At 40.8% G+C, this 144,179-nt stretch overlaps 1 protein-coding gene across 2 annotated transcripts; it reads right to left on the bottom strand.

Annotated features, from left to right (window-relative positions):
* Window positions 1-29,359: 29,359 nt before the first annotated feature.
* On the bottom strand, window positions 29,360-121,438 carry LOC126469543 (uncharacterized). 2 transcript variants are annotated; one of them, XM_050096661.1, is made up of 18 exons: window positions 121,376-121,438; window positions 94,653-94,706; window positions 94,444-94,482; window positions 94,224-94,274; window positions 93,475-93,525; window positions 86,204-86,254; window positions 86,004-86,054; window positions 85,828-85,878; window positions 85,669-85,701; window positions 85,490-85,543; window positions 85,311-85,364; window positions 85,097-85,147; window positions 84,908-84,961; window positions 84,733-84,768; window positions 60,434-60,484; window positions 60,240-60,293; window positions 60,064-60,117; window positions 29,361-30,196 (listed from the first exon to the last, which is right to left on the bottom strand). In XM_050096661.1, the coding sequence occupies exons 2-18, from the start codon at window positions 94,675-94,677 to the stop codon at window positions 30,168-30,170; spliced, it is 789 nt and encodes a 262-aa protein (XP_049952618.1). In that variant the 5' UTR covers window positions 94,678-94,706; window positions 121,376-121,438; the 3' UTR covers window positions 29,361-30,167. The 2 variants fall into 2 exon arrangements, with proteins under 2 accessions (XP_049952619.1, XP_049952618.1); XM_050096662.1 differs by lacking the exon at window positions 94,444-94,482 and having other exon boundaries at window positions 29,360-30,196.
* Window positions 121,439-144,179: the final 22,741 nt, after the last annotated feature.

Below are 144,179 nucleotides of genomic sequence, written 5' to 3'. Positions count from 1 at the left end.
GCAGGCAGGTCCGGACCAGAAATAGTAGCGCGTTTTTACCGAGGGGAAACGGCTCAGTCTTTGCACATCAGTTCTGAGAGTGACTTCGATTCACTGAGGGCTTTCTGATGTAAAAGGGGTGATGTTGTGTGGCGTAGGATATGATTTGGATGTTTACTACATCAACACAGTATGCGGTGACATACTGCTGCGTCAGAGATCAGTTTCACATTCTAATACTCAAGCTCTTGTCCTCGGTGGGAGAACAGCGTAATTGAGTAGGAGTCTTTCCATATTTGATGACATGTGGGGCATGTTCCAGGGTTTAATTGTCCATCTAATATGGTGGTCTGTGGTAAAGTAAGAGCTGAACGTCTCGTCCTCAGAAGTAAAAAAAGCTGACGGTGCTTCCACACTGCTGGCATCAGTAATTCGGCGGGTAAATTCGGTAAGAGCCGATCATAATGCTAGATCCATTCACAAGACAGCCTTTGTGCCGGGACATAGGAGTGTCTACAAACTGATTCGAAGAAGATGGAGGCAAGGGCTGTATGGAGAGTTCTGAGAAAGGTTGAAGCATACCTTCCATCTGTGGCGGGGATGCTGTACTCATCTGCCACTATGGCATTAGGACATCTCTAGACCTGTAGCTGTAGGATACCGAAAATTCATGACTTTTTTTCTCTTCTGTATGACAGTGCTTCGAATTCTGTTTGCGTAATTGTTCTGAATTGCCCCTGTCTGTGCTTAGACAGTGATCTATTTCCAAACAAGGAGAATGCTCTTATGAGTAAGGGTGTCTTTGCAAGCGTGCACGGCTTCTAGCTGTGTGGACGTTTAACGTTTCTGACATGTATATTAGCAGCAGGACGAGCATTTCACCACGAGACGTGAGCCACGCTAGGTATGCATGCACGGCTGGACACGTTACGCATGGTCCATTAGAAAACGCTTGTGCTATTGTAGAACGGATTTCTGCAGCGCCGCTAGGCAAGTAGCTCTTCACCGGAACGCAGGTAGGGGGAGGGTTCACGCCGGCAGCGCAAACGAACGCGCGCGCGGCCCACCTTGGAGGATCTGCACTTCGAAAATAGGTCTTTGCTCCCGTCTGATGGCGTCATCAATGGCGCCTAGGTGATCACGTATTTTGAGAGGAATTTCTCAGGTGTGTCAGGTAGGATGGGGATGCAGCCACCTCATGCTTGAGGGACCCAAACGTGTACCTGTGCGTAGTTTGGCAGTTGACAGCCACGTCACTTCCTGGTGGTTGCCTCTAGCCTGCTCTGTAGTGCAGTGTACAGGGGGGCGGTGCCTGTGTACGTTATTTGCGGGTCTGTTGCATTATTTTGCAAGCAGGTCTGTAGGCTGTGCTATGCACTTTTTGGACAGTTTACGAGCACTGAGCGTGTCTACACATCAGTGTGATGTATTATTTAGGAGCAGTTTGCAGGTCTGTACTGAAATTATATCAGTGTAGTAGTTTGCATGTGTGTAGGCTGTGGAATGCATTACTTTAACAGCCTACAATTAGCAGGCGTTTCTGTTGCGTTATTTACGAGCAGTTTGCCAGTTTGCAGACTGTGTGACGTAGCCCAAAGCATGTCTGAGGTGAGGGGAGGGGGGCTAGGTTAGTGGAGGTAGCCCAATTGAGCTGTCTTCCCGCCAAAATTCAAACTTCCAGCCAGGGAGGAGTAGTACTTGCGTCATCAACTGACGTCACGGCTGCCATATTGGATGACATTATGTGCTGTGCAAGTTAGTACACGTTAGCGCGCCAACAGGGATTACTAAGGGGACGTGGCGGTCGGTTGAGGATCGTGGTGGAGACTAACTATTTCCTTCCAAGTCTATGAGGGCGTGGCACTCGTGAAAATCTGACAAAATTTGAATATCCCACCTGGGAGGGGGGCATGGCACTTTTTGAACTTCCCACCACCTCCATCTTGGATTTGGGGTGGGAACCCTATCAGTATGTCTGTGACATCACAGGTATAGCGGTGCTTGCGTCATCATGTGACGTCACGGCTGCCATCTTGGATTTGGGGTGGCAACCCTACCATTCATCTACTCACGTTCTCTTCACCAATGAGTGTCACATATGCCTTCAACCAGACAATCGTCAGAGACGAGTATCGAGGCAACATGCTCAGGATGAACGCCATGGACACATTGTCCAGCGAGTGCAGGATGGTGGAGGTTCCCTGCTGTTTTGAGGTGGCACTATGTGGGGCAAACGTACGCCGCTGGTGGCCATGGAGGGCGCCATAATGCCTGTATGATACGAGAATGCCATCCTCCGACCGATAGCGCAACCATATCGGCAGCATATTGGCGAGACATTCGTCTTCATGGACGACAATTCGCGCCCCCATTAGTGCACATCTCGTGAATGACTTCCTTCAGGGTAATGACATCGCTCGACTAGAGTGGCCAGCATGTTCTCCAGAAATGAACCGTATCGAACATGCCTTGGATAGACTGAAAAGGGCTGTTTATGGATGACGTGATCCACCAACCACTCTGAGGGATCTATGCCAAATTGCCATTGAGGAGTGGGACAATCTGGACCAATAGTGGCTTCATGAACCTGTGGATAGTATGTCACGACGAATACAGGCATGCATCAATGCAAGAGGGCGTGCTACTGGGTATTAGATGTACCAGAGTGTACAGTAATCTGGACCACCACGTGTGAAGGTCTCGCTGTATGGTGGTACAACATGCAATGTGTGGTTTCCATGAGCAATAAAAAGGACAGGAATGATGTTTATGTTGATCTCTATTCCAATTTTCTGTACAGGTTCCGAAACTCTCGGAACCGAGTTACTGCAAAATTTTTTTGACAGGTATAGTAAGCTCTGATGGCTGACATGAAAAATAATTTATGTTGAAATCAACTGCTAATATGTCCGAAATTTGGCATAATATTCTCAAAATAGTTCCTTTTTTTCAGTGTCTTGTTATCTGAATAGTTACTTTCGTATACAAAAAGAAACTTTCATAATGATCGGGCCAATATACTACTTGTCAATGCTAAGTTGAGTTTCAGCGTCTTAGAAGCACAAGGAAAGCAGGAGGAAGAGGAAAAAGAAGAAGAGGAGGAGGAGGAGGAGGAGGAGAAGGAGGAAGGTCACCACCAGGAATAGGGTTGCGAGAGGGGAAATATTTAGTGATCTGCCATGCAATACTGCCATCTCAGGCATGTATGCTTTCAGATGAACTGCAGCAGATATGGTTTGAATTACACACGGAAATAACGAGATATAGTGGAACCACACTGAACAGAACAGGGGTGGCTTCGTCGCTGATTGTGTTTATTCTGAGTTGAGCTGACACTCAATAAAAAACGATAGGGCCATCACTCTACTGTATTGCTACAGCTGCTACATCATTGGCAGCACTTGTGACGTTAAGGTTGGCAGTACTTGTGATCTTAATGCACTCACCATAGCTTGTATGTAGTTTTCTACGGGGTTTCGCCTTTCGACGAGGGAAGCACAACGGAACGGTATAAAGAGCACAATAGTAATGAAGAGTAAGGAAAGGTGTGTGGAAAGACAGTTTGTTGCTATTCGAAATAATAACCATTGTTTGAGTCAAAACTGCTTTTATTTCAGTCTTGATTATAACAACGTTCCTTCCCTGATAAACAGAATATGAAAATATAATATTCGGCCGTTCAAATTGAGTTGGAGACGTACGTCTGATGACGCAAAGGTCAGGCGCTTTCAGCAATTTATCGTCAAGTTTACTATTGTTTAAACTGAACTGCACTTTCCAGCGAAGCCCGATAACCTTGTTGGCAAAGTATGCACGGTAATGTTAGTTAACTTATGCGGTCAAGTGCCACTGAGAAAACTGCTGACTAACAGTGCACTTTGGCCTGTGCTATCTAGAACTGATAAAATTTAATAATGGACAACAACTTAGGTTAAAGGGTCTCAGGAAAGGTCAAAAAGGGCTTCAGTTCCAAAGGGTGCAGGACGAACACAGGAAGAAGGTGAGCATCGCAACATCAATATTGTAGTTGTAAACGATCGTGGCTATTTTGGGAAACAACCAGAATTCCAAGCGCTAATAGAAAGAGCACTGAACCTCAAATCGTAATAGATATCAAAACCTGGATAAAGCCGGCAATAAGTTCATGCGGAATTTTTCAGAGGACCTAACGGTGTTGAGAAAGTATAGATTAAGTACAGTTGATAGCGGCGTCTTTGTTGCTGTTGGAAGTAGTTTATCTTGTAACGAAATTGAAGTAGCTAGTTCCTGCGACGTAATATGGCTAGAAGCTGTACTTAACAACCGGAATGAACTAATAACTGGTTCTTTTTACCGACCGACTGACTTTGATGATTTAGGTGCTGAACATTTCAAAGAAAGTCTGCGGGTTTTCGTGGTCATTGTCACTGAAATTAAGGTCTTCTGGGTTGTTAGACCGCGTCGTGTTTCTTCAAACACTCGACGTTTCGACCCCTCTGCTGGGACCTCGTGGTGTGCACTGTAGACTATCCAGTCTACAGTGGACACTACAAGATCCTCAAGAAGATCCCAGCACAGGGATCGAAACGTCGATTGTTTGAAGAAATATGACACGGTCTAACAACCCCGAAGATTTTAACTTCAGTTCAGATGTATTCCCATAATATACCTGACCCGCTCAAAGTTTGCACTTGACAGATCATGATCCAGCGTTTCGTAGTCTTCACTGTAGTTACAATACGACAGCTTCCATTACACAATAGCTGCAAGCTTTTCATTACCATTGGAAAGTTCCAATTTGGTTAATACGGCCTGTATTTACAATTTACTATGGTTGCCTTTTTGCAAAAGATATGCATTAATATTACACTATAAGCACCGAAAGTTTTAATTCTGTTTCCATTCGCTAACATAGTGGAAGCACTTCTGTATAAATCGCACATCAAACCACCTTTTTTATATACTCGGAAGACAGCAGCACAGTAATTGTAACGTCACGACCAGCTTCTTTTGCTATGCTGTACTGCTCGTTTCTCACTTGTTACCCTTTTATCGTACACACTCTCAAATGTAAACTTAGGGCGGTCGTGTTGCTTATTTTTATAAAGAATAAGAAAATAAATTGGGCTTGTTGTAACGCAGTGTCCATAAACAGAACACAAATGTCACAACAGCTTCAGATTTCTATCGACAAGGGGGGAGGGGGATGAAGCACCGATCATAAGAATTAACCGTGACACAGCATGGACCAGTAATAATTCGAGTGTGGCCTTATCCGCCAACTCATATCTGGTGTCCAACTCATGAACAATTTTTTTCAAATCTTGATCATCGGAAGATCTGAACGGCAGCATATCAGTAGCAATCATCTGCACGTAAATTGAATCAAGTTCTTTTTTTTTTTTTACTTTAGAACTGATATAGTATAACTGACTTCCGTAAAAACAGTTTTCTATGGAGCTGCTCAGTTTTTTGGTTGCACCTCATGCACTTGATCTAGCTTACAAGTTGATTTCTCATCTTTCAGTTCTATTACTAATCCATAGTTCTTTGGTTTTTCACTATGTTTTCTTTTTAAGTGGTCTCTTAAATTAACCCTATTCCCTGAATGTTTATATCCTTTAATGCAGAGGGTACACTTCACAGACTATTATCCCCGCTTTCTTGGAAAAATTCCACACAGACGATTGATTTTTACGATTCATTTTCAAAACAATAATAAAAAACTCTGTTTATGAACTTCTTACATAAGCAAAATAATCTTCTTCGGCCAGCAGAGACTATTAGTGGCGCGAGTTAAGTAGTGATCGTTTACCGTCTACATCATTACGAACACTTCGTGATGACTGTGCTCTTTGTCTCACTGGTGCCATTGACAGCGATTCAACAAGTGCAGCACTATAGTTGCTTGACGAAGAATAATCCTGTTGTTGTGTGGCGCTTAAGTTACGAAATGAGTGACAAAGACGCCATTATTGACACATTGAGGCTGTCTCCTACGATACCCCGAAGAGCTAGAAGCTTAAACGGCAGCATTCTCCCTCGTGACACTCGAAAAATTATTAATCAGGTCTCAGTATGAAAAAAATAAATAAATAAAATAATGGTGAGCTAATTCACTCGCTGCACAAGTTTCAAAGGGTTTCATTGTGAACGGGCAAGAGCTTAAGAAATATCTACAGGATTAGGAGTTTTTGAATAAACATTCCCGGACATTCACCGTCAACTCTTTGGCAAGAAGTCGACTGCGGTGGGCGAGCGGTTGTAGGCGCTTCAGTCCGGAACTACGCGGCTGCTACGGTCGCAGGTTCGTATCCTGCCTCGGGCGTGAATGTGTGTGATGTAAGTAGGTTAGTTAGGTTTAAGTAGTTCTAAGTCTAGGGGACTGATGACCTCAGATGTTAAGTCCCATAGTGCTCAGAGCCATTTGAACCATCTTGGCAAGAAGAGATTAGCTTTGTCTCGCATCCAGTGAGACATTCGCATTTCACCAAACCACTTTTTATATTAACGTGTACAATTGAAAACACTTGTAAGTACAATGAGGACTTAGAAACAGAAGGGAACAGTAGCAGGTTTGTTTAATTAATAATAATAATAATAACAATAATAATAATAATAGGACTCCGGTATGTTCAGCCAGTCGTAAAAGGCGACGAAAATAACAAACCACTAATAGGGCTAACCCCCCCTTTAGTGTGATTGGTTGGTTCAGGACAGAACTAATGAAGCCTCGGACAAGCGCTGTCATGGTCGGGGACGACGCTTGAACCCTATTCCCGTCCACAATGGTAACGACACTGCTAGCCACACGGAAAATGATTTAAATCCAAATAGAGTTGTTTTGCAGGATATGCTTCCTGCAACCACCCTAGAAGGAAAACAAAGACAGAGGATGAGATGGTCAGATGAAGTTAACCGACACCTCATGTTCTGTTATTACCAAGCAACAAACTTAGGAACCAACACAACAGGATACAGATCACAAGTATACACAACATTTATTACCAGATACCCAGAATTAAAATTTTTAACAGAACAACGACTAGCTGATCAGATCCGTGTAGTAATCAAAAATAACAGGATACCCCAGTCAGAATTAGAAAACATCAAACAACAAGTACAACAAATACTGGAACAAAATAATGTGCAATCAGAAGAAGAAGAAAATACAGTAATAGACTCAAACATCCCAGAACAAACAAACAAAGAACAACACGCATTAATTAAACAATGAGAGGAAAACGAAATCTTAAGACAGCCACCAGAACAAGCACAAATAGAACACGAAGTGACACACATGTTAGATATAGAAGAAAAATTTCTGCTGACATATATAGAATACAAAGACACAAATAGAGATATTAGACCATTCTTGCGTAGAATCATAAATAACCCACAAGTCGAAACAACAATAACAACTATCAACACAATCGTACACAACAAAATAAATGAAAATACAACTATGGAATAATTACAACTACTGGTTTATATAGGAGCACTGACTACACTAAATATACACACTAGGCAGAGATCAGAACCAACCAACACACAGAAGGAACCCACAAAACCAGCATGGCAACACAGGCTACAGATCAGAATAGAAAAACTGAGAAAAGACATCAGACACCTAACACAATTTATAAGAAATGAAATATCAGACAAAAAACGAAAAACGTTAGGTAAAATCTTACAACAAGAAGCGATAGAGCAATTAGATGAAAAGAAGCAAAAATTACAAGCAGTGGCCAAACGACTTAGAAGATACAAAAAAGGTGTAAATAGAAGGAAACAAAACCAAACATTCAACACAAACCAAAAGAAATTTTACCAGACAATAGATAACACACACATTAAAATAGACAATCCAACAAACATAACAGACATGGAACACTTCTGGAGCAACATATGGTCAAACCCGGTACAATATAACATACATGCACGGTGGATACAAGCAGAAACAGACACATACAAGATGATACCACAAATGCCTGAAGTGATAATTTTGCAACATGAAGTCACCCAAGCAATTAATTCTACGCACAATTGGAAAGCCCCGGGGAAAGATAAAATAGCAAATTTCTGGCTAAAGAAGTTCACCTCAACACATTCACATCTAACTAAATTATTTAACAGTTACATTACAGACCCATACACATTCCCTGATACACTTACACATGGAATAACTTATCTGAAACCTAAAGATCAAGCAGACACAGCAAACCCAGCAAAATATCGCCCCATAACATGCCTACCAACAATATACAAATAATAACTTCAGTCATTACACAGACATTAATGACACATAGAACACAGAACAAAATTATAAATGAAGAACAAAAAGGCTGCTGCAAAGGAGCCCGAGGATGTAAAGAGCAACTGATAATAGATGCAGAGGTGACATATCAAGGTAAAAGTAAACAAAGGTTGATACACTATGCACACATTGATTACCAAAAAGCTTTTGATAGTGTACCCCACTCATGGTTATTACAAATATTGGAAATATACAACGTAGATCCTAAATTGATACAGTTCCTAAACATAGTAATGAAAAATTAAAAAACCACACATAATATCCAAACAAATTCAAATAATATCACATCACAGCTAATACAGATTAAGCGTGGAATATACCAAGGAGACTCATTAAGTCCTTTCTGGTTCTGCCTTGCTCTGAACCCACTGTCCAACATGCTAAATAATACAATTTATAGATATAATATTACTCGAACATACCAACAGAAAATCACACATTTGCTATACATGGATGATCTAAAACTACTGGCAGCAACAAATCAACAACTCAACCAATTACTAAAGATAACAGAAGTAGTCAGCAATGATATAAATATGGCTTTTGGAACAGACAAATGTAAGAAAAATAGCATAGTCAGGGGATAACACACACAACAAGGAGATTACATATTGGATAACCACAGCGACTGCATAGAAGCGATGGAAAAAACGGATGCCTATAAATATCTAGGATACAGACAAAAAATTGGAATAGATAATACAAATATTAAAGAAGAACTAAAAGAAAAATATAGGCAAAGACTAACAAAAATACTGAAAACAGAATTTACAGCAAGAAACAAGACAAAAGCTATAAATACTTATGCTATACCAATATTGACCTACTCATTTGGGGTAGTGAAATGGAGTAACACAGACCTAGAAGCACTCAATAAACTTACACGATCACAATGCCACAAGTATAGAATACATCACATACATTCAGCAACAGAAAGATTAACATCAAGCAGAAAGGAAGGAGGAAGGAGATTTATCGACATAAAAAACCTACATTATGGACAGGCAGACAATTTGAGAAAATTCTTTATAGAATGAGCAGAAACTAGCATAATACACAAAGCAATCACTCATAGAAATACATTAGCTACACCATTGCAATTTCATAACCACTTCTACAACCCTTTAGATCACATAACATCAACAGACAGGAAGAAAGTAAATTGGAAAAGAGAAAACACTACATGGCAAGCACCCATATCATCTGACACAGCTACACATTGTTCAAGACGCATCCAACACATGGCTAAGAAAAGGCAATATATACAGTGAGATGGAAGGATTCATGATTGCAATACAGTATCAAACAATAAACACCAGATATTACAGCAAGCTTATTATTAAAGATCCCAATACCATCAACAGATAAATGCAGACTTTGCAAACAACAAATAGAAACTGTAGATCACATCACAAGCAGATATACAATACTAGCAAATACAGAATACCCCAGAAGACATGACAATGTAGCAAAAATAATACATCAACAACTTGCCATACCACATAAACTAATAAAACAACACGTTCCCACATACAAGTATGCACCACAAAGTGTACTGGAGAATGATGAATACAAATTATTCTGGAACAGAACCATTATAACAGATAAAACAAGACCACATAACAAACCTGACGTCATACACACCAATAAAAAGAGGAAATTAACACAACTAATCGAAATACCCATACCAAATACAGCAAATATACAGAAGAAAACAGGAGAAAAAATTGAAAAGTACATCCAACTGGCTGAGGAAGTCAAGGACATGTGGCATCAGGATAAAGTTGACATTATACCAATTATACTATCAATTACAGGAGTCATACCACACAATATCCACCAGTACATCAACGCAATACAGCAACATCCAAATGTATATATACAACTACAGAAATCTGTAATTATTGATACATGTTCAATTACCCGAAAGTTCCTAAATGCAATGTAACATATACCGTAGAGTTACAAGGAAGTCACGCTTGATCAAGGTCCGCATCACTTTCCATTTTTAACCAGACATAACGTCTGAGAAAGGAAAGAATAATAATAATAGTATTTATTTTAAAACGGCAACGGCCTTGCCACAGTGGATACACCGAGTCCCGTCAGATCACCAAAGTTAAGCGCTGTCGGGTGTGGCCGGCAATTGGATGGGTGACTGTCCGGGCCGCCATGCGCTGTTGCCATTTGTCGGGGTGCACCCAGCCTCATGATGCCAATTGAGGAGCTACTCGACTGAATAGTAGCGGCTCCGGTCACAGAAAACCATCATAATGACTGGGAGAGCGGTGTGCTGCCCACACGCACCTCCTATCGACATCCTCAGCTGAGGATGACACGGCGGTCGGATGATCCATATGGGCCACTTGTGGCCTGAAGATGGGGTGCTTTTTATTGTGAAATGCATTATGCAGGAGAATCACAAACACTTAACAAATCTTTAAAATGTAATTTTTTCCTCTACTAACTGTGTTGTATTACAACAGTTTTATTTACGTTTGTATGCCATGCTATATTTAAGTATGCTCACACATTTGAAAATGGCAGTGTCTATAATGAGCATCCATGTACCCGTGTTATTTACGCGTGTATTGTTTACCAGATGTATCCGGTCGATACGAGATGCACACAATTGTTAGTTGTAGTCACTGGAGGTGAAACAAGAAAATTCCCTCTCTAATATCCCCTCCCCCACAGCAGCCAATCTATTAACAACAAGCATTTATAAACAACATAGACTGGCTAAGGCGCTACCACATTTGATAGTCATTATATACCTCCATGTGATCTACTTTCCATCTGCACTCCACACACCATGGACATAATAGGACCTACAGGTTTTGAGGAGATAATTAAAAAAGAATTACATTATAAACTATATGACTATCGACAGTTAAACCAGACTACCGATAGTGACGATAGTGCAGACGCTATCGTTTAATCGATAGTTTGTCGATGTTTAAGTAACACTACTTCAGTCTACTCTGCTGGGTCTGAGACCTCTTGCAGTTAGGAAACGATGAAGTTGCCCCAACAATACCAGCAATTACAGAGAGTCTGAACTGCTTTGAGGATATATGCTCATGATTTGAATGTTTCTCATAAACAATGAAGACATTTGCAACAGTGACATCAAGAAAGTGCCAGAAAATTCTTTGCCACCAGTTTTCCCATCTTCTATCAATCTCATAGACTGATTTTAATATGTCAGATTTGTCCACAAGCCACATATAGGCATTGTAAACTTTTATAAAATCTGGGCATGAAATTTCTATATGGGAACCATCTTTACATTTTCAAGACGTTGAGCTTACATTTTCAATATTGTGTAAATTTGAGAGAAACTGTATTGGTTTGCGAGCTTTACAAACAATGAAATTCTGCTAGACAAGCTCAAGTATTGTGGCATGAGTGGGACAGTGCACAAATGGTTTAATTCGTACCTAACTGGAAGAGTGCAGAAAGTTGAAATAAGTACTTCTCGTAACATGCAAAGATCAGCACATTCCTCAAACTGGGGAACTATCAAGTATGGGGTTCCACAAGGGTCAGTCTTGGGTCCTTTGTTGTTCTTATTATATATTAATGACTTGCCATTCCATATTCATGAAGAGGCAAAGTTAGTTCTCTTTGCTGATGATACAAGTATAGTAATCACACCTGACAAACAAGAATTAACTGATGAAATTGTCAATACTGTCTTTCAGAAAATTACTAAGTGGTTCCTTGTAAACGGGCTCTCACTGAATTTTGATAAGACACAGTACATACAGTTCCATACAGGGAATGGTATGACGCCATTAATAAATATAGACCTTAATCAGAAGCATATAGCTAAGGTAGAATATTCCAAATTTTTAGGTGTGTCCATTGATGAGAGATTAAATTGGAAGAAACACATTGATGATCTGCTGAAACGTTTGAGTTCAGCTACTTATGCAATAAGGGTCATTGCAAATTTTGGTGATAAACATCTTAGTAAATTAGCTTACTACGCCTATTTTCACTCATTGCTTTCATATGGCATCATATTTTGGGGGAATTCATCACTGAGGAATAAAGTATTTATTGCACAAAAGCGTGTAATCAGAATAATAGCTGGAGTCCACCCAAGATCATCCTGCAGACATTTATTTAAGGATCTAGGGATATTCACAGTAGCTTCTCAGTATATATACTCTCTTGTGAAATTTGTTATTAACAACCAAACCCAATTCAAAACTAATAGCAGTGTGCATAACTACAATACTAGGAGAAAGGATGATCTTCACTATTCAAGATTAAATCTAACTTTGACACAGAAAGGGATGAATTATACTGGCACTAAAGTCTTTGGTCACTTACCAAATAGTATCAAAAGTCTGACAGATAACCAACAAGTATTTAAGAAGAAATTAAAAGAATTTCTGAATGACAACTCCTTCTACTCCATAGAGGAATTTTTAGATATAAATTAAGAAAAAAAAATTTAAAAAAATAAAAAAGAAAAACAAAAAACACACAAAAAAATAAAGTTGTTATATTAACTTAAGTATGTTGTTAAATTAACCTAATTATGTCATGTATTAGAAAATTCGACTTGTTCCACATCATTACGAAATATTGTATTCATGATCCATGGAACTAGTATTAATCTAATCTAATCTAATCTAATCTAATCTGGCTGTTAATACCGTGGCTGCTACAATGAAACGGGAATTCTCCCTGAGACATGTTCTCTTCATTTTCGAAGTCTATTTACCTGGATAGTTTAGTTTTCCATGGTTTTTAGAATGGACAGGGACTGTAATTGTTGTGTGCGGATGTGAGCCGAGTTGGTGACACTTCGCTCTCAGCTCCAGGCTGGGATGGCTTCGATTACACAGCTTGAGGCTACAGTCGATGGGCACCACTGTTGTGGGCCAACCGTGGGGATCCAACAGACATCCAGCACATCCGAATCCTATTATCAGTCCTCACCGCTGGCCAGCGCAGCTACTGCTCGCACTGAGGTTGACTTCTCACATGTTGTCGAGTGTGACGTCGCCCCGGAGCATAACAGGCAGCGAAAGACTTCCCAGACAACCATGTTTAAGGCCTCCCTAGTTTGTGTGAGAAGCAGGTTCCAGGTGCTGTCTGTGGCTGACACTGTCTCCATACCAGATGCTGTCGCCTGTACTGTTTCAGAGGAAACCTCTCAGCCTGTAAGATCCGGACAATCACAGAGGGTGGGATTATTGATAGTTGGGAGCTCAAACGTTAAGCGTGTTATGCAGCCCTTAGGGACATGGGTGCCAAGAAGGGAAAGAAAACCAATGTGCACTCCGTGTACATACTGGGTGGATTCATTCCAGACGTGGAACGGGTCCCTGCTATGAAAAGCACAGGGTGTAGACAACTGCAGATGGTGGCTCACGTTGGTACCAATGATGTGTGTCTATTCAGATCAGAAGAGATTCTCTCTGTTTTCAAGTGGCTAACAGAAGTGGTAAAGGCTGCCAGACTCGCTTGCAAGATGAAAGCAGCGATGATCCTTTGCAGCATAGTTGACAGGACCGATTGCAGACCTGTGGTACAGAGCCGAGTGGAGGATCTGAACCAGAGGCTCAGACGGTTCTGCAACTGTGTAGGCTGCAGATTCCTTGACTTGCAGCAAAGTGTGGTTGGGTTTTGGGTTCTGCAGAATAGGTCAGATGTCCACTATATGCAGGAGGCAGCTATATAGGTATCAGGGGCTGTGTGGAGTGGACTGGTTGGTTTTTTAGGTTAGAGGGTCTCGGGAAGACACAAGAAGGGCTTCAGTCACAAAGAGTGCAGGCCAAACACAGGAACATCGTAGATACAGGAACCATGATTATAACAGTTGTAATCTGTCGTAGCTGTGTTGGGAAAGTGCCAGAGCTCCAAGCGCTAATAGAAACCAGTGATGCTCAAATCGTTATAGGCACTGAAAGCTGGCTAAAGCCGGAGATAAGCTCAGCCGAAATTTTTTCGAAGAACCTAACGGAGTTTCGAAAGGACAGGCTAAACACGGTTGGCAGTGGCGTGATTGTTGCAGTTAGAAGTAGCCGCAAAATTGAAGTAGAGAGTTGCAGTGAGTTAGTATGGGTTGAGGTCACTGTTGGCAACTGGAATAAAATAATAATTGGATCCTTTTGCCGACCAAAGAAAATTTGAGTTTGATAGCAAATGTGTACCCAACTTTTAAAATCATAGTTGGTGGTGACTTTAATTTACCCTCGATATGTTGGCGAAAATACATGTTTCATTCCGGAGGTTCGCATAAAACATCATCCGAAATTGTGCTAAATGTATTCTCTGAAAATTATTTCGAGCAGTTAGTTCATGGACCCACGCGAATAGCAAATGGTTGTGAAAACACACTTGACCTGTTAGCAACAAATAATCCAGAGTTAATAACGAGTATCAAAACATGAGTGCTAAAAGGAATCCGTTAAACTTCGGTTACACGATAAATCAGTCAAATCTAAAGGCTGTAAATTCAAGTAAATACCTAGGAATTACAATTACGAGCAACTTAAATTGGGAGGAACACATAGAAAATGTTATGGGGAAGGCTAACCAAAGACTGCATTTTATTGGTAGGACACTGAGAAAGTGTAACATATCTACTGAGGAGACTGCCCACGCTGTGCTTGTCCGTCCTCTTTTAGAATACTGCTGCATGGTATGGGATCCTTACAGGATAAGATTCAAAGAGTACACTGAAAAAGTTCAAAGAAGTGCAGGACGTTTTGTATTATCGCGAAATATGTGACAGAGTGTCACTGAAATGATACAGAATTTGGGCTGGACATCATTAAAACAAAGGCGTTTTTCATTACAACGGAATCTTCTTACAAAATCCCAATCACCAACATTATCCTCCAGATGCGAAAATACAAACATCAAACATAGTTTTCCATCACCTCTGTTCAGAGAGTTCCGGAACCTGTACAGAAAATTGGAATAAAGATCAATATAAACATCATTTCCGCCTTTTTTATGGCTCATGAAAACCACACATTAAGTGTTGTACCACCATATAGCGAGACCTTCAGAGGTGATGGTCCAGATTGCCATACACACTAGTAGTAGAGCTACAAGGACACTGGTGCATTTTGTTAGTGTGGGTTGCCTACATCAGGGGCAGATATGCACTCAGGGGCAAACCTATTGTTCTCCTCTGATTGACAGGTACTTAACCTATTGTTCTGTTAAGTGTTTTTCCTTGTCACCCCCATTTCCTTAAAATATTCTACCGCCATTGATACCAAATAAGTAACTAGTTATGACCTCCCAGCATTTTCTGGTACACTTTTCGAATTTCATATGCTTTTGAACGCCATTTCTGGCTCATTCTTCTTTGCCACACTCCCCTTAAACTTTTGTACTGCATTTTACATAAAAATTATGCAAATTAACCTAGTGTTCTTCACTTAACCTGCTGTTCTGCTCCATGTCACCCACTCATGCACTCCTTCCCATTAACTACTAGGCCACTAACACCACATTGATATAAAAAAATTTATGCAAATCAATTAAATCGGTATTCTTCACATGTATGCGCTCAGCATCCTATTGGTAGGTGATATCGATGGAATATAGCTTAAACAAAAGATTGCTAATAAAAAACAAACCAGCCACACAACACCGACGCCACCCCCGCAGCAACCGACGCTGCGAGCAACCGCCAGACGAGAGCCAGCGTGAGCCATTGCTATCACACTGCCGCAGGTGAAAGTTGGGTCTATTTTCGTGTATACAGTTAGAATTCTTCGAGTGTTATACTGACATCACAGAACTCTAAGTCGCGCTCACACTGGTCCCATACGTGGTGATGCATAGCTGTGGTACGGCCCAGCACCAAGAGAGATGTTCCAATGCTTCCCAGAATAGCACAGGGTTCCTCGCGCAACATGAGAGGCATGTCTAACCGTGCATAACAGCACAACATGACTGACGCAATGTTGCGAAGTGCGAGTGCGTAGCTACAAACCCTCGCAAGTGCATCTAACAAGGTTCTGAATCTTGTACTGATGTCACATGACTATGCAAAAATAAGAATCGAGTCGACCTCACAGAAATTGTATAGTGTCCCAGAAATAGTTAACGCTCGCTTTCTTGATGTCTCAGCTTGTATGCACAAAATTTCTTGCCCTAGCAAAACTTGTTTACGAAAATAGCATAGAATAACGTCAAATGCAGTCTTCCTCGCAGCCCTAAATTGGTATCCGACCCATCGCGTGTTACCCTTCCTGCTTTCAACTCACACAAATGTTCCCTCTGCTGTGTAGAGGCTCCTATATCCCAGCACAAAGGATGTGAATGATTGGCCCTTATGGAATTTATATGCCGTATTACTGATGCCGCTGGTATTGAAGCACCATCCACCTTTTCTTTCCTTCTGCAGATGAGACTTTCATCGGTTATTTTACACAGATCGCCATATTGCATTGGCAATTAAATCTTACAAACTAGCATACATATCGCCAAAATGAAAAGACTCTTACTCGTTTACACTTCTCTCCACCTGAGGACAGGAGCTTGAATATTAGAATGTGAAACTGACCTGCGACCCATCAATATATCTCTGTGTTCCCCACATAACATCAAATATGGAAAGATTCCTACTCCATTACACTGCTCTCCCACCGAGGACAGGAGCTTGAATATTAGTGCGTGAAACCCATCTCCAACTCAGCAATATATGACCATGTACCGTGTCGATATAGTAAATATACAGTTTGTATCCTGCGCCAAACAAAATCATCCCTTTTACATCATTCGTACATATACTGTGAAGATGGGCTGTAGCGTATATATACTCCTCTCAGCACTAGATGTTTTCCTGCAGCCAATGATCACAAGTCATCCACCACCAACGCATGATGAGAGCACTCACAGCGGACCGAAATCGCTCTCAGAACTCTTATACAAATTCGAGATTGTTTCTCCTCGGCACAAAGATGTTACTGTTTCTGCTCCTAACCTGCTTCCTCCCTTGCTCGCTTTTCTACACACATCTCCAAACTCGGGGATTACAGGAACACATGTATTTTTTCGCGTGTTTACCATAATATTATACCATTTTCGAAGTACTTGTCGTATCAAGCACTATGCAGCATCCTACTGATCGCTAGTGCGGCATAATTTCCAAGATATAGACTGGAAATTAGGTCTCTACAAACTCGAAACTTCAGCTAGGTGCGGCGTGCTGTAAGCCACTGCCTAACAAGCAACATGTCACATCTGCGAAGACATTTCCTCAGCAACTCAAAACAAATAGAGGAAACTGATATTTCCACTCTAGAATATTGATGTTGGTGATGTAGTAGATTCCAAATCATTTCCATAATTTACAAGGTCAACTAAAATGTTTCTCATGTCTAGAGAACCAGCAAACATGTCTTCCACATGCTAGGTGCACACACCACAATCGATCTTCTCTCAACTAAATAAAGGCGCCAAATGCGCAGAAGCAGTCAACCAAACAAATTTCATGGGCTGGAATAACAATCCAGTGCAAACACACCCCCATATTCACTCTTCTCAAATTTCCACGCAATCAAGAAAGCTATCCAACACATACTAAGTATTAGTTCGCCATATGGTTGTCTAGAGGACAACATGGTTAATTCGTCTACATTCCTACACTCCAACAGGTGTCTCTAGTCTGACAGCTTCTACCGTTAACAGGAAACATGAATCACCCTGCACAGGTCACCGGCGCTGCAGGCAGAGCACGTACAGGTAGAATGTTTATCCTAAGAAATTGGTCATATATATATTTTATCCCTGCACTTACAACTAAATGTAACGGTTGCTGTCTCAGTTGAACGGCATTCGACAATGAGCGAAGTATCGGAAATACACTCTGTTGACGGCTGTGGCCCTGGAAATAGAAATATCAGTAGCATTCTTATGATTTGACATACTCTTCCCATGCTATCACAGTACTCCACGTCAAATCCATACCTTCCTTACGGCTGGATATATTCACTTCCTTTACACGTCAAAACACAAACACATACTTTATAAGTCTGATGCTCAAATGCGAACATATCATGCACCACTTAATACTAAGTATAATACTTCATCAATAACCGATCGCTGGCGACACGAAATAATACTGAGAGAAAATCAACCATGGGTGGACATGTCTCATAAGTTTTTCTTGCAAGTGCTACCACTGCGTCCTAGAAAGACACACATAATTGGCCAGATGTTAAAGAAACTCAAACCCAACAACTATTGTAAGTTAGTGTCAAGAGGTAATGGTTCTACAGGTGCACACAAGCATCCATGTTAAAAGCTATACTGGCTTTATAAATTGAGGTACAACATTACCTCTGAATGAGGTGGTTTTTCTATCGGGACAAATACCGAGACAGTGATCGCTGGAGTGTATATTATCAGACCAGCACTCCAGTTACACGTAACTCACGATGCAACCTCATTATAAAATCCCAGAATTTTGAAAGTGACTCAGCTAAGGGACATGATATGTAAGCCGTATTTACGACTCCCTCACAATGCCCCAGCTAGATATTTCTATAGTACTTGTAATGTATTCTGACTCGATACCATATCAGAGGTTCTGCGATATATCCACTGAGTTATAAGCGATGACTGATTAAGAAGGAACACAAACAGTAGTAGTAGATGTTGTGCTGATTGAGGTCATAAGAAAATGTACACAAGCTTTTCAGATCTCTAGTGTTACACTATGTGCTAGAAATGATGTCAGACTGGTTGGTGGGTCACGTTGTCTATAAACAGCCCTTTTCAGTCTATCCCAGAAAAGTTCGATAGGGTTCATGTCTGGAGAACATGCTGGCCACTCTAGTCGAGCGATGTTGTTATCCTGAAGGAAGTCATTCAGAAGATGTGCATGATGCGGGCCCAAATTGTCGTCCATGAAGATGAATGCCTCGCCAATATGCTGCCGATATGGTTGCACTATTGGTCAGAGGATGGCATTCACGTGTCGTACAGCCATTACAGCGCCTTCCATGATCACCAGCGGTGGATGTTGGCCCCACATAATGCCACCCCAAAACAGCAGGGAACCTCCACCGTGCTGCACTCACTGGATAATGTGTCCAAGGCGTTCAGTCTGACCGCATTGCCTCCAAACACGTATCTGACGATTGTCTGGTTGAAGGCATGTGCAACAATCATTGGTGAAGAGAACGTGATGCCAATCCTGAGCGGTCCATTTGGCATGCTGTTGGGCCCATCTGTATTGCATTGCATGGTGTCATGGTTGCAAAGATGGACCTCGCCATAGATGTTGGGAGTGATGTTGTGCATTATGCAGCCTATTGTGCACAGTTTGAGTCATAACACGACGTACTGTGGCTGCACGAAAAGCATTATTCAATATGGTGGCATTGCTGTCAGTGTTCCTCCGAGCCATAATCTGTAGGTAGCTGTCATCCACTGCAATAGTGGCCCTTGGGCAACCTGAGCGAGGTATGTCATTGACAGTTTCTGTCTCTCTGTGTCTCCTCCATGTCCGAACAACATCGCTTTTGCACACTCCAACACACCTGAATACTTCCCTTGTTGAGAGCCCTTGCTGGCATGAAGTAACAATGCGGATGCAATCGAAACGTGGTATTGACCGTCTAAGCATAGTTGAACTACAGACAACACAAGCCATCTACCTCCTTCCTGGTGGAATGACTGGAACTGATCACCTGTCAGACCAACTCAATGTAATAAGCGCTCCTCATGCATGGTTGTTTACATCTCTGGGCGGGGGTAGTGACATCTCTAAACAGTCAAAGGGACACTGTCTGCGATACAATATCCACAGTCAACTTCCATCTTCAGGAGTTCTGGGTACCGGGGTGATGCTAAACTTTTTTTTATGTGTGTATTTTGTTGACACTGACCTACATAGGGAGAAATGATCACCACGATAAAGTAAGGGAAATGAGAGATCGTACGGAAAGATATAGGTGTTCGTTCTTTCCACGCGCTGTACGAGATTGGAAGAATAGATAATTGTGAAGCTAGTTCGATGAACCCTCTGCCAGGCACTTAAATGTGATTTGCAAAGTATCCATGTAGTTGTAGATGTATATGTAGAAGTCTTTTGGGAACCCAGCTCTCCCTTTCACCGTCCCATAAGCATATACACTCCTGGAAATGGAACAAAGAACACATTGACACCGGTGTCTCAGACCCACCATACTTGCTCCCGACACTGCGAGAGGGCTGTACAAGCAATGATCACACGCACGGCACAGCGGACACACCAGGAACCGCGGTGTTGGCCGTCGAATGGCGCTAGCTGCGCAGCATTTGTGCACCGCCGCCGTCAGTGTCAGCCACTTTGCCGTGGCATACGGAGCTCCATCGCAGTCTTTAACACTGATAGCATGCCGCGACAGCGTGGACGTGAACCGTATGTGCAGTTGACGGACTTTGAGCGAGGGCGTATAGTGGGCATGCGGGAGGCCGGGTGGACGTACCGCCGAATTGCTCAACACGTGGGGCGTGAGGTCTCCACAGTACATCGATGTTGTCACCAGTGGTCGGCGGAAGGTGCACGTGCCCGTCGACCTGGGACCGGACCTCAGCGACACACGGATGCACGCCAAGACTGTAGGATCCTACACAGTGCCGTAGGGGACCGCACCGCCACTTCCCAGCAAATTAGGGACACTGTTGCTCCTGGGGTATCGGCAAGGACCATTCGCAACCGTCTCCATGAAGCTGGGCTACGGTCCCGCACACCGTTAGGCCGTCTTCCGCTCACTCCCCAACATCGTGCAAAACCCCTCCAGTGGTGTCGCGACAGGCGTGAATGGAGGGACGAATGGAGACGTGTCGTCTTCAGCGATGAGAGTCGCTTCTGCCTTGGTGCCAATGATGGTCGTATGCGTGTTTGGCACCGTGCAGGTGAGCGCCACAATCAGGACTGCATACGACCGAGGCACACAGGGCCAACACCCGGCATCATGGTGTGGGGAGCGATCTCCTACACTGGCCATACACCACTGGTGATCGTCGAGGGGACACTGAATAGTGCACGGTACATCCAAACCGTCATCGAACCCATCGTTCTACCATTCCTAGACCGGCAAGGGAACTTGCTGTTCCAACAGGACAATGCACGTCCGCATGTATCCCGTGCCACCCAACGTGCTCTAGAAGGTGTAAGTCAACTACCCTGGCCAGCAAGATCTCCGGATCTGTCCCCCATTGAGCATGTTTGGGACTGGATGAAGCGTCGTCTCACGCGGTCTGCACGTCCAGCACGAACGCTGGTCCAACTGAGGCGCCAGGTGGAAATGGCATGGCAAGCCGTTCCACAGGACTACATCCAGCATCTCTACGATCGTCTCCATGGGAGAATAGCAGCCTGCATTGCTGCGAAAGGTGGATATACACTGTACTAGTGCCGACATTGTGCATGCTCTGTTGCCTGTGTCTATGTGCCTGTGGTTCTGTCAGTGTGATCATGTGATGTATCTGACCCCAGGAATGTGTCAATAAAGTTTCCCCTTCCTGGGACAATGAATTCACGGTGTTCTTATTTCAATTTCCAGGAGTGTATTCCCCGTTTCCTCACATCGAGCATGAGGGGTACAGAGGTAAAATAATTATCAAAATACAGCTTGTGATATTTTCCTACAAGTTCTGAACTAAGGTGTTTTACAACTTGGAAATCTAAGCACTTTTCGACCTTCTGTCCAATTTTCCCAATATAGAGCTGAAATTTGTAAAAATAGCCAGTTTCATTTGCCAGTACCAAAACTTTATATCCATGTTTTATGGGTCTCTGTGGCATATGCTGCTTGAGGCTTGACCTACCTTTGAAATGAATCATTGATTCATCCACAACGAGATGTTCTGTTGGTTTGCAGCTTTCGGAGTAGCTCTTGCTAAGGTAATCCAGCAGTGGGCATATTTTAAAGAGTTTATCCTAGCCTTTCACCCTCTTTTTTGGCTATTGATCACTACCATTCACATGTATATGCTGTAGTAACCACAAAAATCTATTCTGAGGCATGAGAACTGAAGTATAAAAATCACAAGACAGCTTAGTCAGAAAACCTATAATCCCCATATGAAGGATGTTCCTTGATAACCATTAATAAATTTATGGAAATAAATTTCTTCATTTTGTCAATATCAGTTGGTTTGAAAGCTGTGTAACTTCCAAGCTCTTGAGTTGCATTCAGATTGGTTTTCTAGTACTAGATGATGTAGTAAATCATTATCAAATAAGCAGCCAAATATGTCAATAGGGTTTGCTTTGAAAGAAAGGATATTTGAATCATAATCATGTGAGAATTGAGTAGTTTCTTTAGCAAGTATCTCTTGCACCCATTTGATATTACACACATCATTGTCATTTTCAACACACACATTTTCACACACATCCCCTCCAAGCTCAACTATGGTCCCTTCAGGTGGAATAAGTTGTGGTTGTTTATCAATTATGTCTGATTCACTTTCAGTATCAGAAGCAGCTGACTCAGAGTCACCTGGAATTTCAGCATGTCCATTAGCATATACACTGAAGAACCAAAGAAATTGGAACAGGTATGCATATTTAAAAACAGAGATATGTGAACAGTCACAATATGGCACTGAAGTTGGCAACGCCTGTATAAGACAACAAGTGTCTGGCACATTTGTCAGATTGGTTACTGCAGCTAGAATGGCAGGTTATCAAGATTTAAGTGAGTTTGAATGTGGTGTTATAGTTGGCACACAAGCAATGGAACACAGCATCTCCGAGGTAGCGATGAAGTGGGAATTTTCCTGTACGACCATTTCACAACTGTGGAATCTGGTAAAACATCAACTCTGTGACATCACTGTGGTCACAAAAGATCCTGCAAGAACATGACAAATGATGACTGAAGGGAACTGTTACACGTGACAGAAGTGCAACCCATCCACAAATTGCTGCAGATTTCAATACTGGGCCCTCAACAAGTGTCAGTGCGTGAACCATTCAACAAAACATCATCGATATGGGCTTTCGCAGCTGAAGGCCCTCTTGTGTACCCTTGATAACTACGTGACACAAAGCTTTACACCTTGTCTGGGCCCGTCAACACCAACATTGGACTGTTGGTGACTGGAAACATGTTGCCTAGTTGGACGAGTCTCATTCCAAAGTGTATTGAGCGGATGGATGTGTACGGATATGGAGACAACCTCATGAATCCATGGACCCTGCATGCCAGCAGGGGACTGTTAAAGCTGGTGGAGGCTCTTTAATCGTGTGGGGCGTATGCAGTTGGAGTGATATGGGACCCCTGATACGTCTAGATGTGTCTCTGACAGGTGACACATATGTAAGCATCTTGTCTGATCACCTGCATCCATTTATAACCATTGCACATTTCGATGGATTTGGGCAATTCCAGCAGGACTATGCAACACCCCACCCATCCAGAATTGCTACAGAGTGCCTCCAGGAACACTCTTTTGAGTTTAAACACTTCCACAGGTCACCAAACTCCCCAGACGTCAACATTATTGGCAATATCCGGAATGCCTTGCAACATACTGCTAATAAGAGATCTCTACCCCCTCGTACTGATACGGGTTTATGGACAGCCCTGCAGGATTCATGGTGTCAGTTCCCTACAGCACTACTTCAGACATTAGTTGAATCCATGTCAAATCATGTTGTGGCACTTATGCGTGCTTGTGGGGGCCCTACAAGATTTTAGATAAGTGTATCAATTTCTTTGGCTTTACATTGTATCTGCTCAGGTCACAAGCTCTAAATCACTGGTTTCATCTTGGCGATGGTTTACTATCCATACTGGCACTCTATAAAGAAAAAAAATCTGCATCTATATTCAATATATGAAGGTTGTTATGTCTCAGTGGTTTCAGTATGAAACCACCAGTATTTTTGAAAGAAACAAAACTACTTATTATAATTTATTGATACAACACCTTCCAAAAATCATTACATGAAGTATTTAAAAGTCTGCTGGTAACATTTTACAACTGAGTATGTATCTAAATTTGGGTTGCGTGCCCAAACACTCAGTGCAACACTATAGTATAGAGGCAGGCAACCTTCAACGATCACTTTCTTGCAGCAAGTACTTGTCACCACTGAAGTTATGTGTCAGCAGCAATTAGCAAGTAGTGCTGGCTTCAAGACAAATCCAGTGGGCTGCATATGGAAGAAAAGTAAAAATATGGTTTCAGGCTGAAACCACTGGGTCAGAACAGGTTAACATCTAATACAAATTTAAGTTTTAGGGTGCACAGGATGTACCACAAGTCACGAAGGGGTTATGACTCTAAATAACTTTTTTATTTATTCTTTTCTCTTTTTTATGTTCGAGGTCCTGGAAGAGGAAGGATGGGAGACTGACCACAGAAAAATTCAACACCATTACAACAAACCAAAATTGTAGAGCTTAAATTTGAAAACCAGAGGTCAACTGTTCTCACACAATGAGCATATCACTGCAAGTTCAGTGTCAGGAATAGAACAACAACAACAACAGTTATCAAATTTTATTTTACTAGTTTTTGAGTTGCCAAAACACGTTAGTGATTATTCCCAGGTCAGCTAGGGCTGAAACACGATGTGCCTGAAACTGGTGATTCTGTTGTTGTTCAAGAAATAGTGTTCAATCATGATACCTTCTAACACAGTTACATATGCAATGTCATTGTCTACACTACCTGCAGAGAAAAACACCAGAAAAAAAAGTCTGCACCTGGGGCCAGATTCTTCAGTCCACCTACAACCTCCAGTCTACCTATGTGGCACTTTAAACAAAGCAACCACTAGATGATGACATTCTGGTCCACTTGTAACTATTAGTTAACTATTTACATGTTCTATGCATAATTTGAACAATTCTTTTATGGAAATTATGTGGAGCAATACATTTTATGGGATTATTATTATTCTCGGGTCAGAAGCACACATAAAACACAGTTTATACAATTACTGACAGATCAACACTGTTTATATAATCTTTGACCAAAATTTGGCCATTTCCAGTGCATTTTCCACTGCATGGTGAAGGTCATCTTCTGTGCAGGTGGCTGGACACAGTTGACACTGAAGCATATGTTGAACAGTCTGCTCTTCTCACAGTCAAACTGGGTTTTCTTTTCTTCAAATTTGCCAGGTTAGCCCATGATCTGCCCACTACTCACCTTAGTCTACTCAAGGACTTCCAGGCTGGCCAATTACCATCACGACCAGGAGGTAAGGATTCTGAAAATCTCTTCCAACCATGAGGGTGGGATGTCTCAGCCCTCCTTAGTTGCAGCCTGGCTTCTTTATCAGTGATGGTTAGTTTCTCCAATGTTCTGAAAAAACTTTTCATTGACCTTAGTCATCGTGGACAAGGTTGTTGCCCATATGTGGGGCGTGTTTTTTCCTGCTCCAGTTTCGTTTTTCCCTGTTTGCTGCTATTTCTTTTCGAACAGGAACTGCTGCAATTCCTGCAAGGCGGTAGAGTCATTTCACTGGAGTTGACTTCAAGCAGCCTGTTATAACTCTGCATGTGTTTTTTAGTGCAATATTCACCTGTTTGGCATGTGTTGACTTATACCAAACAGGACAGGCACTCTCTGCAGTGGAGTAGCCATTGCAGAAGTTCAGATGGTTTCAGCTTGGCTGCCCCACTGTGTTCCGGCCAGATTGTGATTGAGAAAATCAATCGGGTGTACCTTGGTCATCAATAAATGATGGCTGATCCTTTCACATGAGAAACATCCCTGTTTTATGGGATGTGTATACATGATTAGTTTTAACATTAAATAATGTATTTTTTTCAGTCCTATTAATGCAACTACAATTAAAAACTATGGTTTTTGTTAGTCTATCCATTTTAAAAGAAAAATTTGTCACAGAATTGGAACTGTCAAGCAGAAACAATTCTTGGTACAATTTAATACTTGGTTTGCTACTTGCCAGATGTTTTATATTATTAGGCAATTGATCAAAAACTTTTTTGTTACATATCAGACTCCTTTCAGAGCCAATGACACCTTTAATAATGGGTAATAAAAGTTACTTTTTCCTGTAGCGTTGTATGTATGGACATCACTATTCTTCTCAAATTGTGATGGATGATTTATGACCAATTCATAAACAAATATAGACCTACATATTGTGATGGTGCAGTTAAAATGCCTAACTACTTGAAGACGTAGCTACAAGATGACCATGGCTGAACACCACATATTATTCTTACTCCTCATTTCTGTGCAATCAGAACTTTCTTTCTAAGTGATGAGTTACCCCACAAATTATTCCACAACACACTAAGTGGAAATATACTAAATATGTCAGAATGTTGACTTGTTTGTTTCCAAGAATAGCTGTTACATGAAGAGCAAAAGTAGTTAAGCTAATTGTTTGAGCAGCTTAGTAATATAGTTCTTACAGCTCAAGTTTTCATCAATACAAACAACCAAGAATTTGAAACATTCTACCCTGTTTAGTGACTCTTGTTCATGTTCTCCATCAACTGTTAGTATGGCTGTTGTACAGAACCGCACATGGCAATGTTTTGTCAAAATGTTGGTAGAGTATTTTCAGGAAGCATTTTATGATTATTTGAATAACATTAGTAACAATCTCTTCTGTAGCTTTCTCTCTAATTGGCTTTATTATAACACTAGTATCATCTGCAAAAAGTACCAATTGTGTTTGATGAATGTTAAGTGGAAGGTCATTCACATACATAACAGGATTGGGCCCAAAACTGACCCTGTGGGACTCCTGTGATTTCTACTCAGTGACTAAAATTTTCTCTCCTTCCAACATTATTTGGGACAACTTTTAGCATTCAGTTTGTTAAGTATGATTCAAACCAGATGTTTGAAAATGAAGCAGTTCTATCAATCAAGGACCTTGTAAAGGTAACAAAATACCAACTGGTGATTTTTATTATTTAAGGGTTGTAATGTCTTGTGTGTAAATGCTTAAATGGTGTTCTCACTTGGGCAACCCTTTTGGAATCCAAATTGTGAATGGGGTCCTGTTGTCTTGGAACACAGCATCACCACTGGAGAACAAACACTGTACCATGGAATGGACTGACCAGTCAAAATGGTCACGTAATCCTTGGCAGTAATGTGACCTTGCATAGTAACCATAGGGTTCAAGGAATACAATGATATGGCTGCCAAAATCATCACCAATATCCTCCCATGTTTCACTCCTGGGACAAACTCGGCCAAAAGTTGGAAACAGTGTGAAACAAGACTCATTCGATCAAACAACTTTCTTCCATAGTCTTTTTTCCACTTCCACCATGACTCAGCAGTGAAGTTTTTACAAGTACTATATAAGACCATACACACAAATTTTAATTTCAAAACAAAACAGGCAGCCAATTCACAGCACATACTAACACTGGTCTGACATCTACTGTGGTTCACATCTGAGATACCCACTCCAGCATTAGACCAAACGTTATATACCGTTGGTCTGGGTTTTCCATAACTACCTGTCATTAGACTTAGAATATGCCCCAGTACAAAATTATAATTTCTACACTCCTGGAAATGGAAAAAAGAACACATTGACACCGGTGTGTCAGACCCACCATACTTGCTCCGGACACTGTGAGAGGGCTGTACAAGCAATGATCACATGCATGGCACAGCAGACACACCAGGAACCGCGGTGTTGGCCGTCGAATGGCGCTAGCTGCGCAGCATTTGTGCACCACCGCCGTCAGTGTCAGCCAGTTTGCCGTGGCATACGGAGCTCCATCGCAGTCTTTAACACTGGTAGCATGCCGTGACAGCGTGGACGTGAACCGTATCTGCAGTTGACGGACTTTGAGCGAGGGCGTATAGTGGGCATGCGGGAGGCCGGGTGGACGTACCGCCGAATTGCTCAACACGTGGGGCGTGAGGTCTCCACAGTACATCGATGTTGTCGCCAGTGGTCGGCGGAAGGTGCACGTGCCCGTCGACCTGGGACCGGACCGCAGCGACGCACAGATGCACGCCAAGACCGTAGGATCCTACGCAGTGCCGTAAGGGACCGCACCGCCACTTCCCAGCAAATTAGGGACACTGTTGCTCCTGGGGTATCGGCGAGGACCATTCGCAACCGTCTCCATGAAGCTGGGCTACGGTCCCGCACACCGTTAGGCCGTCTTCCGCTCACGCCCCAACATCGTGCAGCCCGCCTCCAGTGGTGTCGCGACAGGCGTGAATGGAGGGACGAATGGAGACGTGTCGTCTTCAGCGATGAGAGTCGCTTCTGCCTTGGTGCCAATGATGGTCGTATGCGTGTTTGGCGCCGTGCAGGTGAGCGCCACAATCAGGACTGCATACGACCGCGGCACACAGGGCCAACACCCGGCATCATGGTGTGGGGAGCGATCTCCTACACTGGCCGTACACCACTGGTGATCGTCGAGGGGACACTGAATAGTGCACAGTACATCCAAACCGTCATCGAACCCATCGTTCTACCATTCCTAGACCGGCAAGGGAACTTGCTGTTCCAACAGGACAATGCACGTCCGCATGTATCCCGTGCCACCCAACGTGCTCTAGAAGGTGTAAGTCAACTACCCTGGCCAGCAAGATCTCCGGATCTGTCCCCCATTGAGCATGTTTGGGACTGGATGAAGCGTCGTCTCACGCGGTCTGCACGTCCAGCACGAACGCTGGTCCAACTGAGGCGCCAGGTGGAAATGGCATGGCAAGCCGTTCCACAGGACTACATCCAGCATCTCTACGATCGTCTCCATGGGAGAATAGCAGCCTGCATTGCTGCGAAAGGTGGATATACACTGTACTAGTGCCGACATTGTGCATGCTCTGTTGCCTGTGTCTATGTGCCTGTGGTTCTGTCAGTGTGATCATGTGATGTATCTGACCCCAGGAATGTGTCAATAAAGTTTCCCCTTCCTGGGGCAATGAATTCACGGTGTTCTTATTTCAATTTCCAGGAGTGTATATTCTTAATGATAGCTAAAATCTGCTTACATATGAAGCTGCAGGCTTTTGTGATTATTAATTTGTGATGATGTATGATGGACGGTTGCCAAATAATTATAAAATTTATGATCAGCAAGATGCACAATTTTATTGACTTTATTAATAATGTTTGAAATTTATTACTAACAAAAAGTGGTACATCATTCTTAAGGGAAATTACCTCCCCATTCTGTTAGTACAATCAGTTTTCACATAACTGTAATAGAGTTTAAATTATGGGTTACTAACTACAAAAGCATTAATTGTCTAGAAGTAACTTAATTACTCATGTAAGACATACATCTTAAACTACTATGTAGGATGGGGGACTGCATCCTAAAACATGCTGCATTTCTATTACGTGTAGCTACCTTGTCTGATTAATTAAACTACTGTGTAGTATGGGAAACTGCATCCTAAAAAATGCTACATTGCTATTATGTGTAGATACCTTGTCTGATTAATTAAACAGACTTTGATAAAATTTATTTTATCACTAAAATATGATATGCTAACAAAATTGGGTACATCAGCTGATGCATCTCAGTAAGGTCTTTTATCTGACACCTTGTTACTGTATTATTGATTGCTTAAATGGTTGTAATTTCAAAATTTTTGCCTTATGATTTTATTCATCCTCATATGTTATAGTTTACATGGAAATGACACACATTTGTAATGAAAAAGTTCATCTTTTTCTGTATCTCCTATGATTGCTGTGATACAAACAGACAACTCAGATGCTTTGAAAACTAACATAACCTGTGCTCAGGTGACCAACACAAAAGAATATCCAGTCATGCTCAAGTCTGACCGTTCCATAAGACCACCTGTTGACTTTTTTACATGAAGATAATGAGATTAAATTAAAATAATAGTACAGACAATGTATTACACACTTCAAGGATCAAAATACTAAGCACTACGAGGAAAGGGTTCCATATTAACCAGAATGTGAGCGGAAAGCAGCACCTGAAACAAATGCTGAAATTGTTATAGAGCACTGAACTGATGTCTAAAAAAGTTAAATGGATAATATAGACATTGAAAATACAACTGATGAAGATGTAAAGTAAACAAAACACTGTATACTTGAGGTGCTAAGTGGCTGATAGGCACATAAAATTGAAAAATGTTATATTATCCATGTTGGATCTTGTGAACACCACAGTCATTAATGATAGTTGGTGAATGATGCAACCAGCCACATATAGTTCTGATATTTCCTGAGCTTTCAGATAATATCCTTCTCATACATAATACACATACACTTACATAGCTATAGTGTCCAGCCAACTGCAGCTCACCTGGCATATGAGATTGTATTGGTTGGAGTGTACAAGGGCAGAAAGGATGTGAGGAAAAAGGAGGTGGGAGTGAGCTCCCTCTGGCACAGGCAGAGGGCGTTGCATATGGTGAACAATAACATAAGGGTGTGGACGAAGGAGGGTGGGAGGAGACAGAACAGAGGAATTGGGAGACTTAAGGGTCAAGGTAACAGTGAAACAGGGGCTAGTGAAGATTGAGACCAAGAGGATTGAAGTTCTAATCGATGTGTTATATGGGCAATTTCCATCTCCGTAGTTCAGAGAAGCTGGTTTTGGAGGAAGGGGGGAATCCAGTGACAGCTCACCATCTCACCCACCAGAGCCACATTTCTATACCATGCTCTTGCTGAATCTCTGTCTCAGATTTCAACGTCCCTTCTCTATAACCCTCCTTTTTCCTCCCCACCACTTTTCTCCCTTCACCCACTCTACCTAATACAATCCCACACTGCAGCCTAACTTCATAGCTTGTACGATGTAGTCAGTTGTGAAAATTAACCAGGCAGGTGCAGGAGTGTTTTATATATTCTAGAGCTCTGAGGAATGACACTGGCTGAAAGCTCAGGAAAAATGTTCCATCTCATTTGTATGCCTATTGACCACTCAAGTGCCTCATCTATATTTTGAGTTGCTACTTTTATTCCTTCCATTATTTATATTCCACCAAGGACTTCCCATTGCCATATTTATATAGAAAATACAGTAGCCCAAGAATACAATCCCCAAGAATACAATCCCCAAGACATTAACAAGTAAGAAACAGGTAGCAACACCACATGTGAAGCAATATAGTTTTATTCCCTAGACACTGGCAGAAATTAAAGATACCAAACTTACTGTCCTAGACATTAACAAATTCTTCATCAATGCATGAACTGAGCTAAGATGACTGCATAAACTTCCATTTTTAGCATATTTCCAAATGGAAACTGTTATAATTATTCAATAATAAAAACTACTCATATAGCAGAGGTGGTGTTACTTGTCAAGTATTGAACCCTTAAGTAATCCAGTGGCGAATTTTGGGGTTGGTGCAGGTAGTGGAGGCTACGGGGCTACAACCTCTCTCCCACCACACAACCCTAAAGTACAGCTGTTTCTTCTTAATCTCCTCAAAGAAAAAGAAAGATTCTTTGCAACATAGCTTTCAGGCTTAACAGTCTCAAGAATTTTCTCAGTTTTGTAGTCAGTCTAGTCATACTTGCAGTACTGAAATAGTCAAAAACATCTTTTGACTAAACCCTGTTCATTGTAAGTTTAATACAAATGTACATATTACACACTCAAAACTTCCACTTTCATGTTCAAATGTGGTGTTTATTTGCTAATGAAGTTAAATTAAGCCTATGGTGATGATTATTCTTTCAATTGCTGATGTTGTCAGGAGTGGTACTTGACCAGAAATTTTACTGACATGTACTGATCAAAACTAGTGTACCAGGGCTCATAACACCAATAATCAATAGGTTAATGTATAATTCATATAAGTTCTCTGCTGACACTGTACATAAGTGTATCTGCATAGTTGAGGTCTTTGGTGGTATAAAGATGTAATAATTGTGTTAATTATTTTGGCATTTTAAGAAATTATGTTGTAACTGTATCTCTGGTTTTATATGGAGTCCTCCATGAACATAATAATTTGTGAAAACTCTGCATATTTTACTGGTCCACAAGTAGGGAAGCTAAATGTAAAAATCTGCTGTAAGGCCCCACCGCTATGGAAGTATTGTGATGGGACAGGGAAAGATGGACTTCATGCACAAGGCTCTTGATTCCTTTGTGGCGAGTGGATAGTTTGAGTTTTGACTGTGTTACTGAGTGGTCAGTGGCAGCCTTGGTCAGCTATTCTGGCATAAATTGAGGCAAGAAGAGCTTTAAAGCATGTAAATTAGCCTCAGATTAAATGTAAAGTGGCCTTGCAACCATGGTATCATTATTGGCTCTGTTTGGTTAAATTTACAATGCCAAGAAGAGCTATATCAGGGCATGGCTACTATGAAGAACCATCGTTGCTTTGTCATCAATTTTATAGCCACTGTAATTTCCCACAAGTGCTACCACCTTTAGCAGAATTGTTATCTAAATATGTACATCCAATGGACCACGTATTATGTATTGAATAATAACTTTTTGTGGAAACTCTAAATGATGTGTGCACATCTGTGATTGTGCCAGTCACATTCCTACACAGGGTCCTTTCCAAGTGAATTAATTCTGAGTATCCTGCTTTTATTAAACTGATTATTTTGGCAGTGAAATATTTTGCAGTTTCATTAACTCTGTGGAGTAGAAGTTTGGTTAGTTTTCTGTGCAATAGCAAATAATTTACTCCACATAATTTTCCATATTAAAGTTTTCCAAATTGTGTTCACAAAGAAAGATTTTCATTAATTAAGAAGTTAGCATTAAAATAATCAATAACAAAAATACAAAGTGCTTACAGCTGTTTGTAAGTAAATGTTATAAAAAGACAGCAGTATTATTTCACTTTGAACAGGTTTGAAACTTGTAATTGTTTTAAAGTAATTTTTCAAGTTGGGTAGTCAATTACAAAGCCAGTTTCACTTGGAGTCCAATGAGAGACTAGTTGCTAGGTCCCTTGTTAACTGTTGAACTAATTTCGCATTATTCATTATTTCTAAAGCTCTTACTAAAGGTAGCTATCATTTTCTTAATTTTGTGTTTTATCATTTACAACTGATGATGGTTCTTCAAACCATACCAGTTTAAGGGATGCCATAAGCTACTTATGTGATAAATGAAAGTAAAGGCTCTTTCTGAGCAAGTGCAGCAACTAGTACAATCATTTACCCTGCACCAAAACTTTTCCCATAAATAATAGCTGAACTGGCCATTTGTATAGAGTAACTTCCTGCACAAATTTCAGAAGTCCATAGTAATCAGTACTGTTTCAAAATCATGATTTTTTGTGATAGTTAATTAAAATAATAGCAGTTCTTGCTGTTGCCAGGCAGACTTTGTTAGTAAATTCTTATGTCCTCCTGTATTTGTTCATTATACTGCACAGTATTTTTTGCCAATAGCAAGTGTTATTGTGGGACAGATTGTATTGCTGCATTTATATTACAGTTTACTTTCATATTGGTAGGATTTCATTTCAAAACACATTTGCTTTGCTGTTGTCATTGTTTCAAAAACTTCGCAATTATGGAGTTACAGTCCAGTTTCTTGTCACTAGGTACAGTCACAGTCAGGCTAAAACCCTTCACAGAAAGTTAACATTATCAGCAATTGCCAGTTGGGTAGTGATTACCAACTGGGTAAGGGCTGGTAGTGTTACAAGCTCTTTGCAGGCTGTACTAACTTTACAATGGACCCCTCTGCACAGTGATATTTGAAATAAAAATTACAAGGTTAAAAGTTAAAAACTGATTAGCAAAAAAACTTGAAGACTTTTAATGCTTTAGTTTCTCAAAGTTTCATTCACAGTAAATTCACAAAAAAACACCTAATAGGTGAGTAGGACCAATTTTGAGTAATGCAACAACACCTGGTGAACATGTGCTGGGATCATTGGCCAATCGTTGAATATGAATTTGTTTACATAAATATTAAACTAAGGATAAACAGAGTATACAGTCTGCTCCCATTGAGCTGCTGCTAAGTTCCATAGTTCTCCTCAACATATACTGGCAAAAGTTGTTAGTCTTCATGATATCTTTTTTCTACAACTGGCTTAACTTTTCTGAGTATGAGCTCAAGTCTAGCAGGCAGACATTTTAATTTATTAATTCTTTACTACCACCTCTATTTGCAGCAAATTTTGCACAGCATTCACATATGCTCCTGAATGAACCTGTAACATTACAGCATTGTACAATAAATAGTTCATGATATGACACCTATGGCTATGGGTGAGTGCCCTAGAGGTTTGGGCTCATCATGTTAATTTCATTTCATTTATTGTATGAAAATGCAAATGACTATATCTATAATGAGTTTTCACAAAAATTTGTTACTCTTGTGTGTGTTTTCTACCACAGCACCTAATCAGTACATGGCACGAGTTGGCAGCAATGCACATGAGTAAAAATATTACTCCACCTCATCTCAGGTCAAGTGCAGCAGCTATTATCTTGTTTCTAAGCTACCCACTCTACAAATGGGCTCAACGGTGACAGACTTATTTCACTGTGCTTTTATTAAAGCACTAAACGTACTGTAGAGTCCTTTCTGATTCTTACTGTGAGGCAAATAGTCTGTAGTATTTAAAATATTTAGTTAATTGGTCATTCTTTCTTTTGTGGCTGTTGCTTAACATGTTGGCTGCCATGAGGTCAGCACCGGTCATAGCAGAGCCTTACGCCTGATGCCATGTGCCTGCCAACAGTCACAGCAGAGCCTCATGCTGACACTGTGGCCTGGTCTAGCCTGGTGGTGAAACATCCCTCACTATGTGAGTGGCAGCCAATATGTCAAATATTTTGTTTCCCATCTACAGGATTCTATTACTAGCACAGTCTGCAAGTAGAACACATACAGATTTGGACTAGCCGTGTTTCCCTTTTATTTCAAATACATTCTCAGTGTATGAAATTTGTGTACACAAATATTCTACATCAGTATTTCTGGTATATTTTAAGCAACTTGTCTGCAACCACAGTCGGTGGCATTAAATGGCACCTGTTTTGTTGCAGGCAGCATTATTCCACCAAGGGGTATTTACTGTTTTCATCATCAATTTTTTGCAGGTTTAGTAGTGCTATATTCCAGAATTTAGCACACCACCACATGTTTTCACTGTTAATATATATCTATTTTTGTTCTGAATGCTTCTTGGTATTTCATTTGCTTGTGTATGAATGTTACCAATGTAGGTTCATTTGAGTTTAGAAAAAATGTATTTTTTCTATTTCTTTTTAAATACTTGTGTGTGCACAGTAACTGTTCCTGTGTCATCTTGGGAAACACTGTCAAGGAGCATTGAATCTGTTTGACTTACCTGTGAGTCTACTATTAATAAACATTCTTTCATTTCAACATATAGAACCATAATTTATCTTATAAAAATTATAAAATCCAAAGCAGGCACTGTTGGCAGTGCCCTCAGTTATTACATTTTTCATTTTCTGTTTATATTTACTGTTTACATGAGTAATTACATTGGCATTTTCAGTATTGCAGATTCCAAAAACAAAAAATGGAAAAAAGAGAGCAACCTTCTTTGCTTAATTTTTTGCAAGGCAAAAGGTAAAATAGTAATGTGGTGGAGACTGAATCACTCAAGAATAGTGATGGTGGTTGTGGAGGTGATCACAGTACTTCCTTTTTGGTAACAGATAGCTGTGTTATTGTGATGAGTAATAGTGTATGAACCTAGTTCAAGTTCCTGTGGTACTAATGATAGTGAGAAAAGTGAGGACTGCATTGTGTCCTCAAAATTTAATTATAAGTGAAAATGCCACTGTGCTACTGAAAAAAAAGCTTTGCAACAAGTTCAAATTACTCTGAGTTGCTGAAATTTATATCGAAGCCGATTTCCCATCAAGTAGTGTGTTAAGTGAAAAGTTCTCCAGAAATGTTCAATGTGCATGGTTCAGAAAGTCTCCCTGGCTGGCATACTCTAGAGTAGAAAATGCAGTATACTTCAAATTCTGGGTATTGTTTGCTATGTATTACGTTGGCCATCCATCTTCATAGCCTGTGGACTACTTGGTGCAACAAGGATTCAGCAAATGGAACTGTGCCTTACAGTATTTTAATAACCATGATGTGCTAGAGCATCATAAAAATCCATTTTTACATACACCAAAATATACAAGAAACAAAACTCTGTGGATACTTTATTGGAACAAAATAAAATTAAAAAGACTAAAGAGAACGAAGAGAAACTGAAACCCATAACACAAACAATAATATGGGGTGGAATGCAAAATTTTTGGGACTGGTGCTGTCATCTCAAAAGTAGGAGTAGTAGATCTTTGCACCGCTAAGTGGCGAGAGCTGCATATCTGATGAATCAGTGTGCGGAGTGGCATTCAGCTGGGAGGACATGTTGTGTGTCCACAGTGATTTCTGTAATACTCTGTGTTTGGTGTGTGGTGATTTTACGAGGGATCTGCAAACAGAACAGTGCGTTTGTATCAAATTCTGTGCAAATCTCGGGACTTGCAATGATTGAACAACTGTTTGGTGGACAGAGCATGAGCTGTACAATCATCAGTGGAAGAGCCTGGGCTCTCCAAGACCCAAAAAAGTGACACAGGTGAAGAGCAAAGTGAACAGCATGATCATCGTTTTCTTTGATACCAAGGGAATTGTGCACAAAGAATTCATCCCACCCTACCAAACAGTGAATTCCGCATACTACTGTGACATTTTGTGACGGCTCCATGAAAACGTGCGGTGACGATGGCCCGAATTTTGGCATCAAGAGAACTGGCTGTTGCATCATGTCAACACACCCTGTCATCATGTCCTTGCTCACCAGGACCTTTTGGCAAAAAACAACATGGTGGTTGTACCCCACCCACTGTACTCACCAGATTTGGCACCTTGCGACTTCGCGCTATTCCCAAAACTGAAACTCAAGTTGAAAGGCCGTCAGTTCAACACTCTAGAGAGGATTCAAGAAGCATCACTGGCAGTGATAAACACCCTCAAAGAACAGGACTTCCAGAAAACGTTTGGCCAGTGGCAGAAGTGCTGGAACCAGTGTGTACATGCGGATAGGAACTACTTCGAGAGTGGTGGTGACCATTAGTCCAAAGGTAAGGTTTTTAAGAGATGGCAGCACCAGTCCCGAAAATTTTGGATATCACCTCGTTTGGCATTATGTGGGCATAGGGATCAAGGGCCAATTGGTTTGGATAACTTACTCTCAAAGAAGGAAGGAAGTTTCAAAGCTCTTTATGAACTGCAGAGAAAAATGCAATCAATACAAGTCCTGTGAAACAAAAAGAAATATTTGAAACCTGCGGTTTTTTCCTACGAACAAACATTTTAAAACTATTAAAAAAAAAAAGAAAGCTAAATATCTCTCAGTCCTAATTGATGAGACAACTGGTGTCACATCTATTGAGCAAATGTTTAATGTCTTTCTATTTTAGCTATTTTAACGATGAGCAGATGAAGATGTCTGAACATTTTTCTTTGTATTTTGTTCTTATTACTTCAACTGCACCAAAAACTCCTCAGGCAATTTTGAAAACTTTGAAAGATATGAGTCTGGATTTCAAATAGCTTAGAGGGTAAGATTATAATGGCAATCACAATATGAATGGAAGAGTATACCAGCATGTATTGCTCAATTACAACCTCAAGCTATTTTGTACACTGTATGTGGCACTGTTTAAATCTTGCAATATCAGAATCTTGCCAAGTCCAAGACATCAGAAACTGTTTCAGAATCACTGACAGAACATACTTGTTTCTTAACATAGCAAATAGGAAGACATTTCATCAAAGAAAACTAATGACTTTTCCAGTGAATAAAAAAAACTGCATTTAAAGAAACTATGTGCAACAATATGGGTAGAGAGGCATGTCTCTATAATGATTTTTGTCAAATTTCTGGAGGCCGTACACAAATGTTTGGATGACTTTAGCCATTGGACTTACCATGACTTGTTGAATGGTGCCATCGAATTAGTCAACCCTGTTCACACACTGAAATTTTTTGTTTCCCTTTTTGTAAGTGAATTCATTTTTAGCAACAGCATTTAAGTACATACTTACAGAAAGATGATTTGAATTTGGCTGTCACAGTAAACCATTCTCAAATGCTTCAAGAGCAGTTGTTGGACATTAGAAAAAATGTACATCATTTTGAGAAACGTTTTTATAAAGCAAGAGCAAAGTGTAAAAAACACAAGATGCCAATCATTATTCCAAGGACAAATAAATGGCAAGTCGATTGGTGCAACTCAGATATTGCTGATCCCAAAGTGTACCATGGTATTTCTTTCTTTCTTCAATTTTTGGATGGCATGATTTCAGAAATAAGGAGTAGGTTTTTAGCCCAGAAAAATAGTCTGCCTTCAAAAGGCTGAACTTGCCCAGTGGACACAGACACTAATTTTTATAACACGTGTGCCTTGCCCTCACTTGAATATCTGCAGTTTCTCTTATGCACTACACAGTCATATTCCCGTGTACTTATTCAAAATCTGTTCATAATTTTTTTAATTACTAGACTGCAAATGATCTTCCACGTCTGTAGTTATGTGTAGTACCTGCTCCTTGAACAACAATTGTTCTTTAATATGTTTCACTGGAGGCAGGGTCTGTGGCTCCCTGTCCAACAAGGATGATGAACTAGATGGCTAGACACATGTTTCAATATCACTTTCACTTGTTAAGCATGTATCATCATCATCATACTTATGCACATTGGCCACACAGTCGAGTATATACAATACCACACATTCCACTGACTCATCTTGCAGAAATGCTAATATTTCATCTGCCACCTCTTTCTCCTTGGGTCCCTTTCTGATGAAATGTCAACTTTGGCAACTGATGATGTAGATACAATGTAATGTCTGCTTTGTTCATCATTGCCATTGCTCTGCTTTGAATCAACACCACACTATAGCACTGTTGACAGTTACTTGTTGACTAAGCAGTTCAACTACACTCTGCAATGTCATGCTGTGCTCACCATTTGATACCTCCAGTCCCAACTCCTATTGCCAATAGCAGCCAATATTGTGGTTGCATGGTACACAATATGTGCGGTGTCAAATACTGCAAACATCATTGGCCTTTTGCAACTTCACACTCAATGCGTTCCTTGTCAGCACGCAGCATGCAATTGGTTAAACAATGATGTCCCTGATCACTGGATTGGCAGCAAGGGGCTAGATAATAGAACTTCTTTTGCACAGCCTCCATGTTCAGCTGATCTGATATCTTGCGAGTTTTATCTTTGGGGTTCATAAACAATTATTTCTATGTGCCTCTGCTACCAGCTGAACTATCTGACTTAAGAAATGGGACTGAAGCAGTTATTGCAAGGAGTGGTGGAAGGGGCAACCTGAGGCAGCCACAATGAAGCACTGCCAATTAAGAACTCTATGGCAGGACAGGCAAGAGGATGCTAATGAGTGGAGGTGGGTGTAAGACTTACTAATCAAGAGTTGGGAAAAACTGTCCTTTTGACTCAATTTTGGCCATGTGATGAATGATCTTCACATTGAACATTCGTAAGAAAAACTGTTTGCATTGTTCTTTCATTTGATGTATTATTTACAATTCTAAGTTGAATGTGATAAATGCTACAAAACCTTAAAACCCCAATATTCATTTTGGAACATCTACTATTTTGTTTTGACATTTAATAACAAACTGTGATACCATTTTCTACACCTTTATTATTTTTTTTTACATTTAAAATATCACTTAGATCAGTTGGCTTAAGCACTTATCATAAAATATTAAGAAAATATCTCCATTTACTCTGGAGAATTGGAGACGTCACCAAAATACAAACATTTTTATGATCTCGACCAGTGTGGCCAACAACTGCTGGATGGTCATTGGTGCATATTGACATGCTGCAATACATTACCAAAACACGTCCCACAGGTACTCTATGGGATTTAAGTTGAGGTAACAGGCAGGCCAGTCCATTTGCCAAATATGCTATTGCTTCAAGAGCTCTTCCACCTGCACTGTTTGATTTGGTCAGGCATTGTCATCCATAAAAATTACGTCAGGACTGAAAGCACTCTTCAACAGATGTACATGTGGAAGTACTACAATATCACAATAAGACCAACTGTTGAGTATACTATGTTCAGAGATTTGGAGGTTGGTATGCCCATGCAACATTACACTTCTCCACACCATAACACCTGAAGCGCCAAACAATCACGGTCAACAATGTTTCTGGGTGTATAAATGTTGATACCTCTTGCCATATGATGGTATGTCCAGCACTGTTGAGCATGGTCATTTTAGGGGTCCAGGTGTTGTGGTGTGCGGAGGCATAATGTGTTGCAAGCATGTACTTACATCCAAATCTTTGAACACATTGCACTCACCAATCAATGTTATTGTGACATTGTACTATTTCCCCACGTGCATCTTCTCAAGGGTGCATTTGCCCTTGACTTCATTTTTATGGATGACAATGGGTGACCACACTGAACACTGCTATTGGAGGAGCTCTTGAAAGCATATTTGGCAAATGGATTGGCCTGCTTGTTCCCTTGAGTTAAACCCCACAAAGCACATGTGGGACACATAGGGGAGACATACTACAGCCCTTCAACATGCATGAATGACCATCCAGCAGTTGTCAACTGTGCTAGTGGAGGAATGGAGTACTCCACCACAAGAGCTCATTACCAACCTTATGGCCAGCAAGAGAGATGAGGTACTGGCAGAAGCAAAGCTGTGAGGACGGGGCGTGAGTTGTGCTTGGGTAGCTCAGTTGGTAGAGCACTTGCCGGCAAAAGGCAAAGGTCCCGAGTTTGAGTCTCAGTCCGGCACACAGTTTTAATCTGCTGGGAAGTTTCTTAACTTCTATATTATCCTCTAGCAGTGCTTCCACAATCCAAATTTCATTGAACTATATTACTTAGCAGTGACACATCATTCCAAAACTATTTTAATGCTTAAGTTTTGCACACCAGTGTGTTTTCAACATACGAATCTGTTCTTGAGCAAAATCGCTGCATTTTTCCTAAAGGAACATACATCATGCAATCTTGCCAACATTAACAAAATGAATTATTGTGTCATAAATGAAAATAAACAAAAAAATGTAAAAGATGACACAGAATATTAGAAATTACATCATCCTTGCAAAATTAAATACAGCATGTAGCTGTTACTATTGTGGTATTCAGTCCAAAGACTTGTTTGACACAGCTCTCTATGCTACTCTATCCTGTGCAAGCCTCTTCATCTCTGTATAACCACAGCAACCTGCATCCTTCCGAACTTGCTTTCTGTATTCTCTTCTTGGTCTCTCTCTATAATTTTTACCACCAGACTTCCCACATGTACTAAACTTGTGATCCCTTCATGTCTCAGAATGTGCCCTATCAACAAATCACTTCTCTTAATCAAGTTGGGCCATAAATTTCTTTTCTCCCCAATTCTATTCAGTACATCCTCATTAGTTACATGATCTATCCATTTAATCTATGTGGCAAAAGATTCAAAACTAGATTTACGTTCCTGTAGCCAGAATATTAAAGATTTTGTTACTTGTGAGCAATGTGTAGTTCATAAAGAAGGAAGTCTTACGTGTCAACAAACTCAAAGCATTAATCATAAACTGTAGAGAAATGAAATGAAGCTGCTGGTCAACTGAGTGACGAAACTACTACACGTGTATGTGCTCCCACTACAAAGGATATCTACACTGAGAGTTCCATCTTGAAATTGTTTCGTTCCAAGGCAACAAAAGTCAGCCTCCCAGTTTTCATGTTACTGGGTACGCACATTTCTATTAATCTCAAATTACTATTGCCAATTGGTATTTATTTCAATATTGCACGCCAAGGAATGGTGTTAAATATCCAGGCATTGATCAATATGGCATGATGGCAATTGACTTGTGACTGCTGATCAAGATAATGATGGCTTGGATGATATGTTGAAATGATAATGATCTGGAAAGGAGTGGTTTCAATCCCTTAAAAGCCACAAGGGCCACCCGTGCTTCAAGGCTTCAATATATCCGAAGGTTCCAGATGTGCTGGTTTCAAGATGTACCATGTTGTTGTTGTGGTCTTCAGTCCTCAGACTGGTTTGATGCAGCTCTCCATGCTACTCTATCCTGTGCAAGCTTCATCATCTCCCAGTACCTACTGCAACCTACATCCTTCTGAATCTGCTTAGTGTATTCATCTCTTGGTCTCCCTCTACGATTTTTACCCTCCATGCTGTCCTCCAATACTAAATTGGTGATCCCTTGATGCCTTAGAACATGTCCTACCAACCGATCCCTTCTTCTAGTCAAGTTGTGCCACAAACTTCTCTTCTCCCCAAGCCTCTTCAACACCTCCTCATTATTTATGTGATCTACCCATCTAATCTTCAGCATTCTTCTGTAGCACCACATTTCGAAAGCTTCTATTCTCTTCTTGTCTAAACTATTTATCGTCCATGTTTCACTTCCATACATGGCTACACTCCATACAAATACTTTCAGAAACGACTTCCTGACACTTAAATCTATACTCGATGTTAACAAATTTCTCTTCTTCAGAAACGCTTTCCTTCCCATTGCCAGTCTACATTTTATGTCCTCTCTACTTCGACCATCATCAGTTATTTTGCTCCCCAAATAGCAAAACTCCTTTACTACTTTAAGTGTCTCATTTCCTAAGCTAATACCCTCAGTATCACCCGACTTAATTCTACTACATTCCATTATCCTCGTTTTGCTTTTGTTGATGTTCATCTTATATCCTCCTTTCAAGACACTATCCATTCCATTCAACTGTTCTTCCAAGTCCTTTGCTGTCTCTGACAGAATTACAATGTCATCAGCAAACCTCAAAGTTTTTATTTCTTCTCCATGGCTTTTTAATACCTACTCCGAATTTTTCTTTTGTTTCCTTCACTGCTTGCTCAATATACAGATTGAATAACACCGGGGAGAGGCTACAACCCTGTCTCACTCCCTTCCCAACCACTGCTTCCCTTTCATGCCCCTCAACTCTTATAACTGCCATTTGGTTTCTATACAAATTGTAAATAGCCTTTTGCTCCCTATATTTTACCCCTGCCACCTTCAGAATTTGAAAGAGGGTATTCCAGTCAACATTGTCAAAAGTTTTCTCTAAGTCTACACATGCTAGAAATGTAGGTTTGCCTTTCCTTAATCTAGCTTCTAAGATAAGTCGTAGAGTCAGTATTGCCTCACGTGTTACAATATTTCTACAGAATCCAAACTGATCTTCCCCTAGGTCGGCTCCTACTAGTTTCTCCATTCATCTGTAAAGAATTCGCATTAGTATTTTGCAGCTGTGGCTTATTAAACTGATAGTTCGGTAATTTTCACATCTGTCAACACCTGCTTTCTTTGGGATTGGAATTATTATATTCTCCTTGAAGTCTGAGGGTATTTCGCCCGTCTCATACATCTTGCTCACCAGATGGTAGAGTTTTGTCAGGACTGGCTCTCCCAACGCCGTCAATAGTTCTAATGGAATGTTGTCTACTCCCGGGGCCTTGTTTCGACTCAGGTCTTTCAGTGCTCAGTCAAACTCTTCACGCAGTATCATATCTCCCATTTCATCTTCATCTACATCCTCTTCCATTTCCATAATATTGTCCTCAAGTACATCGCCCTTGTATAGACACTCTATATACTCCTTCCACCTTTCTGCTTTCCCTTCTTTGCTTAGAACTGGGTTTCCATCTGAGCTCTTAATATTCATACAAGTGGTTCTCTTTTCTCCAAAGGCCTCTTTAATTTTCCTGTAGGCAGTATCTATCTTACCCCTAGTGAGATACCATATTTACTCGAATCTACACCGCACTCGAATCTAAGCCGCACCTGAAATTTGAGACTCGAAATTCAAGGGGAGAGAAAAGTTTTAGGCCGCACCTCCAAATCGAAACAAAGTTGGTCCATTGTAATATGAGACACAATTTAGGTCGAATGAATGACGATACAGCTACAATAGTTTGGTTCGAGTCGTAAGCTTAGCAGTTAAGCTTTACCAGGTAGCCATTGCTATGCGTCAGGCGCTCCGTCCGTATTTATACGGGTACCCTTCCTTTTTCACGTGCTTCGTCTGGTTTGAATCGATTGCTTGTTTTGCTTTGATCTGATAAGTGCTGTTTTCTTTGCTATAGGTGTTTACGTCACTCTAAGCTGAAAATGCATTACTGTACTGTGTCATGCATTGTTTGTCACATTCTGATAGTGCGTGTTTATGGCCTGTCGCCGCTCGCGGTATGACTTGCTTTTGTGCGCACTACCGCCGCTTTTTTTTAAAAAAAAAAAAAAAAAAAAAAAAAAAAAAGGAGGAATCATCTCATTAGCAAAATAATGGCAAGAGACTGCTATTTGTTGTTACTTACACTGCTGCTTTCTTTGATAATGATCAACAAGAACCAAATAATAGACTGCGTATGATAGAACATGTTCTGAACGAGAGTTAGGCGCAAATTTTTCTCTGTTTGAAAATCTTTGCGGCCACTTCTTTAGTACATCAAATTCTGCACAGAAATTAGTCATCTTACATTTAAAATCTAGTCAGTTGCCGTGCTTCATTTCTGACTGCACCACTATTAGGCATAAGAATAATATGAATATAAACATGACACGATACGTATATTCTTCCGCGTTTGCTGTTGTCTCACTCTAGTTTCGTAGTTTATTAGGCAGACAGGATTTACATGAGATAGCAGCAAACACGAAAGAATACATGGCAAAATGTTTATATTCGTATTATTCTTATGGTAAAGAGAATACTGCATGTGATTCACATTTCATCAGGTTCCTATTAGCAACCATATCTTCTCACAGGTAGGAAAAAACTCGGAACGTAGAGTTGGCCATATTGACAAACATCCCTAACAGTCTTGCCAGTCGGATTTTCGTAGTACATTGAAATTCTGCTACATTCAAAGATGAACAATACGGAATTTGTATTTACTTCGTTGGATAATGTATGAAAATGCAGTGGTCAAAACTCAGGGTGGAGAAAAAAAAGCTCGTCTTCTACCTTTTTTTTAAATTTATTTACTGATGCAGAGGTTTTGGCACCAGTATTTATTTTTGTGCCCACAAAGCATGCTTGTATAGCGCTACATATATTCGACGGCAGAAGTTAGTTGTGGCGGTACCTACCAACATTTTTCAGAACTTCCGCTTGCTTTGCACTAGATTCTAAGCCAATTTCTTTTAGCCCTCTTCTTTTTACCTACTTGATCCTCTGCTGCCTTCACTACTTCATCCCTCAAAGCTACCCATTCTTCTTCTAATGTATTTCTTTCACCCATTCCTGCCATTTGTTCCCTTATGCTCTCCCTGAAACTCTGTACAACCTCTGGTTTAGTCAGTTTATCCAGATCCCATCTCCTTAAATTCCCCCCTTTTTGAAGTTTCTTCAGTTTTAATCTATGGTTCATAACCAATAGATTGTGGTCAGAGTCCACATCTGCCCCTGGAAATGTCTTACAATTTAAAACCTGGTTCCTAAATCTCTGTCTTATCATTATATAGTCTATTTGAAATCTGCCAGTATCTCCAGGCTTCTTCCATGCATACAACCTTCTTTTATGATTCTTGAACCAAGTGTTAGCTATGATTAAGTTGTGCTCTGTGCAAAATTCTACCAGGCGGCTTCCTCTTTCATTTCTTATCCCCAATCCATATTCACCTACTACGTTTCCTTCTCTCCCTTTTCCTACTACCGAATTCCAGTCACCCATGAGTATTAAATTTTCATCTCCCTTCACTATCTGAATAATTTCTTTTATTTCGTCATACATTTCTTCAATTTCTTCGTCATCTGCAGAGCTAGTTGGCATATAAACTTGTACTACTGTAGTAGGCGTGGGCTTTGTGTCTATCTTGGCCACAATAATGCGTTCACTATGCTGTTTGTAGTAGCTTATCCGCATTCCTATTTTTTTTTAATTCATTATTAAGCCTACTCCTGCATTACCCCTATTTGACTTTGTATTTATAACCCTGTATTCGCCTGACCAAAAGATGTACCATACAAAAAGTAAAAAGTGGTTGTTAATGTCTTTTATCACTAGAGGATGGGTGGGATGCCTACTTCATGTGCAACTCGGCAGCTTTACTGAAGTGCTGGGTGTGCAATACCCATTGTAATGATGTGTTCTGTAGTCCTTGCAGTTTCTGTATCTTGCCTGAAGCAGTACAGGCCCACTTGGGACAAGTATACTCCAAAATGGTGTGATATTACTTGAGACAATCATTCACAGTTACTACACAATGTAACTATAGAACACTATTAATAGGTGCATTCCACAAAGCTTTCACTGCAGTGAAAATAAATTTGACCTACTTTACAAAATTGCGAGAAAATCCCCCATGACTGCTAGTGCCTCTGATGGTGCGCTCCTTCCAATTGGTGCCCCCCCCTCCCCCCCCTCAGGGAGGAGGGGGGCCTCATCCGCCTTAAAGTGATTGTTCACACCTCAGGTCATACCTCCTGAACTCCTGACTGATGGAACAATTGGCAGTTTGGGAAGGCAACAACTCAGGCAATCACCCCTCCCTGAGCCTGACCTGTACCAGGGGTACATGCAAACTCTACCTGTCAACGTAGGCCTGGGAACTACGCATTACCCAGTCACCTCTTATGTGCAGTACAAATGGGCTGGCCTTCAGGAGTGCACAGGGAGGAAGAAGAAGCAAAGAGGAACCTCAAACACTGAATTGGAGGAAGGATAGGAGAAGGAAAACAAAGAAAAAGATAAGAAAACAGTGGAGGGACTGTTCTGATGTCAGGCTACTGAAAATTCAGAACACATTCTAAAAAATATCCCAGACATGTTCCCCAAGGGAGAGGAAAAAAGAACAGCAGGAGCATAGACATGCAGCATGGAAGAGAAAAGGTGCTGCAAAGGCTGGGGGGCTCCATGGCCATCATAGCCAAGCATGAACTCACCAAAGAGTGGTGAGCCCCCTGAAGGTATAGTCGGCTCATGGTTCTATGTAAATTCAGATTTGGTACCAATCTGTTTGTAAATTGTTAAAATGAGCACTTTTTCCTTGAAATGCAGTTAAACTGAAATTTTACCGTATTTTAAAGTAAATTAGTTGTTAATACTGATGTTAAAAGTGACTAAAAATTGGAAATACTTGTTCCACTGGTCATTGTGTTTATGCTTAATTTATTGTGATACTAAATGCTGTAGAATTTTGTTCAGCTAGTGTGTTCAAAACATTTTGCTGTCCTCAGTTTGATTTCAGTTATTAGAAGAGGCATACTGTTAAAGTAAAACTGCACTTTTGTATTGATCTTGACTAAAGTTATTAATAAATTAATAAGTGCCCAAATGTCAACCTTAACTCACTCAATCAGGTCTACCACTTTATCCTGTCCATTGAACCCCACACATTACATTTTGGTAGCACAGAATGCTTGATTGATTCATTATTTGAGATGAGAAGAGTTAATTTATGAATTACAACAATGGAAGTTAAAGGTTAACAGCACTGTCTGTGAACTGCTTCAACAAATAAATCAAATAGTCACTTGCTGGAGGTGCGACAAATTAAAGTGCCCCATGAGGTACGTTCAACTGCTGCTGCAATTAATGCTGGATTTGAGGAAATGACAAAGGTCCTTCTGAGTGAAGATACTTGGGTGCCTAATCAAATACAGAGGATGCAGGCCCGTTTTATTCACTACCTACATAGAATGAATGATTTGGTGGGTGTGGAAAAGATACAGGCACATACTTCAGTACCATATAGTAACATTAATCAAGAATGGTTCCAGACCAGTAATAGAAGATTAAGGGTCATAGATGGTGAAGTTAATTTGAGGGATCACAATAGTGAGGCAGGGTGAATGATCCCCGATACTCTGTTTGTGAAAATGCAGAGCTTGTTACAGGAAATTTTAAACGAATGTTCCCATTTTTCATTGAATTCAGTTGATCACATGGTGTATTTTTTTATTCACTTTACAGTGGAGCTTCAGAATAGAGCACAGACCATGGACATGAGTGACTTGGGTCCTTTGAGATACATTGCTGTTCAAGCAAAGGATAATTTGCGTAATGATTTTTTGCATAGAAGAAAACAATACATGGAAACAGTTTAGGACTAGAATTTGCAGGTTAATTGCAGCCAGAGCTGTGCAAGATTTAATTTATTGTCACTATGGACATGAACAGATGACTCATGAGTCAGTACTAAATCATATGGAGTGAGTTAAAATAAGTATGGTAACCTCGGAACTGAAATACCAAAGAGCAGGTAATAAGTCATATTTTAGGGGGGTTGAAACCTGAGAGTAGGCAGCATGCGATATTTTGTCAAATCCCCATTACATTGGTTCAATTACATGAAGTAGTGAGACAAATGCAGGCCACAGAATTTGTGGATTCCCTTAGAGACAGCCACTGTGTAAAAGGGAGAACTTGGGAGAGTGCTGAGTTAGAGGGGAGGCTGAAGGAGCAAGGCTTCAATAGAAAGGCACAGCAAGGAAGCTGTGATTTATAAAGGACAGTAGAAAGGGGCTCACATAAGATAATTCATTGGAAGTGTGGCAAACAGTGACATATAAGTGAATGCATGAGTAAGGTAAGCCAAGGACAAGAATTGTGACAATTATGCCAAGGGGGAAGCAAACTGATTAAAGGGATTCCACACTTACCACTGGTATGTGCAGCATAGAATAAGGAACCAGTCTGCATTCTGTTGGAATTAGGCAGTATTGTCTCAGCAGCCTATTATAAATGGTTTTTGCAGCATCAGGGAATGTGGAAGTGAGAAAGTTTGTAGCAGAGTGTGGACAATATCTGACTGCTGAGAAGTTAAAGGTAACTGAAAATTTAGTCACTGCCTGTATTGGGGGGGGGGGGGGCTGATTTTTAAAGTGGAGGTGGATCTGTTTACTGAATGGCCAGGACTGCACTTTAATTTCAAGTTTACATCATAAAGGTTCTTCTAGTTTCGCTGGCATGGGCAAGGAGGGACGATGATGGTGGCAGCTGATGTACTTAGTGTGGAGGTAGGTTGTGTGGAGTAGTCAGATTCATTAGAGGTCCAGCATTCAGATGAGTTTATGAAAGGTTCAAAGAAAACGTAAGTTACTTTCAAACATGTACCCAACTTATACATTACAGTTGGTGGTTACTTCAATTTAACCTCAATATGCTGGCAAAAATACACATTTAAATCTGGATGTACACATAAAACATAACCAGAAATTGTGCTAAATGTATCCCCTGAAAATTATTTCCAGCAATTAGTTCATGCGCATACTCAAATAATAAATGGTTGTGAAAACAAACCTGTCCTCTTAGCAACAAATAATTCTGAGCTAGTAACAAGCATCAAAATGGACAAAGGGAATAGTGAACACACGGTTGTCATAGCAAGACTGAATATCCTAAATCCACCAAAAATAAATGAAAAATATATCTATTCAAAAAAGCAGCTAAACATTCGCTTGACACTTCCTGAGAGACAACCTCCACTCCTTCCAAATTAACAATGTAAATCTAGACCAGATACGGTTTGAATTCAAAAAAATAATATCAACAGCAACTGAGAGATTTATACCAAATAAATTAACAAAACACAGAACTGATTCCCTGTGGTATTCAAAAGAGGTCAGAATGCTGTTGCAGAAACACCAAAAGAAGCACACCAAATTTAAATGAACGCAAAATCCCCACAATTAACTACCTTTTACAGAAGCTCGAAATGTAGTGCAAACCTCGATGTGAGATGGTTATACCAGTTTCCACAATGAAACTGTCTCGAAACCTATACAAAAAACAGGTTCTGGCAGTATGTAAGGTATGCTACAGGCAAGGTACAATCAATGCCTTCACTGCGCAATAGCAATGGTAATACTATCAATGACAGTGCTACTAAAGCAGGGTCACTAAGCACAATGTACTGAAATTCTTCCACCGCGGAAGATGAAGTAAATATTCCAGAATTCAGGAACAGCTGCCAACATGAGTAACTTGGAAGTAGATATCCTTGGAGTACTGAAGCAACTTAAATCACTTGATAAAAGCAAATTTCCCAGTCCAGGTTGTATATCAGTTAGGTTCCTTTCAGAGTATGCTGATGCAAAAGCTACTTACTTAACAATCATAGACAACCACTCGCTTGATGAAAGATCTGTACCAAAATTGCACAGGTCACACCAACATTCAAGAAAGGCAATAGGAGCAATTCACTAAATTACAGGCCCATGTCCTTAACGTTGATATGCAGAAGGATTTTGTGACATATGTTGTGTTTGAACATTATGAATAACCTTGAACAGAACAGTCTATTGACACACAGTGAAAACGGATTTAGGAAACATCAGTCTTGTGAAACACAACTAGTCTTTTACTCACATGAAGTGCTGAGTACTATTGGAAAGGGATTTCAAAGTGATTCCATATTTCTAGATTCCCAGAAGGCTTTTGACACCATACCTCACAAGAAACTTGCAATCAAATTGCGTGCTTATGGAATATTGTCTCAGTTAATGACTGGATTCACGATTTCCTGTCAGAGAAGTCACAGCTTACAGTAATAAATGAAAAGTCTTCAAGTAAAACAGAAATGATTTTCGGTGGTCCTCAAGGTAGTGTTACAGGCCCTCTGCTGTTCCTTACCTATATAAATGATTCAGTAGACAATCTGAGCAGCTGTCTTATGCTGTTTGCAGATGATGTTGTATTTATTACCTATGAAAGACATCTGAAGATAACAACCAACCACAAAATTATTTAAATAAGATATCTGTATGGTGAGAAAATTGGCAATTGACCCCAAATAATGAAAAGTGAAAGGTCATCACGTGGGTGCTAAAAAGACCCCATTCAACTTCAGTTACACAATAAATCAATCAAATCCTAAGGCTGTAAATTCAATGAAATACCTAGAAATTACAGTTACAAACAACTTAAATAGGAAATAACACGCAGAAAATGCTGTGAGGAAGGCGAACCAAAGACTACAATTTATTGGCAGAACACGTAGAAGATGCAATAGATCTGCTAAAGAAACTGCCTATGCTACACTTGTCCATCCTCTTTTGGAGTACTGCTGCATGGTGTGTAGTCCTTGCCAGATAGGATTAATGGAGCACATCAAGAAAGTTCAAAGAAGAGCAACACATTTTGTAGTATCAAGAAATGGAGGAGAATGTGTTATGGAAACACTACAGGATTTGGGTTGGAAATGGTGTTTCTCGCTGCAGTGGGATCTTCTCATGAAATTTCAATCACTAACTTTCTCCTCCGAATGTGAAAATATTTTGTTGACACTGACCTGCATAGGGAGAAACAATCATCATAACAAAATAAGGGAAATCAGAGCTTGCATGGGAAGATATAGGTGTTCATTTTTTTGTGCACTGGTCAAGAGTGGGATAACAGAGAATTAGTGTGAAGTTGGTTCGATGAACCCTCTGCCCGGCCCTTAACTGTGATTTGCAGAGCAGTCATGTAGGTGTAGATGTAGATGTAGAAGGCCATTCTGTAGAATTTCTAGATGTGTTAACCAACGAACTGGGATTACTGGATTGTCACAGTATCAGATCGAATTAATAGATCAGATTCCAGTCAAGAAAATACCCTACAGATTGTCAGCACCAAAGATGGAGGTATTAAGGAATCACATGGAAAGGATGCTAGAACAGGGTATAATTCGACCATTTAAGTCCCTACATGCTGCTCGCAGCTTCTTGGTGCCTAAATCCAATGCCAAGTACCATCCAGTAGTGGACTATTTTGAATTAAACAAAATGGTGATATAGAGATTAGTGCCGCTACCGAATTTACACTTGTGTTTCAGATGGTTTAAGGGAGTGTGGTTATTTACCACGTTAGATATCAACCAGGCTTATAATCAAATACCTTTAGAGGCGGCTTCAAAACCAATTACTGAGTTCATGAAGAACTGGAAATTACTTGAGTTTGGTTGTGTACCTTTGAGGCTAGCAACAGTTCTTTCCCAGCTCAAGGATGCTGTGTTTTCAGACATAAAAATTAATTATGTTTACCAATACTTGGATGATCTATAGTAGCAAGATGCATGAACATATACAGCATTTGCGGGAGGTGTTTGAGTGAGTAAGGAAGGCAGGACTAACAGTCAATCCTCAGAACATTGTTTTTGTATGTTCTTCTACGTACTTCCTGCGACATTTAGTTTCAGGGGAAGGAATTTGTGTTGATACGAGGAGAGTGAAAGCCATCAATCAATTTGTAGGTATGGTCAATTTTTTAGGACATTTATTAGTGGCTTTGCAGAGAAAGCAGGCCCCTTAACAAACTTCTTAAAAAAGCAAGTAAATTTCTGGGGTAGGGCCTTCCCATGAATCTGTCTTTGTGGTCTTATGAGAAGCATTAAAGCCAGCACTGGTATTGGCTCTACCGGATTTCAACATTGAATTCATTTTGCCAACTAATGCATTGGGTCTGGGGGTAGGAACAGTTCTGCTGTGGGAACAGGAAGGGGATAACAAGGTTGTCACCTACGCCTAAAGAGTGTTCAACGAGTTGGAGAAAATATATTCTTTCTATGAACTGGAGGCCCTAGCAGTTTGCTTGGTTCAGAGAAGCTTTCATAGTCTAGTGGACACCATTAGTTCATCTTGGAAACAATCAAGCCCTCAGCTGGGTGTTTGCCAGACCAAGAAAACTGATTGCACTGCCAGGTGGGCTACCAGTATTTTAACTTTTAAGTTTGAAGTCAGTAATATATTGAATATTGTGGCAGATGGGCTGAGTCAAATGTTTGAGGGGAGTGAGAAGAATCATTGAGATAATCAGCTGCTGGTAGATAGTTGTTTGAGGCCCCTGGTGACTTCAACCCTTACTCAGATTCCTCACTTATTGATTTTGTGACATTAGTGAGTTTCTGGATCAGGAAAAAAATGCCTTTTTTAAAACTTAGGAGAGGCTACAGAAATGAAAATGCATAAAACCCTACAATCTGAGAGACAAAGTGGTTGCTGTAAGGCATGCAGAAGTAGAGCTCAATATAATTGTGCCTATGGAATTGGTTCCCTTAGTCAGATACAGGCATGAATCTCCTGAGGGAGGGCATTTAGGAGAGTGAAAGATGCATGAGAAAATCAGACAGCAATTTATTCAGCCATGAATCAATAACAAGGTTTATAAGCAAATAGCAAGTTTTGAGGTGTGAGCCGTTAGTAAACCAGGACCAGGACAATAAGCAAGAGCACATATTTGGTGTCCAAGTAGTAGAAAGATACTTTCAGCAAATGTACACCGATTTTATGGGCCCAGTGGCTAGTTCGAAGGCAGAGAATAGATTTATTCTAATTTATGTGGGTGCCTTTACTCAACTTGTCTGGTTGTTACCCACCAGGGTTGTGACAAATCAAGCAGTGATCCAAAACTTACAGGGAATTTTCAGCAAGTTTGGCTCTTTGTGGTCTGTAGTGACTGATAATGCTACCACATTTACTGCACATCAATTTAAGGAATTTTGCCTTTGTATGGATGTGTGTCATAGCCACCACTTTATTATCCAAACCCATTGTATGCAGTACACATTAATACACTACTGGCCATTAAAATTGCTACACCACAAAGATGACGTGTTACAGATGCGAAATTTAACTGACAGGAAGATGATGCTGTTATATGCAAATGATTAGCTTTTCAGAGCATTCACACAAGGTTGGCGACACCTACAACGTGCTAACATGAGGAAAGTTTGCAACTGATTTCTCATACACAAACAGCAGTTGACCGGCGTTGCCTGGTGAAACGTTGTTGTGATGTCACGTGTAAGGAGGAGAAATGCGTACCATCATGTTTCTGACTTTGATAAATATCAGTCTCTTTAGTAGGCCTGTCGCACCTTCTTAGTGTTCTGCCAATTAATTGCAGTCTTTGGTTCGCTCTACCCACAACATTATCTATGTGATCATTCCAATTTAGGTTATTTGTAATTGTAATCGCTAAGTATTTAATTGAATTTACAGCCTTAAGATTTGTGTGACTTATCGCATAACCGAAATTTAGCTCATTTCTTTTAGTACTCATGTGAATAACTTCTCACTTTTCTTTATTCAAAGTCAATTGCCACTTTTCGTACCATACAGATATCTTATCTAAATCATTTTGCAATTCGTTTTGGTCACCTGACAACTTTACAAGACAGTAAATGTCAGCACCATCTGCAAACAATCTAATAAGGCTACTCAGATTGTCTCCTATGTTGTTAATACAGATCAGGAACAATAGAAAGCCTATAACACATCCTTGGGGAATGCCAGAGATTACTTCTGTTACACTCAATGACATTCCATCTATTACTACAAACTGTGACCTTTCAGACAGGGAATCACGAATCCAGTTGCACAACTGAGACAATATTCCATAGGCATGCAGTTTAGTTAGAAGACGCTTGTAAGGAATGGTGTCGAAAGCCTTCTGGAAATCTAAAATATGGAATCAATTTGACATCCCCGTTGATAACACTCATTACTTCATGAGTATAAAGAGCTAGTTGTGTTTTGCAAGAATGATATTTTTTTAGTCCGTGATGACTACGTGTCAATAAATCATTTTCTTCGAGGCACTTATGTTCGAAAACCCTACTGCAAATCGACATCAGTGATATGGGCCTGTAATTCCACGCATTACTCCTACTTCCCTTTTTGGATATTGATGTGACTTGAGCAACTTTCCATTCTTTAGATATGGAACTTTCTGTGAATGAGCGGTTGTATATAATTGCTAAATATACAGCTATTGTATTAGCATACTCTGAAAGGAATCTGACTGTTATACAATCTGGACCAGAGGCCTTGCCTTTATTAAGTGATTTAAGCTTCTTTGCTACACTATGGAAATCTACTTCTATGTTTCTCACCTTGGCAGTTGTTCTTGATTGGAATTCAGGAATATTTACTTCATCTTCTTTGGCAAAGGAGTTTCAGAAAACCGAGTTTAATAACTCTGCTTTACTGGCACCATCATCAGTGACTTCATCATTGTTATTGCACAGTGAAGGTATTGATTGTGTCTTGCCACTGGTGTGCTTTATGTATGACCAGAATCTCTTTGGGTTTTCTGCCAGATTCTGAGACAGAGTTTTCATGTGGAAATTATTAAAAGCATCTCACATTGAAGTATGCAATATATTTTAAACTTCTGCAGAATTTTGCCAATCTTGGGGATTTTGCGTTCTTTTAAATTTGGCATGCTTCTTTCGCTGCTTATGCAACAGTGATTTGACCCATTTTGTGTACCATGGGGGGGGGATCAGTACCATCATTTATTAATTTATGTGGCATATATCTCTCAATTGCCATCAATACTATCTCTTTGAAATCATTCCACATCTTTTGTACGCTTACGTGATCAGATTGGAAGGCATGGAGACTGTCTCTTAAAAAGGCATTAAGAGCATCTTTATCAGCTTTTTTAAATTGATGTACTTTGGGTTTCTTTTTGAGGACTGTAGGTGTTACGGTATTCAGCCTAGCAGCTACTGCCTTGTGGTCACTGATCCCTGTATTCATCATGATATTCCATATTTGTCCAGGATTATTTATTGCTAAGAGGTCAAGTATGCTTTCGCAACCATTTACGCTTCGAGTGGGTTCATAAACTAATTGTTTAAAATAATTTTCTGAGAAATCATCCAGTACAATTTCAGATGATGTTTTATGCCTGCCGTCAGCTTTAAACATATAATTTTTCCAGCATATCGAGGAAAGATTAAAGTCACCACCGACTATAATTGTATGAGTGAAATGAGACTCAAGTTTTCTTTGAACAGTTCAGCAACTATATCTTCTGAGTCAGGGGATTGGTAAAACAATACAATTAATAGTTAAGTCCGCTTGTCAAGTATAACCTCTACCCATACTATTTCACAGGAACTATCTACTTCAGCTTCACTACAAAGTAAACAGCAATAAATACTCCACCACCAACTGCATTTAATCTATCCTTTCTAAACACTGTCAGGTTGTTTGAAAAAATTTTATCTGAACTTATTTCCAGTTTTAGCCAGCTTTCTGTACTTATAACTATTTGAGCTTCAGTGTTTTCTAGTAGGGCTTGGAGCTCTGGTTCTTTCCCGACACAGCAACGACAATTTACAACTACAATACCGATCATTTCTACAACTACCTTACTGTGTTTTACCAGCCCCCTTTTAGACAGACACCCTTTCTGTGGTTTCCCAAGGCCCTCTAACCTAAAAAACTGCCCAGTCCATTCCACACAGCCCCCATGATCACAGTTGGTTCTGTCGACGATGCTGCAGATGGTGAGCTCCGCCTTAATCTCGCAAGCTAGACTGGCAGTCTTTACCATTTCACCACCTACAGTTGGCTGCAGCCTGTACTCTTCATGGCATCTGGAAGCACCCTTTCCACCTCCGGAATGATTCCCCCTGATATGCACATGGAATGCACACTGGCTTCCTTCTCCTCCTTGGCAGCCATGTTCCTAAGGAGCCCCATTATGTGCCTAACGTTGGAGCTCCCAACTAGCAGCAAACCCACCCTCGGTGAATACTCAGATCCTGCAGGCCAAGAAGCTTCCTCTGGAACAGGGTGGATGACTGCATCCAGCTCAGAGACTTCATAAGCCACAGATAACGCCAGAAACCTGTTCATCAAATGAACTGGGGAGGCCCTACAATCGGTCCCTCGGAAAGTCTTTTGCTGCCTGCCAGACTCTGGACTGATCTCCCACTTGACCACGGGTGAGGGATCCACCTCAGTGCCAGCAGTACCCGGGGCGGCCATAGCACTGGACTAATCGTGGGACACGTGGGACGACCCCCCACAGTGATGCCCCTTGGCAGCAGCCTCAAGCTGTGTGACGGAAGGCAACACAGCCTGGAGCTGTGAGCGAAGGGTAAACAACTCAACTCACATCTGTACACAGCAATCACAGTTCCTATCCATTACTGAAGTCGTTCCTGTTTGAAGCTTGTAAAAATATGTAATAAAAGAACAGCGTACTAGCCTTATTAGCAGCAAGAACTCGCGATGCACTCTCACTTACGGCCTAACCGACAACTTTTGGGGATTCATCAAGGATACCATGTTTGTTCCACCCTTACCGGCTTCTCCACCAGAGCTCCGAGCTAGAACCTATCTCGCAACTGAACAAGTTGTCTCTGATGTCCTGCAGCGAGTTTGCCAAGAAATTGACTTCTGATTGCTGCATAATGAATGGAAGCACACCGAATCTCTTTAGTTATAAAACAAAGCAATGTATATCGTTATAAAATGATACCAAAAACCATATGTAAGTTAAATGAAAAAATCAGCATGAATTTTCAAAGCTGTGAAGTCCTTTTTGATGCACCTGATACACACAGACAAGGCAAGAAAAACTTTTGGCTTTAATTAAGGAGCACCAATTTTATCCTGTTTAATCCATTATCAATATTCTGGAAGAAAATTGTTATTGTTCCCCTCCAGACACTGTTACCACCTAGAGCTAAATCTCATAGAACCAGTCTGGAATCTTGCACAGAATAAGATTTGTACTTGTAATCTCTCTCTCTCTCTCTCTCTCTCTCTCTCTCTCTCTCTCTCTCTCTCTCACACACACACACACACACACACACACCAGAAAAAAATGAAACTTCACTGCAGATTGGCAGATTACAACTGTGTGCCACCAACAACCCGTCCTCACAGCTCTACTTCCACCAGTACCTCATCTCCTACCTCCAAACTACACAGAAGTTTTCCTGTGTTACCAGCAACTAACACTCCTGGAAGAAAGAATAAAAAATAATAGCTGATGCTGATGCTGATGCTGTTGCTGTTATCCAACCTGGTGCAAGTTTTTCAATATAACACCACTTTGGTGACCTGCATACCAATTTTTGTAGTTTTTATATTCAAGTAGCTTTTCATTTGGCCTCACAAGACTGAGTGGAACTCCTCTCAGATCTTTTAATCAGATAAAAATTTTATGTCATTAGTAATAAACCCGAAGCTCCTAATTGCAAACAAAAAACACTAATTATTAGACTAAGTAGTCAGTTTGATCAGGCTGCTGTGACACTAGTTTCTTATACTGTGAGATTAAAGGACTATAAAGACCATGTATCACATCAAATAAGTGAGTGATGATTACTGGAGAAGAGAGACTTTGACATATGGGAAACGGAAAATATAATAAAATCAATCAGCTAAGATTTGAACAAACAGTTGGCATTATTGTCCATGACAAAAGCAGGCTGTGAACCAATAGATATGGCTGAGGTGGATAGCAACATTGACAGGTATGGTAGTTTTATGTATAATGCCAGTATATATCTTGGGCACCTAAGGTGAGATACATTGTATGTCCTGTTTTTGATATTGTTCTAAATAGGCACTCATTCTGTGGATTGTACAGACATGTAGTGAGTGACAGCAGTCCATTTTTAAGAATGCAGGATTGTGTGCTAATCTCTTCCCCCCTCCCCCTGCTTCTTGGATGTAAACTAGTGCTGCCATACTAGCCAGGTGTTCAGTTTGCTTTACAAGGTAGTACTTGGTTTACAATGGAAATCCTTTGCAATAGTTTAAGAGAACAACTGATAGCTGGTATTTGCAGTTTTCATAAGGGTTTTAATGAAATTTGTTTGTCTGTTTAATAGAACTGCCACCTAAGTGATTGTTTTTTGTGGTTTCCTGACAAACATAACAACTACACTAAAAGTGGACTGACACATGTGAAACTCCTGACATCTCTCTCAAAGAACACAATCTTATAGACAAACTCCTCTACTCCTACAATGAAGAAGTAAATAAGAGTTTAATACCTTATAACAACTAAGTTATTAAAGAAAGACCACAAATCCAGACTGGACAAGGTTAAAGCAAGGGATTACTACTGAAACTTTGAAAGGAACTACTTTGCCATTTACCTTAACCGAATTACATAAACTGTATAAAAAATTTTATCTGGATGCCAGACAGGAATCTGTATCCTCTGTCTCCATAATTTGAATCCAGTGCATTAACAATTACACAGTTTTTCATGGTAATCATCTGTTACATTCAGCATTGTATTATAAAAACTGACCAGTTCCCATTGTTGACTAATTCTGACATAAAAAACATCAATATCTGTACTAATGATAAATGACTGCCTACAATTACACACCTTTAAATTTGCAACTTGATATGACACCAACCTCATTCCTAAGCATGGTTGGACTAGTATACTTGGCTAATCTCTTATTCTATTTTTAAAACATTGTTTAAATTCATCTTTTGTGGTGCTTGACAGCACCTCCATCATTATTTTTTTTTCCCTCACCTCAGCAACATCAACATCATCAAAATGCTTTCCTTCCATGTCTCTTTTGATTCTAGGAAGGAAAAAAAAAGTCACATGGGGCGAGGTCACATAATTATTGGTGGGGGGGGGGGGGGTGGTTAGGATCAGGCGTCATACCATTTTTGGTCAAGAGCTGTCATACAGACAGGGCTGTGTGAGCAGGGGCACTGTCATGATGGAAAAACCAGACACCCAACTGCTACAAGTCAGGCCACTTCTGACGCACACTGCTACACAGTCTTTTCAAAACTTCCAAGTAGAAAGCATTAATGCATATCCGAAGGAACACTGTATCTTGCTTCTGAACAACAAAGGCAGTGCAATGTCATGTCAATAAGAGATTGCCAACTCATTAAGCTTTTTAAGACACCAAAGTACATTTAAAGAAAACTAATTTTTGCATAGTTTTATATGAGAGTGTACACAATTAGAAGAGCAACACAAGAACTGCAGATCATTTTGGACAAATGAGATTTTGGAACTAGCTCAATATTTTAGACAATAAAGCATATTGTCTCAACATCTAAAAACTTGTCATATAATATTTTGTTCAGAACTTACTCTGCCTTCGAAGTCTAGACAGGAAAGCTCCTGCTGGAACAGCAAACTGTTCCACTGGAATCAGAAAATCATATTTTGGAACTAGGAAGCAAAAGGTTACATCTAAAATTTGATTCAGATAATGTGTTATTTCAAGACTTCAAACTACTTCTGAAACAAATCTCTTGAGATCTTACCGGCTTGAACTAAAGCGTTTGAATTGGCCAGTACTGCTAACAGTCCTTCAATTGCTACAGACAGACAAAAAAAAAAAAAAAAAAAAACAGAAAAATTATTTTTGTAAACTAGTAAACATAATGTAAAATATGTGACTGCATGCATGATAGTACTAGAAACTACACCAGTTATAAAAAAACTAAGTACTGCTTACCATTCTTTACTAAAGTCATGCTGTCTCCTTCAGCTGTTACTTCCTGGGATCCTACAATCAGAAACGCATCTTCTGAAACTAGCAGAGGTAGTGTGGAACAACAAATTGCACACAAGGAAATGTGTTATTTCTAGACTCAAACCATTTACAGGAGTAAATTATAGATCAGTCTTGCCTAATTTTATCCATTCTGCTCTACATTACCAAAGTTTTCAACCTACTGCCCATAGTCTAACTTCATAATATATCAAGCCGCCAACAATTTCTTTCTTTATCTCCCTACCATACCTACACCATTTGCATATGGCCCCCTGCCACTCATATTTTATGCCAACTACCTATATATTAACATCCATATATCCACAATTTTGCAACCATCAAATACTACCTTCAACATTTCACTATTTCAATTATATCTTAATGCTGCAGCATTGAAATTCTCTCTATATAGTACATTACTGCACTTGTACTTAGATGAGCTGTTGTGTTTCATTTATAAGTCAGAACTTGATACATTAGACTTACTTTGTTTTCACTTTCATGGTCATTCTACTTGCAGACTACCCTCTCTCCACATACAGAGTAACTACAGTTTACATGCTCATAATCACACGAATTACCTTAACAAAGCCCGGCCCTGCACATTGTACATTTGACAGAGAATTTTTTCCTTCCAAGCAGCAGACACAAACATTACTAAGTTTATATTTACTCATGGACACAGGAAAATATGGCTTTTTACACTGACAAACAAAAATGGAATTTTTACGAATTTTTTTGCTTGGCAAAAAATCGACCACAATCTATTCAGGTCACATACATTACCTGAATATTTTGTGGTTGATTTTTCAACCACAATCTTTAGACTCCTATATTTAACTCATATATTAATAAAAAGTCATCTCTTGAAGGAGGTAAACAATTTTATTCCTGGGCTTGACATTGAAACTTTGAACAAAATTCACATTTTCAAAACAATTTTTCTGTTGAAAATAAAAATTTTACCTTCTAACTAAATTGTGTAAGTATATCCACATTTCAAAATTATTTTGATAACCAAGCAAAGTGCATCCAATAACACTCAATCATTTCATACCGAAAATGGTGCAAAGCATTGCTTCCATAGTGCTACCTTGCAGGAACAACAATTAAGAGAACTTCTTTTCAGTTTTACTCATTTACTGCACATTGTGCACCTCCTTGAAGTACCTTTCACAGGCGTGTGTACTGCAGTAGTAGGAGACAAGCTTACCTTGGAAATGATGTGTGATTTATTCTCACTAATAACGACTTTTGGGTGAGGTATAGTTGCAGTCTTAGATTTGGAACAAAAACTACCAATTAGATCATTTGTCAGTATGCTCCAGAAGGTTAAATGTGACTGCTAGTTTCTTTGTATGGAGCATAGGCATTCACTATTGCTCCATCTGTAAAGTAATAAAAATTTTCATCCAGCCACACCTAGACTTCCATGCTACATTGTAGGATGTATGATGCTGGTCAAATCTATCTACACCACCCACATAGCAGTTGTGATCAGCAATGGCTTGAGGGCAAGGGATCATTTTCTCCCTCCCCTTCTTGTCACAACATGTAACAAATGCTTTCTCTGTAGGATTGTGCATACCGCTTGCAACAATGACTGACTTAGTACCCCTGTCTTTCCATTTTGTTAGAAACACGTCTCCTGACATAGCGAAGTCAGATTCCACCATACTGAGTTCTTTATTGGTTGAAAGAATTCCATTTGGGAAATACCTCCTCAAAGATAAAATAATCCCACATCCAAATATACCTTTCTGCAACAATTTAGATAGGAGAGGGAAGCTGGACAAAACACGATCGTAAAACAAACAGTGTCGATAATGTTGGAACGATGATGAAAGTGACATTACAACTTTCTCTCGCAGGGTATATTACATTTATCAGTCTTTCCTTCATAAATCTGAAGGTTCAGCATGTATCCTTTTACAGAGCAGCAATAGCAGAAACTTTGTAGCCACACTTTATTGCTTTGAGTGGCATGTACTGCTTTAGAGGCGTCCTGCCTTTGAATGCTATCATACTTTCATCTACTGAAAGGAATCTACTTGGACTGAAAGATGCTCTGAAAACTTCATTCACATGATTCAAAAGTGGTCTTACTTTATAAAGTTTGTCATAGCCTGGAGGACCTTTACTGGGCATCTTTTCATTGTCATTCAGATGCAAATAACAAACAATTTTGAGAAATCATTTGAGTGACATTATATTTACAATTCTTGGTACCTGAAAGTTGGGGTCAGTTGACCAATACTGGTGAATGCTCAGAAGAGAATGGAATCCCGTTATAATTGGTATACCATTAATAGCTTTCAGTTCCTCTAGTTCAGATTGAGAGCTGCTCTTTCACTGAATTTTCTTGGTGCAACTCCACATTTTTTGAAATAATGTTGCCACCGTGTTATTGCTGTGCCGTAAGTCTCTGAGTCACTATCTGAATGAATATCAGAATGTGGAGGCTGAGTAATAACTGCAGGATCTTCACGTTCATCACAGGTACTGTCACTGAAGTCTAATTCCTCTGTCGAACTGCCACCCTACACGGGATGAACTGTATCATGGAGGCACTGACTGACCCTGGGTTCAGGATGAATCCATGAATCTTCTGCATCTGTATCACCCCAATACTCAGAATCATCCAAAGAAATGTCAGAACATGAATATTCAAGAATTTCCAGTATCTCTGCTTCGTTCAGTCTTTGTCTAGCCATTTCACTACAAAAGAAATTACACTAATGTACCCATTATTGACCACAAAGAAACTAATGACCATAAAAAAACATTGAACGCTCATATAGTACATAGTACAAGCAGCTATGACAGATATTTCATAAATAAGAATTACTTCAAAGCAAATCATCTTAACGCCAAGCACAAGAAAATGTAGGATGTCCCACTCTATACTGCAGCATGCCAAATGTGCATACAACTTGAAAATAACATCTCGGCAGAAAAGTTACTGGCTGCATGTCAAGCTCTGAAAACTTCATTCACATGATTCAAAAGTGGTCTTACTTTATAAAGTTTGTCATAGCCTGGAGGACCTTTACTGGGCATCTTTTCATTGTCATTCAGATGCAAATAACAAACAATTTTGAGAAATCATTTGAGTGACATTATATTTACAATTCTTGGTACCTGAAAGTTGGGGTCAGTTGACCAATACTGGTGAATGCTCAGAAGAGAATGGAATCCCGTTATAATTGGTATACCATTAATAGCTTTCAGTTCCTCTAGTTCAGATTGAGAGCTGCTCTTTCACTGAATTTTCTTGGTGCAACTCCACATTTTTTGAAATAATGTTGCCACCGTGTTATTGCTGTGCCGTAAGTCTCTGAGTCACTATCTGAATGAATATCAGAATGTGGAGGCTGAGTAATAACTGCAGGATCTTCACGTTCATCACAGGTACTGTCACTGAAGTCTAATTCCTCTGTCGAACTGCCACCCTACACGGGATGAACTGTATCATGGAGGCACTGACTGACCCTGGGTTCAGGATGAATCCATGAATCTTCTGCATCTGTATCACCCCAATACTCAGAATCATCCAAAGAAATGTCAGAACATGAATATTCAAGAATTTCCAGTATCTCTGCTTCGTTCAGTCTTTGTCTAGCCATTTCACTACAAAAGAAATTACACTAATGTACCCATTATTGACCACAAAGAAACTAATGACCATAAAAAAACATTGAACGCTCATATAGTACATAGTACAAGCAGCTATGACAGATATTTCATAAATAAGAATTACTTCAAAGCAAATCATCTTAACGCCAAGCACAAGAAAATGTAGGATGTCCCACTCTATACTGCAGCATGCCAAATGTGCATACAACTTGAAAATAACATCTCGGCAGAAAAGTTACTGGCTGCATGTCAAGCTCTGAAAACTTCATTCACATGATTCAAAAGTGGTCTTACTTTATAAAGTTTGTCATAGCCTGGAGGACCTTTACTGGGCATCTTTTCATTGTCATTCAGATGCAAATAACAAACAATTTTGAGAAATCATTTGAGTGACATTATATTTACAATTCTTGGTACCTGAAAGTTGGGGTCAGTTGACCAATACTGGTGAATGCTCAGAAGAGAATGGAATCCCGTTATAATTGGTATACCATTAATAGCTTTCAGTTCCTCTAGTTCAGATTGAGAGCTGCTCTTTCACTGAATTTTCTTGGTGCAACTCCACATTTTTTGAAATAATGTTGCCACCGTGTTATTGCTGTGCCGTAAGTCTCTGAGTCACTATCTGAATGAATATCAGAATGTGGAGGCTGAGTAATAACTGCAGGATCTTCACGTTCATCACAGGTACTGTCACTGAAGTCTAATTCCTCTGTCGAACTGCCACCCTACACGGGATGAACTGTATCATGGAGGCACTGACTGACCCTGGGTTCAGGATGAATCCATGAATCTTCTGCATCTGTATCACCCCAATACTCAGAATCATCCAAAGAAATGTCAGAACATGAATATTCAAGAATTTCCAGTATCTCTGCTTCGTTCAGTCTTTGTCTAGCCATTTCACTACAAAAGAAATTACACTAATGTACCCATTATTGACCACAAAGAAACTAATGACCATAAAAAAACATTGAACGCTCATATAGTACATAGTACAAGCAGCTATGACAGATATTTCATAAATAAGAATTACTTCAAAGCAAATCATCTTAACGCCAAGCACAAGAAAATGTAGGATGTCCCACTCTATACTGCAGCATGCCAAATGTGCATACAACTTGAAAATAACATCTCGGCAGAAAAGTTACTGGCTGCATGTCAAGTTCTGTGATGTTCTTTCAACATTTCTCTTACCAAAAAGCATGCATGAGAATGATGACCACACCTTCCTGGGTCACAGTTTACAAAACCAGACAGCCCTGTATTTTGGCAGAATAGCAGAAATGAAGAGCTTGCTGAACAGTGTAATTGCAAAACGTTTATTTCAAGACTACTAACTTTCGATATCAAGACACTATTGACACTTTTCCAAAGATAAAACTTCAGAGAAGGAGAAAATGGGTAAAATTTATGTAACAACAACAATACACTTGCCTGCAAAGCAACAAAGGTAATAAATGCCTTTGATGCAGTTGGCAACATTCTGTGCTTGATTTTTCAACCACAATGACAATGTCCCCCTCCCATCTGTAGAGAATTTAGTGAACTATGCTGTGGCCACTTTTCCAACCACAAAACATTCTCACTGATGTGCTGGAGCCATAACGACTACATCACAACGTAAATCAATGAGAAAATGTGCCCTATGTGATGTGGTCAAAAAATCGACCAGAAACCTATAAAGGGTCAAACTGTATATACAATTCAGGTTGTACAGTAATAAGAGCTAATAGACGAAGGTGTTGAAAAGATTTTCTTCCTTTACAATGGCTGCTTGACAATTTTCTGAAGGTTTACATAAAATGGAGATACATCATATGGGTGGTGCACACCATATTTTCAATATGAGCTCACTTACCAAAAATCATAATTTTTTGTATTAGCAAGGAAATCAAACACATGCTTGCATGGAACAGCCAATGTCAAATGACAACCATCAATAAATCTTATTTGAAACCAGAAATAGATTAATGAAACTAAGCTTTCCTAAAATGTGAGACCAATTGTGCCCCTCTAGTATTATATTTTTGAATGTTATTGTTTTCAAACTGCAATTGACTGCTCACAACAAACTATGTAAGACCTGCCAGGTCACTAATATAAAACATTAACCCTTCTGCTGCTATAGGTGTTCTTCTGCATTCTGTGCTGAGTGTGCTTTTTTGTTGCTATATGCTTGTCAAATGCTGCTGCCTGTGCTGAGAACCAGTGTTCCAGCCATTATGAAATACTTATCATCCAATTTTAAGAAAACTATTTGGTGAAAAATCTGATTTTTGCACATCTTACTGTCTGATATCTTCCCTCAATATAGGGTTCAATTTCTTTTTATTGTTTGTCACAGTTATTGGGCCGCATCAAACCCAATAAAACATTGCTCAAATTTTAAAGAGTTTGCAGAGGTAAAAACACATTGTATGAACTTCGTTGTACTTGAAATGTACATAAGATTTCGAAATTTTATTTAAAACTGAGAGCAGAACAAAATCTAATTTTGTTCTCAAGCAATTGGATATTTTAATTGGTGAACTGTTGAGCATGGGAAGCTCATTTCCATCCCTCCACATCGAAAATCATGCTATCGTAACAGTCACCATATTTCGCAAATGCTTCAAATTATCAAAACGAGGATTTTTGGAAATTATAACTTGCAAACAGGAACATATGTCATATGATAAATACACTAAACTTCTGTGTCTACCAAGATAGGGAATTAATCCATCCACAGCAGTTAGAAGTTGGCAAAAGAGGATGCATAAATACATAGATCATGCTTAAGGAAAACCTGGAGGCCACATTTTAAACATGTTCTCACCATCTAGTGAGTGGCAAAACATAACGAGTTAACTCAACCACAGCAGTCAAAGGGTTAACAGCAACACTTCCTTGATGCTTGCCTAAAGTTACTTTACATCTGTTGACCCTCCAGCCAAGATAACATACTGAATTCTACCTACCAAGAAATCCTCAATCCACTCACAAACTTTGTTTGATAATCCATGTGATCACACTTTTTTAAATAAGCATTAATGTGGTGTAGGTCAAATACTTTTGAGAAGTCAAGAAATTCTTTTCTATCTGACTACCTTGATATGTCCTTTAGATGTTGCCCTTTTGACAGCCTAATGGGTTGAATTTAGCAATCTACAATCCATAAGTCTGCACTTTATTTTCCACATGTTATGCAATAGTAACAGATTCTCTTGAAATTTCCTTACAGAGACTGACAGCATGGAGGGTATATCCTATCACTTACTCTTCTATTGGGGACATAGGTATCTGGTGACTGGTCAACTGTTGTTCTAAAGTGCAGCCATGGTTTCTCCACATGCTCCCACCCAGTACTAATGGTTTCAAGTCCCTCCTCTATGTACGACACTACTACCTCTTTGTTAATTTACAGAACATGTAGATTTTTCTACTTGTTTACATTGCTCTTTGCATTTTGGTACTCACTATTCCTACAACTGCCTAACAGTCACTGATACCAGTTTCCATACTGACATCCTCAGAGAAGTCAGTTCTATTTTCTGCAATTAGATTTACTCTATTTCTGTCATGAGTGGGCTTCTGAAAAATTCATTCTACACTGCAGGGAAAAAATAGGCTACACACTCAAGGACTGTGTTCAGTGGCACCAGGGAATAATAAGTGGATACTGAGGGGTTGTACTGTTCGTGATTCATATCATGGTCATCAGCAATTAGAAGATCAATTTGTATACCCTCTGTGATGACTCTGCAGGCAGAAATTGTGCTGAGTTTAGGGGTGAACCAAGTTTGCAGCATTCATTTAGGGTACAATCATGCCCCACCAACAAGTACATACTCTCACTGAACAGCTTTTCATTTGAACAGTATTGCATTATGGGCCTATGGAAAGCTGGACAGATGTATCAACAGATGGCTGCAAATGTTGGGCACAACATATTGGTGGTGTGTTGCTGCTTTCAGAAGTGGTCTGCCGAGCATTCCCACATCTGCAGATCAGGTTCTGAATGTCCACATTGTGTAGGCACACATCAAGATCGATGCAGTGTACAAGCAGTGGTGGCCAATCGAACATCATCCAGGGATGAAATCCAAAAACATGTTGCCCATGCTGCATCATCAGGGACTGTTAGAAATCATCCACTTGCAGCAGGATTACGATCACGAGTGCCTCTGGCCAGGCAAGCAGGCTATTCTGGTGAAAGAGTTAAAACGGAAATTGGAATGGTGCTTCAGTGATGAGAGTAGGTTTGTATGTATGGAAGTGTTAGACATACACATATATGGTATAGACCTGTGTGTTGCCTATTCCATAGTGCATTTGCCCATGACACAGAGGTACCATCACAGACTTCATGGTGTGGGGAACCATCAGTTCCAAGTTGCAGTCACATTTTTTGTTTCAGCAGGGTAAAGTAATCAGTGCCTGCTACAAAGTGCAGCCTGTTATCACCATGCTACTGCCACTTCTTCAAAAGGAAGGTGATGTGCTTTTTCAGTAGGACAATGCACACCTACATATGACTACCCTGGCCAGCAAGATCACCAGATCTCTCACTGATTTAACATGTATGGGATACGATGAAAAGGGAACTTACTCATTCTCCAGGGCCTGCAACAATCATTGCCAAATTGCAAGAAAAAGTACAAGATGTTTGGGATAATCTATCACAGGATGATCATTTGCATGGGAGATTACACTCCTGCATTGCTGCCAGAGAGGTATACACTGTATTGATGTTACTGTTTGGGCATTCTTTACTGTGAAGTGTGTCTCATATGTGCTGAATTTCTTAACATATACTTCTACAATGATGAACTACCTATCTCCTCAATTGTTAGTAAAATGACCTTTTCATTGAGGGGGTGCATTTATTTTTTTCCTGTAGTGTATGTAGTTCTGGAGAAAGAATGTAGTATTACTGCAGAGAATGTTGTCATGTGGAGAGTGGAATGGTGCTCAGCTGTCCTCAGTAATGAGAGTAGGTCCGTCTGTACTGGAGTGTTTGACATACAGATGTATGGCATAGACCTGTGAGCTGCCTACTCCAAAAACCGCAATTATGCAAAACAACTGTCACGATTGAACTCTCCCATGATGACAGTACGATTGGGAAATATGTACTTGCAAGTTGAGTTTTTCTCTAAGGTTTTCAGTTATCCCTAGAGTTGAGTATGGTGGTCAATAGAAGGGTCCAAGTATATACTGATGCCCTTGCTTGATACTATCTTTGGCCAAACACTCTGACATGTAGCTTTAATTGGATTCAAGTTTCTTATCTACTGCAACAAATACACCACCTACATTTCCCTTTAGTGCAACCTCCAATACACACTTACATTTACACTAAAAGAACCAATTTCAGGTTTTAGCCAACTTTATGTACCTATGATTATGTGAGCTCCACTACTTTTAGAAGTGTTATAAGCTCTTGGCACTTTGTAGTGAATTCTTCAGCAGTTGATCATTGGTAATTTAATAGTTTCACTTGTGGGTGACATTATTATACTTCAAGAGTCTCCTAGCTATTATTCTCTGGACTGGATGAAGGGATGTTTGACCTAAAAAATCATTACATGCATGACACATGGTGTCTGTTGTTCATTAACTCATTCACATATTACGATGGGTACAGGCGTCATAGCAGTTCCATGTACTGCAATACAATGACAGCTACACCATGCTGTAGATGCAACATCTGACTCTTCTGTAGCTTACTTTTCTGTAATAGTTCTGCACCCACAATGCTAGATGGCACTAGAGGTATGTTTTTGAAATTGAGGCATTAATTCGAGCCTACATGTATTTAGTCTGTGATCTGTGTGCCACCTGAATGGCAACATGCTGGACCCCAACAAAGCAGAAACTGTGAGAATTTGGTGTTTTTGGGAAGAAATTGATTTTTAGTGATTCAAGTAGTGATACAGACTATGCCACTGCAAGCAATACATAATATAGTGAGAAAAATGGTAACATTTTGGACAACTGGGAAACCATTGCAGTGACACTAGAAACATGTGCCAATGTGACAACAAAACATGCTATGGACTTTTCAAAAGCAATTCACTGGGGCTGGGACAATGTAGTTAGTCATCTAAAATTAATGTTTGCTCCGTGACACCCAAAATGGAAGCAACGGTTCTATGGCATCTAGGACAAAATTCTACAGAAATTCAAGTCTCTAATGGATTGTTAACAAAGGAATTTCTAACAACAGTCATAATTTTGTTGGAAGAGAAACAAACTCTTACGTACTGAAAACAGTGGCTACCAATTCAAGTAGCGACAAAAAATGTTGGTTTCCTGTAACAGTTGATGAATTAGAGGCACATTTTGCTCTCTGCATCCTCATTTTGCTAACACCAAAATCATTTAAAAATGACACCTGGTCAAAAAGAAAAATTATTGAGACTCCAATCTTTGCTAAAACAATGTTGCTGAGAAGATTCAAGGCGATCTCTAGATATTTGCACTTTCCTACTAACTTGCCAAAAACGCACACAATAAACTGAGGAAAGTTCACCACTGCTATACAATTCAGAGGTGTGTGTGTGTGCATCAAAGAGAGCCAGATGAAGATAAATAAAGTACATTCTACAGAGGTTATGTACTATTATAATCTAAAGACATATACTGGAAAGAAGCGAGAAAATGGTGGCATGACTGTGAAATTTCCAACAAGTGAAAGTATTGTGCTCAAATTGTGAAATTGGGGAATGGAGAACTACTGATATTGACAACTGGTACAACTTTCTCAGCTTACTCAGGGAACTGCTAGACAGGATCACTCATGCTGCCAGAACTGTCTACATCTACATCCATACTCCGCAAGCCACCTGACGGTGTGTGGTGGAGGGTACCTTGAGTACCTCTATCGGTTCTCTGTCATCAACAAGCAAAAGTATGTCATGCATCTTCGGTGGAACTAACCTGAGGAAGAGGGAACTAACATATGCATCATCAAACAATATTCTTGCAATGAAATGGGCTGATGAAAAAATGTTGACTCCTTGTCAACTTTTCATGACAGATGATTTTGGATGAAGGACACTCAGCATCATGGGCATCACCACACTGACGAAAAGTCATCATGCGGTTCACATGGTGGTGGGAGCAGGAAGGAGGGGCATGGGAACCAGATTGTCCCCACATGTGGAGTAGTTTATAATGCATTACAGTCTGCCTACCTTCCTCAGTAATTTAGAGATGAGGCCCAACAGTTCACAAAATTTCAGAACCTATGTAACATTGGTGTCAGTGTCAGTGAGGATGGTGGGCACATCTCCAGCCAAACCGAAGACTGCCCTAATGTCAGTATGGAAGACACATGTAGACAAAATATGCTGAACTAAAAGTAGCACACCACAAATCTCAAAGAGTGGTTGATCCTCCTTCAGGAGGAGGAAACTGTGGGATAAAAGGCTATGTCATATGTGCAGTCTGGTGAGCAGCACTTCCTGTCATCAGTGAGGTTGGCATGTAGTCCACCATGGCTGTGTGGTCAATTTGAGTGATCAGTTTGTTTTCCACCACCTCCAACTATTCAGTTTCATAATGATGCACGATTTGTCTGTCAGATAATGAAATTATGGCATGCAAGGGGATGGCACATCTACATAAAACACCATCTTACATGTTTCTTTGAGTGCTTTGTCGGCTATGTCATTTCACTATATCCTGATGTGTCCAGGTACCCAGAAAAACATTACCACTTTGCCTCAGTGTTGTATCTGCTTTAAGGAGTCATGGATGAGCTGAATGAACTGGTGTAACTAGTGCACCAAATGAATCAGAATACAGTAGATGAGAAACTTTGTTCTGTGAGGCCTGTGAAATAGTTCCAGGAGGCACACTTGGAAAATCGTTTCAAGGAAAACAGTTTAACAACAGAGGACGTTCCCTTGCTGGGAGCCATCTGTATAAACAACAATAAAACTATGGTAAACACTAAAAATTGGAAAAAAACGTGTCATAAAAACATACTCTGGGGTACAAGTTTCCTTGTACAGTGTCAAGCTTAAAATCACTTTGGGCAACTAAAGACGCCAAGGCAGCAATTTGTTCCATCTCTGGCTGTGTATTCAGTGGCCTCATATATCCAGATCCTTGAGACAGTTATTAGCATGTATCCTGATTTATTTGGTCACATGGGACCAATTCCTGAAGAGCTGCTTAAAGCTTGGGTGGACCACCAAACTAAATGTCAATGACTGATGCAACACTGCGATTATCAGTGGCTGTCGAGTCTGGAAGAGGTGCTGCAGAATCCAGAGTAGTGTTTCACCAGCCTCTTCACACAGACTCTGAACTGCACTGTGATGTGCGCCAGTGGATAAGGCCTCATGGGGGACAACATCTAACATTTTGGGGTAGAAAACACAGGCTAATCCATAAACCATGTTGCTGAAATCCAACCATGATCTGGCAAATGCCCTGTTAAACTGCAAGAGGCAGGATCTGTTATCTTACATATTTCCACGGAGGCATTTCAAAATATCAACGATTTGAAGCCCTTTGTATGCAGGTCTTTCAGATGTGAGAGCCAGGTTAATTTCAAGACAAATAGAAGGTCCAAAAAGCACACAGTGTCTTTAACATGTAAAATATTGTCCCCATTGTGAGCTCAGATTAGTTAATACTTCAATGTGTATGGTTAAAATTAATGTGCCTAGTGTTCTATGGTGAGAACCTAAAACCAGTTTTAATGGTCCATGTTTCCAGCCTCCTCACAATCTGCTGAAGTTGCTTTATAATGGTCACAGTAAGGTGGAAGATTGTGAAGACATTCACAAACAAACACCATTTAAAAGGCCTCCTAACTGCAGAGGAGATCCCATCCTAGTCAGTAGATGAATCCTCACTGGAAGGTGATCACTGCAATGCAAATCTGTGGCCACTTCCCTCTAAAATGAGTCTGCAATTTCTGGGATGCAAAAACAATGGTCAACAGCTGTAGATGACCCTGTAGCTGTAGTACAGTGTGTCAAATAACCGAAGTTCAAAAGGCACATAACCCCAAAATGGATAAAGTACTCGATAATTTGATCCCTGGAGCAAGTGGTAGCCAAGCCCCGCACCACACTGTGTGCACTGAAGTTAACCATGAGGAGGAATGCGTGTGGGAGTGGCCAGAAGAGCTCTGTCAGTGGATCTGCATCCAATGAATCATGAGGTGGAAGATGTAAAAACCATACTGTGATTTTAATCAATGTGGTAACCTCTACTGCAGCAACTTGTACGGCCACTGTAAGATGGGCAGGAGTCAAGTGGCATCTGTCATCAACAAAGACAGGCAGCCCAGCCTTAGCCCTCATCTCAAGTAAGATTATACTCCTTTAATTCAGGTTCATCAGTGACTTCTAAATGAATTTCTCGCAAGCAGATGCAAAATGGTCTCTCCTGAGCCAAGAACTGTAATTCTTTCAAATGGATGTAGAAAAAGCATCTAAGACCAAACTGTTTTATCGATTACAACCAAAGAACGGGTGGAGTTGACATGCATGACCAGTGGGTCATCATATACACTTCACAATATACCATACACTACTACACTATGTGTAAATATTTGTGACACATGAAGAATGATTCATGGTGTACATAAACAATGGAGCTGTGGGTGAATGGTTATGATGTTACAAGACCTTATAAAAAGTATATTTCTTCATTTTTTGTAAATATAATTATGTCTTTGTATAAAACAACCCCCCCCCCCCCCCCCCCATGAACCATGGACCTTGCCGTTGGTGGGGAGGCTTGCGTGCCTCAGCGATACAGATAGCCGTACCGTAGGTGCAACCACAACGGAGGGGTATCTGTTGAGAGGCCAGACAAACGTGTGGTTCCTGAAGAGGGGCAGCAGCCTTTTCAGTAGTTGCAAGGGCAACAGTCTGGATGATTGACTGATCTAGCCTTGTAACAATAACCAAAACGGCCTTGCTGTGCTGGTACTGCGAACGGCTGAAAGCAAGGGGAAACTACAGCCGTAATTTTTCCCGAGGGCATGCAGCTTTACTGTATGATTACATGATGATGGCGTCCTCTTGGGTAAAATATTCCGGAGGTAAAATAGTCCCCCATTCGGATCTCCGGGCGGGGACTACTCAAGAGGATGTCGTTATCAGGAGAAAGAAAACTGGCGTTCTACGGATCGGAGCGTGGAATGTCAGATCCCTTAATCGGGCAGGTAGGTTAGAAAATTTAAAAAGGGAAATGGATAGGTTGAAGTTAGATATAGTGGGAATTAGTGAAGTTCGGTGGCAGGAGGAACAAGACTTCTGGTCAGGTGACTACAGGGTTATAAACACAAAATCAAATAGGGGTAATGCAGGAGTGGGTTTAATAATGAATAGGAAAATAGGAATGCGGGTAAGCTACTACAAACAGCATAGTGAACGCATTATTGTGGCCAAGATAGATACGAAGCCCACACCTACTACAGTAGTACAAGTTTATATGCCAACTAGCTCTGCAGATGACGAAGAAATTGAAGAAATGTATGATGAAATAAAAGAAATTATTCAGATTGTGAAGGGAGACGAAAATTTAATAGTCATGGGTGACTGGAATTCGAGTGTAGGAAAAGGGAGAGAAGGAAACATAGTAGGTGAATATGGATTGGGGGACAGAAATGAAAGAGGAAGCCGCCTGGTAGAATTTTGCACAGAGCACAACATAATCATAACTAACACTTGGTTTAAGAATCATGAAAGAAGGTTGTATACATGGAAGAACCCTGGAGATACTAAAAGGTATCAGATAGATTATATAATGGTAAGACAGAGATTTAGGAACCAGGTTTTAAATTGTAAGACATTTCCAGGGGCAGATGTGGACTCTGACCACAATCTATTGGTTATGACCTGTAGATTAAAACTGAAGAAACTGCAAAAAGGTGGGAATTTAAGGAGATGGGACCTGGATAAACTAAAAGAACCAGAGGTTGTACAGAGATTCAGGGAGAGCATAAGGGAGCAATTGACAGGAATGGGGGAAATAAATACAGTAGAAGAAGAATGGGTAGCTTTGAGGGATGAAGTAGTGAAGGCAGCAGAGGATCAAGTAGGTAAAAAGACGAGGGCTAGTAGAAATCCTTGGGTAACAGAAGAAATATTTAATTTAATTGATGAAAGGAGAAAATATAAAAATGCAGTAAGTGAAACAGGCAAAAAGGAATACAAACGTCTCAAAAATGAGATCGACAGGAAGTGCAAAATGGCTAAGCAGGGATGGCTAGAGGACAAATGTAAGGATGTAGAGGCCTATCTCACTAGGGGTAAGATAGATACCGCCTACAGGAAAATTAAAGAGACCTTTGGAGATAAGAGAACGACTTGTATGAATATCAAGAGTTCAGATGGAAACCCAGTTCTAAGCAAAGAAGGGAAAGCAGAAAGGTGGAAGGAGTATATAGAGGGTCTATACAAGGGCGATGTACTTGAGGACAATATTATGGAAATGGAAGAGGATGTAGATGAAGATGAAATGGGAGATATGATACTGCGTGAAGAGTTTGACAGAGCACTGAAAGACCTGAGTCGAAACAAGGCCCCCGGAGTAGACAATATTCCATTGGAACTACTGACGGCCGTGGGAGAGCCAGTCCTGACAAAACTCTACCATCTGGTGAGCAAGATGTATGAAACAGGCGAAATACCCTCAGACTTCAAGAAGAATATAATAATTCCAATCCCAAAGAAAGCAGGTGTTGACAGATGTGAAAATTACCGAACTATCAGCTTAATAAGTCACAGCTGCAAAATACTAACACGAATTCTTTACAGACGAATGGAAAAACTAGTAGAAGCCAACCTCGGGGAAGATCAGTTTGGATTCCGTAGAAACACTGGAACACGTGAAGCAATACTGACCTTACGACTTATCTTAGAAGAAAGATTAAGGAAAGGCAAACCTACGTTTCTAGCATTTGTAGACTTAGAGAAAGCTTTTGACAATGTTGACTGGAATACTCTCTTTCAAATTCTAAAGGTGGCAGGGGTAAAATACAGGGAGCGAAAGGCTATTTACAATTTGTACAGAAACCAGATGGCAGTTATAAGAGTCGAGGGACATGAAAGGGAAGCAGTGGTTGGCAAGGGAGTAAGACAGGGTTGTAGCCTCTCCCCGATGTTGTTCAATGTGTATATTGAGCAAGCAGTAAAGGAAACAAAAGAAAAATTCGGAGTAGGTATTAAAATTCATGGAGAAGAAATAAAAACTTTGAGGTTTGCCGATGACATTGTAATTCTGTCAGAGACAGCAAAGGACTTGGAAGAGCAGTTGAATGGAATGGACAGTGTCTTGAAAGGAGGATATAAGATGAACATCAACAAAAGCAAAACAAGGGTAATGGAATGTAGTCTAATTAAGTCGGGTGATGCTGAGGGAATTAGATTAGGAAATGAGGCACTTAAAGTAGTAAAGGAGTTTTGCTATTTGGGGAGCAAAATAACTGATGATGGTTGAAGTAGAGAGGATATAAAATGTAGGCTGGCAATGGCAAGGAAAGCGTTTCTGAAGAAGAGAAATTTGTTAACATCCAGTATTGATTTAAGTGTCAGGAAGTCATTTCTGAAAGTATTCGTATGGAGTGTAGCCATGTATGGAAGTGAAACATGGACGATAAATAGTTTGGACAAGAAGAGAATAGAAGCTTTTGAAATGTGGTGCTACAGAAGAATGCTGAAGATTAGATGGGTAGATCACATAACTAATGAGGAAGTATTGAATAGGATTGGGGAGAAGAGAAGTTTGTGGCACAACTTGACCAGAAGAAGGGATCGGTTGGTGGGACATGTTCTGAGGCATCAAGGGATCACCAATTTAGTATTGGAGGGCAGCGTGGAGGGTAAAAATCGTAAAGGGAGACCAAGAGATGAATACACTAAGCAGATTCAGAAGGATGTAGGTTGCAGTAGGTACTGGGAGATGAAAAAGCTTGCACAGGATAGAGTAGCATGGAGAGCTGCATCAAACCAGTCTCAGGACTGAAGACCACAACAACGTATAAAACAAAGCTATACAGTAAAAATAAATTTTACTGTGGCCAGGTAAGCTACTAAGCATGGCTAGTTATGCATCATATCAGAGTGGCCATTCATGACTAAATAACAATTAAGTGTTCATTTACAAAAATGTTGTCAATTAGAGTTCAGTACGTCTGTGCAGTTTTGGTGAGAAAAACAACAAAAAAACTTACAAATATTAAGTCAAATTTCCATTTTTTATTTGAATTTTTCATGAAATATTAAAAAATTCGCTGATTATCATTTGCCTTTTTTGTGCTAGAGGACCTAATTAACATTCCATTCTTCTAGAATATTTGAAAATTTCCCCATGGGGTTCTATGTACTGTGATAATCATAAGTAAGTTTACCAGCTGCAACAATTCATAAGCACACGCTTTCAATAGTTGACCTCAGCAGAAAATAGTGGTTTTTCTTTGTTTAAATGTGATACATAACAACTTCTCTGCTCTCATTATTTTACCTACAGGAATTTTCCGCTAATTTATAGTCCTCTATGTTTAACATTTGCATTCCTGCTATTGTACTTAGACAAACATAATACGACAACTTCCTTTGAGAATTCACAGCATGTAAACAGAGAAGACCATGACTTCATTATATTCACTTTTTAGTGTGGTAACATTCTCATGCAACCTAGTATGCTTCAACAGACAGTGTATGCAATTCATTTACCTTTAACTCTTATCTTTCTGAGTGCAGGAAAACTCAATACTTTCAGCTTGCCTTATTTGACACACACACACACACACACACACACACACACACACACACACACACACAGAGAGAGAGAGAGAGAGAGAGAGAGAGAGAGAGAGAGAAAGAGAGAGAGATATTGTTTAGTTTTACTGAGCCAAGAATTGGATAATAGACTATATTTTTTATAACAAAATTAAATTAGGGGCTTTCTTCACACTGCTTGCTTCCTTAGTACATTTCTGTAGAATGTAAGAGTTACACTTCTTAGAAGTTACAAGCACAAGGATTGCATCGGATTGTGCTATTGTTTTTTGGTTGGTTTAAAAAGAGGGGGGGCAAGGGGAGGAGAGGGGGGGGGCACCAACAGCTAGGTCATCAGTCCCTCATTCTGATTAAAATAATTCCACAAGCATGGGAGTAAAATAACTGAGACATACAAAACACAGCTGGAAGAAAGGAGAAAACCACAAGACTAACAGAAGGGCAACAAACACTAAAATGGACAAAATCAGACAAGAAAACCACAGAGACACGCAAGAAACATGTAGAAGAGATCAAAACAAGAGAGCAGATTACCATGGCTGGTTGACCATGAGAATAAAAGGGAGCAGCCAGCCACTCTGCGACACATTAAAACCTCCAACCTAAAAGCACTAGAGTGTAGGATGCAGAGGGACAAAGGACATGTGCTAAAACTTAGATCGAATGATAAAACCCACCCTCATGAATAAAACATAAAACTAAATCTGCAGTTGAGACATTGTCACCCAACACCAAAGGTAGGGTGCTGGGAAAGTTAAAAGAAGTCCACCACAGAGCGGCTAAAAGTGGGCAATCCAGCAAGAGGTGGACGATCGTCATCAGTGAGCCTCAGCAACACCAAGGTGGGTTCTCACAACGGAGGAGGTAACCATGCTTTAGCCACGTGTGGTCAATGTGGAGCCAGCAGAGGACAACTGATTTCCTGCAAGAGGACCGCATGGAAGACTTCCACACATTCGTACTCTCCTTTGTGACATGCAGTTTGATGCATGTACTGTTATGCCATTCCGTCTCCCAAAGCTGAAAAACCCTGTGGCGAAGACAGAACGCACGTCAGTTTCAGAGGTGCCCATCTCCAGAAGTGGTTTCCACGTAGCCTGTCTGACTACCCTGTTGCCAAGTTCGTTGCCTGGGATTCCGATGTGTCCTGGGGTTCACACAAACACCACTGAATGTCGGGACCGTTCCAGGGCATAGATGGACTCCTAAATGGACACTACAAAAGGATGACAAGGGCAGCACTGGTAGATAGCTTGAAGGCTGCTCAAGGAGTCAGTACACATGAGAATTGACTCACCTGGGTATGAGCGGATGTGCTCAAGAGCACGAGATATGTCCACCAGCTCTGCAGTGAAAACTATGCAGCCATTTGGCAAGGAGTGCTGATCAATATGCCCTTGATGAACATACGCAAACCCTACGTGACCATCAGCCATCAAGCCATCAGTATAAACCACTTCATGGCCCCAGTACATGTCGAGAAGCAAGAGTAAGTGACAGTGGAGAGCCACAGGGTTAACGGAGTCCTTAGGGCCATGCCAAAGGTCCAGAAGAATATGCAGCCTATGTGTACACCATGGAGGTGTACATGAATTGACCTCAAGGAGAGGTGCTAACTGGAAGGACTCCAGTTCAGACAGAAAGGACCAGATGCAAACCACAATTGTAAGATCTGACCTGGGCCGCCGATGCGGGAGATGATTCGCCATGATTGGGAAAAGGAGATGGTAATTCAGATAAGCAAGAGAACTATGAATGTGTGCAATGTAACTGGGGAGCAGTTGTGCATGCCTAACCTTCAATGGAGGGACTCTGGCCTCCACCAGGACACTGGTCACCTGACTTGTTCTAAAAGCTCTCATCGCTAGGCGAACACCACAATGGTGAACTGGGTCGAGTAAACGCAATGCTGAGGGCACCGCTGAACCATAAACCAGACTCCCACAGTCAAGGCAAAATTGAACAAGGGTTCTGTAGAGCTGCAGCAGTGTACAGAGATCTGCACGCTAGTTGATGTTGCTCAGGCAGTGGAGGGCATTGAGGTTCTACCAGCTCTTCCACTTAAGCTGATGAAGGTGAGGTAGCCAAGTCAATCAGGCATCTAAAACTGGTCCTAAGAATCGCTATATCTCCACTACAGTGAGTGAATTGTCTTTAAGGTAAAGTTCTCGTTCTAGGTGAATGACGCGACGAAAGAAAAGAAATGGATGACACACGACTTCCAGGCTAAAAACTGGAAGCCGTGGACTAGAGCCCATGACTGCACCTTGTGAATGGTTCCCTGTAGGTGCCGCTCAGGAGCACCAGTACTGGAGGAGCAGTATGAAATGCAGAAGTCATCTGCATACAGAGAAGGTGAGAACCAATGGCCCTACAGCTGCTGCTAGGCCGTTAATAGCCACTAAAAATAGAGAGACACTCAATATGGAGCCCTGTGAAATGCCATTGTCCTGAATATGGGGGAAACTATGGGAGGCACTGACTTGGACACAGAAAGTACAGAGTGACAGGAAGTTTTGGATAAATATCAGGTGCAGGGCATGGAGACCACACTCATCCAATATGACAAGGATATGATGAGGCCAGGTCGTATTGTATGCTTTACGTAAGTCAAAAAAGACGGCAACTAGATGTTGGCATCTGGAAAAGGCTGTTCAGATGGCAGACTTGAGGGACACAAGGATATCAGTGGCAGAGCGACCCTGGTGGAAGCCACCCTGACATGGAGCCAGTAGGCCATGTGACTCCAGGACCCAACCAACTGTCGACAGATCATACATTCCAGGAGCTTGCAAAGAATGTTGGTGAGGCTGGTGGGCCAATAGCTATCCACATGAGGAAGGTTTTTACTGGGTTTGAGTACCTGAATGATGGTGCTCTCTTGCCACTGTGATGGAAAGACGCCATTGCATCACATCCAATTGATGATGATGAGATGTCGCTTGTAGTCAGACAAGAGCTGTATAGTCATCTGACTGTGGATCTCATGTGGCCCAGGAGCTGCATTGGGGCAATTTGCAAGGGCACTGAGGAGATCCCACTCCGTAAATGGGGTGTCATAGGGTTCACTGTGGCATGCAGTCCACCATTTGAGGGTGCAAAAGGCAGAGGCTTGAGCATAGTGCTCAGAAAGTCCTCGGCAATTGCGTCTACATCAGCAGATAACACGCCATTTATGTTAATGCTAGGGACACCTGTTGCGGTCTCATACCCAAAATGATGTCTGATCTTCGTCCAGACTTGGGAAGGTGACGTATGACACACAAAGGTCGACACGTACCTCTCCCAACACTCCTATTTCTGTCATTTTATAAGCTGGTGAATGCAGGCATGGAGCTGCTTAAAGGCTATTAAGTACTGGAGGGAAGGGTGCTGCTGCTGCTTATGTCACTGTAGGGCTCACTGATGCTCTTTAATTGCCTCAGTGACTTCCGACGACCACCAAGGGACTTTCTTTTGCTGGGGGCACCCTAAAGAACGAGGGATTGCGTTTCCCACCATACAATCAATCATTGTAGTGACCTGCTCAATGACAATATTGATGGCACCATGTGGAGGAGATTCAGCGGTGACAGCAGAGGTGACGACTTCCCAGTCTGCCTTGTTTAAAGCCCATCTGGGTAAGCACTCATGGGTGTGACGCCAGGGGAGTGACAGGAAGATGGGGAAGTGGTCACTACCACACAGGTTGTCATGTGCTCTCCAGTGGATAGATGGGAGAAGGCCCAGACTGCAAACCAAGGGATCAATGGCTGAATATGTGCCATATGCTACACTGAAATGTGTGGGGACACCTGTATTTAAGAGGCAGAGGTCCAGTTGTGACAGTATATTTGATCCCCCTACCTTGGCCAGTGAGCATAGTGCCACCCCACAAGGGGTTACGCGCATTAAAATCACCCAAAAGTAGGAAAGGTTTAGGGAGTTGACCACTCAGTGCAGCCAATACATTCAGGGGTACTGCACCATCTGGAGGAAGATATACATTGCAGACAGTTATTTCCTGTGTCGTCCTTATCTTGACAGCCACAGCTTCAAGAGGGGTTTGAAGAGGCACAGGTTCACTACATACTGAGTTCAGGACATAGACCCAGTATCTACCTGACACTCTATTACAGTCGCTACGGTTCCTGTAATATTGCTTACAGCTGGGGAGGGCAGGGGTCTGCATTTCCGGAAACCAGGTTTCCTGCAGGGCAATGCAGAAAGTAGGTGTAAAGCTTTACAGTTGCCGTAGCTCAGCCAGGTGGCGGAGAAAACTGACCCAATTCCACTAGAAGATTACGTGATCATGAGACTGCGAAGGTATGAAACACTCAATGAGGCAGTCTACGCCTCAGGGTCACCTGCTGCCACCAGATGAGTACCTGTGCGATCAATATCCATTGTGCCTCAGGGCCCAGCGAGATCTAAGTCCTCAGCGGACACCAGAATCTCCACCTCATCCTATGACACAGAGCTTGTAGGCAGTGGTGGTGTGGGTATCACCGCAGTGCCTTACTTGTTTGGGGTCTTTTTCTTTTTAGGTTTCTCTCGCTGCTCGTTAGGTTTGTCTGGCTGGGAGGGCTTCATTGATTCAGCCTCAGGGACTGAGGAGGATGATGAAGCTCCATGACCAGCTACCTATATTTGCTTCAGCCACTGGCAGGTGTTAGCTTTGCCACTGGTAGGAACCTGGGAAGGGAGTGACCCAAGGGATCCCTTCCTGGCGAGAGGAGCTGAAGAAGACTTACACTTCTCTGGCTGAGAAGTGGGGACTGACGTCCCCAATGGTTGGGGGGTATGTGGCCTCTCATATTTTCTCTTTGCTCGGTGTAGGTCAGTCAGTCCAGGGCCTTGTAATCCATTATTTTTCTTTCTTTCTGGAGAATCCTGCGGTCTGGCGAGCAAGGCGAATGGTGCTCTCTGCAGCTGACACAGATGGGTGACGGGGACAGGGAGTATTGAGATGTGAAGGATGTCCACAATCCTGAGAGGTGATGCTGGAAGTACAGCAGGAAGACATATGGCTGAACTTCCAGCACTTAAAGCACCGCATCAGGCGAGGGATATATGGCTTTACATCACAGTGGCAGACCATCACCTTGACCTTCTCAGGTAATGTGTCACCCTCAAATGTCAAGATGAAAGCACCAGTGGCAACCAGCACGGTGGATGTGCTGAACGAAATGGACAACCCACTGCTCTAAATTGGTGTGCAGCTCATCGTCAGACTGTAAAAAAAAGTCCCAGTGAAATATGATACCCTGGAACATATTTAAGCTCTTATCGGGTGTGATGGTAACAGAAACATCCCCCCGCTTGTCACAGGCAGTAGTGCCCATGACTGGGCAAAAGATGGTGTTCTGATCAAGACCGACCCTGACCGCATTTTGGGCAAGCCCTTCACCTCCATAAACTTGTCCTCTAAATGCTCCACAAAAAAGTTAGGTTTCATTGATAGGAAAGATTCCCCATCAACTCTCGTACATACAAGGTACCGAGGTGAATAAGCTTTGCTGCCATCCTCAGCCTGGTGTTCCTCCCATGGTGTAGCCAGGGGGGTGGGAATGATTTGGGGTCATATTTCTTAGCACTGAAGTTAGACCTTGATAGCTTAGAGACTGCTGGTGTTTGACCACCAGCAAGAGATGACGTAGTATGCTTCATGGCATGTCATCTGCCCTGATGTCACCCACTCCGACGAGGAGCCCTCTCCAAGGGCTCTACCCAGGTGCAGCAAAGGCCACCTGGCAGGATGGCCATTTCCGGGAGTCCCGATGCCCCAGAGTGATGGGCATCTACTCCTTGGCATATGTGGGGAGTTAACGGTGCAGGCACCAGCGGAGCAACCCCTATATGGTCAGGGGGCTACAACCAACAGGGTACATGGCGGCCTCACCACAACAGACTGGCTACTGAGCTGGATATCAGGCACAAATGAGCTAAGAAGTCCATTATTGTCGACAGTGCAGAAAGCGATACTGCACAGAGGATGGAGGAAAACGCACCCAGGTTGGTGACCTCACACAACAGCTGGAGAATGAGTGGAAGTGCAGCTCCACGTTGATGGAGGATGCGAGAGGTCTCAGCCCATGTTGGACACTATGCATCATTTAAGGCGCCCTTCGCCAATTGGCTCGGCCTTCAGGAAAATTTTGAAAAATGGAGGTCAAACCCTACAGGGGACCATCACATAAAGGCCGAAATGTGTCAGACTCCTTTTAGTCGCCTCTTACGACAGGCAGGAATACCTCGGGCCTATTTTAACTCCCAGACCCGCAGGGGGGTATTATTCCTTCATCATAATGCAGAATTAATCCCTAATCTATTAATATATAAACATATTTTTAGCCATGACAGCACTACTGTGACATTAACAACATAAAATAGACCAACATCTTTCATTCAATGACAGACATTCTTGTTAGGACTGTACTCTTTCAATTTTTCACATGTTAAATAGCATGTAAAAAAGAACTGATGATTCATATTTGATTTGAGGTAGGTTAAAAATCTTTCTGTGAATGAAAGTGCACATTTCTCCATTATTTAGAAGAATCTTTCTTCAAGCAGTTTGCTGCTCCAAAAATTCATCTGGCATTTTTCAGCTCTCAGTAAATACCAATGATATGCTGCCAAGATATTAAGTTTTATAAAGCAACAAAAGACATTTAAGGAAAACTAACTAACATGGTATTATATGAAAGACTGGAACAGCAGACAACCAGAATAGTAACAAAATAGCATTAGACCATTTTGGCAGTTGACTGAATACAAACTCTGTTTGAACTAGCACAGACATGGTGATACACAACTTTTCACACATTAATATTGAGTTATTTCTAAATTCTAAACTATTTATATAATACTACGTGTGGAACATACCCCATGCTCCATAGACAGCCCTTCCATCTTCTGTAACTGCAAATTGTTTTAACATTGGAATCAGAAAATCATTTTTAACTAGCAAGCATAAGATAAAACATAATATAGCACACTAGCAGATGTGTTATTTGTAGAAATCAAAACTTGCTATTCAATAAATGACTCAAGAAACTACCTTTTTCTGCTAGAGCAACCCCATTGACTTCTGCAGCTCTTAGCTGGTAATATGCTGGAAACAGAGAAATCACCTTTAAGAATTATCAAACTGAAGGTAGAACATAAGTTTGTACACAGAGAAAAGTGTTCTTTCCAGAATCCGCAACTAGTTATACAAGGAGGGGAAAAAGCTGCGAGTAGTACATACCTTCTTTAAGTGCATCGAACTTGGCTTTTACAACTCGATATTGCTGCGACCCTACAATCAATCAGAAAAACCATCATTTGGAATTAGTGCAGATAACATTAAAAAACAAGACTCCATCCAGAGAATTCTGCTATTTCCAAATTCTACAACTTGCTATTCTGCTATTTCCTAAATCTACAACTTGTTGGAGACCATAACTCTCTCCACAACTTACTTCGATGTGGTAGTGCAGCAATGTGGCGTCCTACAACTCCTCGTGGGTTAGCCACTGGAATGAGAAAATTATTTTTGGAAAAACAACAGGTAAGGTGAAACACAGAATTGAAATAAATAAGTGTGATATTTTTTGAATTTCAAAACTATATTCAAAACAAAACGCCAAATGGATCTTACCTGGTAGTAATAGTCCAGTAATGCCAGCTTGTGAAATTGCTAGCAACCTTTTAACTAAAATAAAAAACATCATTTGGAATTAATACATATTACATTTGAAACCAAGATTGCACAAGGGGAATTTTGATATTTCTAGAATATAGGAATTCTTATATAACAAACCTAAATGAATGCCATACCTTTCTGTTGTGAAGCTCGAAGATCGGAAAGCGCTAGAATTAGAAAAATAATCTTTTTGAACTAATACAGAAAAGCCAAACAAAAAGATAAAAAATGTGAAATTTTAATATTTCTACAACATGAAACTTTCTCCTTTAAATGAAATTGAGACACTGTACCTTGGTCCAAAGCAGCCACTTCGTTAATAAAAGTTTCTACTCGCTGGGCATCTAAAAAAATGCAATTGTCTTTTAGTGCTGGCACAGGTAAGGGAAAGCAAAAAATTTCAAACAGAAAACTGTCTTATTTCTAGGTTCCTAAGCTTGTTAAGTATACAAATCTATCCAACCCTCACATTGTCCAGTTGGTGCATCCACACTAGGCACTGCTGTTTCTTGATGTTTTTCTACAAAAAAGATGAAGAGCACCCATTAACTGAATGTGAGTAACACAGTGTGAGAAATAATATCTGTCAATGTGTAAAAATACGGCAGTGTTAAATTCATTATTTTTCACAAAATACAAGTTTGTAACATAAATCTACCCTGCCCTCACCTTGTTCTGTTGTTGCATCCACACTAGCCTCAGCAGGCTCTTCAATATGTTCTGCAAGAAAGATAAGAGATTCTATTAGTCAGATTTGAGCAATACATTGTGAGAAATAACATCGATCATTAAGTAAAAATACGGGGTTATTCTAAATGATGGGCCCATTTTCAAAAATTTGTATGTATTCAATTACAAATCCAAAATGAACAAGCTTTATACCAATGAAAAGAGGAAGTTTCAAAGTTTCTGATGGGCGGAAGCAGATGGGGGGGGGGGGGGGGGGGAAGGGGGGGTGATGGTTTCAGAAATGGTCAATAGAGTTCGCTTGGCAATTGGGCCATCATTCCGTTTCACTGTCAGTTGTGAGTGAGATGGTGACTGTGGAGCACAAGGTTTTCTGCATTCATGAGTTCGCAAGAAATGAGTCGCAAACTGCAGTGCAGCAGGCATTTCGTACCAAATTTGGTATTCAGTCACCAACTCGCAAAAGTATTAGCATTTGATTTAAGCAATTTAAACAGACTGGGACTGTGTGCAAGTGAAAAGGCACAGACCAACTACATGTGTCAGAGCATGATGTCCAACTGATTCAGGAAAGTTTAGTGTGCAGTCCCAATAAGTCTACCAATAGAGCCAATCAAGAAATTGGAATACCCGAACCAACTGTATGAAAAGCTCTGAGATGGTGTTTACTGTACAAGCCATACCTATTACAACTTTTGCAGGCTCTCAACCCGAATGACAAAGGGAAGTGTCTCGCATTTTGTGGTTATATGCTAGGAAAGATGGAGGATGACGCATTTCTACAGCATGTAATTTTTAGAGATGAAGCAACGTTCCAACATAGTGGAAAAGTCAACAGACACAATGTTCACATATGGGGTTTGGAAAATCTACATTCACCATTGCAACACAAAAGAGACTCATTGAAAATCAACGTGTTCTGTGCCATATCCCGTACAAAGGTTTATGAACCATTTTTCTTTGCAGGAAGAACTGTAACGGGAATCACATACATGGACATGTTGGAACAATGGCTGTTCCCTCAAGTTATGGAAGTTTCCCAGGACTTCATTTTCCAACAGGATGGAGCTCTATCCCATTGGCACCATGATGTATGAGGCTTTTTGAATGACTTCCTTCCTCAGCGTTAGATCGGTCGCAGGGGACTTGAGGACCTGGCTCTGCACTTCTGGCCACCGAGATCTCCTGATCTCACACCTTGGAACTGTTTCTTATGGGGTTGTGTGAAGGAAGCTGTCTACATTCTGCCTCTACCAATCACTCTGAATGATGTGCAGAATCGTATCTATGAAGCCATGCACTAAGTAACAGTAGATACGCTTTCTGAGTGTGGGACGAATTTGGCTACTACGTCAATGTTTGGCATGAAGCCAATGGTGGCCACATTAAACATGTATAATATTTACCACATTTCTAATTATTAAATAATTATTACAAACTAATTAATTACAAATTATTAAATTGATATCAAACATTACAAAAAAACTTTGAAACTACCTCTTTTCATTAGTACAAAGCTTGTTATTTTGGATTGTACTTGAAAAAATACGAAAATGGGTCCATCACTTAGAATAATCCAGTAGTGTAATTTATAATTCATTACATTTCGCAAAATACAAGTTTCTCACTTGCTAATATAGTTTAGTAACACAAATCTATCCAGTCCTCACCTTGTACAGTTGGTGCATTCACACTGGCCACTGCTGCTTCTTGATCGACATCTACATCTACATCTATATTTATACTCCGTAAGCCACCCAACGGTGTGTGGCAGAGGGCACTTTACATGCCACTGTCGTTACCTCCCTTTCCTGTTCCAGTCGCGCATGGTTCGCGGGAAGAACGACTGCTGGAAAGCCTCCATGCGTGCTCGAATCTCTCTAATTTTACATTCGTGACCTCCTGGGGAGGTATAAGTAGGGGGAAGCAATATATTCGATACCTCATCCAGAAACGCACCCTCTCGAAACCTGGACAGCAAGCTACACTGCGATACAGAGCGCCTCTCTTGCAGAGTCTGCCACTTGAGTTTGCTCAACATCTCTGTAGCGCTATCACGCTTACCAAATAACCATGTGACGAAATGCGCCGCTCTTCTTTGGATCTTCTCTATCTCCTCTGTCAACCCGACCTGGTATGGATCCCACACTGATGAGCAATACTCAAGTATAGGTCGAACGAGTGTTTTGTAAGCCACCTCCTTTGTTGATGGACTACATTTTCTAAGGACTCTCCCAATGAATCTCAACTTGGCACCCGCCTTACCAACAATTAATTTTATATAATCATTCCACTTGAAATCGTTCTGTACATATATTACCAGATATTTTACAGAAGTAACTGCTACCAGTGTTTGTTGTTCTGCTATCATATAATCATACAATAAAGGATCCTTCTTTCTATGTATTCGCAATACATTACATTTGTCTATGTTAAGGGTCAGTTGCCACCCCCTGCACCAAGTGCCTATCTGCTGTAGATCTTCCTGCATTTCGCTACAATTTTCTAAAGCTGCAACTTCTCTGTATACTACAGCATCATCCATGAAAAGCCACATGGAACTTCCGACACTATCTACCAGGTCATTTATATACGAGGGCCATTCAGAAAGTAACCTCCGGTTGATTTAAAAAAATACACCAAGTTAAATAAAAATATTTTAATATATACATCTTACAACTACAGCTTTGCACTATTTTTCTACATAGTCTCCATAGCGATTGAGGCACTTATCGTATCTCTTCACAAGCTTTGAAATTCCTTCTGCATAAAAATCACCCGCTTGTGCCTGGAGCCAGCCTGTGACCACATCTTTGAGCTCTTCATCGTCATCAAACCGCTGTGACCCGAGCCATTTCTTCAAATGCATGAAGAGGTGATAATCACTTGGTGCCAGGTCTGGGCTGTAAGGTGGATGGTTGATAACGTCCCACTTGAAGGACTCGAGAAGGGCCGTTGTTCTGCGAGCAGAGTGAGGACGGGCGTTATTGTGCAAAAAAACGATACCGGAAGTCAGCATACCACGGCGTTTGTTCTGTATAGCACGTCGTAACTTTTTTATTGTTTCACAGTACACGTCTTGATTAATGGTCGTACCACGTTCCATGAATTCAACCAACAACACCCCTTTGGCATCCCAAAACACCGTTGCCATCAGTTTCCTGGCAGAAAAATCTTGCGAGGCTTTTCTTGGTTTGGTAGGTGAATTTGAATGTGCCCACATCTTTGATTGTTCTTTTGTCTCAGGGTTCACGTACTTAATCCAGGTTTCGTCACCGGTCATGATTCTGTTTAACAATGGTTCTCCTTCGTCCTCATAACGTGACAGAAAGTCTAATGCAGAGGCCATTCTTTGAGTTTTGTGGTGGTCGGTAAGAATTTTGGGCACCCATCGTGCACAGAACTTACGGTAACCCAATCTTGCTAACACTATCTCGTACAAGAGAGTCTTAGAAATCTGTGGAAAACCAGTAGACAACTCCGACATTGAGAAACGTCGATTTTCACGAACTTTTGCATCAACTGTCTGAACGAGTTCGTCAGTCACCAATTATGGTCTACCACTCCTCTCTTCATCATGAACGTTTTCTCGTCCACTTTTAAATAAACGTACCCATTCACGGACAACTCCTTCACTCATAACTCTTGGTCTGTACACGGCACAAAGCTCACGATGAATAGCTGCTGCAGAATATCCTTTGGCTGTAAAAAACCTTATGACAGCACACACTTCACATTTGGTGGGGTTTTCTATTGCAGCACACATTTCAAACTGCCACAAAAAATAAACTAGCGCAGGTACGGCGTTCACTCGACCACGGCTTGATGCCGACTGACCTGTTGAGTGCGTGAACGCACAGATGGCGTCGCTACTCCCCCCACAACCCGCACTGTCACCAATCGGAGGTTACTTTCTGAACCGCCCTCGTATATTGTGAAAAGCAATGGTCCCTTAACACTCCCCTGTGGCATGCCAGAGGTTACTTTAACGTCTGTAGATGTCTCTCCATTGAGAACAACATGCTGTGTTCTGTTTGCTAAAAACTCTTCAATTCAGCCACACAGCTGGTCTGATATTCCGTAGGCTCTTACTTTGTTCATCAGGTGACAGTGCAGAACTGACTCTAATGCCTTCCGGAAGTCAAGGAAAATGGCATATACATGGGAGCCTGTATTAATATTTTCTGGGTCTCATGAACAAAAAAAGCAAGTTGGGTCTCACATGATCACTGTTTCCAGAATCCATGTTGATTAACACAGAGTAGATTCTGGGTTTCCAGAAATAACAGGATACGCGAGCAAAAAACATGTTCTAAAATTCTACAACAGATCAATATTAGAGATATAGGCCTATAGTTTTGCGCATCTACTCGACGACCCTTCTTGAAAACTGGAACTACCTGTGCGCCTTTCCAATCATTTGGAACCTTCCATTCCCCTAGAGACTTGCGGTACACAGCTGTTAGAAGGGAGGCATGTTCTTTCATGTACTCTGTGTAGAATCGAATTGGTATCCCGTCAGGTCCAGTGGACTTTCCTCTATTGAGTGATTTCAGTTGCTTTTCTATCCCTTGGACACTTATTTCGATGTCAGCAATTTTTTCGTTCGCACGAGGATTTAGAGAAGGAACTGCAGTGTGGTTTTCCTCTGTGAAACAGCTTTGGAAAAAGGTGTTTAGTATTTCAGTTTTACACGTGTCATTCTCTGTTTCAATGCCATCACCATCCCGGAGTGTCTGGATATGCTGTTTTGAGCCACTTACTGATTTAACGTAAGAAGAGAACTTCCTAGGATTTTCTGTCAAGTCGGTACATAGAATTTTACTTTCGAATTCACTGAATGCTTCACGCATAGCCCTCCTTACGCTAACTTTGACATCGTTTAGCTTCTGTTTCTCTGAGAGGTTTTGGCTGTGTTTAAATTTGCAGTGAAGTTCTCTTTGCTTTCGCAGTAGTTTCCTAACTTTGTTGTTGAACTACGGTGGGTTTTTCCCGTCCCTCACAGTTTTCTTGGCACGTACCTGTCTAAAATGCATTTTACGATTGCCTTGAACTTTTTCCATACACACTCAACATTGACAGTGTCGGAACAGAAATTTTCATTTTGATCTGTTAGGTAGTCAGAAATCTGCCTCCTATTACTTTTGCTAAACAGATAAACCTTCCTCCCTTTTTTTATATTCCTATTAACTTCCATATTCAGGGATGCTGCAACGGCCTTGTGATCACTGATTCCCTGTTCTGCACTTAAAGAGTCGAAAAGTTCGGGTCTGTTTGTTATCAGTAGGTCCAAGAAGTTATCTCCACGAGTCGGTTCTCTGTTTAATTGCTCGAGGTAATTTTCGGATAGTGCACTCAGTATAATGTCACTCGATGCTCTGTCCCTACCACCCGTCCTAAACATCTGAGTGTCCCAGTCTATATCTGGTAAATTGAAATCTCCACCTAAGACTATAACATGCTGAGGAAATTTATGTGAAATGTATTCCAGATTTTCTCTCAGTTGTTCTGCCACTAATGCTGCTGAGTCGGGAGGTCGGCAAAAGGAGCCAATTATTAACCTAGCTCAGTTGTTGAGTATAACCTCCACCCATAATAATTCACAAGAACTATCCACTTCTATTTCACTACAGGATAAACTACTACTAACAGTGACAAACACGCCACCACTGGTTACATGCAATCTATCCTTTCTAAACACCGTCTGTGCCTATGTAAAAATTTCGGCAAAATTTATCTCTGGCTCCAGCCAGCCTTCCGTACCTATAATGATTTCAGCTTCGGTGCTTTCTATCAGTGCTTGAAGTTCCGGTACTTTACCAATGCAGCTTCGACAGTTTACAATTACAATACCAACTGCTGCTTGGTCTCCGCATGTCCTGACTTTGCCCCGCACCCTTTGAGGCTGTTGCCCTTTCTGTACTTGCCCAAGGCCATCTAACCTAAAAAACCGCCCAGTCCACACCACACGACCCCTGCTAACCGTGGAGCCACCTGCTGCGTGTAGTGGACTCCTGACTTATCCAGTGGAACCCGTAACCCCACCATCCTTAGGTACAAGTCAAGGAATCTACAGCCCACATGGTCGCAGAACCGTCTCAGCCTCTGATTCGGACCCTCCACTCCGCTCTGTACCAAAGGCCTGCAATCAGTCCTGTCAATGATGCTGCAGATGGTGAGCTCTGCTTTCATCCCGCTAGAGAGACTGGCAGTCTTCACCAAATCAGGTAGCCGCCGGAATCCAGAGAGGATTTCTTCCGCTCCATAGTGACACACATCATTGGTGCCAACATGAGTGACTACCTGCAGATGGATGTGCCCTGTACCCTTCATGGCATCTGGAAAGACCCTTTCCACATCTGGAATGACTCCCCCCGGTATGCACACAGAGTGCACATTGGTTTTCTTCCCCTCTCTTGCAGCCATATCCCTAAGGCGCCCCATTACGTGCCTGACGTTGGAGCTCCCAACTACCAGTAAGCCCACCCTCTGCGACCTCCCGGATCTTGCAGACTGAGGGGCAACCTCTGGAACAGGACAAGCAGCCATGTCCGGCCGAAGATCAGTATAAGCCGGAGACACAGCCTGAAACCGGTTCATCAGACAAACTGGAGAGGCCTTCTGTTCAGCCCTCCGGAATGTCTTTCGCCCCCAGCCACACCTCGAGACGACCTCCCCTCTACCAGGGGTGAGGGGTCAGCCTCAATGTGGACAGTAGCCCGGGCAGCCACAGCCGTAGTCTGATCGGGGAATGTGTGGGATGAGCTGGCCGTCCCCAACAAAGCCCCGTCTGGACCCCCACAGTGATGAACTCAGCCCGCATCCAAACACAGCAGTCGCAGTCCCTATCCATGCCAAATAACGTTGTGCAAAGAACGTCTGAACTAATCTACAGAGAGCACAAACAATTTGACACAAAATTTAAATGGTTATTAAAAAACAAGACTGCCTAGTAAATGCAGTAATGCTGCTACTTGCGCACTGCTGACACAATGCTCGATGGCAGAAGGCTAACTGTACTATCAGTAACGTACAAAGACTATTTGAAAGAAACAAGCAAATGACAGATGACTATGTTGATGTTCTACAAGAAAGACAAGAGCATCCATTAGCTAAATGTGAGCAACACTGGGTGAGAAATAACATTTATCAAAGTTTAAAAATATTGTATTTTTAAATTCATTCTTTTTCACAAAATACAAGTTTACATATAAGTAAGACACTTAAGAAACACAAATCTCCCCAGCCCTCACCTTGTCCTGTTGGGGCATCCGCACTGCCTTCTGCATGTCCTTCACTTTGTTCTGCAAGAAAGATCACAGCTTCCATTAGTTGAATGTGAGCAAATCTGTGTGAGAAATAACATCTATCAATGAGTAAAAAAGTTGCACTTTTTAATTCATTGCCTTTCACAAAATACAGGTTTCTAAAATTGCTAATATAGTTAAGTAACAAAATCTATCAAGCCCTCCCCTAGTACTGTGGGTGCACTCATAATAGACACTGCTGTTTTATGATGTTGTTCAACAAGAAAGATTAGAGCATCCATTAGTTGAATGTGAGTTACACATTGTGAGAAATGACATCTATCAATGCATAAAAATACTGCAGTCTTAAATTCATTATATTCGAAAAAATACTAACTTTTGTTTACAATAGCAGACTGAACAAACTTGAAAGGTCAGTAGGACTAGTAATTGTCACATTTTGATTTACAGTGAAATCTTTAAACCTATAATGTGTAAATATAGGCAGTTTGCAGAGTATCAAACAATAGTAATGCATGATCATTACAACATCTTGAAGAAAGCCTTTGGAGGTTTTTACTCTGTTTTATAAGAGAGATATGGGCTTCCATTAGTTTCATGTGTCCTGTAGAGCGTACGAAATAATATCTATCACTATGTAAAAATACTGCAGTCTTAAATTCATTATACTCTACAAAATACAAATTTCTAGCTTCCTAAGCTAGTTAAGTGACACAAATCTATCTATCTCTCACCTTGTAATGTTGGTGCATCCGCACTGGCCACTGCTGTTTCTTGACGATGTTCTACAAGAAAGATAACAGCATCCATTAACTGTATGTAAGCAACACATTGTGAGAAATAACATCTATCAATGTATAAAAATACTGTAGTTTTAAATTAATTATTTTTCACAAACTACAAGTTTCTAAAGCACTAATATAGTGAAGTAACAAAAAACTATCCAGCCCTCACGTTGTACTGCTATTGCATCCACACCAGCCACTGCAGATTCTTCAATATGTTCAGCAAGAAAGATATGAGCTTTCATTAGTTGAATGTGAGCAACGCAGTGTGATAAATAACACTATCAATATATAAAAATAGTGCAGTTTTAAATTTATTATTTTTCATTAAATACAAGTTTATAAATTGCTAGGGTAACAAATCTATTCAGTCCTCACCTCCTTGTCCTGTTGCGGTATCCATACTACCCTCTGCTGGTTCACCTGTTTGATCTGCATGAAAGATAAGATCTTGCATTAGTTAGATGTGAGCAACACAATGTGAGAAATAACATCTTCAATGTGTAAAAATATTGTAGTCTTAATTTCATTATATTCAAGAAAATACTAACTTGTGTTTACAATAGTACAATGAACACTCTTGAAAGGTCAGTGGCGCTAGTAATTGTCACATTTTGAATTACAGTAAAATCTTTAAACTTTTAATGTATAAATGTAAGCATTTTGTAAAAATCAGAAAATAATGATGACTGATTATTACAACAAGTTGGAAGTGTAAACTGGAGTGCCAAAAAATTAAGATTGAATGCAGGTGTTGCACACAACATCCCAGCACCACTCTACGTTGATCACTGTTCCACCAAGATCAATATTTATTGTTTTGACAAATAATATGGTTATTTGAAACTAACATACAATATGACTCTCGCCACTGAGAGGAATAATATCAGCATGTGAGAAAGTTCAAATAGGGTACAATGAAAAATTTCTGGATAATTGATTTCTTTTAATACAGGGGTATATCTTATCGCACAGCTCATGCAGCTACAATAGTGGTGTGAAACCAGAGGATGAGAGTGTCTTATGAAGCTATAAAATTAATGCCATGCCATGCCATACAATATTACCCTGTTGTGATACGGCTCATCTAGATAGCACGGCTGCAGCTGAACATAAAGCTCCTACGGCATTTTTGATTTGATGCTGGAGAAATGCAACAGGTGAAGCCCTTTCTGTGTGAATGGTTTGATCTGCATAGCATTTCTGCTTTTAATTCGTACTATTATTTAGCTTTACAATGTCCAGAAACCACAACACCTCAGTCTACAGTGGCCATGAGATTTCTATTTACTGTCATTAAGTGTGGCAAAATTTGTGTTCATAAAAGTATTATTTCAGTAATTCCATCAGTGATATCAGCAGAGAGCAAATGCTAAGTGAAATGATGATGCGCACCGCTGGATACGATACACAGTCTGAACTTTTAGAAGTTAAGGGAACTTTTAATTGTAATCACAACATCAGAGAAGTTTTAGAGCAGAAGATGCTACAGTTTGTTCTTCGGTAATTTTACATTAAATAATTTGGCAGGAAAATGTTCAGCCAATGTTACAGCATTCATGACAAGGGTAATTAGTGTGTTGTCATGACACTAATCTCTGATATTAAATCTATTCCAGCTACATAAGTACGTTTTGTGTTGTCATTATTGTAAATTTACAATTTACAAATACAAAAAGTATTGATATAAATGAACTGCAGTATGAACATCTATAGTTACATATAAGGTGTCACTGCAAGACTGTCAACTACACTTTCAAAATAAAAATAGGGGATGAGGGGGGTGGCTTGTTACAAGCCCTACACCACTATAAGCTTATCATTTTCAAAAGAAGAGTCATTACTGTAGTTTGCTTGCCAATAAAAGGAAATGTCATGCAAGACATGCAGAAGGAACATAAAGACGTGCCGATATGAGAAACACTGACCATGTTCGATTATGTTGCCACCGGCAGAGATGGCACTAATATCACAGGCCAGTCACGTGAAAATCTATAGGGGACCAACATAAGGCCACCCAGTAGATAGTTTACTCTGTTTTTCCTTCACTAACTTCTACTATCCAACTCCAACTCTACCTCTATAAAGTAAACTATGACCATCACCAAAGGACTGAACTGGACTTGCGTTTGGATAGTAATTGCTGTGCTTTCTGATTACTGAGTGGTTAGAGTGATGTGTCTATTATATGCACTCCATGAGCAGGTGTAACATTTCTGTAGAGAGTTCTTATTTTGTGAGTATGTGGTTCCCACTAGCACAGGATTTACTTGGAAATGGGGTCAATATTATAATTACAATACACATGCACAATGAAGCAATCATCCTTAGACTTATATTCATTTCAATCACGAACTATTATTGTCTGGTTTTGTGGACTAATGAGTAATGTAATCTCTTGTAACATAATGGTAATTTTGTGTTCAATGAAAGTTTGTTGGCCATAAAATGAGGGTTACATATGCAGTCCCAGATCAACCCTATCAAAAGCAAGTAACTCACACTTTGCTACTGAGCAACAGATTCATTTTCAACACACTGTTGCATTCACGTAATCTTATGGCAGTAAAAATATAGACAATTACATCAAGATACATACAAATGGTGCCGATGAAATATTGCATAGTGAAAATAAATGCAGAGAAATGTTTGTTAATTTACATTTATTGAGGGACATATCTTTTTTAGAGGAAACTGAAGAGTTTATGATTTAAAAAAAATCATAAATTTAACTTTAAAATATATTACTGCACACACTGGCCAAGACCACATCACATTCAATATTGTGCTCACACTAATGGCAAAGATCAATTCAAGTTGCAAATTTATTCATATCACGAGCCAATACGATTAACAGAAGTACAGACCCTAACAGTATCTTGTCTTTGATATACTCCACACCAGCTGTCACTCCCATGTGGGCCAATTGGCTTAATCTATGCCTCACTGCATTACCTGCTGCCTGCTGGTCTATGGGCCACTGTTAGACATAATGATTCTGGGGCTCAAGCCAGTGCGACCAGGAGGGGACCATCTTCTTTGTCTAGTCACTGGGCATCTCCAACAGGTCATGGTTTGATGCCCAAGTGCCAGCAAGCCAAACACCTGCCCAACCATCAAAGCAACCAGCTGGCTAGCACACCTGCACACTGCAAACCCATCTGCAAGGTCACTTCATTGAGGTAGCTCTCCTGGCCAGAGTCCTTAGGCTACCGCAGTCATGTATTCCACTGTACACTGCGCTAAGGTAGCAGCTGCTGCCTAGAGGCCACCAAATCATCACCATCACCCTCTGTACAAATGTCTTGCTGAATAAAGAATGTTATTAATAATTGAGCTTTTCTGATTCCACAGCCACTGGGGAGCTGATAATTCCAAACCATTACCTGCATGCACCATCCTGAAATGACCATTTTGGTATTAATGGTGTCTGCAACCCACACACTCATTACACTCGGTGTCAAGAGAAAGCCAATGACAATGAGCAATGATGTGGGACAGCATTCAGAGTCTTCATCTTAACATTGTGAGTAGGAATGTAATTTTTTTTTCATGCTATTGTCTTAACAATGATTAACCCTCTGGATTGGAGGGTTGGCTGAAGTGCAGCTAGTGAAAATAGATTCAGTCTGCAATCTGAGTGACTTTAGGGGGAACACTAGAGAAACTGCTAGTGGTTTGCACCCAGTTAGGTATGGTCAGTGTAATTTGTTGGGGTCTAGTGCTCCAGGTGCTCAGTCTCAAACGTTAACCTATTTCACTTGTAGTAGGTCAGGGAATTATGCAAAAGAATGTAAGGAACATGCATGGTTAGCACTCTGGCATAAGAACTAGGAGTAGTTTTAGTAGTGTGTGATGGCGGTATTAGTATTAAGACCTTTCCTGTGGCACTTTTCCTACTTTTCTCTTACTGTGTATACATATACTTTACAGTGAGCAAACCAGGACAATATGGGTAATGACTACAAAGGCAGTTCTGGGTTTGTTGGAGTAGATGGCACAAATGTAAGCAGTTAACATGGACTTACAGAAGCAGATAGATGCAGTAAGAGATGATAGATCCTCATCCAGCCATGGCCAAGCATACCACTAAATGCTATGCTAAGGTAACAGCTGCTGCCTGGGCCTTTGTGCACCAATCAGTCACCATCGACCCTCTATAAGCATCTTACTGAATAAAAAATGTTGTTGCCAACTAAGCAATTCCAATTCCAAAACTACTGGGGAGCCAATAATACACAGCCTATACACAGGCAACCTGAGACACCCATCTTTGGATTAATGGTGCCCATAACCCCAAACCCACTATTTCTGGGAGAGCAATATACCAGAGAATATATTATGCAATATGAAAGATTTGACAATCTGTTTCAGTCATGCCAAAAGAGAGGCTTCTGTTTCAGTTCGCAACATAGCCAGTTACGAGGGTTGACTGAAAAGTAATGCCTCCACCTTCGTAACTCTTCAACAGTTGGCAGCATTGGTATGCAGCACATACTGGCCTGTTCCATAGCCTCTTCACTACAGCTCCAGTACGTGGGAAGCCTTAGCATTGAACAGTTGTGTTGTTACAGTGTAAAGTAGGGAACCCTGGGCAGATGGTCGGTCAATGCTAGTTAAGCATCGTTCACTCAATGAATTCTTGACAGCAGAAGGTGTCACCACAAAGGAGATTCATCAGGGAATGAAAGCAGTTTATGGTGATTGTGTTGATGTGAGTACTGTGTGTCAATGGGGGAGTAAATTTAAAGATGGTGAGGCAGGAACATCCGACCTGTGTGACAGACAAAGAGTTGGATGTCCTGTGACAGCAATCACAGAGTTCCACAGGCGAAATGTTGACAGACTGATTCAAAATGATCATTGTATCACTCAGAGAGAAATTGCAATCACAATTGGCATTTTACAAGGTTGCATTATGTTTTTATTTTTTATTTACTCGTCAAGTTCTGTAGGACCAAATTGAGGAGCAAATCTCCAAGGCCATGGAATGTGTCAGTACATGAACTTACAACATAAAAGTAATAACACATAAAAATAAATGTTCATGAACCTGAAAAAAAGTCTGTCCATGAGTTTAAGTAAACACTATCAGCAATACAATAAGAATCAGCTTAATTTTTCAAGGAACTCCTCGACAGAATAGGAGGAGTGACCCATGAGGAAACTCTTCAGTTTCGATTTGAAAGCGCGTGGATTACTGCTAAGATTTTTTAATTCGGGTGACAGCTTATTGAAAATGGATGCAGCAGTATACAGCACAACGTTTTGCACAAGAGTTAAGGAAGTCCAATCCAAATGGAGGTTTGATTTCTGCCGAGTATTAACCGAGTGAAAGCTGCTTATTCTTGGGAATAAACTAATATTGGTAACAAGAAACAACAATAAGGAATATACATATTGAGAGGCCAATGTCAAAATACCCAGACTCGTGAACAGAGGTCGACAAAGAGGTTCGTGAACTGACACCACTTATTGCCCGAACCGCCCGTTTCTGAGCCAAAAATATCCTCCTAAAATGGGAAGAGTTACCCCAAAACATAATACCATATGACATAAGTGAATGAAAATAAGCAAAGTAGACTAATTTACTTGTCAAAGTATCACTCACTTTTGATACCATTCGAATAGTAAAAATGGCAGGATTAAGTCTTTGAACAAGATCCTGAACGTGGGTTTTCCACGACAGCTTACCAGCTATCTAAACACCTAGAAATTTGACCTGTTCAGTTTCACTAATCATATGCCCATTCTGTGAGATTAAAATGTCAGGTTTTGTTGAATTGTGTGTTAGAAACTGTAAAAACTGAGTCTTACTGTGATTTAACGTTAGTTTATTTTCTACAAGCCATGAACTGAAGTCATGTACTGCACTATTTGAAACCAAGTCGATGTTTCACACAACGTCCTTTACTACCAAGCTAGTGTCATCAGCAAACAGAAATATTTTAGAGTTACCCATAATACTAGAGGGCATATCATTTATATAAATAAGGAACAGGAGCGGCCCCAATACTGATCCCTGGGGCACCCTCCACTTGACAGTACCCCACTCAGATCCCACATCACAACCATTATCAACATTGTGAATAATGACCTTTTGCTGTCTGTTGCTAAAGTAAGAGGTAAACCAATTGTGAGCTACTCCCCTTATTCCGTAATGGTCCAACTTCTGGAGCAATATTGTGAGATCAACACAATAAAATGCCCTAGTTAAATCAAAAAAATACACCAAGCATTCGAAACTTTTTGTTTAGCCCATCCAGTACCTCACAGAGAAAAGAGAATATAGCATTTTCAGTTGTTAAACGACTTCTAAAGCCGAACTGTACATTTGATAGCAAATTGTGCGATATAAAATGATCAATTAACCTTACACACACAGCCTTTTCGATAACTTTTGCAAACACTGATGGCATAGAAATAGGTCTAAAATTATCTACATTATCCCTTTCTCCCTTTTTATAAAGTGGCTTTACTACTGACCATTCCTAAAGGAAAAATTACAAATATGGCTAAATACAGGGCTAACATGTGCAGCACAGTACTTTAATATTCTGCTAGACACTCCATCATAACCATGAGAGTCTTTAGTCTCCAGTGATTTAATTATTGACTCAATCTCCCTCTTGTCTGTATCACAGAGGAGTATTTCAGACATCAATCTCGGAAAGACAGTTGCTAAGAAATTTATATGATTTCCTGTAGAAACTAAATTTTTATTTAATTCACCAGCAATGCTCAGAAAATGATTGTTAAATACTGTACATATATCTCATTTATCAGTAACATAAATATTATTACTGCGAGCTGATTTTATATCATCGACCTTATGCTGCTGATCAGACACTTCCTTCACAACTGACCATATGGCTTTAATTTTATCCTGTGAATTAGCTATTCTATTTGCATACCACATACTCTTTGCCTTGCTAATAACATTTTTAAGCACCTTACAATACTGTTTGTAATGGGCTACTGTAACTTGATTGTGACTACTTCTAACATTTTGATATAGTTCCCGCTTTGTTCTACATGATATCCTTATCCCACTAGTCAGCCCACCGGGCTGTCCATTACTGTTAGTACCCCGTTTAGAATGTCCTAATGGAAAGCAACTCTCAAAGAGCATGAGAAATGTGTTACGTAATGCATTGTATTTATCATCTATATTATTGGCACTATAAACATCTTGCCACTCTTGTTCCTTGACAAGTTTTAAAAAACTCTCTATTGCTGTTGGATTAACTTTCCTACATAGTTTGTAATTAAATATGACATTGGTTTGAGTACAAAAGCCTTTTAGTGTTAAAATTTGTGCATCATGGTCTGAAAGACCATTCACCCTTTTACTAACATAATGCCCATCTAGTAATGAAGAATGAATAAAAATATTGTCTATGACTGTTCTACTGTTGCCCTGCACCCTAGTTGGAAAAAACACAGTTTGCATCAGATCATATGAATTTAGGAGATCTACCAACATCCTTTTTCTTGCACAATCACATACAAAATTAATATTGAAGTCACCACATATAACATCTTTCTGGTACTTCCTACAAAGTGAATCAAGAACCCTCTCTAGCTTAAGCAAAAATGCTCTGAAGTTGGAGTTAGGGGGCCTATAAACAACAACAATTAGAAGTTTAGTTTCACTAAATTCAACTAATGCTGCACAACTTTCAAATATCTGCTCAGTGCAGTGTCGTGATACGTCTATGGAATCAAATGAAATACTGTTTTTTACGTACAGAGCCACTCCCCCACCCCGCATGGAACTCCTTGAGAAACAGCCAGCTAATCTGTAGCCTGATAAAGGAAGCCTCTGAATTATCAAATCATTTAAGTGTTGCTCTGATATACCAATAATTTCAGAGTTAACATCTATTAGCAGTTCACTAACTTTATCTCTAATACCTCTTATACACTCCTGGAAATTGAAATAAGAACACCGTGAATTCATTGTCCCAGGAAGGGGAAACTTTATTGACACATTCCTGGGGTCAGATACATCACATTATCACACTGACAGAACCACAGGCACATAGACACAGGCAACAGAGCATGCACAATGTCGGCACTAGTACAGTGTATATCCACCTTTCGCAGCAATGCAGGCTGCTATTCTCCCATGGAGACGATCGTAGAGATGCTGGATGTAGTCCTGTGGAACGGCTTGCCATGCCATTTCCACCTGGCGCCTCAGTTGGACCAGCGTTCGTGCTGGACGTGCAGACTGCGTGAGACGACGCTTCATCCAGTCCCAAACATGCTCAATGGGGGACAGATCCGGAGATCTTGCTGGCCAGGGTAGTTGACTTACACCTTCTAGAGCACGTTGGGTGGCACGGGATACATGCGGACGTGCATTGTCCTGTTGGAACAGCAAGTTCCCTTGCCGGTCGAGGAATGGTAGAACGATGGGTTCGATGACGGTTTGGATGTACCGTGCACTATTCAGTGTCCCCTCGACGATCACCAGTGGTGTACGGCCAGTGTAGGAGATCGCTCCCCACACCATGATGCCGGGTGTTGGCCCTGTGTGCCTCAGTCGTATGCAGTCCTGATTGTGGCGCTCACCTGCACGGCGCCAAACATACATACGACCATCATTGGCACCAAGGCAGAAGCGACTCTCATCGCTGAAGACGACACGTCTCCATTCGTCCCTCCATTCACGCCTGTCGCGACACCACTGGAGGCGGGCTGCACGATGTTGGGGCGTGAGCGGAAGACGGCCTAACGGTGTGCGGGACCGTAGCCCAGCTTCATGGAGACGGTTGCAAATGGTCCTCACCGATACCCCAGGAGCAACAGTGTCCCTAATTTGCTGGGAAGTGGCGGTGCGGTCCCCTACGGCACTGCGTAGGATCCTACGGTCCTGGCGTGCATCCGTGCATCGCTGCGGTCCGGTCCCAGGTCGACGGGCACGTGCACCTTCCGCCGACCACTGGCTACAACATCGATGTACTGTGGAGACCTCACGCCCCACGTGTTGAGCAATTCGGCGGTACGTCCACCAGGCCTCCCGCATGCCCAATATACGCCCTCGCTCAAAGTCCGTCAACTGCACATACGGTTCACGTCCATGCTGTCGCGGCATGCTACCAGTGTTAAAGACTGCGATGGAGCTCCGTATGCCATGGCAAACTGGCTGACACTGACGGCGGCGGTGCACAAATGCTGCGCAGCTAGCGCCATTCGACGGCCAACACCGCGGTTCCTGGTGTGTCCGCTGTGCCGTGCGTGTGATCATTGCTTGTACAGCCCTCTCGCAGTGTCCGGAGCAAGTATGGTGGGTCTGACACACCGGTGTCAATGTGTTCTTTTTTCCATTTCCAGGAGTGTATTTTGATGAAATATACTAATTCCTTCTCTACTTGGAAACATCACATCCTCTGAAGGTTAGCCCTTAGTTAGAGGGACTTCCTTTAAGCAGGTATAACTATCAGCTGACTTCAATCTAAAAAAAGGTGCAGCTCTAACACCAACCACTACAGGAATTTTTCCATGAGTGACACCACTACCACCACCACCCACTACACTGCCACCTGTAAGCTTAGCCAGCCTCCCCTTCTCATACCTATTGAGGTGCAGGCCATGCCTAGTGAAACCACATCTACCAACAGACCCAACTGGCACCACTGAGATGTGATCCATGCCCTCCACCATCAGTGCCCTCCTCATCCCCACATTAACGCGCCTAACAGCCGCATTAAGGTGAGGCCAATCATGATGCTGAAACAGTTGCACGAAATGCACATTAGTTCCACCAGTTTGAGTAGCTATCTTAACCAAGTCACCACTGACATCATATTCCCTGTCCCTATCAAGACAGTTCCCTGCTCCACCCACTATCACTACCTGATCCTCCTTCGTAAAATTCTTACATAACTCCCCTATGCTTTCAGTCACCTGAGCCAACCCTGCACTAGGCTTCATAAATGCTGGTGACCTGGTACTCACTCCTCAACACTTCCTGCAACTGCTGGCCCACACCTTTACTGTGGCAACTACCTAGCAGCTGAACCTCCTTTCTGCTAGACTTTGCAACTAACCTAGGCTTCCTAATTGCTGAGGACTGCTGCAAGTTCCCTACATCTACAGCTACACGAGGCTCCTCTCCACTCAACTCAGACAGTTGGTCGTATCTATTGCATGTATGAAAAGTAAAACTGTCTTAATACCTCCTCTTCCTAGCTACCTTCTTGCCAACTGCCAGTTCCCATTCCCCACCACCCTTCACCCTCCTCAACCTATCTAGTTCCTCCTTTGCACATTGTAAATGCACCTGAAGGGCACAGACCTTATGCTCCTGCTCCTCTATTAACTTGTTTCTACTACAGATTCTACATTCCCAGGAGAGGATCTCCCTAAAATGACCACTGGCTTCCCCACTGCATCCCCCCCCCCCCCCAATGAAAATACATTGAACAAACCCCATACTGTAATCCACTAATCACAAACCTACAACAGAGCCCACACTTTTCACTCATGGTAAAATTTTACAGTTACTGATAAAAAAACTATACATCTACGTTACCATGATTCAGTTACACCAGTAGAACTATTTAAGAACTAACAATAATGGTCTCAAAATTCTCTGCCTACTAAGAAAGCAGCTACTTGTATTAATACTACTACAACACAGCCAATACCAATACCAGCAAAACTTCACAAAATTATTAGCTAAAACCAAAAAGTTAAAACGACCACTGTAACACTAAGTGAAGTTAAAACACTGAATGAAAATTTTACTGAAATATTTCACTAGGAAGAATAATAAACATCAGTTGAAAACTAAAGCACCAAATTTACTAAACAACTTCAACACACTGAAAACTCTAAAAAACACAGCGAGTGAACGATTACAAAAGTTTATTAAGTCATTATTTCACCACAAACAGCACACAACACTGCTGAAATCTATTAAATTTAATAACTGTATTACAGAGCACATATAAGTTTGTCAGTACTTAGCTTATAACCACTACAGCTCCAGTGCACACCGTAAAATGTAAACACACTACTGAGGTGCAAGGCTTAGACGAACGACAAAAGCACACTCACAAATAATAGACCACTTGAGTCAATAACACAGGAAGAAAAACTGAAATTAATGAAAATCCACTAATAAGTTACTTTTATGGCACAATATTAACACAAATAAACCTCAAAATAAGTAAATGAAGTCTAAAATTTATAAAATATTAGCGAGCTATTTCAACAGCAGTGCAGCAGACGTGACGTCACACCAAAGATCCTTTGCTTGGCTATCAGAAGATCTCTGTACAATGGATACCCCGGATGCTAACTCCTGAAATGAAAGCGCACGGCATCCTCCATACAGTCCAGATTTAGCACTGTCTGACTTCCATCTGTTCCCGATAATGAAAGATGATCTCCGGGGACATCACTGTGCTTCTGATGAAAACAATGAGAGAACTGTGATACGGTGGTTGCCAAAACAGAGTGTTGACTTCTTCTGTGACAGCTTTAGAAAATTTGTTCATCGTTGGCAGAAATGTATCCACTGGGCTGGTGATTATGTGAAAAAGTGAATATTGGTAATTAAAGATCATTTTCTAAGGATTATTTCTGCATTTGATTTATTAAAATATTCCTATTCAAACCCAGTTAATGAAGGAGGCATTACTTTTCATTCAACCCTTGTATGAATCAAAAAAATTAAAATTATTAGTAATCTACAACTATACAAAACAAAAGGGCTTTAATTTGACTGCCTACAACTTTATACAGATATATATGGACACTAATATTAGGACATGAAAAATTGGAATAAAAGTATATGAAATAAACAACTTAACTATTAAAAAATCCAGTCATCATACACTCGTCAAAGGTTTACTGTCCATCTGCTCTCTACAGTCGAAAACTATTTTCACTACCAACCCTCTGTGCCAAAACTAACAAAAAGGAAACACTGAACCTTGCCCCTTGTAGTTTATGGGCCTGTCCATCCATTATGTTTTCCTACTCACTCTCAACTACCTTCAGATTAACTTAAGAGATTTCAAATTTGCATCAAGTCATTCTCATAGGCTCCTTTCACAGTAGTGCCAACCTCTCAATGGAAGAGAGAGAAAAAACTTGTAGTCTTCAAGCATATGCTAACCTGTTCATCTTTCCAGCAAATAATAGCTCTACCACTGTGGTGATGAATTACCTGGTAGGAGGTCTCCACAAAAGGTCGAACTCTTCCACTGTCATACCTTGCACTGGTCATCCCATTACAGAAGGCCAGCATGAACTCTCATTTCGTACATGAATCTCTGGGAACATACAAGTTACCTGCCTAGCTTCTACTTTTAGGGATGAGAATTTATCTCATTCCAAAGACTTGAGAAAAACCTCCAAAATATGGAGAATCTTGTAAAATTGAGAAATGTTAATCTCTGCTGCCCTCTCTTGACTTGGATGCATATCGATGGAATATTATGTCAGAACTTTTATCTACAAGTATGGTTACTCAACTAACCTGTGAAATGACTAGCCACAACTGTTGTGGTTACAAACAAGGATGTTATGTGCGCAAAATTAACAGCTGCACTTATCAAAATGTGGCTTTCAACAGCTACATTTTCAGTTGCTTTGAATGTCTGTTCTAAGTTAACTCAGCAATAACAGTTTATTTTGGAGATTAAATGCAGTAGAACTAAAACCAGTTTAGATGGAATTCAGAAATAAATGAATTTTTCTTTCAACTGAATAAAGCTCAGTCATCAGGATAAAATATATGAACACAGTTTATTCAAATATTAATATCATAATGTTCACATATTAATGGTTCGCTGATTTTGCACCTAGCACCTTTTTAGGTGCAGTCCAAACATATTAGCTCAGTGCTTGTTTGGAGATGCAGAGCATCAAAAACTTATATTTCATTTGAGGAATAAAGGGCAACATCACACATTACTGTACAGAAGGCAAAGATACATGATACATGAATAGAACTCGGTTTGGATTGGAAAGTAGTGGAAGTACCCTCCTCCCTGCTCTTCCATACGATGGCTTGCTGGGTATAGATGTAGATGAAAAGAATTTTATCTGCCTACAGGCCAGTGATAATGAGAATAGTGCTGCATTCTACAAGGTGGTTTCTGGACAACACTCCAAAAAAGCTGAAGACATTTCAGTCTTCTGCTTTACAAATGCTCAGAATTCACATAACACATTAGAATAGTCCACTACAAGCAATCACATGGTGAATAAAAGCAAAACAATTGATCCATTTCCACAAAGATGGGCAAAATATCAGCAGCAGAGACACTGAAACTGATAGAATCGAAGACTTCTGTTTATGACTGCACTTAGTAAGGCACAACGTATGCCTTTTTAAAAAAATGTTTGTCCCTTTTTGTAAATAAAAATCAAAACTTCAATTTTTAGTCTCGTGTGTATTGATACTGTCACAGTAATTCATTCCCACACAACCGTCAACGTCAACTTGCCTTCTGTGGCAGAACACTTCTTTTAAGTTTCCTGATAAATTCAACTGATGTTAGCATGAGGTTTTTCAACTAGTGAAAGAAAATCCTATGTTTCTAAATATTTATTGTACTTGTGAAACAGATGACTTCTTAAAATTTTATTTTATTTGATGCACAGCTTCCTATTCATATGTAAAATATATGTGAAAGCATCTACAATCTGGAAGGAACATCCTTGTTAACACAAGGATTTGTTTCCTAATCAAGTTTAAAGGCTGAAATATGTTGGTATCCAAATAACTTTTACATTTAGTGTATGCAAAGAGTGAGCAAAACTAGGTGAGGCAATAAATACTTAGGGCTACAACAAAGAAAACTTATCTAGTGCACATGTACCACACTTATGTCGATACATTCAAAAGATTATATCCCTAACATACATACAAAACTTTCAACCCCCCCCCCCCCCAAAAAAAAGAAAAATAAATTTTAGAATGAACAGTTTCTAGTTGACACCTGAACGCCTTGAAATATTTCTAGATTCTTCAAATGGTGAATCATGCTGACTGAATCTAATATCAGACAAATTTACAATGTTCCACTTTATTTGCTGAGACATTTACAGAAATTTCTCAAGCACATGATTTTCTCTAGTTGCCATCAATACGCACTACAAGTCTTGTGTGTGGTACAATTCTCAATGATCTGTAGTGCATGTATTGTAGTGGTTTTTTCACTACCTGGCATGTTGCTGTTCACCATCTGAAATCCAACCAACAGCAATTATTTGTTATTTGCTATTTAGCAGTTATGGGATGTTCTTTTAATATCTTATGTTTGTATTTTACAGAATATTTGGTGTTTGCATAAACAGCTGCACTCTACATCCAGGAGGTCAATTCTTTTCTGACTGCATGTTTGCATTCATAATAAACATGCTTCCAGTACAATTTGTTGTATTTAATTGATGACCCTGCCTTCAGATTTGGACTTATCATGGTTTTGACATGACATTGTTTGGTGGAGATGCTGGACACTGCAGACATCTACATCACGGTGGCTCCACTCAATAACATGAAAGCCACTGCTTACATGGACAGGAACCAAATACAAGCAGTACCGCATTAAGTTAGCTGCACATGAGGCATCCTTCAGTGTTTTCTGTGGACACTGGTCAGGACCAGATAAAATGGCTGAAAGGACTAGACCAAGTCACCAAATATAACAGGTGGGATTATATGACGTGGCTGGCAAGTGCATACTTTTACACAGATGGCACAGCCCAGGAATCATTCGAGAACAATGAAGAGAAGCTTAACAGTTGGGACAAATTCAAGCTGAACTAAAGAAAACAGCTGGTGAAAATCGATAGCAAGTCCACTTAGCAGAACAGCAGGACCCATTGTAATGGCAAAATGACAGTCACACATACAGAATGTTCTGGCCTTTTGCAAAGTCTGATGAGAGACATATGATTGTCTCTCAAATTCTGTCCCTATAGCAGTTGTGGAAGAAGGCTGTGACCTTGCTTTTCTCATTCACCAGGTTGTAAGAAGACATACAGCATTTTATGACAGCTATAACTGTCAGACTGAATACACAAAGAGAGAGATCAGCCTCGCATATCAACCCCATACATCAGGATGGAAGAGAATGTTGAAGAGGAAGTGTCTCAATCTTTGGCACCCATATCCATTGTCAGTCGAATCCACCTTGGAAAAGAGACTGTGGCAACTCAGACTTATGTTGCCACCATCAAATCACAAACCAGGGTCTGACCAACACAGGTACAACCAACTCGCCCAGTAAGTACAACACCCTGCCACAGAACAGACATTTGAAGGATGAAAAACTACACACTTGACCGGGTTCATGGAATGAGCTGGGCACATTGTGCACTAGTTTAGTGGAAGAAAGTGAGTTTTTGACGATTATTACTCCACAAGATGTCAAATTTCAGAACAATCCTATTCACATCAGTCAACTGCAGGTAACTATAGTCGATGTGTATGCCAAAAATCATTACCATGCCCTCAGTGAGGTCACTTCCCAACACACTGTAGCCATTCTCCTTTTGCCATATAGAGGTACCAGCTGCTCACCTGCCTGCTGAATTTCTAAAAGCTGAACGAGGTGACCATCTACAAATGTGAGGCTGCCACAGATGAAAATACTTCATGGAGGACAGGAAATCTCTTCTACATCATCATCAATTCATCAATGATCAACAAGTCCAAGTCCAAGTAGACTCAATGGCTTCCTTTCCTGTATTATCAGATGCTTATCATTGTCAGGTAAACAAGACTATTCTCCATGATACTAATGCAACTATGCTCAAGGTTGCAAATATGAAATACACCCAGACAACAGTAACATTGCAAAAATAACTATCAATGACAAAACACAGTCCTTAGCATTTGTTGTTTTAACAGAATATCATTGTGATGTCAGTCTTGGATAGGACTTTTTGTAGGCATCAAAAGCAGTCATGAAGAGCGGAAGGTCAGTGCTCCAGATTGACAAAGCTGTTCAAATAGGCACCCATAAAGATTGCTCTGGGCAGTTGTTCATAATTTAAGATTTTGCAATCCCATCATCATCGATGAGATTAGTTTGTAGTGTCAGTTGATATGCTCAGTTAAATTGTGAAGCTTTTGTCACTTGCAAAAAGCTGCTCAGGCTCACAAAAGAAATCTACAAGTCAGAGATATCATAAGGATTGTAGGTAGTCAAGGAGAACTTTGGGCAACTAATTATCAAGAGCACATTATCTCTGTAGGTGTGTACATAGGGGGACAGCCAAACCACTCCATGAAAGGTATCAGTGTCACAGAGAAGAACGGTGCTCTGCTACCACTACGGATAGTGTAAGGGAGCAAGCTACTATCAAACTGCCAATACAATCTGGCCTGACAGAGGATAGTCAGCATGTGATAGCTATTCTGTGCCAATTTTTGGATACTTTCAAATCTGGTGTGAAGAAAAGTTGGACCAAGCAGCCTGTCATAAAATACATCAACACTGGGGATCATCCAGTGTGTCACCAGCAGGAAGTGGAGAAAATGCTGCAAGGTGACACCATTGAACCTTCTGGGAGTCCTTCGTCTTCTCTGGTGGTCCTTATGATGGACAGTACATACCATTTCTGCATCGACTGGCAATGACTGGACAAAATCGTGAAGAAAGATTTCCATCCATTGCCGTACATTGATGGCACTATCGATTGCTTGAAAGGTGTGAAGTATTTCTCAACTATGGACACACAGAGAGGCTACTGGCAAATCAATGTTCAAAGTTACACAGTTTGGATTATGAAACCCTCCAGCCACATCTGAGCATAAGTTGGACAACTTACTTCTACACCACAAATGCATACTGTGTCTTTGCAATGTGGATGACACTGTAATCTTTTCAAAGACAGCTGAAGAACACCAAGGCCATCACACAACCCTATATAATTGTATTCAGAGTCTAGGTCTCCACCTGAATCCTAAAGAAATATAAGTCTTTCTTTGTCCTTAATGAAGTGTTAACATCCTCTCCAGTACTAAAATTGTGTGACGAGAATCCTGAGACAGAATTTTACAATGACACTAGCATTAATGGGATAGGTGCAGTTCTACTGAAAATTAAGGAAGGCATTGAAAAGGTAATAGCTTATGCTTTCAGAATACTCTCCAAGTCAGATAACAACTCTACAACTGAGAAAGAAAGCCTTGAAGCTGTCTGTGTCATCAACAAACTTGGCCATATTCATTTGGCAAACCATTCACTCTTTTGATGGACCACCATTCCCTATGCTTGCTGATGAGCCTGACAGATCTGTCGGGTCATCTGCCAAAATTGCCACTGAGGCTTCAGGAATAAGTCACAATGGTATACAAAAACTGACATAAACACATGGAGATAGACTGCCTTCCAAGGAATCCTTTGGCAGATAGCACTGCAGCATTGCAGTTATCACTGCATTACATGATATAGCTGCTGAACAGCACTATTTAAAGCATACAAGCCTTGAAGGAGGAGGAACTGACCAAAGGAGAATTCAAATTATTTAATGCAGCATTGTATAAGAGGAGCAATGATGCGATGGGGCAGGAATGGTTGCTCATCATACCAGCTTATCTGTCACCTTGGATTCATTAATCTGGACAGAATCAGATGCAGGTATCACTGGCCAGGCCTCTACCGATCCGTTAAGACACTCTGTGAGCCACTGTAAAGAATGCCAATCATGGAAGTACATGGCAAAATCACCTCTGGACGATCTGGTACCAATGCCATCTGCAGCAGCTCCACTCCAATTAAATGGAATCTACTTCTCGGGGAGGTTCCTGCTGTCGACAAATGGGAATTGATGAACAATGGTTTGCACTGACTACCTCACCTGCCATGCTGTTCAATAAAGCTGTGTTAACTTCTGAAGCTTCAGAAATTGTGAAGTTCCGTGTAGAAGACAATAGTCTGAAACATGGTGCATGCAATGTGGTGATCTCTGATCCTGGAAAAGTTTTGTCTATGCTATTATAGAGGTAATTTCACATAGCGACTTCACCCACAGACAACAACTAGCTACCATCCATTGATGGATCACAGAATGCTTTAATATGACATTGGCAGTTATGCTCTCAACGTATGCTGTGAAACAGAATTTGGGACGATGACATACAAGGCAAAGCAAGACACCACAATTCAGTAAATGTTAGCAGTTCCAGTGTACCGTAATGTATTCACCTATTTTCACAATCTTCTCACAAATGATCAGGGTGGTAAGTATTACATACAAAAGTTTTATGTTTTTATTTTTAATACTTTCTGACATGTTCCACACCCACGAGAATCATCTCATTTTTGGGTCCACGTAAAGAAAACTGAATCCAATCAAGTCAAATCTAATATGCTTCATGTCACTCTTTCTGCTGCATGGCCATGAGAATGAGACAACAATGGATATATTGTTCCCATGTCAACTGAACGATACTCAGGATGATTACGTGAGTCATCTCATCACCAGGATTGAAGAAGCAATGCAACTGCCTTGAATATGGACTCTGGACATCAAGGAGAAGGATAAAGAGCAACAGTAACATCAGTAAAATACAGCGCAGTAGACTTGGTTTGGATTTTTATAACCATGCTACAAGATGGACTATCAAAAGAGTCACTGAAGCACTAACCTGTGGCATACTGTATCCTCTGTCGGACATCACGCTTGGAGGCAAAGAATTAGAAAAAAAATCAAAAAGCTTGCATGTCATATCAATAGTTTATTCATTCTGAAAATAATACTCATGTGTCACAGCATTCAGTTCTGGGACCACTCCTGTTCTTGCTACATATACATGAACTCTCACCATTCATTGAAATAGCAGAAATGCTTCATAAAGAAACCAAAATTGCAGTGACTTCAGCTATGTCTTCTGTCTGAAGCCCCACTGCAGTCCAGAGGGGCAGATTGCCAATGGGAGGTTCGAGGAAATTGAAGACCCACCCTATAATCATGAACCTTCAACTGAGTGGCCTACCTATGAAACTCATCATAGTTAAGAGGATGTAACACCAGAAGGATCCACAAGCACCACCATAGACAGGAGTATTGAGAAGACCTAGATCTGGGGCAATGTAGTTGGTTCCAGCGATAAATTCTGAAATAGTGGGTCAGTGTTTGTCCACGAGAAGGAGCAATGCTGTGAGCTGTGGTGTATGCAGTGTAGTCTAATGGTTAGCATTTGCTGCTTGGTGTGCTGCGGGTCACCAGTTCAACTCTGATCACTAGCAGTTATTTGTTGTTTAGTATTTATCACCTCTGGAAGGTTCTTTGCATCTCTTATGTCTGTATATGCTGGAATATTCCCTGTTTCTATAAATAACAGCATTCTGTAACATTCAGTGTTCGTATAAATAGCTGTACTCTTTGTCTAGGAGGTCTTTCTCTTCTGGCTGTACGCTGGTGTTCATACTTCCAGTAATATGTATTGTATTTCACTGACGGTCCTACCTTTGGATTTGGATTTTATTTTGGTTATGATATGGTAATACTTATAGAGAAGAATAACAAAAAAAATCAAAAAGCTTGCATGTCATATCAAGAGTTTATTAATTCTGAAAATAAAATTAAAACAATATGAAACATACATGCAAAATGGTAAAGTCTACAAAGAAACATGATGGACCTAGTAATTAAAGATAATGACCAAATGGTTCAACTACCAAAAATATATTAATTATGTGTTTGGTATTTTTATTATTTATTCAGTATTTTACTATTTAGTATTTAACAATTAGTTTCTAAATATAAATGATAAACTTGGTTCACAATCAGTAAAAGGAAATCAGTACCACAAGCATTCAATCAATTCGAGATCCCAACAACTTCTGCCAAGGAACTCAAGAAAATAAATAACTTCTTAAAACCAAAAACGGTCACTGGGTTGATAATATTTCAAGCAAAACATTAAAGTCATAGTCTTCTGATATAGCTACTGTACTCCGCCTTAGATTTAATGCATCACATTCACTAGGTGTGTTTGCCATTGTTAAATTCCCGTTTAAGAAAAGTAGTAGGGCAGATTGCCAATGGGAGGTTCGAGGAAATTGAAGACCCACCCTATAATCATGAACCTTCAACTGAGTGGCCTACCTATGAAACTCATCATAGTTAAGAGGATGTAACACCAGAAGGATCCACAAGCACCACCATAGACAGGAGTATTGAGAAGACCTAGATCTGGGGCAATGTAGTTGGTTCCAGCGATAAATTCTGAAATAGTGGGTCAGTGTTTGTCCACGAGAAGGAGCAATGCTGTGAGCTGTGGTGTATGCAGTGTAGTCTAATGGTTAGCATTTGCTGCTTGGTGTGCTGCGGGTCACCAGTTCAACTCTGATCACTAGCAGTTATTTGTTGTTTAGTATTTATCACCTCTGGAAGGTTCTTTGCATCTCTTATGTCTGTATATGCTGGAATATTCCCTGTTTCTATAAATAACAGCATTCTGTAACATTCAGTGTTCGTATAAATAGCTGTACTCTTTGTCTAGGAGGTCTTTCTCTTCTGGCTGTACGCTGGTGTTCATACTTCCAGTAATATGTATTGTATTTCACTGACGGTCCTACCTTTGGATTTGGATTTTATTTTGGTTATGATATGGTAATACTTATAGAGAAGAATAACAAAAAAAATCAAAAAGCTTGCATGTCATATCAAGAGTTTATTAATTCTGAAAATAAAATTAAAACAATATGAAACATACATGCAAAATGGTAAAGTCTACAAAGAAACATGATGGACCTAGTAATTAAAGATAATGACCAAATGGTTCAACTACCAAAAATATATTAATTATGTGTTTGGTATTTTTATTATTTATTCAGTATTTTACTATTTAGTATTTAACAATTAGTTTCTAAATATAAATGATAAACTTGGTTCACAATCAGTAAAAGGAAATCAGTACCACAAGCATTCAATCAATTCGAGATCCCAACAACTTCTGCCAAGGAACTCAAGAAAATAAATAACTTCTTAAAACCAAAAACGGTCACTGGGTTGATAATATTTCAAGCAAAACATTAAAGTCATAGTCTTCTGATATAGCTACTGTACTCCGCCTTAGATTTAATGCATCACATTCACTAGGTGTGTTTGCCATTGTTAAATTCCCGTTTAAGAAAAGTAGTAGGGCAGATTGCCAATGGGAGGTTCGAGGAAATTGAAGACCCACCCTATAATCATGAACCTTCAACTGAGTGGCCTACCTATGAAACTCATCATAGTTAAGAGGATGTAACACCAGAAGGATCCACAAGCACCACCATAGACAGGAGTATTGAGAAGACCTAGATCTGGGGCAATGTAGTTGGTTCCAGCGATAAATTCTGAAATAGTGGGTCAGTGTTTGTCCACGAGAAGGAGCAATGCTGTGAGCTGTGGTGTATGCAGTGTAGTCTAATGGTTAGCATTTGCTGCTTGGTGTGCTGCGGGTCACCAGTTCAACTCTGATCACTAGCAGTTATTTGTTGTTTAGTATTTATCACCTCTGGAAGGTTCTTTGCATCTCTTATGTCTGTATATGCTGGAATATTCCCTGTTTCTATAAATAACAGCATTCTGTAACATTCAGTGTTCGTATAAATAGCTGTACTCTTTGTCTAGGAGGTCTTTCTCTTCTGGCTGTACGCTGGTGTTCATACTTCCAGTAATATGTATTGTATTTCACTGACGGTCCTACCTTTGGATTTGGATTTTATTTTGGTTATGATATGGTAATACTTATAGAGAAGAATAACAAAAAAAAATCAAAAAGCTTGCATGTCATATCAAGAGTTTATTAATTCTGAAAATAAAATTAAAACAATATGAAACATACATGCAAAATGGTAAAGTCTACAAAGAAACATGATGGACCTAGTAATTAAAGATAATGACCAAATGGTTCAACTACCAAAAATATATTAATTATGTGTTTGGTATTTTTATTATTTATTCAGTATTTTACTATTTAGTATTTAACAATTAGTTTCTAAATATAAATGATAAACTTGGTTCACAATCAGTAAAAGGAAATCAGTACCACAAGCATTCAATCAATTCGAGATCCCAACAACTTCTGCCAAGGAACTCAAGAAAATAAATAACTTCTTAAAACCAAAAACGGTCACTGGGTTGATAATATTTCAAGCAAAACATTAAAGTCATAGTCTTCTGATATAGCTACTGTACTCCGCCTTAGATTTAATGCATCACATTCACTAGGTGTGTTTGCCATTGTTAAATTCCCGTTTAAGAAAAGTAGTAGGGCAGATTGCCAATGGGAGGTTCGAGGAAATTGAAGACCCACCCTATAATCATGAACCTTCAACTGAGTGGCCTACCTATGAAACTCATCATAGTTAAGAGGATGTAACACCAGAAGGATCCACAAGCACCACCATAGACAGGAGTATTGAGAAGACCTAGATCTGGGGCAATGTAGTTGGTTCCAGCGATAAATTCTGAAATAGTGGGTCAGTGTTTGTCCACGAGAAGGAGCAATGCTGTGAGCTGTGGTGTATGCAGTGTAGTCTAATGGTTAGCATTTGCTGCTTGGTGTGCTGCGGGTCACCAGTTCAACTCTGATCACTAGCAGTTATTTGTTGTTTAGTATTTATCACCTCTGGAAGGTTCTTTGCATCTCTTATGTCTGTATATGCTGGAATATTCCCTGTTTCTATAAATAACAGCATTCTGTAACATTCAGTGTTCGTATAAATAGCTGTACTCTTTGTCTAGGAGGTCCTTCTCTTCTGGCTGTACGCTGGTGTTCATACTTCCAGTAATATGTATTGTATTTCACTGACGGTCCTACCTTTGGATTTGGATTTTATTTTGGTTATGATATGGTAATACTTATAGAGAAGAATAACAAAAAAAATCAAAAAGCTTGCATGTCATATCAAGAGTTTATTAATTCTGAAAATAAAATTAAAACAATATGAAACATACATGCAAAATGGTAAAGTCTACAAAGAAACATGATGGACCTAGTAATTAAAGATAATGACCAAATGGTTCAACTACCAAAAATATATTAATTATGTGTTTGGTATTTTTATTATTTATTCAGTATTTTACTATTTAGTATTTAACAATTAGTTTCTAAATATAAATGATAAACTTGGTTCACAATCAGTAAAAGGAAATCAGTACCACAAGCATTCAATCAATTCGAGATCCCAACAACTTCTGCCAAGGAACTCAAGAAAATAAATAACTTCTTAAAACCAAAAACGGTCACTGGGTTGATAATATTTCAAGCAAAACATTAAAGTCATAGTCTTCTGATATAGCTACTGTACTCCGCCTTAGATTTAATGCATCACATTCACTAGGTGTGTTTGCCATTGTTAAATTCCTGTTTAAGAAAAGTAGTAGGGCAGGTGTTAGTAACTACTGACCTGTGTCACTATTAATTTCTACTCAAAACTTTTGAAAATGGGTTTAAGAATGGCCAAGCATATTTTCAAATTTAATATTGTGAAATAATCACAAGAGGGATTCTAGAAGGGCCTCTCCACTGGAAATGCCTTGTTCTATTTCACTGACCATCTATTAAAACAGCTGAATGACAGTACTGCACCTACTGGGAGTTTTCATGGTCTGCCTAGGGAATCTGACTGAAAACCACAACATTCTCTAGTAGAAAGTTGAAATTTTATGGCTTTCTAGGTACAGTGAGTAAGTGATTCACTTCACATTTAACTGACAGGAAGCAAACGACCATGTTACACAGCACATTTAGCTATCATGATTAATCTCCTACTGAGTGGGGAGGAATTTCTACTTGTGTGTCACAACATTCAAATCTGGGACCACTCCAGTTCTTGCTACATATAAATGAACTTCCATCGTTCACTGATTAGTTTTGGGTAAATGATCTAGCACTTAACTTACTCTTCAGTTACGATTCAAGCATCTATATCAAGCCTAACAGACCCAAGCTAACAGAAAGAGCAATAAATTAAATACCTTCTAGGTGTACTGATTAATTTTGGGTAAATGATGTAGCACTTAACTTGCAGAAAACACAGTTCTTTCAGTTCTGCACAAGGCAAGAAATAACATCAGAAGTAATGTAGCATTGGGTGCAGGAAACACAGAAAACTGAGTGCTCAAAATCCCTGGGTATGTATACTAATCATAACATGAATTGAGAACTGCCCATTGTAGATGATCTCAAATGCTTGATTTCAGCAAAATTTCCTCCCCAAGTAATTGTCAATATTGGTGATGGAAGTGTTAGAAAATTAGCTTATTTTGCACACTTCCATTCACTGGTATCACATGGAATAATTTTCTGGTACAATTCCATACCTGGACACAAAGCATTCATTACACAGAAACATGCTGTAAGAATAATATCTTGCCCATCTTTGAACTTTGTGCAGGCACCTGTTTAAGACATTAAGCTTACTACCAAATACCGAAAATGCATTTACTCTGTTATGACGTTTATTATGAACAATCAGCCATAATTTGAAAATACCAATTACATTCGTGAACATAACCCTATGAACAGAAACGGACTCAACTGTTCACAACTTAAGCTTTCTCTTGCACAGAAAGCAGCAAAGTATCCAACCATAAAAAAATTTGACCCACTCCTTTTGGAATTAAGTGTACTGGCAGCTATGAAAGTTTTAAAAACAAATTGGAATTATTTCTGTGTGACAATTCCTATTCTACAGTTTAATTCCTGAAAAATACTATCTTTATCTGGTTGGGTTACATTTATTATATTTTACTGTGGATAAAGATTTTCATAAAGAATCCAGTTATTTTAACTTATGGCCATTGTAACTTCAACGCCAGGTAGGACAGCAAATAAAATTTTACTTATTGGATGTAATTTTCCTTATGTTATGTACACAGTACAGAATGAAGAATAAGTAACTGAATTTTTGATTTGAGTGTGTACAGGATGTAAAACTTAGTACATAGAACTGCCATCTCTGGCAGAAAAAATTACTCTAACCCAGTTGGGCATCAAGGTGAATTGAAGGGCTTATTTCAGTAGTGGTACAAGTCCATTTTTGTTCATTCTGAGATACAGAGTCCTAAAGTTAAATTAGCGCTGAAAAATCTGCAGTTGAGATACCAGAAATATTCAAGTATATATACTTGAATATTTCTGGTATCTCAACTGCAGATTTTTCAGCGCTCATTTAACTTTAGGACTCTGTATCTCAGAATGAACAAAAAAGGACTTGTACCACTATTGAAATAAGCCATTCAATTGAGCTCAATTGGCATGTGGATTAACATTCCGTCTTTTAATTCTGTACCAGAGCTGATCAATTGTAGTGGCTGACTAGTGGTGGTGTGCCAGTCGCAATGTAAGCCATGACCACATCTTTTCAGTGGGAGAGTGCTGGCGAAGGTAACAGCAAATGCTGTCTGTATTGACGTAGGTAATGACAGCATGAGAAGCATGCAATCTTTTTTTTACCTTGTTAAAATACAATGTCGGTCGATCTCGAAGTTAGGACAAACTGAATACGAGTTCATCGTGTTGAGTACCAAATGGTACACCAACAATCATGGTACGACGTTGAAAATACGTTAGCAATCTCTGCCCTCATTTAGTTTAAGAGTAATTAGCATTCCTAGTCAAAAAACATTGTGTCGTATGAATAAAAAAGTACATTCTCGGGAGAAGATTTTCAGAGCAAAAGAACATTCTCTGACAAAGTTCTCAACTTCATATGAATGTAAAATTCGACGCATATTGTATGCCGAGGGTGTTCTTTCTGACTACCCCCGCCCCCCCCCCCCCCCCCCCAATTTCTTGAGAACGTTTATGGTGATGGTGTGTGTGTGTGTGTGTGTGTGTGTGTGTGTGGCTCGAGTCCGGCACAGAACCCACGCGTAATATTACATTTCACTTCACTCGCTCAAACACACAAACTCTTCATTGTAAAAATATGGTACTGTCGCCAGTGTCTTCTGAAAGAATTGTATTACATTTGATATTACTTTTATGTTACGCAACATATTATTAAGACGATTACGGGCAGTTCGCGAAAATGCATATACTGTCGATGATACAGAGTTTTCGACATGCGGGAAACTTTTTTGCTATTGAAATTTGGTTAATACATTATGCGAACGAGATCTTACGAATACATCACATTTTCATCTACTCCAAACCGGAAGTCTCTCTAGAATTTTCTAACGCGATATAATTTTGGTTGAATATGACGCATAACTTCTCTCCGCAAGTACTTAAGCGGTCGCCCGCCCGGTTTCGGTACAAGAAACAGCGCTAGGTTTGTAAAAAACCAGTTATTTACTTTTCTGATCCATCTACTTATTTCTAACATAACAAAATATAAGTTTCGTGCTGTGAGCAAACATGATGATGAACATCTGAAAATATCAATCTCGTGTGTACCTAAGTTGTCTCCTGTACAATAGTCTGAAAACCTGAGTCTGTTAAATAACACAAAAATGTTTTCATTTTCGTTTCGTTCGAAAGCTCGCGCTAGCTTCTCATGATTTCTGGGAAGAAAGTGTGCGAGCTGAATAATGTTTTAGTTGCTCAACGTACATGAACTTCTACAGTTTCTCCCCCTTATTTTTTCGGGCTACGTATATCTTGTTTTGCCTTCCGAGCAAAATGAATTCTGCTATTTTTACTTAAGAAAAAAAATGGATAAAACTTAACCTCAACACAGCTCACTCAACTCTCTTAAGTCTGCTACAGAGATCGCTTCAGAAAAAAAAAAAAAAAAACAGAGAATGTTCTCTGCTTGTAAGCAACTTCTCTTGCTTAATTCATACGAAACCAGCGAATGATGTTGTCACTGAGCAACGTCCCCGGCCCTTTTACACAAGCTGCAAACATTTTCGCTTGTAGAATATTCTCTGACTCGCTCTGTTCATGCGAACCTGAGAATTTTCTTTCCGAGAATAAACACCGTTTTATTCATACGACCCACTGTTCATGAAAGAGAATACCAAACCTAGTGCAAACATCAACATTTGATATAGCCTATTTCCGACAATCACTTTTCAGCTAGATTCGGCGGAGGCGCAGCTACTGGAGGCATATTAGCACAAGTAAATACGATTATGATACATTTGTTGAGGTTTTCGGGGGAGAATTATCGCACCTGAACACTATTTAGACGTCACGCCCGTTAACCCGCTGTCACAGCCGGTCGCTTCAGATCACGTGATCTGAATTCGCATAGCTGTTCTCGATTGTTTTCTCGCGGAACTGCGGTATTCGCAAAAGATTCTCAATTGTTTTCACGCGGGAAGTCCATATACAAAGCGCGGTAGCTTATGTGCGTGGATGGTGGCGTCCACATTTGTACGAAAAAGACATTTATGGAACTCATAGTTTGCAGGTTTCAAGGATATCTTGTATACTGCAGGACAAAAAGAGAAGTGCGAAACAACGCAAAAAAATGTTGGTTTTAAAAAAATGTCATCACATAGTACAGAAAGTGGGTTAATCCCATAGTGCTCAGAGTCAGTACAGAAAGTGGGATTTCACACACACATTACAAGGAGCACGAGAAAATGTAATCTGCATTCTATTGATATTTTGGAATTCATTTATTACGTCAAATTGCACCCACAATTACTAAAAGGATAAGTGTTGCGAGATGCCATCACACCCTGTTAAACATTGGTTTGTTTAAGGTTAAGTTTAGGTGCCAGTCCAGTGTGATAATCGTATCTCCCTCAATACCTTTCCCTTTAAGAGTTATAGGTTTTCTTTACAGTTTGATTTTGGCCTTCAATAGTGCAGGTGCCTTATTTATATTGTGGTTAGCTAGTCAGATCACATAATTACTGACTACTGATGCTTACAAAACTTTTTCACGCACAATCCACAGAGATGCTTAACAATAAAAAAAGCCTGCAACAAATACACAGTCAAACAAACAACCCTAATATGTTACTTTATGCACACTTCACAGAAAAAGCATTTTGCCACTGGTACAATGTCTAAGTTTTCAGTCCATTTCTTTATCAAACATTACAAATGGCTGGAAACATCAAATAAGTTCGACTTGCTAATCAATGTGACTTTACCCACATGTTAATATGCAGTCCCATTGTAATCCATTTCACTGTAAAATGTTAAATATAAATATGTTTAAAAATCCACTTTATACATATTGTACAGGGCATGTAATTTACAATTGCTATTGAAAATCCATGTCTGGCACACGATAAATGTAAATCCATGTCCGGCATACGGTGATTACAACACAAATGTGAGATGATGTACCTCCAATCGCTCATGCAATACAATTCACACCGCTACTGTTTCAAGTAATCTTTCGTCATTCATTATAAAATTACAAATCGTAACTAAAGAAATAACGAAACCAAACAATTTACAACAAATAACAAAGATGACGAATAACAACTGATATCAACCAGAAAAAAAATGACGAAACGAAATATGGAAGATGAGCCCAAGGCTGTGTATCAGGACTAAATGAGGGTGGGGGGTCACGTGATCAACAACCGACTATGACGTTAACCATCAAACCTTTATTTCATAATCCCTGAAGTTGCCAGTGTGCATGCTGCCCTTCGAAATGCGCTGCGGTCGTGACGTTACGGTCAGTGTGAACTAGCCTGTAACGAAACGTGTGGCGAAATTACAGATAGTGACTGTGACAACAAGAAGAGAGGGACAGTGGAAACACTTCATCGTATGGAACGAAAACTATCTGAAATAACGAGTGCACAGTAAAAGTCTGATTTTTTGAATTTGCGAGTAGAAACAGGTACCACTAAGGCCGCTATATACGCACCAATTTGTCTGCTGACCGACCGACCGATTCCGTGTCAGCCTATGCACGTCACGACCGACTGCAGTCGTTGATTACAGAGCCGCCCTATTGTTGTGATTTCTCTACCTTAGGTTCCCCAGAAGTTGTGATTTGTTTATTTTCGATTCATTGAGTTTATGTTCTTCCAGATTCCCGTTGGTTTTACACAGAAACAAAAACGAGGGTTTACCTTTGCCGTTTTAGAGGTAACAAGCCACAAGATGCTGAGAGAAAGCCGTGGGGAAAGAAGTGGCAACTACAAGGAAGGAAATTAATTCACGTTCCTTTACTTAAGTAGCTGTAAGTTGATGATTTGCATAACTATCGAAGAACTGATGTATCATGCATTTCAAGTCTGCTGAATATCATCACACCATTCGTAACTTGTGTGTTCCACATATATTCTTTCTCCTTCTCTATAGTTTTAAACAAAAATTGTGTACACAGCAGTGTGCTGTTTTGTTTTCTGCTTAACCGTCAGTTTTGGGAGGAGTGGAAGAGAGAGGAAGAGGGAAAGTTGGATAGAGAGAGGAGTGAAGAGGAGATGGGGAGAGATTTTTTTTTTGGGGGGGGGGGGGGGGAGGCGACGGAGATAATGAAAAATGTACAGTTCCCATACATATTTAGCTATTGCAAAGCATTTCTGGGTTCACTATTAATATACGAATATACAATAAAGCACAGCTTTCCTTATGCAGTGCTGGTACAATACATGTGCTTTGTACTGATCATCTACGAAAGACGGGATACACATTTCAATACTTATTCTAATCCTACTCAGCCCCCTCCTCCAAGCAGTCACCACTGATGGACCCAAAAAAAGTTTGTCACTCATTTGGAAAAATTGACAGCATGACATGACATTCACTATCTACGTGTCACTTCGGTGCTACATACAGTATTGTTATTGCTAGGGTTTTAGTGTTGATAGTGGGTGAACACAAAACACTAGAGGCTGTAAGTTGTTCAACTTCTGATTCTGAACTAGGGATCCCAGAGACTCAAAAAAAAAAAAAAAAAAAAAAAAAAAAAATCTGATATTACATCAGTGTTGGCAGACACAGATGTAGCTCTAATTTTGAATCACAGCATTTTAATTTAATTTTTTTTTCACAGGTCATGCATATGTTGTAAAGTGTCTTGGAAACGAGTGAACCCAAAAGAAAGCTACCTCCCCTTGTACGTGACAAAATTGGTTTAAATTACAGTAGTTCTGGTGTCTTATCGATAAAAGTAGTTTGTTTCTTCTGTACATTCTTTTGGGAAATTGCTGTTTGATTTTTTGTTTCCTTTGAAATGAGAGTTAACATTTCATCTTCTGCAGAAAATTAAATGTTGTCATGTGAAAATGTTTCACCTTCTAAGAGATTTAATATCTAAGTGGTGGATGTTATTGTTATTTAGTTTGCTCGTGTTTCTCGCTGTCTCTCTCTCTCTCTCTCTCTCTCTCTCTCTCTCTCTCTGTGTGTGTGTGTGTGTGTGTGTGTGTGTGTGTGTGTGTGTGTGTGTGTGTGTGCGTGTGCATGTGCGAGCGTGTGCGTGCATGAGTCGTACCTTTGATGGTAATATTTGCCTCCTGTATTTTTTGCTGGCATCTGACCACGGGCGCTTAAGGTTTCTTTCATATACAACTTTTTCTCTTTGTCTGGGTGTGCTTTCCCCTCTAATTTTACTGACAACAGATCCATGTCATTACATCTACAGACTTTTATTCAACTGAATAGCACCCTAACCCAAGCATTTTTAATGATGATAAATGGAATCATTATGTCCATTCTCTAGAGCATGCCTTGCCACCACTGATTTCTCAGTGTACCGAAGAGGAAAACATCTCTCATATTCGATATGGCGCTCTTCAATAGTATGCTCAGTCTGCCAGATAAAAACTGTCCACACTCACGCAGCATTTTATGTACTCCTGGCATTCTGAGGCCTACATCATTATTCAGAACCTAATGACTTGTCAAATTTTTGCTGAAAGCCTGAAGACTGAACAGATTTTGTGCTTCTTTAGGAGCTGGCTAATCTTTCCTGTTACTGTGCCACAGAATGGCAAATGTGCAAGCTTCCTCATGTAATCGTCGGGGTCCTCCTGCTTATCTATTTTCAGAAAGATGGCTCGCGAAATCTGGTAGTAGTTGTAGCTGGTTGCCTTTAATACTTTTCATACGTGGGTCAGTTCCTTCAGCAAGATTTCATTATCTGAGATGGTATCCGCTCAATGCACCAGGGTCGTCAGAACAGAACATTTCTGCGACAGATTGTTGATAGCTCTTAGCATGCCAATATCAGTCCTTGTGGGTGGGTATCTGGTAACCGCTGTGGCCGATACATGCATTTGCTTTATGACGGACGTGGACGTCAAAGAACAGCTAGGCACCATCTACTTCCAGTGTGAACTTGATGTCATGGATATTGTTGAAGTGCTCCAAAAATTCTCTCAGCTTTTCACAACCATGGTACCAGACAATGAACATGTCGTCAATGTAATGATAAAAGCAACTATGCTTTGCAGGAGCTGTGTCCAGGGTGATGTCCTCAAAGCACTACATAAACAGGTAACCTTTAACTGGAGCTGATGGGCTCTCCATCAAAATGACATACCTCTGGTTAAAATTTTCTCCATCATACAAAAAATACAGTGACGTCAGAGTGTGCTTAACTAAATCCACAACAATGTTGTCAAATATGTAGGCAAGCAGATCTATAGAACCTTTGCTGGGAACCTGCGTAAATATTCACAGCATCAGAGCTGACCATAATATTTCCTCCTCCAAGACGCAGGCATTCGGTTTGACTGATGAAGTCAGTTATACTGTCACGTAGAAGAAGGTTTAATTAGATGAATGACGAACACTAACTTCACTAAATGAAGGTTTAATCAGCACTTGCATATACAAGAGCGAACTGCCTCCGGCGAAAACACATACGGTATATATACAGTTACAGAACATTCCAGTACAATTACTCTTAACATTTGTGGTTGCTTCTAGAATGTACTTGAAACGAATATAGAAATTAAAATTTTACACTTCAAACGAGTTTTGAACGTATGACCTTCCATGTAACAGTCCAGTATCGCAACCACTACACCACGGTGACTATGCTCCTCAGCTTCTTCTGTGAGATTGCTCCCTCGTTAAGAGAACAGCGTCTTGGTGTTACATCGTCCTAGTCCAGGAATGAGTCATCGGTCCTGCATACTCCGACTCCCGATGACTGATGTTCGCCCTGGCGGTGATCTTCTTAGAACTTCTTTTACCGCTACACTCTTCATCACCTTTCTGCTTGTTGCCTGTCGCTGGAGCTTCGAATTTACCCTGGGTTGCAGGATCCTTATAGGTCTTCATTCGAAGGATATGGACCGTATCTCTGATCTTTCATCGCCTTGTGTCCGGGTCGAAATCTTCAATTTCATAAGTAACATCAGACAACTGATTTACAACCTCGTAAGGTCCAAAGTAGGGCCTGATGAGCTTCTCAGGCAGACCAACCTTCCAAACACGAGTGAAGATCCAGATAAGGTCACCAGGCTGGTAGACAACAGGGCGGTGGCTCACGTCATACCTTCGGCAATCGTTTTCTTGAGCCTGCAACATGCGAAGTCGAGCTAACTGCCGAGCTTCCTCAGCTCTGGTTAACACCTGGCCAATTTAATCATCGTCCACATCATCAGGATGTAACGGAAACACAGTGTCCATCGTCGTAGTCGCCTCACGCCTATGCACCAGGAAAAATGGCGTAAATCCTGTGGTGTCTTGTTTGGCAGTGTTGTAGGCACACATCACGAAAGGCAGCACCTCATCCCAGTTGCTCTGCTCAACGTTGACAAACATTGACAGCATGTCGGCCAAGGTCTTATTAAGGCATTCAGTAAACCCGTTAGTTTGTGTATGGTAGGCTGTCGTCATGTGATGAGTAATGTTGCACCAACAGTTTATCTCTGTCACAAGATTCGGTTGAAAAACTTTCCCTCGATACGTAATTAACGACCTTGGGGCACTGTGTGTTAATACAATGTCTTCCACGATTAATTTGGCTACCTCGAATGCTTTGGCTGTTTTCACGGCTTTTGTAATGGCATAGCGTATCAGATAATTAGTGCAAACAATAGTCTATCTATTGCCGCTAACGGACATTGGAAATCGTCCAAGGAGGAAAAATCACTTGCGGATCTTGTCGTATGTCTTAATAAATCGTAAATGTTCGACCTCAGGTGTGTCGTGGAATTTCTGTAGAACATCTAAGTGCATGTGTTTAGGAATCACTGGTAGCCACCTCTTTCCTAACGGAACAAAGTTTTTCTCACAAAGTAATCCATTAACTACCTTAAATTGTCCTTTCATATCTTCTGACCGATTTAAGGCAAGCATAATTTGAGATATCTTGGTGTCCTTCTTCTGCTCAGCAGAGAGATCCTGGAGTGCAGCGAGACAGTCGCTATCTTCATCATAGTCTTGATGGTCTTGCACAGGGTTTCTTGAGAGACAGTCGACATCTTGGTGTTTTCTTCCACTTTTGTATACTATGGTAATGTCATACTCTTGAAGATGTAGTGCCCACCTGGCGAGTCGTCCAGTTGGATCGTTAAGACCTGTCAACCAACAAAGTGAATGATGCTCTGCAACAACTGTGAATGGCCTTCCATAAAGATACTGTCGTAATCTGCACATGGCATAGATCACAGCAAGGCATTCTCTTTCTGTAGTTGAGTACTTTCTCTCGGCTTTTGCAACTATCCAAGGAGCATAGGCTACAACCTTCTCTTTTCCATCCGAAATTTGCACCAGAACAGCACTGATCCCATACCCGCTGGCATCTGTGTGTAGTCCTGTAGGTGCTCTCTCATCATACAGACCAAGTACAGGGTCAGTCATCAGAGCTTTTCGCAGCACATCGAAAGAATCTCGTTTAGCACGACCCCAGATAAATTTAGCATCAGCTTTTAACAACTCTTGGAATGGCCTGGCTTCGATTCAAAAATCTTTGATAAAACGACAGTAAAAATAACATAATCCAAGGAAGCTTCTCACATCTCTAATACTTTTAGGAATAGGAAATTCCGTTATAGATCTCACCTTTTCTGGGTCTGGCCACACACCTTTGTTTGACACAAGGTGTCCAAGTATTTTGATTTCTTTTACTCCAAACAGACACTTTCTTGGATTAAATTTCAGTCGGCCTTGTTCACTATGTGTTCCACATCAACAGATGACAGATCCTTCGGTCGAATTAATTGCCAGTGTCATGGAGGAGGAGACATTATGGTTAGTCCTGATGTGTTGGTATTATTCACGCTTGTTCCCACTGATGGTTCTACAGATCTGCTCTTCCAGTTATTTGGTGACATTGTTTTAGATTTATTTAAGCATACTCTGATTTTATATTTTTTGCATGCTCGAGAATATTTTAACCAGGCTGACAGTATCATGATGGGAAGCCCATTAGCTCCGTTTATAGCCAACCTGTTTATGAAGTACTTTGCGGGCATCACCCTGGACATAGTTCCTGCAAAGCCTAGTCACTTTTATCATTACATCGGCGAGACATTAGTTGTCTGGTCTCATAGATTTGAAAAGCTGGGAGAATTTTTGGACCTAATCCACTAACCCCAAGACAAAATCAAGTTCACGATGGAGCTGTGCCAGATGGTGCCTTGCTGTTCCTTGACGTTCTTTTCCTCTGTAAAGCATATCAGTGTCACAGCCACACTGTTTATCGGAGACCCGCTCAAAAACACACTAACGACTATCACAATTTGTCGAAGTAACATTCTGTTCTGAGGACCTTGGTGCATCAAGCGGAAGCTGTTTCAGATGATGAAAAGCTGCTGAAGCAGCTTAGCTGTTTCTGGATAGTATTAAAGAAAACAGGTACAACCCCCAGATTTCACAAGCCATCTTTCCGAAAATACGTAAACAGGAGTACCTCAAGGAAATGGAGAACCTTGCATTTTTGACGTTCTGTGGCCAGTAACAGGAAAGAATAGTGGGCTTCTAAGGAGATATCAAATCTATTCAGTCTTCAGGGCTCCATCAAAAATTCGACAAGTCATGAGGCCCGTGAAAAACTATGTAGTCCTCAGAACGCCAAGAGTATATAAAATACTGCGTTGGAGTAGACAGTTTTTAACTGGACAGATGATGTGTACTATTTAACAGTGCTGTGTGGAAACAGAGGTGCTTTTGCCCTCAGTTCTCTGATAAATCAACAGTAGCAGAACATGCTCTAGAAAATGGACATCATATTACATTTGACAAAACATTTGTTATTACTTGATCTAATAATTTCTAGGGTAGCATCATGAAAGAAGTGATCAAGATAAAAATCCGTGACAACACTTTCAGTAAAGATGTGCTGCAGTATAGCTCAGGACCCAGCCACCGGAAGGTTGAAGTGGACGTGTCATGCACATAACAAATCTATTACACTATGTGGTGCTGGAGCGAGCACCAGTGACATCTCAGAAGACTATACAAAGAAGGTATCAGCAACGAAAAAGAGTGTGCGGATTTTAAACCATTTTACACACCTGGTAGCTTGAGAGTATTTTATCAGTATTTCAGCAATCATTTTTCCTTAAGCAGGTGGTGTAGAACAGTGTTAAGGCATTTGTTATTGCACGGAAGTTGACAAAGTGCTTTTTTTTCAAATTCGCCACCTTATCGGCAATGAACATAACCCCTCAGTAGGTGACTTGTAAATATTTCTGACGTCATCATTTTACGGATATCCTCCCATATATTTGTAGCACTTTTCTTCAAATGTGATGGGACCTCTGCAACAAGCAGTCCCTGATTTTTTTCCCACTACAATTCTCGCAAGATTGAATGCCTAGAAAGAGTCAAATAATGTCTTTTTAGCATAAGTATCTATCCACATGTCAGCTGAGCAGGTGCACCCATCATCTTCCATATCCTGCAGCACTTGGGGCACCATAATCACATGGTATTCATGTGCTATTTTTGTTACATTGCAAGAGATTGTATATGGGTGATGAAGAATATCTCTTGCACTTGCAGTGGGGTACTGTGCTTCTATTTTTAGCAATGTCATGTGCTAGGTATTGATAAGATTATCTGCATCCTGTGTAAAATTTTGCCATACCATGCTGTATCTGGATTTCTTTAGAGTAGAGTGGGTTTCCTCTTCCAGTTTCATGGCAGCTTCTTGTTTCTCTTCCACACATTTTCTAATCCTTAAAAACTGGGAGGACCTTCGCTGTTTGATTTGTATTTCCAAAGTAGTAGTAGACCTACTAGTAGCAGTATTATTATTATTATTATTATTATTATTATTATGAACTGTAACACAAAACAGTTATCTGGAGAACAAAAACAGTTGCAAGTTGCTTACACTGGTTGCTTTAGTGTCTTGTGCTGAACTGTCTCCATTAGCTGTGCACAGGAGTGGATTTTAGTGACGAGATGCTGAAGTGTTGGGCAGATTTTGGAAAACATGCAGTCCTGCCTTTGTGTTACTCGGGACATGACCGTGAGTCCGTCCATAGCAGTTCTCAGAACAGATGACCCATCTTCATTAACTGGGCATGCATATGCAGATTTGTGCAATGGATCAGACCATGTTCTGAAAATGAGTTTTTATGATGTTTTTATGTCACAGCAAGTTTTATTTGTTTCCAGTGTGGTAAAGTGCTGGACCAATGATCACATGAAAGAAACCTATAAAATTGTATAGGGAAAGGCTTTGTGTGTGGAAAATGACCCAGCAACATTAAATGAACAACAATATAAAAATCAGGTCATGTGAAGAGATGGTTGAGACATTCCTAGACAATATTCCAATTGTAGACCAAAATGTAATAAAATCAAGCTCTAAAATTTGAGATAAAGTTTCAGAAAAGAGCTCAAAATGGCGCAGGTCCATGAATGAAACAGAAAAAGGAAATGATGAAATGTATAAAGTACTGTACGGTAATGAAAAAATTGTTGTACTGTGTTCATAACTGTATTACACACTGCTTTCATATATCCATTATTTTACAAGTACTAAGAGTTTTTTTTTTCAGAAGTTAAAGAATGCTCTCCTCATAGCATATCAGACCCTGACAATTCTCAAAAGATAGTTGATAATTTAGAAAGCTAGTCTGTTCAATTTTGTACAGTTTTTCCCACCTTCCCAGTGGTGTCTGTTTTCCTGGTGCATCAAAGCTATTGACCCTATGACGACTTGGCCAATATCTGAATGAGCTGTACGCATTGACAGTGCCCCACAACTCACTCACTATGTCCCAGGTAAAGTTGAGATTGACAGCGTGTTGTGTAGGCTACATAATGGAAATGGTTGGGCTCAGATGGGTAAATTTGTAGGGGTGTTCATCTCTGTTGACGGTGCTTTGCCTAATGACACTCCTGGGGACGCCAGCTTATCATAGGCACCTTCATTGCTGGCCATGAGGATTTGAGTGCCTCTCTGACACTGAGCGCTATTCCAGTGTTAGCATAGCTACTGGCAGGTTGACCCAAGTTGGACAGGTGTCAGCAGATGGGCCTAACAAATAATGTCTCATAACTTAGTGAAGGGAGGGCTGTGTTTTTCCTAGGGAGATCTGCCTGTAGTGGTTGGATATGGGCACAGTGAACTAGGGTTTCCCAGGTTTGGAACGGGTGCCGCTAAACCTCTTCTCCCGTAAATTCTGGGAATAGTTCAGGGACCGTAAGTGTAATGGTGGAACACTGTGTGTTTTTAGATAACAGGGGCCTTGGCTTCAACACCTGGAGTGTGAGGACAGTTCACCTCTATAAAAAACCCTCGACCTCAACAGGTGCTCCACACTGATGGGGTGAATACACAGTGGACAACCTCCAGGGAACTTGCTGCCTCCAGGTTGTATCACACCTGCTCATTGTTGTGGGGCTCTGTCTATGATACTGATATCCACATGGAGGAACCGGAGAGCTTGGCACCATATTATATTTCCCGGACCTCTTGGGTAAATTGCAACCTTTGTTAATTGATGGCTTCCACAGGAACTTCTGTATCGAAGTGGAACTTAAATGGGTACTACTCTCATTTGGAAGAATTACAGCACTCTCTCAGGAGAGACCATTCTGCATCCACTTGCAAGAATCTCATTTTAGTCACTGACCCACCTGAGTTAAGGGAGGACGATTTTACTTGGGACAGGGCGGAGTGGGAGTTTTTGTTGATGACAGACGACACTTTCCTTCTGTCTCTCTTATGATGGCCATACAAGTAGTTGCATAGAAGCTATCACACAAGTTAAGATCCGCCCCCTGCAGGCCCAGGGGTTAGAATAGACCTGAGGTATTCCTTTCTGTCGTTAGAAATGACTAATTGGAGTCTCACACCTTTTCACATTTATGTGATGGCCCCTTGTAGAGCGCCTTACACTGCAATGTGTCCATCATACATTGAGATCTTTAGCCCACTTTCTCATTGTGGCATTGAAGTCCCACTCATCCTCCATCTTTTGGGCGAGGACACCTTCCTGGGTGCATCTTCCCCAACCCACTATGCACTGTCGTTTTCTGTGCCGACGATGACCATGGAATTCTTTGCACCTCATATCCAGCACGGTAGCCAGTTCATTGTGGTGGGACCGCCATGTACCCCGTTAATTCCCCATGTATGCCAAGAGTAGATGCCCGTCACCCTGGGGCATCAGGACTCCCGGAAATAGCCATCGTGCCAGGTGGTCTTTGCTGCCCCTGGGTGGCGTCCATGGGGAGGGCCCCTGGTCGGAGTGGGTGGCATCAGGGTGTATAATGCACGATGAAGTGTATCACATCATCACTTGCTGGTGATCAAACACCAGCAGTCTCTAAATGTTCGAAGTCTCAGTACAATGCAAGGAAGTAAGATCCTAAATCATTCCCCTCCATGGCCACACCATGGGAGGAACACCAGACTAAGGATGGCAGCAAAGCTTATTTGACCCGGTACCTCGTATGTACGGGAATTGATGGGGAATCTTTCATGTTAATAAAGCCTCAGTTTTTTGTGGAGCATTTAGAGGACAAGTTTGGGGAGGTGGAGGGCTTGTCTAAAATGCGTTCAGGGTCAGTCTTGATAAAAACGGCATCCTCTGCCCAGTCACAGACATTTCTTGTTTGTGACAAGCTGGGGGATGTTTGTATTACCATCACGCCTCATAAGAGCTTAAATATTGTGTGGGGTATTATGTTTCACAGGGACCTTGTTTTGAAGTCTGACGACGAGCTGCACGCCAACTTAGAGTGACAAGGAGTTCATTTCATCCGGCGCACCCATCGGGGTCTGAGGGATAATCAGATTGCCTTCATCTTGGCCTTTGAGGGTGACATTACCCGAGAAGGTCAAGGTAATGGTCTACCGCTGAGACGTCAAGCCATATATCCCCTCCCCCAATGCAGTGCTTCAGTGCTGCAAGTTCGGCCATACGTCTTCCCGCTGTATATCCAGCATCACTCGTTGAGATTGTGGATGTCCATCCCATCCCAATATTCAATGTGCCGCCCCTCCCATCTGTGTCAACTGTGGAGAGCATTATTCCCCTTGCTCACCAGACTGCAGGATTTCACAGCGAGAAAGGAAAATTATGGAATACAAGACCCTGACCCAACTGACCTACCCTGAGGCTAAGACACTGCCTACATCCTGTGTCTATGACCTCCTCCTATGCCTCCTCTCTGATGCTCCCACACCACCTACCTTGGAAGCACTGTGCTGCTAACCCTCGGAGACACCAGTACCCATTTCTCAGCCAGAGAAGCGTAAGTCTTCTTTGGCTCCTCTTGCTAGGAACGGTCCCTTAGGTCACTCCCTTCCCAGGTTTCTGCTAGTGGGAAAAATGACAGCTTCCAGTGACTGAAGTGCCCAAAAGCAGCTGGTTGTAGGTCATCACGATCATCCTCATTCCTGGAGACTGAATCAGTAAAGCCCTCCCAGAGAGAGAAACCCAAGGATTAGCGAGAGAAATCCAGAAAGAAGACCGAAAGACCAAGGAAATTTTGGTGGCACCCACACCACCGCTGCCTACAAGCTCTGCGTCTGAGGATGAGGTGAAGATTCTGGCGTCCACTGAGGACCTAGATCTAGCCAGACCCTCAGACACAATGGATATAGCCTGTTCAAGAAATAAGTCGGTGTCAGCAGCTGACCCTGAAGCGTAGACTACCTCATTGAGTGTTTCATACCTTCCCAGTCACACCATCACGTCATCCTCCAGTGTACCTGCGGCGGTTTTTTCCACCACCTGGCTGAGCTACGACAACTTTTAAGCTTTACACCTGCTTTCTGCATTACCCTCCAGGAAACCTGGGTCCCAGCAATGCCGACCCCTGCCCTTCGTGTCTACAGCCGATATTACAAGAACCTTAGCGAATTCAATCGAGTGTCAGGTGGAGTTTGCATCTATATTCTGAACTCGGTACGTAGTGAACCTGTGCCCCTTCAAACTGTGTCTGTCAGGATACGGACGATGCAGGAAAAAACTGTCTGCATCATATATCTCCCTCCAGATGATGCGGTACCCCTGAATGTATTTGTTGCGCTGAGTGATCAACTCCCTAAGCCTTTCCTACTTTTGGGAGATTTTAATGCCCATAACCCCTCATGGGGTAGCACCATGCTTACTGGCAGCAGTAGAGATGTCGAAAATTTACTGTCCCAACTCGACCTCTGCCTCTTAAATACTGCCACACATTTCAATGTGGCTCATACTAGTTACTCGGCTATTGATTTATCAATTTGCAGTCCAGGACTTCTCCCATCTATCCACTGGAGAGAACATGACGACCTGTGTGGTAGTGACCACTTCCCCATCCTCCTGTCACTCCTCTGGAATCATGCCCACAGACGCCTATCCAGATGCGCTTTAAACAAGGCAGACGGGGAAGCCTTCACCTATGCTGTCACCGCTGAATCACTCCCACGTGGTGGCATCGATGTTGTGATTGAGCAGGTCATTATAACGATAATTTTTGCGGCGGAAAACGGGATTCCTCGTTCTCTAGTGTGCCCCCAGTGAAAGACAGTCCCTTGGTGGTCGCCAGAAGTCACTGAGGCAATGAAAGAGCTTCGGCGAGCTCTACAGCGACATAAGCAGCACCCCTCCCTAGAGAACCTAATAGTCTTTAAGCGGCTCCATGCCTGTGTTCGCCTGCTTATAAAACGAGGGAAATAAGAGTGTTGGGAGAGGTACATGTCGACCAATGGGTGCCATACGTCACCTTCCCAAGTCTGGAAGAAGATCAGACGTCTTTTATGTACCATACCCCAACATGTGTCCCTGGCGTTAACATCAATGGCGTGCTCTCTACTGATGCAAACGCGATTGCTGAGCACTTTGCATAGCACTATGCTTGAGCCACTCTCGTCTGACTACAAGTGATATCTCCTCGTCATCTTCAAATGAATGCGGTGTGATGGCATCTTTCCATCGCAATGGTGGGAGAGCACCATCATTCTGGTGCTAAAGCCTTGTAAAAATCCGCCTGACGTGGATAGCTTTCGGCCCATCAGCCTCACCAACGTTCTCTGTAAGCTGCTGTAATGTATGGTGTGTCAAAAATGGCTCTGAGCACTATGTGACTTAACTTCTGAGGTCATCAGTCCCCTAGAACTACTTAAACCGAACTTACCTAAGGACATCACACACATCCATGCCCGAGGAAGGATTCGAACCTGCGACCGTAGCGGTTGCGCGGTTCCAGACTGTAGTGCCTAGAACCGCTCGGCCACACAGGCCGGCTATGGTGTGTCGGCAGTTGGGTTGGGTCCTGGAGTCACGTGGCCTACTAACTCCATGTCAGGGTGGCTTCCGCCAGGGTCGCTCTACCACTGATAATCTTGTGTCCCTTGAGTCTGCCAGCTGAACACCCTTTTCCAGACGCCATCACCTGGTTGCTATATTTTTTTATTTACGTAAAGCATACGACATGACCTGGCAAAATCATATCCTTGCCACATTGTATGAGTGGGATCTCCGGGGCCCACTCCAGATTTTTATCCAAAACTTACTGTCACTCCATACTTTCCATGTCCAAGTTGGTGGCTCCCATAGTCCCCCCATATTCATTCTGCAGGGCTCCGTATTGAGTGTCTCTTTATTTTTGGTGGCCGTCGGTTTCCCCTTCTCTGTATGCAGATGACCCTTGACTATGAGAGTCAGGTTTACGGTTTGGCGGCGCCTTCATTGTTGCATTTACTTGAGCCACTGTGGCGTTCGCCTAGTGATGGGAGCTTTTAGAATGAGTCCAGTAACCAATGTCCTGGTGGAGGCCAGAGTCCCTCTGTTGCGGATGTGACGTGGGCAACTGCTCGCCAGTAATGTTGCACACGTTTGTAGTTCTTGTGAGCATCCGAATTACCGTATCCTTTTCACCTGTGACAGTTTATCTTCCACATTGGCGGCCGAGGTCAGGGCTCATGATTGCTGTTCGTGTGCGATCCATTCTCTCCGAACTGGAGTCCTTCCCTTTACCACCTCTACTTGAGGTCCATTCACTTACACCTCCAAGGTGTACACCTCGTCCAGAGCTTCGTCTGGACCCTTTGCATGGCCCTAAGGACTCCGCTAACCCCTCTCGATCCTGGACGTGTTCCAGGTCTCTGAAGTTCGTTACACCGACGCACAGTGGTTCAGAACGGCCGATTCCCTGGCCAAAAGACGAGAAATGAAGGTTGAACGATCGATGTGTTTTGAATGGATTCTTGTGGAAGGGGGTATGGGGCATTCAGATCGTACAAGCAGAGCTCACAATATTGTATACCTGCTTCCTTATGACAGTCGTAAGTTGCCTCTCGTAGAATCACACACGCGCGATGCTTCAGTGCCCAGTTATACAGTGCTTCAGAAAATCATACAGAATTTTACACCGACACGTCCGATTCCTATTTTCCAAAATGGAAAATGTTGATGAAGGTATGTAGAAACATTTTATGTACTTCAGTTTTTGAAAATGTTTGTTGTTATTTATGAAACGTTATGCCAAAGGTAGTCGTGATTATCATATTGTTTCGCTTCTTTAGAAATACATTTGTGTCGATATAAAAAAAAAAATTTTTTTTGAAACGTTTTAACGCTGGCATTGACAGGGACATGTTTGTTGAACTATCTAATAATGAAATTTTCAAGAATTAGCTGCTCGAAAGTTGCTCATTCTGAATAATAACGATTTTAGTGTTGCCGTGCACACTGTCATGCGCATTACACACTGTGACTAATGGCGATATTCTCCCCTCAACGTTCTACACCTGAGCCTTGAAAGGTCCCAGGTATGAACGGTTTTTCGTAGATGTTTTCTGTCTCTTTCTAAAGTATTGTGGAGATAAGTACAGTATACTATTGCAACAGCGTAGCATTGTGAATAAAGATTTTAAATAAAATTCCAACAAAAATGACAATTTCTATAGAAATGTCGAAATATGTTTACAAATATTATTTCAAATATTGTTCATGGACAATAAACACAATTTGCAAAACATAATAATATAGTTTTTAATCTATTGTTCATGACTGTAGGATTGCTTATAATATTTTTACGTTATATACAATATATATACGGTACTATATACAGGGTGTTACAAAAAGGTACGGCCAAACTTCCAGGAAACATTACTCACACACAAATAAAGAAAAGATGTTATGTGGACATGTGTCCGGAAACGCTTATTTTCCATGTTAGAGCTCATTTTAGTTTCGTCAGTATGTACTGTACTTCCTCGATTCACCGCCAGTTGGCCCAATTGAAGGAAGGTAATGTTGACTTCGGTGCTTGTGTTGACATGCGACTCATTGCTCTACAGCACATCAGTACGTAGTATCAACAGGTTAGTGTTCATCATGAACGTGGTTTTGCAGTCAGTGCAATGTTTAGAAATGCGGAGTTGGCAGATGCCCATTTGATGTATGGATTACCACGGGGCAATAGCCGTGGCGCGGTACGTTTGTGAACGAAGGTGTCCCGACAGGAAGACGTTCGAAGCGATTGATCGGCGTCTTAGGGAGCACGGAACATTTCAGCCTATGACTCGCGGCTGGGGAAGACCTAGAACGACGAGGACACCTGCAATGGACAAAGCAATTCTTCGTGCAGTTGACGATAACCCTAATGTCAGTGTCAGAGAAGTTGCTGCTGTACAAGGTAACGTTGACCACGTCACTGTATGGAGAGTGCTACGGGAGAACCAGCCTCCACGGGTACACTTCTGCGAATGGTTCACCCAACAATGTGTCAATCCTCATTTCAGTGATAATGTTCTCTTTACGGGTGAGGCTTCATTCTAACGTGATCAAATTGTAAATTTTCACAATCAACATGTGTGGGCTGACGAGAATCCGCACGCAATTGTGCAATCACACCAACACAGATTTTCTGTGAACGTTTGGGCAGGCATTGTTGGTGATGTCTTGATTGGGCCCCATGTTCTTCCACCTACGCTCAATGGAGCACGTTATCATGATTTCATACGGTATACTCTACCTGTGCTGCTAGAAAATGTGCCTTTACGAGTACGACACAACATGTGGTTCATGCACGATGGAGCTCCTGCACATTTCAGTCGAAGTGTTCGTACGCTTCTCAACAACAGATTCGGTGATCGATGGATTGGTAGAGGCGGACCAATTCCCTGGCCTCCACGCTCTCCTGACCTCAACCCTCTTGACTTTCATTTATGGGGGCATTTGAAAGCTCTTGTCTACGCAACCCCGGTACCAAATGTAGAAACTCTTCGTGCTCGTATAGTGGACGGCTGTGATACAATACGCCATTCTCCAGGGCTGCATCAGCGCATCAGGGATTCCATGCGATGGAGGGTGGATGCATGTATCCTCGCTAACGGAGGACATTTTGAACATTTCCTGTAACAAACTGTTTGAAGTCACGCTGGTACATTCTGTTCCTGTGTGTTTCCATTCCATGATTAATGTGATTTGAAGAGAAGTAATAAAATGAGCTCTAATATGGAAAGTAAGCGTTTACGGACACATGTCCACAGAACATATTTTTTTCTTTGTGTGTGAGGAATGTTTCCTGAAAGTTTGGCCGTACCTTTTTGTAACACCCTGTATATATATATATATATATATATATATATATATATATATATATATATATATATATATATATATATTTTAATTTTTACAGGGCATACATGCAAAGAAATTATTTATACACGCGGACAAATATTCTTGCCCCGTACGTGATGAATGGAGCTCAAAATTTGACAAACGAGTACAAGTTCTGGAAAAATATTTTACCGAATCGGAAGGATGTCCTATCGCAATTTCAATTGATGAAAGGAAGTGTTTAAGGAATCTCCTATTTGCAATGAAGAAAAAAATGACAGGATAGCCGCAAAATTCTGGAGCGCTTTTACGCCAATCATGAAGAATGGCTTGACCAGGATGTGGCTATTGCGGTCTGTCTATTTTCCTATTTCTTATACACTGGAACCTTGTTTATGTTGACTGCCTCGAAACGTATACCTTGCGTTTATGTTGACCCGAGAGGGGTTCCCACCACTACGACTTTCTCCTTCCACATTTCCTCTCTGCGCACCAACACAAATGCATTTGGCTATGCTTTTCAGTGTGTTGATTACTGAGGTGGGGGAAAAAGAGGCCAACATAAACGAGAGGTGGGAAGTGAACATAAACGCGAGTCACTTACCCGCGAGCCAATGTAAACGAGGTCCCAGTGTATCACTGAAATTTTTCATTTACACGTTTTCTTCACTTTCGAGCTAACGTTATTGCGATTTGTTGTAGAATGCGAAATTCAAAAACAGGGACAAACCTGCTCCTAAATCTGATACATCGGCATCGGATAAAAGCACAAATTTGGATGACTCTCATTGGACTTTTCATCATCCAGCAAACAGAGTAAGCGACGAAAAGTCGATGATCTTCGGAGATCAACAAGTCCAAGGGCACTGGCATTCGCAACGGAAATGAATCTTCGTGCTTCTGGATCCCACGCTTCAGCAAAGGTGCTCAAGGATATTACAACCACTTCTCCTACGCGAGCCTCTCGGTATCAGTTACCATCAGTTACCATAAGCTCAGGTGTTGCTTTAAACTTGATAATAAGAGGTAAAATGACGAAAGAAACGTACAATATGGTCCAAGAATCAACCAATGAAAACAGCGACAGGTCGGTTTATCCAGGTTATCATAAAATAATACCTGCTAAATCTCGTAGTTACCACCACAGTGTTCAATACGTATAACGGGAACAAGTGCGGAAGTATCATTGCAGGGTTTACTAGACTATACTACAGCTCGATTGCTTCAAGTACAGTCTGATGTCATGAAAACACTCGACAGTTCCTTCACGAATAACATGAAGTTAATTTTGAAGTGGGGATGCGATAGTTCGTCATCGCAGCAGTATAAACAAAAATTTGACGAAAGCGACACCTCTGGTTCTCATGTATTTTTTACTTCCGTGGTTCTGTTACAGACGACAAATCTGAGCAGCAACTTGTCGTTTGGAAGAACCCAAGGCCTTCTTCATCCAGTTACTGCAGACAGTTGAAATTGCAGTTTTTGAAAGAAACTGTGCATTCAATTGTTGATGAAAAAAATATCGTTGATAAACAGATAGCATCTCTCATCACATTCGCTACAGTATTAGAGGGTATTAACGTTGAAGTAAAGTATGACATATCGTTTACAATGATAGATGGAAGGGTGAGAAATGCCATTACTGACACTAAATCTGAGCAAAGATGTTATTTATGTAATTTGTAGCCGAAAAATTTCAACAATTTACAATTGTTGGAAGAAACAGAATGTGATAGCTTGAAACTAACTTTTGGAATTTCTTCCTTACACGTGTGGATAAGGTTTATGGAATGGATGCTTCGTATTGCATATAAACCGAATGATGGAACGACCAAATTGCAGGCGCGATCAGTGGATGAAAAGTAAGTAGTTGAAGATCGTAAGGAACAAATACAAAAGAAATTTAAAGCTGCTTTAGATTTAAATATCGATACGCCTAAGCAAGGATTTGGCAGTACAAATCACGGCAATACAGACCGCCGTTTTTATGAGAGCGCTGCCTCAACAGCAGAAATTTTGAATTTGGACGAGAAATTCGTGGCAAGCTGCAAAGTAATTTTGGAGACAATGACGAACGATTTCGCTGTGCATTTCGAAAAGTTCAGGGTATATTGCTTAGACGTCGCGAAACGATATGTTGAGCTATATTCCTGGTATCCGAAGCCAACAATGGTACATACCGTTTTAATTCATGGCTACCCAATAATTGAAATGCGTGTCTTGTCAATCGGACAACTTTCCGAGGACGCTCAAGAATCGAGGAACAAGGGCATTTGTCGGTACCGCAAAATTTCTCTCGAAAATGTACGCGAGAGAAGACAATGTCTGACGTTTTTCGTCTGCTTTTTGCATCCTCGGACCCATTGATAATCAATTTTCAAAAATTAAAAATGAAAAATAGTACACCATTACCTTCGGATGTACTAGAACTTCTACTGGACACACCAGAAGAGTATGTCACAAATAGCAGCTTACCGTCAGTAGAAATCAAAACATGTACGATGGATCCACCTGACCCAGATTATGGTTCTTAATTAATCCAAAGTATTGTATTGAATTATTTACGTAAAATAAAATAGAAGTTTACAAATTCTACAAAATTGTTTTTCATTTTGGAATTTCAAATGTCATGAATCTAATATCAAATTCGTAATCAGCAACTCCAAAAACCCAATGGTGCAAATATTCAGACCGATGAAATAATAATTTTTCCAAAATGTCCGCCATTTTGAATTTCATAATTCTGACATCAAATTCGTAATCAGCGACCTCGAAAACCTTTTGGTGCAAATTTTCAGACCGATAAGGTGATTATTTTTCCCAAATGTCCACCATTTTGCGTTTCATAATTTTGATATCAAATTCGTAATCAGCGACCCCAAAACCTAAAACTGGAAATTTTGGAATTATTATTATTCTCACTTTTCGACTTTTGGCCAAGGATTGGGCCGTTCTGAACCACTGTGCGACAGCTGGATGGCTGATGGTAATGTTGGATTCGCCTTTTTCCACAGAGGCCATATTGAACAGCATTCCTTGACCATTGGCTGTAGTGTATTCACTGCAGAGCTTGTGGCCATATCTCCTGCACTTCAGTACATCCGTTCCTGTTCTGGTGAGTCGTGTCTTCTTTGTTCTGACTCCCTGACCAGCTTACAAGCTGTCAGCCAGTGCTACCCTTGTCATCCTTTGGTAGCGAACATCCAGGAGCCCATCTCTGCCCTGGAACTGTCCAGTCGTTCAGTGATGTTTGTGGGGTCCCCAGGACATGTCGGAATCCCAGGCAACGAACTTGCTGACAGGCTGGCCAAACAGACTATGTGGAAACTGCTCCTGGAGATTGGCATATCTGGAACTGACCTGCACTCAATCTTACGCTGCAAGGTTTTTCGGCTTTGGGAGATGGGGTGGCAAAACAGTATTTAGAACATACTGCATGTCATTAAGAAGACTGCGAATGTGTGGAAGTGTTCCCTGAAGGCTCCAACTCTTGTTGGACTGCCCACTTTTAGTTGCTCTGTGGTGGGCTTTTACCTTTCCTAGCACCCTACCTTCGGTGTTGACTGACAATGCCTCAACAGCAGCTTTAGTTTTACGTTTTATTCGTGAGGGTGCATTTTATCATTTGATCAGAGTTTTAGCGGCTTCTCATTTCTTATTCTCAAGGTCAGCCAGCCATTGTAATCTTTCTTGTTTTTAATCTCTTCTCCCTGTTTCTTGCATGTCTCTGTGGTTTTCTTGTCCTGCTTTGTCCATTGTAGTGTTTTTTGTCCTCCTGTCGTTCTTCTGTTTCTTCCTTTCTCCGGTTAGTGTGCTGTATGTCTTCTTTGTTTCCTTCTTTCCCTTCGGTAAATGGTCTACTGGGAACAAGGGACTGATAACGTCGCAGTTTGGTCCCTTTTCCCCATTTTAAACCAACCAACCAACATTAGTTATGATCACAGTGCAATTCTTACATCTTCCATCTCACAATCCATTGGATGCAGTTGGACTGACAAGTCTTCTGTGCACTGCTCCACTCCTTCCTCCTGATGGTTAATTTTAGGGCACACAGTGTGCTGTAGGACTTGGCTAACACTTGCTCCAAGGGTCAAATTAGCAAGCACTTTGACCAGTTACAGGCCAATGGTCTTGCCACAGTTGTAACACCGATTTCTGTCATATCACTGAAGTCAAGCACTGTCGAGCTTGGCTAGTATTTGGATGGGTGACTGTTCGGGTCTGCCGAGCAGTGTTGCATGTGTGGTGCACTCAGCCCTTGTGGGGGTAATTGAAGAGCTACTTGACTGAGAAGTAGTGGCTCCAGTCATGAAAACTGACAACAGGCAGAAGAGCAATGTGTTTACCTCATACCCCTCCATATAAACATCCAGTGATGCCTATCGCCTGAGAATGACACAGTTGTCTGTCGGTACTGCTGAGCCTTCTGAGCTCTGTTCGCATGGAGTTTTGACCATTTAGAAAATATCTGCTTTTTGAACTCGGGTCAGATGACACACTTTACTACAGCTACAGGGTCATCTTCAGCCACTGATCTTTGTTATTGCTTCCAAGCTATTGTAGACTCATTTCAGTGGGCACATGATCGCAGATTTACATTGCAGTGACCATCTTTTATTGTGGATCAATAGCTCAAGTGGACAGTCCTTGACAAGAGACCCCAAAGATGGAAGCTTCCTAGGGCAAATAGGTCGTGATACAGTAGGCAGGCCGTCTTCACACAACAGGAATGTTCTCAAGAGGTGGTGGACAATGCTACCTGTGAAATCCAATGAGCTGCTGCAGATTACATTCCCAAGTCAGGCAACCATCACAGGCAACAGACTGTCCCTTAGTGGAATGAAGGATGTTGTTCAGAAATCGCAGCCAGGCTCATGTCTCTGCTCCAATTCGAACACCATCCAGCTGCAGAAAATCTTTGTGCCTTGATGTATCTAAGAGTACTAGCAGGCGAGTCATAAAAGAATGGAAGACGAACTCCTGGAAGGAATTTGTGACTTCCATTAATTGGTCCACTTCCACTGAACGAGTTTGGGAATTGGTAAGGCCGATTTCAGGCAAGGATATTACACCTCCCCTTAT

This window comes from Schistocerca serialis, chromosome 3, assembly GCF_023864345.2.
Source record: "Schistocerca serialis cubense isolate TAMUIC-IGC-003099 chromosome 3, iqSchSeri2.2, whole genome shotgun sequence".
NCBI classification, from domain to species: Eukaryota; Metazoa; Arthropoda; class Insecta; order Orthoptera; family Acrididae; genus Schistocerca; species Schistocerca serialis.
The sequence above is the reverse complement of the archived record's forward strand: the minus strand, read 5'-3'. Positions and strand labels throughout refer to the sequence as shown.

Excerpts from the sequence above, each read along its gene's own strand:
- LOC126469543 (XM_050096661.1), bottom strand. The coding sequence starts at position 94,677 with ATGGATACCGCAACAGGACAAGGAG. Across the intron at positions 94,275-94,443 it reads GGATGCAATAGCAGTACAAC|AACATCGTCAAGAAACAGCA; the intron begins GTGAGGGCTGGA and ends TCTTTCTTGTAG. Across the intron at positions 85,544-85,668 it reads TCGAGCTTCACAACAGAAAG|TTAAAAGGTTGCTAGCAATT; the intron begins GTATGGCATTCA and ends TTTTTATTTTAG.